General features: G+C 35.2%; 8 protein-coding genes and 1 long non-coding RNA gene across 18 annotated transcripts; 4 read left to right on the top strand and 5 right to left on the bottom strand.

Moving 5' to 3' along the window:
* Positions 1-33,918: 33,918 nt before the first annotated feature.
* On the top strand, positions 33,919-41,481 carry LOC104900915 (cyclin-dependent kinase F-4-like). Its single transcript, XM_010688445.3, has 2 exons — positions 33,919-34,476; positions 40,987-41,481. The coding sequence occupies exons 1-2, from the start codon at positions 33,919-33,921 to the stop codon at positions 41,407-41,409; spliced, it is 981 nt and encodes a 326-aa protein (XP_010686747.3). The 3' UTR covers positions 41,410-41,481.
* Positions 41,482-51,633: 10,152 nt separating this feature from the next.
* LOC104900897 (uncharacterized) lies at positions 51,634-53,041 on the top strand. The gene is made up of 2 exons (XR_007268839.2): positions 51,634-52,616; positions 52,775-53,041. It is a non-coding gene; the product is annotated as an uncharacterized LOC104900897 (long non-coding RNA).
* An 8,278-nt stretch (positions 53,042-61,319) lies between these two features.
* Positions 61,320-70,098, top strand: LOC109135792 (protein NRT1/ PTR FAMILY 5.5). The gene is made up of 6 exons (XM_057391359.1): positions 61,320-61,496; positions 61,641-61,691; positions 61,830-62,044; positions 63,064-63,644; positions 63,907-64,023; positions 69,219-70,098. Exons 2-6 carry the CDS (start codon positions 61,667-61,669, stop codon positions 69,982-69,984), a joined length of 1,704 nt encoding a protein of 567 aa, XP_057247342.1. The 5' UTR covers positions 61,320-61,496; positions 61,641-61,666; the 3' UTR covers positions 69,985-70,098.
* Positions 70,099-71,207: 1,109 nt separating this feature from the next.
* Positions 71,208-72,904, bottom strand: LOC125492466 (acyl-CoA--sterol O-acyltransferase 1-like). Its single transcript, XM_048634985.2, has one exon. The coding sequence runs from the start codon at positions 72,561-72,563 to the stop codon at positions 71,397-71,399; it is 1,167 nt and encodes a 388-aa protein (XP_048490942.1). The 5' UTR covers positions 72,564-72,904; the 3' UTR covers positions 71,208-71,396.
* Positions 72,905-77,419: 4,515 nt separating this feature from the next.
* Positions 77,420-84,114, bottom strand: LOC104900895 (uncharacterized). Its single transcript, XM_010688428.4, has 10 exons — positions 83,957-84,114; positions 83,119-83,582; positions 80,591-80,835; positions 80,276-80,360; positions 79,995-80,180; positions 79,733-79,900; positions 79,455-79,652; positions 78,970-79,141; positions 78,159-78,378; positions 77,420-77,840 (listed from the first exon to the last, which is right to left on the bottom strand). Exons 2-10 carry the CDS (start codon positions 83,443-83,445, stop codon positions 77,741-77,743), a joined length of 1,701 nt encoding a protein of 566 aa, XP_010686730.1. The 5' UTR covers positions 83,446-83,582; positions 83,957-84,114; the 3' UTR covers positions 77,420-77,740.
* A 4,188-nt stretch (positions 84,115-88,302) lies between these two features.
* Positions 88,303-96,491, bottom strand: LOC104900894 (hypothetical protein). Of its 9 annotated transcripts, none has more exons than XM_019251158.3 (6): positions 96,196-96,489; positions 94,521-94,624; positions 89,669-89,751; positions 89,113-89,181; positions 88,942-89,018; positions 88,303-88,802 (listed from the first exon to the last, which is right to left on the bottom strand). In XM_019251158.3, the coding sequence occupies exons 4-6, from the start codon at positions 89,179-89,181 to the stop codon at positions 88,541-88,543; spliced, it is 408 nt and encodes a 135-aa protein (XP_019106703.1). In that variant the 5' UTR covers positions 89,669-89,751; positions 94,521-94,624; positions 96,196-96,489; the 3' UTR covers positions 88,303-88,540. The 9 variants fall into 9 exon arrangements, with proteins under 9 accessions (XP_019106703.1, XP_010686728.1, XP_048491286.1 ...); XM_010688426.4 differs by having other exon boundaries at positions 94,521-94,621; XM_048635329.2 differs by lacking the exon at positions 89,669-89,751 and having other exon boundaries at positions 96,196-96,491.
* A 4,364-nt stretch (positions 96,492-100,855) lies between these two features.
* Positions 100,856-104,517, bottom strand: LOC104900893 (rho GDP-dissociation inhibitor 1). The gene is made up of 5 exons (XM_010688424.4): positions 103,772-104,517; positions 103,584-103,650; positions 102,497-102,715; positions 102,288-102,412; positions 100,856-101,269 (listed from the first exon to the last, which is right to left on the bottom strand). Exons 1-5 carry the CDS (start codon positions 104,003-104,005, stop codon positions 101,201-101,203), a joined length of 714 nt encoding a protein of 237 aa, XP_010686726.1. The 5' UTR covers positions 104,006-104,517; the 3' UTR covers positions 100,856-101,200.
* A 1,711-nt stretch (positions 104,518-106,228) lies between these two features.
* On the bottom strand, positions 106,229-110,309 carry LOC104900892 (hypothetical protein). Of its 2 annotated transcripts, XM_048634675.2 has the most exons (4): positions 110,087-110,309; positions 107,284-107,508; positions 106,744-107,005; positions 106,229-106,478 (listed from the first exon to the last, which is right to left on the bottom strand). In XM_048634675.2, the coding sequence occupies exons 1-3, from the start codon at positions 110,252-110,254 to the stop codon at positions 106,790-106,792; spliced, it is 609 nt and encodes a 202-aa protein (XP_048490632.1). In that variant the 5' UTR covers positions 110,255-110,309; the 3' UTR covers positions 106,229-106,478; positions 106,744-106,789. The 2 variants fall into 2 exon arrangements, with proteins under 2 accessions (XP_048490632.1, XP_057247312.1); XM_057391329.1 differs by having other exon boundaries at positions 106,380-107,005.
* Positions 110,310-114,994: 4,685 nt separating this feature from the next.
* LOC104900891 (uncharacterized) lies at positions 114,995-122,049 on the top strand. The gene is made up of 8 exons (XM_010688422.4): positions 114,995-115,247; positions 115,364-115,457; positions 117,587-117,706; positions 117,778-117,826; positions 118,153-118,252; positions 118,575-118,636; positions 118,787-118,845; positions 121,776-122,049. Exons 1-8 carry the CDS (start codon positions 115,096-115,098, stop codon positions 121,881-121,883), a joined length of 744 nt encoding a protein of 247 aa, XP_010686724.1. The 5' UTR covers positions 114,995-115,095; the 3' UTR covers positions 121,884-122,049.
* Positions 122,050-137,608: the final 15,559 nt, after the last annotated feature.

Raw genomic sequence — 137,608 nt, 5'->3', positions numbered from 1 at the left:
TAGTGACTCTAGCTAGAATAATATTGCAAACCTAATTGCAGTTAAGTTGTGGTTCAATCTGTGTTACCAATGAAAATTAGTATGACTAATTCATATTCCTTGAACCCCTAGATCGCTTTCAAGGGTGAGTGAGGTCTCGCGAGGGTTTTCTAATTCTTAAGAGGCTTAAACCACAACTCTAATCAAGCATAAACATAAATAATAAGCCAAAGTCATCTATTGGAACATGGTTCACAAAGCAATGGACGATCTATGCAAACTCTTAAAGCATAACCATCATTAATATGTACCAATGACTTAGGAATATATGGGATAGGCTAATGTATGGTGCAAATTTGACACTATCAAAAGTTTCAACCATCAATTAGAGTATACTAAGGCATTCAAGAGTCACAACTCGTTCTCAAATAGATGAAGAAGGTCCCAAGATCAATCCTAACTAGTGCACATGAACTCCGTCAAACTTGACTTTCATAAGAGAAAACCATCATTATAGGATTAGAACAGTTGAGAAATGGGTCTAGAATCTCAATGTTTAAGCCATAATGTCATTCATCATTAATAGGGAAACTCAACTATTAAAGTTTCAATCCCTTACTTAATCATTTCAATTAACCCACTTTCTCAAGGGCATGCGGTAATAACCAGTTATTGACTTTTTTTTGTTTTTTGTTTTAATGGACTTTAATAGGCTTTGTATGCCTTGTGGGCTCATTGGACGATCCACTTATTGGACTTAAGATATAAAATACTTTTTTTTCAATCAAATTTAACTCTTAGCATAGCTTATTTGGAGGTAAAAATTTGTGCAAAGAGGATTCAAGATTCACACAAGGGTTACTACAATTTCTAAAAGAGAAATAATTCGACTCTTAAGTTTTTGGTCAAAGATATGCTACTTAAGAAAGATAGTATTTTCACTTTCTTAAAGGTAGATAAGATGTGTAGCCCTATTAGAACAAAACCTCTCACAAGTCAACCTTATTTATGTTAGCGGACTAGACATTTTAGGAGTGGAAAGAGAAAAAATATGAGGATCTCGACACCGAAAGTGCCGCTGGTAAGGATTGAACCCATAATCTTTAGGATTGGAAGGTGCTCTCCTTTTCACTAGACGCCCCAAGCTTAACTTGGTAGGTATATACTTGTACTTGAGGCGTTGAAGATTAGTGACTCTAGATCTATTGCATGCTTATTTATTTATTTATTTTAACCATGGAAAGAAAAACTAGTCATGCTTATGAGTATATGAAAAATTCTTGTTCACTAGCTGATATCGGAGCAATGCTTGAATATAAAAATAATTGATGAAATGATAAAATCTAACTTCTAAATGAATTTTTTTTTTCAAAGGCCACCAATTGGAAAAAAATTTGAAAAATTCAATACAAGCATTTATTAACCAAATTCTAATTGTAACAAGGCTACTCCCTCAATTCCAAAATATAGTTCCCATTTTCATTTTGGGTGTCCCAAAATATAATTTCCATTTCCATATTTAGTTCCACATTTTTTCGTAATTTATTGTCTAAAAAGAACTGTGTCCCATCATTTATTTCCTTCTTGAATTTTGTTATTTCCTTTGTTTATTCAACCAAAATGTTACAATTAATGCTCTTTCACCAATTATTCTCCATTCTCTCTCTTTAAATCATCTTTTCCCATACAACATCTATTTCAATAAATAAAAAATCTTTACTATCCCTCTTATATTTTACTTGCATATATTACCGCGAAAAAAGGAAAATGGAAACTATATTTTAGGACGAAAAGAGTATTACTTTATTAAAATCATTAGTATAATTGAACCTGAGCAAGTACTAAAATCACTTGTTTAAAATTTGATGCAATTAAAAAGCTGTTTAGGAGGGTCCAATCGAAGAGAACAATTAGTGCTTAATTTATTATACATCGAAAAAAGTCTACATTTTTTTAATGCAAAAAAGATTGACTTCAATTTTTTTTTTTTTTTTTTTTGATACGGAGAAAAAAAACTTAAGTTACCCTTCCTTAATGAGGAGGCCAACCTAAAACATCCTTGCGGATGAGAAGGGAAAAGTCAATACAATATGGGGGGACCAAACCAGCACACTCTGGAAGCAATGACCCTTGTGCGCCATGAAATCTGCAGCACGGTTGGCCTCCCGAAAACAATGCCGAATCACCACAGAGTCAAAGCAAAGCAGCAGCGAAACTGCATCACAAATAATGTTAGAAATAGACCAGGGAGGCTTGTGGAGTTGCTTCAAGGAGTTGATAACCGTCAGATTATCACCTTCTATAATCAGATTGATAATACTAAGAGACTTAGCTCCTTTTATACCTTCATACATACCCATAGCTTCAGCTAAAATAATGGACTGGTGGTCCCCTAGGGCTTTAGCCGAAGCCATAAAGACTTCACCCATATTATTCCGAATGACAAACCCATAGGCAGCTTGGCCATTTGCAAGCTTGGACCCATCAACGTTAAGTTTACAAAAGTTGGGAGGCGGAGCCTCCCAAATAAGATTCGAGCCCGAACGAGGGGGAAGCTTCGTAGCAGAGGAAGGAGGGAGGCGAAGGGGAATGTCTTCAGGCCGAGAGCAAGAAGCTTTATCCCAATTCCTGACATAATAGCTAATAATGACACTAGCTTGAGAAAAGGAAGTGTTGTCATTGTTAAAAACAATTTTGTTTCTAAAATACCAGACATGCCACCAGGCAATTATAAAAAGAGTTAAGTCTACCAAGGAGAGATTAGAGTGACACACTTCCACAGCAGATCTAAAAGAAGAGAGATCCAGAGAAGAGACCCACAAAGGGAGAGTGGGCCACTGATAATTGTCCGATAAGCAAGATAAGACATCCCTTGTGAACGGACATACGAAACATAAGTGACACAAAGTCTCTGAAGGGTTGTCACAAAAACAACAATTTTGGGGGACAAAGATATGGCTTTTTTCTAATCGACTAGTAGTAGCAATCCCATCATGACAGGCTTTCCAGAGGAAATTTTTTATTTTTGGGGGGATACAAAGATCCCAAATCCAACTAAACTCGACTTTTTGAGTGGTACCACTCGGAATGCTTTGGACAAGGGAAGCTCCTGATTTGACAGAGTATTCACCATCCGCAGTGAGACCCCACACCAGCTTATCTTTTTGGGGGTACACAGGAAGGAAGAGCGAGACAATGATCTTGGCTATAGAGGGGGAAACAAGAGTGAGAAGCTTGGGATAATCCCAGACGCCAGACTCTAGAAAGCACTCACCAACCATTGGCTCCTCAGTGCCAAGAGTAGGAGTCACCTTAGAGGCGAGGGGAAACTGGAAAACCCAATTATCAGACCAGAATTTTATATCTTGACCATTCCCAATAATCCATCTGAGCCCTTGTCTAAAAACTTTTTGATGGGCCATCAGATTTTTCCATTGCCAGGAAGCAGAGGGTCGAATTTTAGAAGAGAGAAGATCATCATTAAAAACATATTTCTTCCGGACTAGATTGACCCAAATGTTGTCAGGAGAGGAGATAAGCTTCCAAAGTAATTTTAACTGGAGCACAACATTATTCACCTCTGCTTTACGGATCCCTACTCCCCTAAATATTTTGGGTTGACAGACTTTGTGCCAACCAATAAGGTTAGCTGATTTCGCATAAATATCCTTGTTCCAGAAAAAATTTCTATAAGTAGAATCCAGTTTAATAAGAACTTGCCTTGGGAGAGAGAAACTTTGCATTTGAAAACTGGCTTTCGAAGCCAGATTAGACTGGATTAGCATCATTCTACCAGCTTGAGAAAGCGCATTGGCCTTCCACTTGGGGAGATGGTTTACAGTTTTGGATATCACCCCAACAAAGGTCTCCTTAGAGACCCTGGAATCTATGATAGGGCAACCCAAATAGTCTGCCATTGAAGTCGTTTCAACCATTCCAAGAATGGCAGCAAAATTAGCTTTTGAAGAAGAAGAAACATTTCGGGAGCATTGAAAAGCAGATTTATGATAATTAACCAGCTGGCCAGACATGGAACAGTATTTGTCCAAAATTTGTCTTATTTTCAGACAGCTAAGATCTGACGCCTTAGCAAAAATCATGGTATCATCAGCGAAAGTTAAGAAAGGAATTCTCACACCAGTTCTACCTATCTGCACACCTACTAGCTTGTCCGGACTATTACTTGCATGAGAAAGCTCTCTAGCAAGCAATTCCGCACATAAAATAAATAGATATGGGGATAGGGGATCGCCTTGGCTGATTCCCCGAGTGGGAAAAAATCGATCACCCGGAATACCATTGACAAGGACTGAGAAAGACGCAGAAGAGATACAGATTTGGATCCACTGAATCCAAACAGGGCTAAAACCAAGTTTTGCCAACGTAATGAGAATATAATCCCATTCCAATCTATCGTAGGCTTTTTCCACATCTAGTTTAATAGCTACCCAGCCTTCCTTACCTGTTTTATGTCTAAATGCGTGGAACACCTCATGGGCTTTAAGAATATTGTCTTGGATCAACCTTTCTGGAACAAAGGCTCCTTGCAGGGGATGAATAATTTTTCCCAAAACAACTTTTAATCTACTAGTAAGAATTTTCGAAATGATTTTATAGATAGTTGAACATAAACTTATAGGGCGGAAGTGGTTAGCTGTAGACAGGTTGTCAATTTTTGGAATAAGGGCAAGGAAGGTGTGATTAATTTCTTTTAGCATTTTACTAGAGTGAAATAAGGCTTGGACTGGCCGACAGACTGAATTACCAATTAAGCCCCAGTACTTTTAGAAGAAGAAAGGGGGGTAACCATCAGGACCCGGTGACTTATCCGGGGCAAGGTCAAACACATCCACCTTAATTTCTTCCTTGTTGCAAATAGAAGTCAAGAAATAATTATCATTGTGAGAGATCATAGGCGAGAGGAGATGAAAATCAACATTAGTGTCAAATGAGCAATTAGGATTAGAGATAAATCTTTCCTTGAAAGCTTGAGTGATCTCATTTGCTATTAACGACGGCTGTGAGATAATTTAGAATTAGTATCTCCTAGGAGGAGAAAATTGGTTTTACTTTTCAGTTTCCAATACTGAAGATTATATTCCATTAACTTAGATCTCTTTGATAGCAAAATATTTTGCTTATTCTGGAGAGGTACATTGTCTTGGAGCAATAATAACTTAGATTGAACTTCAAGTAGTTGCTGGTCTACTAGACGGATTTGACGAAAAATATTACCAAACTGGGTCTTGTTCCATTCCTTAGAGTTGGCTTTTAGAAGTTTACACTTTTGGGTAAAATTAAACATATGAGAACCATTAAATATAGTACACCAAGTTCTCTTGACGAGAGCGTCGTAGTCCTTCCTGGAACACCACATCTTTTCAAATCTGAAGGGGGGGCCTTGGTATTTTCTTTAGGCATGTAGTCTAAAGAGATTTGGCAGTGGTCAGATGATGTAAAGACATGGTGCTTTATTTTAGCTTGCGGGAAAATACCAAGCCAAGAAGAACTTGCAACACCTCTATCTAGCCTTTCATATATATAATTATGGCCAGCCTTCTTTTTACGCCAAGTAAAACGTTGGCCTACAAACGCTATTTCAATACGAGAGACATTACTAAAAAGATTTTGCATGATTAGGGATCTGGAAGAGTTGTATTGAGCTCCACCAAGTTTATCCGAAATTTGAGAAATTTCATTAAAATCTCCTAATATTACAAAGGGAAGGGATAAAGAATTTACATACAAAATTAGCTCATTCCAAAACTCAGATTTCCATTCTTTGCGAGCTGGGGCATAAATAAAAACCGCAATATATTGAATATTTAAATTTAAAAGGCTAATTTCACATGCTAAAAAGCGAGATGATTTATAAACAACTGATAAAGAGAAGGGATTGATACTACAATTCTTCCAAGATAACCAAATACCCCCTCCAAACCCTATAGTAGGGACTGAATCATAGAGATGGAAACCAACTGCACTAGCAGTTACTTGGGAGGGGGGGGGGAATGAGCTTTAACCTCACACAACATTAAAATTTTAATGTTGTTACTAATACAAAAGTCCTTTGATTCTTCTAGAGCATGCTTTCTAACACCACCATGGATATTCCAAAAACCAATCGACATGGATTAACAATTACAGACCACAAAACCAACAAAAGCTAGGCATAAACCATGTCTAATAAGGGAAGGGGGGCTGAAAATTAGTTCCTCTTCCTCTTCAGGGCTGAAGAGGCATCATCATCACAATCATTGTCTTCAATTCTTCTTTTTGCTGAGCCAGAGTGAGATGAGAGCTCCACAGGGAAGGAAGGATCCATCCCCATGTGTTGAATTTGCCTAACAAGAGAGCTGTCTGAATGAATAGAGTGGAAAGAATTTTCCGCAAATGCATTTAACTCACCCAGATCATCAGAAGTTTCATCATCCAGCAGGTAGTTATTCTCAGAATCATTGAGGGCAGCAGGACTGAAACTCACCTGATTGGTCACAGTGACCAACTGGTTTGGCTGAAACTCATTAGCAACAAGGGCAGTAATATCAAGCTGGGCAGGAGGCAAAGACAACATGGGGGGCACTCCTACAGCCAGAGAGCTCTTCAACTCTCCTCCAACAGATGCAATAAGAGAAGAGACTTGATTTAGGAACATCAAAGCCTCATTATCAGAGGAGTCACTGGAATGGTAAGGATTAGGCACCAGCATCTTACCTTTTCCTTTCCCATGGTCTGGGGGAGGCAACTTAGTAACAGAAGGAGAAGCATCCTTAATAATAATACCATGATTAATAATCTGACCAGCAGGGATAGGAAGGAGACCAGCAGCATTAGCAGACTCAGATTTTTTCTCATTGACAGGTTTTGAAATGGACTTCTTACTTAGGTGCATGGGCTTAACACAAACCACTCTTGCTGGCTCAGCAGTGGTAGTGTTAGGGTCTTGCCCAGCAGCCTTAGCAAGTGTTTTATAAAGAGTGTGATGTTTAGGGTTCTTCATAAGCTGAATAGTAATGTCTTTCTTAGGAGAGTTAAGTAATGGACAAAAATTAATCAAGTGAGCAAACTCACCACAGAAAGAACAACCTGATGAAAAGTCTTCGTACCATATAACATAACCATGCACAAGATCACCAGACCTACTGATCTCCGCAAACTCCAACAGAGGACCTTGGATATCCACACGAACACAAGCACGTGCAAACCTGATTTTGTTTCTTAGGAGAGACCTTTGATCAAGCTTGATCAAGGCACCAATGTCATTAGAAGCCAACAAGTTAGCAATCGAATCAAAATTGAGTAACTCAGTGGGAAGCCTTGGGATTCTCACCCAAAGATCAACCCACCTAATTTCCTCTAAGTAAGGATCAAAAGAAGGCTTCCAAGGCTGGAGAACTAGCAAATCCCCCTGGATATGCTAAGGACGCTCACTCCAGACCAGAGCAAGGTCCTGGGGATTAGCAAATCTCAGGAGGATCCACCCATTCCCCATTTCCAGATAATCAACATCACCTTTCATAATGCTCCAATCAGCCTTAGTACGAGAAATTATTGTACGAATATCTAAAGGAGCAGACAACATTTTGCCAAGTAAACATGACTTAGATAACTCTGAAATATCTTTCTTAACCTGAGGGAGGTCATCTAACACACATGATTCAGGGAATGCAGGGGGGGTCTTTCGAAAGAGGGGAAGACACTTTGGGAGGGGGGGTAGTATCATTCTTATCAGCATGCTCAGAAGCCGACGGAGCAATAATAGCAGAAGGAGTAGTATCAAAGGAACCAATGGAGGGAGGAGTATTTTTAGAGTTAGGGTTAGCAAGCACAACATCTTTAAAGGAATTAGAAGAACTCATACTTAAATGCAAACAACCAGTAACAGAAATATTATGATTATGAGAATAAGGAATAAAGAGAAAGGGGATTTTTGGTGTTTTGTAATAACTCACCTTTGATCCCCTTTTATAGCAGAAAACTACCATCTCACAGGGGAGAGAGAGACTAGGAGAGGGGTTGAGCTCCATAAGGAGATGTTCTATCACATTTAATGCACTGACAAGAAAAACATTACCTCTTTGGAAAAGGGGGAGAAGATTAATCGAAAAACCATCACTTCGCACCAGATAATCCATCTGAACAGCCACTCTAAAACTCCTTGGATTGAACCACTCGACTTTTGAAGGAGAGAGAAACAGAGCATTTAATGCTCTGAACCCCAAAACCCTAGCATCCCCAGCTGGATTAAGGCAAAAACGCAAAGCTTTATGACGACTCCTGTAACACCCCGATAATTCTCTCTTTCTAGAAAATACTTTTATAACAAATCTAGAGAATTACCCAGGCATTATCGCCCGTGTGAAAACGTTTCGGCTTACTCAGAATTTTGCAGCGGAAAACTTATAAAAACAAAACAACTTTATTAAACTTATGAAATAAGAACCAAACAATGTTTGAACTGAAACACACCAACTTAAAGCTAAGTCTGGAAATATAAATTCCTAGAACAACTTAAGTACTACTAATGTCACAAAAGCCTCTCCATTCCAGATTCCCCCATGGTATGCATCTTCGAACCTGTAATGTCAATGCTTTCTTGACTCTGCTCCCCCGAAGGATCACCACAGGATCAATAGGCAAAGTCATGATCACAAACACAGACAAGCACGTAATCAGCAAAGCTGAGTACTACATATCAGGCATAAATAATCCTAAACATGATACTACAACGTAAATAATAATAAACATATAACAAACTGCAGATGACTCTTACTGAACTGGACTCTAAACTTTTATTTCTTCTTTTAAATGGAATTGCTATGGGACGAGTTGTCTATACTGAAATAGGAAATACGGTCATGACTCCGTAGTCCAAAATGACCTGCGATATCGAGGAACCTTTAACTAATAAGGAAAGGTGATCAATCCAATCCTAGGAAAACTCACGGCACGCTCACCATGAATCCCAACCCTTAGTGTCCAACTCTAGACGTGCACCAGTCTAAAGTCTATAACCTATCTCGTTTCACTTTACGTTGCATTCGTTTTATACTTGTGTTGACACCAACCAAGCACACAACATATATAGCTAATAATCACATAAATCACAAAACTCCTTTTTATCTTAGAATTAACAAGTTTCACAACTTATCATCAAGACTCTTTTAACTTCTTTTATTCTTTCTAACTTGCCTGTTGAACCTAGCCAACAGTAAACTGTACCTTTATATAGGTATAACTCAATTACCAAATAAGATCCACGGTTCTTATAAGATAAATAAATAATCTCAAGAATCTATGTAACACATGATTCCAATTACTTACATTAATTCACTCACGAATTAATACCAAACTAACTTATCTGCTTGCATCAAACTTCCATACAAACAACTTATTAAACATATTCTTAGTTTACATGTAGCAACAAGCAATAACATGTAAAGCAATTCAGTAAATCATATATATGAACAACAAGGTCCTATACATGATACTAATAATAAAAAATCCCTAAGCATGTTTCTAAACCATATAGCACGTAGACTATGTACGTACCTTGTATAAACGCAACGGTAGGCCACTTTTATGCTCTAAAAGTCCCCTACATGAATCTCCGCCTAGAAACAATAATAATCAAGTAAATACTTGAACTAAAAAAATATAGCAACTTTAAAAACGTCCCAAACCCTTTTAAACGTCTTTAAAAACGTTTTTATAATTTAAACTTCGTTATTTTTAATCCCTAGTATAGACAACTATTCTAGTGATTAAAAACATTAAAAACCTTAAAATACTAACTTTCTGAATTTCCAGCATTTTAAAATTTTCTAAACTTCTGAAAATATTTTAAATGCATATAAAAATCGTATTCCAATCAAAATTCATATTTATACTTTAAATATAGATTTCTAGTGATTTAAAACCCTAAAAATCACATCTTTCATGATTAAAATAAAAATAATAAATCTGAAATTTTTTTTCTTTATACATATGAAACCGAAAATATATTCTTCATAATAAATAATAACTAAATCATAAACATGTAAATAGTAATAATAACAATAAAAATTAGACTTTAATGGAATCTTAAAGGAGAAGTAAAGAAAAAAACAAACAAGAGGAAGGAGAGCAGCGCCGGACTGAAGACAGCAGCAAGGAGGCGGCGGCAGCAAGGTTTCGGCTTCAAGAAAATTATTGTGACGTTTCTTGTTCAACAAGAAACGTTACTTAGCGAAGAAGAAACATTTTTGAGAGAAGAAATATGAACTCACGCACAAAGAGAGAGGAGAGAGAAAATGTCGAGTGAGGAGAGAGAATCGAATCACGTGCAAGGGAGGAGAGAGAAAATAAAGTGTAGGGCAAAATATTGGGTTTTTAGGATATTTAAATAGGCTAATCCTATTGGGCTTAGGAAAAGAATTTCAATAATTAAAACTTTGATGACTAACAAGATGGGCTTATTAGGACTTTAGTCATCAAATATCCTTTCCCTTTTTATTACTTTTGGCTTTCGATTCCATTAAGTTTTCTTTTCAAATATGTTTTAATAATTAAACTCTTATTTAAAACACGCTTAATTAAATATTACAATTTTATTAAGCTAAGAAAAATATTTTTAGTTGACTTTTAAAATAGTCAACCCTTTTTAAAAGTCAAATCATTTTCCAAACTCATTTGGATTTAAATATAACTACATAAATACTTAATATATTTATGAAAATCCTTTAAAAATGTGGGGGATTACAGTCTACCCCCCTTAAAAGAAGTTTCGTCCCGAAACTTAACACAAAACCCTCGTCTTTCAAAAGTTTGAACTCTCATTTCGAAAACTTTGAAGAAGGTAGTGCTCTCGTGCACTTTCCCATTTTTAAAACACTTGTGTTACTTATGAACACTTTTCTTATGCGGAGACTCTACTTCTTTTGCACTAACATGTGCAAATTGCCCAACATAGGCATACATATACATGAAAATCTCATAAAAATAGGCAAAAAGCGCGAAATTTATCGCATTCTACCCCCCTTAAAGAAAACGAGTTACGCCCTCGTAACTCACCTCAAGGAATAGGTCTGGATACTTTTTCTTCATATCCTCTTCGGCTTCCCACGTTGCCTCTTCTGACTCGTGGTTAGACCAAAGAACTTTGACAATATGAACATCCTTGTTACGCGTACTACGCACTTTCCTGTCGAGAATCTTGACAGGTCTTTCCTCATAAGTGAGGCTACTATCTATCTGAACTCGTTCAGGCTCTAACACATGGCGCTCATCAGGGATATAGCGCTTCAATTGGGATATATGAACACATCATGCATCTTTTCAAATCCATTGGCAAGCCAATCTATAAGCTACTTTCCCAATGCGCTCCAAAATCTCATATGGGCCTACATATTTAGCACTCAGCTTGCCCTTTTTCCCAAATCTCATAACGCCTTTGGTGGGTGATACTTTCAGGAATACTTTATCACCTACAGCGAACTCATCTTCGCGCCGTTTTAAGTCTGCATAACTCTTCTGCCTATCTTGCGCAGCTTGAATTCGAGCCTGAATCAATCTAACGTTCTTGACGGTCTCCTCAATGAATTATGTCCCCAATACTATAGTCATTCCAGCAAATGGGACTTCTACACTTCCGTCCATATAACGCCTCAAAAGGTGTCATCTTGATACTCGCATGGTAACTATTATGTAAAGAACTCAATCAAATCTAATTGGTCCTCCCAACTTCCTTGAAAATCTATAGCACAAGCTCGCAACATATCCTCCATAGTTTGGTTAGTCCTCTCAGTCTGACCATCGGTCGCAGGGTGAAAGGCGGTACTCATCTTTAATGTTGTCCCAAGGTTTGATTGGACCTTTTTCCAAAACTTCGATAGAAATCTAGAGTCACGATCCGAAATAATGTCCTTTGGACTCGTGCAACTCACTACATGCTTGATATAGGTTGTAGCGAGTTGCTTCTTCTTCCATGTCTCCTTAATAGGTATGAAAAAGCGGACTTGGTCAGTCTATCCACTATAACCCAAATGGTATCATTTCCACTCCTCGACTTGGGTAAGGCAGTCACAAAGTCCATAGAAATCGAATCCCACTTCCATCCAGGAACCTCTAGTGGTTGGACTTTCCCCATGGGCCTCTTATGGTCTATCTTCACTTTCTGACAGGTTAGACACTTAGACACATACTCAGCTACCTCTCGCTTCATGTTCGGCCACCAATATATCACCTTAAGATCCTTATACAATTTGTCACCCCCAGGGTGCACAGAATACGGAGTATTATGCCCCTCATCCATAAGACGTCTCTTTAGGTCTTGCACTTCTGTGGTACACACCATCCCTTTAAACCTTAGACTCCCATCATCATGAATCTTGAAGTCTACTTCCTTACCTTGCTTCATTTTCTCTTAATCTTATCTAGATGCTCATCCCCACTTGACCCTCAATGATCTCATCGAAAACTGACACTCCCAAAGAAAGATTACTAAGTCTAGCCTCCTTTCCCCAGGATTTAAAATTTCTAGGTTCAACCTTTGCATATCTCTACACAACTCCTCAGGGACTATCAAAGCACTCAAGCTATGACTCGATTTCCTCTCAAGGCGTCAGCAACCACATTTGCTTTCCCCTCATGATACTGGATGTCTAGATCTAATCCTTAATCAACTCTAGCCATCTTCCTTTCATATTCAAGTCTTTTTGGGTAAATATGTACTTCAAGCTCTTATGGTCTGTAAATATCTTGCAAGTTGCTCCATAAAGATAATGTCTCCAAATCTTCAATGCAAACTACTATGGCAGCTAACTCTAGATCATGGGTAGGGTAATTAGCCTCATAAGGTTTCAATTGACGCGAGCATAAGCTATTACCTTACCATTCTGTTGCAAACACAACCCAAACCATTCTTTGAAGCATCACTATAGACCTCAAATCCCTCATTCCCATCAGGTAGGGTTAAGAAAGGTGCAGTGGTTAAACGATCCTTCAAGATCTGAAAAGCTTCCTCACACTTCTCATTCCACTCAAACTTGGACTCCTTTTTCATCAAATTAGTCATAGGTCTTGCTATCTTCGAGAAATCTCTCACAAATCTCCTATAATAGCCAGCTAAACCCAAGAAACTCCTAATGTCAGTCACACTCTTTGGAGTTGGCCACTCACTCACAGCTTGAATCTTAGCAGGATCTACAGAGACTCCTTCCTTAGACACAAAATGACCCAAGAATGCTACTTTCTCCAAACGAAACTCACACTTAGAGAACTTGGCATATAGTTGGTTCTTCCTCAAGGTTTCCAAGATAATCCTCAAATGTTCATCATGCTCGGTTTCATTCCTCGAATATATCAAAATGTCATCAATGAAAACCACTACGAACTTATCTAAAAACTCATGAAAGATTCTATTCATCAATCCATAAATATAGCAGGAGCATTGGTTAACCCAAATGGCATTACAGTGAACTCGTAGTGACCATAACGCGTTCTAAAGGCAGTCTTAGGTACATCCTTATCGCTACCCTCAATTGGTGATATCCTGAACGTAAGTCAATCTTCGAGAACACACTAGCTCCATTCAATTGGTCGAATAGGTCATCTATTCTAGGCAAAGGGTACTTGTTTTTGATGGTAACATTGTTCAACTCCCTATAGTCTATACATAACTCATACTCCCATCCTTTTTCTTCACGAACAAAACAGGAGCTCCCCAAGGCGATGCACTAGGTCTGATATAACCCTTATCCAAAAGTTCTTGCAATTGTGTCTTTAACTCACTCATCTCAGGAGGTGCCATTCTATAAGGTGCCTTAGATATAGGTGCAGTTCCAGGAACTAAGTCTATGGTAAACTCAACGGCTCTAGCAGGCGGCATACCTGAAATTTCACTTGGAAATACGTCCATAAACTCATTTATTATCGGAACATCCTCAAGTTTTAACTCAGCTTCCTTACTCACATCTTGCACGCTACAGAAAAATAGCTCACACCCCTTTCTCATCAACTTCTGCACTTGCATAGCAGAGATCACTCCAAACTTCTTAGGTTTCCCAAATCGTCTATACGAGGTCAATTTTCCCAAGGGTTTCTCAACACTACCTTTTGAACTTCACAATCATTTGGCCTTGTAAAGATCATAACCATTCATCCCAAGAATCACATCTAGGTCTCCCAAATTGAATTCTATTAAGTCAGACGGAAATACAAAGTTCCTATCTTTAAAGGCATTTCTAAACAACTTGGTATACCTTATGATTTCTCCAATAGGTATGCTAATAGGCAAATCAAACACTTCAAAATCTACTAAACCCAATTGAATTTCCTCAATCAAAGCTTGCTCAAATACATGAGCCTTTAACTCCTCAGTGGCTATTACCTCAAATGCAAACTAGACTATGAACTTCTATAATACTTAGAGATAGTCATACTTCTCATCCTAAGGTTTGTAAACTCTGGCTTTAGTTTCCTCATAAAAGAGGGTAAAATTTTCTCTTAAAGCAGCAATAAAGGATTCCCAAATAAACTCTTTCATAATACTAGTCTAGTCTCATTCTCTTTCTACTATAAGTCAGTCTCATCTTTCAGATACAGTATAACTTGACCTACTTTCACACTCTCAGGACAGTTCACAGCCCAAAAATCTTTTCAAACGCCCTAATCCGACTCTCTAAGAGGATAGGGTCAGCTTACCCCTTAAGGTACGACAGTTTAATCTTAGCTAGTCTCTCAAACATGTCCCAGCAGAATCGGGACCTCAAGCTTTTTCGAGTCAAATTCTTTGCCAAAGGCGAATAGCAGAAGCTAAGGCATCATTATTGTTTGACCTCTACTTCGCGACTGAAATCTAACGTAACTCTACTTTGGTTCCAGCATAACTTACATGTCCTCTAATAAGGCAAATTTGATTTGATCATTAAGGATCGCATCAACAAACAATTTCACTAAGTTTCAACATGGAATGTTCTCTAATAATCACATAATCGTTCATGTAAAATATATTCACATCAACGTGCAAGTAGAAACAAGCAAGCAAGAATATAATCACATATATGAAAATTAATAATAAAATATTCCCATCACGTGCCCAGAATAAATTCTTACTCACTCATATAAAATAAATAATACTTTATTCCTCAATCGATAATAAGAAATTTTCTCTCAATCCAAAATAACCAACTTATTCCTCAATAATATCAGAATAAGGAAATTTAAACCATTATAGCTTGACTACTTTCCAACAACTAATCTTAAACATAAATAAATACTCTGTGGAATTACACCATCATTCTCATCCTTATTTCCTTTATATGGAATAAACATTTCGTCTTCAAAGTCTCCACAGTCTTCACTATAATAATATTAATAACAAATAATAATCTGAATTCCTAGATCTAGATAGATCTTCAAATCTTTTGGTTGATGTCCATTTCATCCATCTCTAAAACACTCACATCGCTCAAGATAAGGTCTCCAAATAATATTGTAGATGTCCTTTCAGGTTTGCACTCTAGTACAATCAAACTCTTGAATTACTTCATATATCGTAACAGGGATACCTACTTTTAACCATAATGCATAATGATTCTAGGCTATGTAACTATAACTTCAGGCTCATAACATCGAACATTCTCATCATCACTCAATATAATTGGGTTATGATAGCTTCCTACTCTATTAACTTGCCTGACAATTCTATTAACTTGTCTGGCAGACATGGTTAGGGATCTACAACAAATAAACCTATAATGGTTTAGCACTCTCTCTAACGTGTTCCCACAAATAACAAGGGTAAACAAAAACAAAGGCATGTAAAATATAACACCTTAGCAGGCAAGAAGTATATAACAGTTAGCAGGGAAGAAAAACATTCATGCATCATTAGCAGGGAAGAAAAATAATGCAATTATTTGCATGGAAGAAAATAATGATGATGTTGAACTAACTTTTCAATGCAGGCATATAATATTTCTATCCTATATGCCCTTCTTATACTACCCATTCTCACAATGTCATTCTATAACCTTAAAGGCATGAAAATAATGCAGACACTTTTTAAAATAACATTACTTTGTGCCTAAAAATATTTTTGAAAAAAAAAATTTCGGACCCAGGTCACTCGAAAAAAAAAAATTCCTCGAAAATTTTTTTTTTTTCTTTTTTTTTTCGGACTTAAAAAAAATTTCGAACTCTTCCAATTTCCGGAAAAATTTCGAACTCAGATTTTCGAAAAGAAAGAAAAAAAAATTCGTTTATAAAAATTTTGTTCTAATTTTCGAAATGAAACGTAGGAGCATACTAAGGTTTCCTTCAAATAACCCTAAGCTAGGTAACTTAAAAGCTAAAGTCACTTAATAAGCTAGTTAGTTAGGCGCCTATAAGTCTTAAACTAACCTAAAGCTCCCAGATACCACTTTGTAACACCCCGATAATTCTTCTTTCTAGAAATACTTTTTATAACAAATCTAGAGAATTACCCAGGCATTATCGCCCGTGTGAAACGTTTCGGCTTACTCAGAATTTTGCAGCGGAAAACTTATTAAAACAAAACAACTTTATTAAACTTATGAAATAAGAACCAAACAATGTTTGAACTGAAACACACCAACTTAAAGCTAAGTCTGGAAATATAAATTCCTAGAACAACTTAAGTACTACTAATGTCACAAAAGCCTCTCCATTCCAGATTCCCCATGGTATGCATCTTCGAACCTGTAATGTCAATGCTTTCTTGACTCTGCTCCCCGAAGGATCACCACAGGATCAATAGGCAAAGCCATGATCACAAACACAGACAAGCACGTAATCAGCAAAGCTGAGTACTACATATCAGGCATAAATAATCCTAAACATGATACTACAACGTAAATAATAATAAGCATATAACAAACTGCAGATGACTCTTACTGAACTGGACCCTAAACTTTTATTTCTTCTTTTAAATGGAATTGCTATGGGACGAGTTGTCTATACTGAAATAGGAAATACGGTCATGACTCCGTAATCCAAAATGACCTGCGATATCGAGGAACCTTTAACTAATAAGGAAAGGTGATCAATCCAATCCTAGGAAAACTCACGGCACGCTCACCATGAATCCCAACCCTTAGTGTCCAACTCTAGACGTGCACCAGTCTAAAGTCTATAACCTATCTCGTTTCACTTTACGTTGCATTCATTTTAATACTTGTGTTGACACCAACCAAGCACACAACATATATAGCTAATAATCACATAAAATCACAAAACTCCTTTTTATCTTAGAATTAACAAGTTCACAACTTATCATTCAAGACTCTTTTAATTTCTTTTATTCTTTGCTAACTTGCCTGTTGAACCTAGCCAACAGTAAACTGTACCTTTATATAGTATAACTCAAAATTACCAAATAAGATCCACGGTTCTTATAAGATAAATAAATAATCTCAAAGAATCTATGTAGCACATGATTCTAATTTACTTACATTAATTCACTCACGAATTAATACCAAACTAAACTTAGCTGCTTGCATCAAACTTCCATACAAACAATCTTACTTAAACATATTCTTAGTTTACATGTAGCATACAAGCAAATAACATGTAAAGCCATCTTAGTAAATCATATATATGAACAACAAGGTCCTATACATGATACTACAAATTAAAAACATCCCTAGAGCATGTTTCTAACCATATAGCACGTAGACTATGTACGTACCTTGTATAAACGCAACGGTAGGCCACTTTTATGCTCTAAAAGTCCCCTACAATGAAATCTCCGCCTAGAACAATAAATACTCAAGTAAATACTTGAACTAAAAAAATACAGCAACTTTAAAAACGTCCCAAACCCTTTTAAACGTCTTTAAAAATCGTTTTTATAATTTAAACTCTCGTTATTTTTAATCCCTAGTATAGATCAACTATTCTAGTGATTAAAAACCTTAAAATACTAACTTTCTGAATTTCCAGCATTTATAAAATTTTCTAAACCTTCTGAAAATATTTTAAATGCATATAAAAATCGTATTCCAATCAAAATTCATATTTATACTTTAAATATATGATTTCTAGTGATTTAAAACCCTAAAAATCACATCTTTCATGATTAAAACTAAAAATAATAAATCTGAAATTTTTTTTCTTTTATACATATGAACCGAAAATATATTCTTCATAATAAATGATAACTAAAATCATAAACATGTAAATAGTAATAAAATAACAATAAAAATTAGGACTTTAATGGAATCTTAAAGGAGAAGTAAAGAAAAACAACCGAAATATGAGGAAGGAGAGCAGCGCCGACTGAAGGACAACAGCAAGGAGGCGGCGGCAGCAAGGTTTCGGCCTCAAGAAATTATTTGTGACGTTTCTTGTTCAACAAGAAACGTTACTTAGCGAAGAAGAAACGATTTTTGAGAGAAGAAATATGAACTCACGCACAAAGAGAGAGGAGAGAGAAAATGTCGAGTGAGGGAGAGAGAACTCGGAATTCACGTGCAAGGGAGGAGAGAGAAAATAAAGTGTAGGGCAAAATAATTGGGTTTTTAGGATATTTAAATAGGCTAATCCTATTGGGCTTAGGAAAAGAAATTTCAATAATTAAAACTTTGATGACTAACAAGATGGCCTTATAGGACTTTAGTCATCAAATTATCCTTTCCCTTTTTATTACTTTTGGGCTTTCGATTCCATTAAGTTTTCTTTTCAAATATGCTTTTAATAATTAAACTCTTATTTAAAACACGCTTAATTAAAGTATTACAAGTTTTATTAAGCTAAGAAAAATATTTTTAGTTGACTTTTGAAAATAGTCAACCCTTTTTAAAAGTCAAACCATTTCCAAACTCATTTGGATTTAAATATAACTACATAAATAACTTAATATATTTATGAAAATCCTTTAAAAATGTGGGGGATTACAACTCCGCCAAGCAACCGAAATCGGAAGAAATGAGATCTACTAATCACGCTCAAAGCTTTAGGGAAATGAGTATGTAGACTTAATAATTTTTTAGGGCTAAAAATAGTAGAGTAGCCTTTAAATTGAATTGGGGCTTTTTTGGAAGCGTAAAGATGAGATTTATAGATAAAGCAACTTGAAATGAGCAGAAAAATTAATGCCCATACGCAAGAAACGAGGAGGCGGCTTTGCTTTGGCAGGGGAAGCTGGCAGTAATGGAGGAGGGAAGATAATTTGGGGTTTTGGATCAAAAAAGTGGATTGGTTTTCTAGGGTTTCATTGTTTCGAAGTATCGCTTCAACTTTCTCTTTCTTTTTTTCTCTTACTTTCTCTCTCATCTTTAGATGTCGGGTCTTTCTACTTTAAATATTGACTTCATATGATTAGCAACTTGCAAGTTGCAAGCCAAAAGTCAAATTATTGACACTCTATGCAATGCAGATGGGGGTGGAGTGAGTTATAGTAATATAAACTAAAATAATAACTTAATAATACTCATTTACTAAGAGTATAAATTAACTCTATATTCCCTCCGTTCCCTAAAGATCTTCCCTCTTTCCGTTTAAGGGTGTTTCCAAAAGATCTTCCCTCTTTTGCTTTATTCCTTATTTGGCAAAACAAATTTCCCTATTTACCCTCTCATGTCACTATCATATGGTCCACCATTACATTATTAATTCAATTTTACTCCCTTTCTCTCTCCTACTTTAACCCCTTTTTATTTGTTTATTTATCTTAACCCCTTTCTCTCTCCTACTTTACTTACACCATGCCCCATACAACTTGATTTTCCTTGGTATCTGTAGGAACAGTAAGTGGGAAGATCTTTAGGAAACAGAGGGAGTATATCACCCTCCTCAACTAATATGCCTTCATCATCTTGCATTGTTCATTAGGAGACCTTATTTGTCCATAATTTAGTGGGTATGATTTTATTTTTCTGCATTTTTTTATATATGTAGCTCACTAACTCCTGAAATTTTGTGTACTCCGTATATTCTTCTAAATTGAGTATGTATGATCCTATCTTTTCTTTGTTATCTACAAAATATTGTAGTCTATAGACAAAGGTCTGTCACTTGTATAAGTTGTGTACAAGGCTATTCAAAATTTATCATTTAAAACTATTGAAGATGTTGCATGCATATTTTTCAGCAGAAACCAAGAGTTATTACATCAAAATCATGCGGACATTTTTCTCGAATAACAGGTAATCCCACCCTCTAACTTTGTATACGTATTAAGGTATATATTATATAGATATAGTCGTCATTTGGTTGGACTGAGTTACATTTTCCAGATATTAAATTGTGATATTGACTCTTTTCTTTTTTGTTGAAGATAGTTAAATAACACTAAATAAAGAGTTATTACAATCCGAAATGTATGTAGTTACGCAAAAATTAGGGGGTTGGGGTAAGACCCTAATATTGTTCATACAATCATCTAATGTTCTCGCTTTTTTTGCAAGACAATCCGCGACTTTGTTAAGCTCCCTTCCAACATAGATCAGCTTTACATTGTGGAGTTCCTCACATAGCACCCTGCACTCAATGAGCAAAGGAGTAATACCACACCACAAATTAGGAGGATCATAAATGACTTGAGCTGCCACTTTACAATCCGTAAGAATGATACAAGAGTTTATATTCCTATTCTTGCAAAAGAGGAGCCCTTCTCTAATACCCAGGATTTCTATCATTAGTGAACTGCGTGCATAAGTGCTTTTGACGAATCCATGTACCCACTCTCCATTCTGTTTTCGCACTGCTCCACCGATTCCCATGGGTGTTTCTTCATCCATAAACGAAGCATCCACATTCAAATAAAGATTAGCAGGGGTAGGCTTGGGTTAGGAGGAGCTAGATAGCCTTGCTACATGGAATTGTGGTCGGGTATAGGCTTTTTTTCAAGTCCCAAGCATGTCTTTTTGCAGCGTAAATAATTTCTTCCACCTTCCTGGTTTTAAGGTCAAATACTACTCTGTTTCTACTTTTCCACACCTCATAACAAAGACAATGGAAGAGAATATCCCATTCGAGGCCCTGGATTGGATTAGTCTCCTTAAGATTGCTATGTAACTATTCTTCCAAGGACCCCCTTGAAACCTATTAGGCACTAAGGTATTCCAAATCTGGGTCGGAATTACGCAATTGCGAAGGAGGTGGAGGCTATCTTCGCTTTCTAAACTGCATCAAGCTAAGGGCAAGGAGTTAGACGACACAATTTGCCTTATAAACAGGAGGGAGTTGTGTGGAAGGCGGTCATGCCATGCCAACCAAAGGAAGAAAGAGATTTTAGGGGGTGTTCGAGTTTTCCAAATCCATTGTATGTCCATTTGGGGTGAGGGAAAAGGTTCGAGAGGCTAGCTTTAAGGCTAAAGCTAACGAAAACCCTTTATGTGAGACAAAATTGGACGAGAGGAGGTCTTGTCCATTTTCGACCTTATGTGATATTGACTTTGACTAATGCAATTTTATGATTACTGTAGGAATAGGATGATTGTTCAAAGGCTGCAACAATATTGTAGCCTATCATAATTATTGAAATCTTAACCATTTATATTTATAGGCTAATCTTACCCATTGATTTAATTAAACCTCAACGACATAGATAAATGGAGACAATGCTAGTTTCAAAAAAAAAATGAAAATAAATTTAAGTCACTTGCTTAGTCATTTTCTTCTTAGAGTATAATTTTGCTGTTGGGTATATGGTACATATGAGGCTCAATGGGGTGTATGGGGTATGGAGAAAGATTGCATTGAAGGAAAACATCGAATTAAGAAATACGTCGAATGGAGTTATCGGGGGTTCGCCCGATCGGGTTGGGCAAGGCTGCCCGATCGGGCCTGCAACGACGCAAAGAAGTTGGGCAATTCAGTCTCGCCCAATGGCGTTGGGCTGGTTCGCCCGATCGGACGGAGGACCGAACTACGAGTCGAGCGTCCCTCGCCCGATCGGGCCCGAGAGCGTTTTTCCTTTGAGCATTACTCGCCCGATCGGGCGGGTCTGTTGTTGACGCGGGACGGCTCCGAAAACGCGGTTTTCCTAGTGGGGGTATAAATAGGTACCCTAATTACGTCATTAATGTATTCTTCATCATTAAACACATATTAGAGAGAGAAATGACTATAGAGAGAGATCTTGAGCACTTTTGTAATCTTTCTTGAACATTCATCGATTCCTAGTGCATATTCGTGGTTTTTCTCCCAGTTCTTGGGTTTCCACGTAAAAGTTTTGGTGTGTTCTTTCCTGCTTTATTATTTGATATTCTATTATTGTTTGCTATTATTCTACGATTGATAGTCAATAGAACTTACATCTGCATTCTTTCTCTTAATTATTTTTTTATCATCATTAACAACCATGTGTGGAATATAAAGCCATTTTTTTTTTTGATAATTTAGTTATATTTCATTCATTAGAAATTGTGGCCAAAATTACATCATTCCTCTTGTACAGTGGCTGCTCATTAAGTCATGCCAGCACACACAGATGGGATGGAACAACCAGTAACTAATACATCCAAGCTCAACAACTAAATTTTACAACCAAGCAACAAACTCATCAACTAACTCTCCTCAAACCTTGCTTAGCTAGAGTTGTACAAGTGTGGGAAAATAATGTGTTAACCTGTTGTAGGTTAACCTGGCATTCAATATATATAGTGTTTATAATACAGACCTATGACTATAAAAGTACCCTTCTACCCTTTACAATATAATATTATCCCTTTACATATAATATTATCTAATACACCCCCTCAATCTTTACGGGGTGAAACAACGGATAGATTGGTACGATGTTTAGTAAACAAGTCAGTAGATAGGCCTTTAGTAAAGATGTCTGCAACCTGAGACTGCGGGAACATGTCGAACAATAAGACCTCCCTTGGCAACCATTTCTCGAACAAAGTGATAGTCAACATCGATATGTTTGCTACGATCATGATGAACTGGATTAGCAGTGAGATAAGTAGCAGAGACATTAATCACAGGACGACGGAGAAAATGGCTAATGTCAGCAAGAAGTTGCTTGAGCCAAATAGTTTCTGCAGCTGTGTAGGCAACTGCCCTGTATTCAGCTTCGCCAGTGGAGGATTTGGAGACAGTAGGTTGCTTTTTAGAACGCCAGGAAATTAAATTCTTCCCAAGAAAAACAGCATAGCTAGTAGTAGAACGCCGTGTGTCAGGACATCCTGCCCAATCTGCATCATAATAGGCAATAATAATAGTAGGAGAGCTGCTGCTGTATAAATACAGCCCATAGTCCAAAGTGCCCTGCAGATATCTGAAAATTCTTTTCACAGCATGAAGGTGAGTAGTACGAGGAGCATGCATAAACTGGGACACCATATGAACAGCATAAGCAATATCAGGACGAGTCATAGTTAAGTACTGCAATGCACCAACCATACTACGATAATTTGTGGGATCAGCAAGAAGTTCTCCATCAAGCAGAGACAATGTTACTCTAGAGACAACAGGAGTGGTAACTGGTTTAACAGTATGCAGATCGAATTTACGAAGTAAATCAGAAACATACTTATGTTGTGATAAAAATAAACCAGAGGGAGTACGCACAACCTGTACACCTAAGAAATAATGAAGATCCCCTAAATCCTTCATAGCAAATTGAGAAGAAAGAACAGAGATGAATTTGGCAACAAGAAGAGGACTACTACCAGTAAGGACAATCTCATCAACATATAAGAGAAGAATAATGAAATGACCATGATATTTGAGAGTGAACATAGAAGTGTCACAACTGATGCACTTGAAACCAATAGATAAAAGGAAGTTGCTAAACCGGGAGAACCAGGCCCTAGGAGCCTGTTTCAAACCATAAATGGACTTTCTGAGACGACAAATATGAGTAGGTTTAGATGGATGAATAAAACCCGGAGGTTGGCGCATATAAACCTCTTCATTAAGAAAACCATGAAGAAATGCATTTTTGACATCTAACTGACGAATAGACCATTTAAGAGAAACTACAATAGTAAGAACCAAGCGAACAGTAGTAGGTTTAACAACAGGATTAAAGGTTTCAAAGTAATCAATACCTGCCTGCTGATGATTACCAAAAACAACAAGTCTGGCTTTGAACCGCTCCACAGAACCGTCAGAATGATATTTAATCTTGTAGACCCACTTACAACCAAGTAAATTCTTATCATAGTTGCGAGGTACCAACTCCGATGTGTCATTTTTAATCAAAGCATTATATTCATCTAACATAGCTTGACGCCAACGTGAGTCTTTAGACGCTTGTTTAAAGTTAGTAGGTTCAGACTCAGTTATATCAGTTTTTAAGTTCATGAATATTTTAGGCTCAGACACACCACTTTTAAGGCGCGTATCCATCGGATGGTGGTTAGCTACGGAGAGGGAGGAGGGGGGACGTGGGGGGACACACTACCAGACGACGAGGGAGGGGAGAACAAGGTCGGGCCATCCTTGTGGATGGAGGAGGCTGACGATGGTCCAGCAGCAGCTGAGGCGTCAGCGTACGGGTCAGGAGGCGTGCGAGGCGACGCTCGCAAGGGAGAGGAAATGTGCTCGACAGGAGGCGACACGGGGAGGATGAGCTGGCCTGCCAGGCTATTAAGGACAATAGCGACAGCAGGCGAGGCAGCGGAGTTGGGCACCAACTGTTGTGGGCCGTGGGGAGATGAGGCAGCGAGGCTGCGGGGCAAGGACCGAGACAACGGGTCCGACACTGGGAGTAGCGGGGGAGCTGGGGGAGCTCACGTGATACATTGGTAGGACTCCAATCAGACGACAAAGCCATGGGCGACGTATAAGGCATATCAGATAAGGCACCCACTAAAGCACGATATGGAAATTTATGTTCATGAAAGAGGACATGGCGACTAGTGTAGACTTTCTTAGTAGTAGGATCAAAACATCGATACCCTTTATATTCCAATGCATATCCAATAAAAACACAAGTTTTAGATTTAGGTTGCAGTTTGTGATTTTGAGAGTTCAGGAACAAAGGAAAGCATTCACATCCAAATGTTTTAAAAATTGATAGGAAGGAGGACGATGAAATAATTTTTCAAAAGGTGAAACACCCCCTAAAACCGGGATGGGTAATCTATTGATAGTGTAAGTGGCAGTATATGATGCATCAACCCAAAATTATGCAGGAAAGTCAGAATGAATAATCATAGTACGAGCCATTTCAATGATATGACGATGTTTGCGTTCTGCAACACCGTTTTGAGATGGAGTATGGGGGCAAGATTTTTGAAAAATAATACCATTGTCAGAAAAATGTTGTAGAAGAGGAGAATTGTCAAAGTCCCTTAAGATTTTCAACCATCTTTTGAAACATAAGAAATTTTGAATAAGCTTCCGATTTTCGACGTAAAGGATAAATCCAGGAATAGCGCGAAAAATCATCAACAAACAACATAATATCGAAATAATTGACTTGACAAAACAGGAGATTGCCAAAGATCACTATGAATTTTATATAATGGATATGTAGAAAAGGTTCAACATGATCAAAAGGTAAACGATGTATTTTCCCTAACTTACATCCTACACAATCATCATGAAATTTAGAGCTACATGTGATGTATTTATTTGAACATAAGTTTCCTATAATGCTAGAAGATGTATGACCCAGACGAGCATGCCACACGTCACCCGACTCCTTAGTGGCTAGCTAGGAAAGCAGGAACTGAAGGCTCAGGAGGGACAATGCTAGGCTGAAGAGGGTAGACACCTTGCTTACTGGTTCCCTGAAGCAGAACTTCCGTTGTTATCTGGTCCTTAACAAAAACAGAATTTTTATCAAAACTCACAACACAATCATTTTCATGACACAACTTGTTAACTGATAATAAATTATGTTTTAAATTAGGGACATGACAGACAGATGTTAAACGGAGGGGACGACTTGCGGTTTTTAAAGTTAAATTTCCAGTACTTTTAATCGGGAGTAAGGTACCATTACCAACTACAACAGAACTAGACCCAGTATAAGGAGTTTTAATAGAGAACGTACCATCCTGAGGAGTCATGTGGGATGTAGCTCCCGAATCCGGGTACCAGACTGATTCATTAGATTCACCACCAACAGACAGTGCAACTAAGGCTCGAGTGACACTTTCTGAGGAGGAGGGAACAAAGTTATGATTGAAACGCTGGGGACAATAAGCAGCTTGGTGGCCTGGAAACCAACACAAACCACATGTATCGGAAGTAGGGGTAGAGATAACATTGTTATTGTTTGATGAATTAATCCCTGCAGACGACAAATTATTAGCAATATAATCTAGGCAAGGCATACTATAGGATGACAAGTTAGAAAATTTACTTATACCATTTGAGCGTCCCCGATTCCCATTGTTGTTATTGTTTCCTCCAGAGCCACGATTATTATTGTTTCCACAATTCCAACCATTATTATTCCGAGCATTGTTTCCCCCACGATTATTATTACCACCTCTGTTTCTATTATTCCTGCCCCGATTTCTCCCTCCAGAATTATTCTGGGAGGAGGAAGGTGAACCAATACTAGTAGATTTAACGGCAAGTAAGGCATGATAGGAGGAGGGATCAAATGAATCCTTAGAAGATTTCAATCTTTGTTCATGCAGTAGTAACTTGGGACGCAAATCATCAAAAGTTATTGGGAAAGGATAATGCACGAGGGTAGTAACTATATGATCGTACTCAGGATCACGATCTAAACCAAAAAGGGTATAATGCACTAAATCCTGGTTCGACACAGGACATTGAATATCAGCTAAGGAATCTGCAATCACCTTAATTTCTCATAAATATCCATCCATTGTATGGGAATCAGTCTTTTTAATACGAGTTAACCTTCCCTTTAATTCCATAGATCGGGCCATACTAGCATGCATAAATCGAGTTTGCAATCTAGTCCAAATTTCGACAGAGGTAGATAAGTCATGAACATCCACAAAAACATCCCTAGATAAGGTGGCAAAAATCCAAGACTTTACTTGCTGATCAACACGCAAATATTCATAAAAGTGAACATTGGGAACAGTATTACCAGAGTCATCAATAACAGTAGCAGAAGGAATAAGAGCAGTACCATCAACGATGCCAAGTAATTGATGCGAAAGTAACAGACAAGTAATTTGCATTTTCCATAATAAATAATCTTCAGGAGAAGATAAAGTAATGGTTACTAGATTCGTCAAATTAGGGGCAGATAAATTTGGAAGACTGAAGGAAGACGCCAAATTGAACGACATATTTATGGCGGCATAGGAGAAGCCGTGATTAGGCGTCGGCGAAGAAGAGGCGGCTGGTGGGGCCACATTGTAGGCGGCTGGTGGGGCCACATGGTTGGCGCCGAACCCATGTGAAAACCGGGGTGGCGTGCGGGTCGACGAAGACGGTAAGGAGGCGTAGAAAGGCGCCTGAGATAAGCTGTGATAGGTGGTCGAGGCAGCAGAGAGGGGCTGCGTGAAAAACGACCCAGCGAAGGGCCGGTAGCCTGCGGCGGAGGCAACGACCGGTGCGACAGAAAGTGATGCCGGCGAGGCAAGCGGAGCAGCAGAGGACATCGCCGGCAGGGGCTGCGACATGGCAGCAGTGGCAGCGGAAGTTTGCGTGGGGTAATCCATGCCCAAGAAGAAAGAAGACGTGAAAGAGAAGGGTAAAAAAAATAATGAGAATTCTCTCACGTGGAAAAAGGTGAGGAAAAAAATAAAATTGAAGTCTCTCACGTGTAAAAAAAATTGAGGAAAAAAAAATTCTTTAGGAAATCCTGGGCTGTGATACCATGTACAAATGTGGGAAAATAATGTGTTAACCTGTTGTAGGTTGACCTGGCATTCAATATAAATAGTACTGTTTATAATACAGACCTATGACTATAAAAGTACCCTTCTACCTTTTACAATATAATACTATCCCTTTACATATAATATTATCTAATAAGAGTGTCTGCTACTACATTAGACTCTCTTTTCTTATGAATGATACTGAAGCTTGGAGAGGATCTCATTGCATTTTTTATGAAGTTCAAAACGAAGTCAATATTCCATGCCACGTTGAATGGTGTGGACTTCCGCCAGGTTGATGCCAATTAATATATACAAATTTACTAATGTACAAATATTAATCATAGTTTAAACTGTTTAATTATTAAGTTAACTTAATAAATGGCGTGGATCTTAGATTTTAAAAGAACTAGTTTAAATAATTATACAGGTTAGGGTGGCTACAATAGAATTGTAGCTATTATAATGAATTTGTCCACAAGAATAATGTGGGTGGATTTTTTTTGAATTTTATGATTTATGGATGGTGATTCTTTACCTGATCCCATATTTGGTAGCTTTTTTTTTTTTTTTTTTTTTGGTGAAATACGGATGCATTAAATTAAAAAGAGTTTATGGCCTAAGCCTTGTTACAAAGTCTGTCCAAAGGTGCAAAATATAACTAGGGGGGTGGGGATAAGCCTAGTTACATTAATATCTAAAACATCTTTCCTTCCTTCCTTAGCTAGTTTATCCGCGACGGCATTGTACGTTCTTAGGCAGTATTGGATCTTCATCTGATGGAAACATTGGCTGTGATCCCTGCATAGCATAAGAATGTGATCAAGCATGTGAGGTAATGGGTTAGTTTGTGTCATTAAGTTAACTGCTTTGGAACAGTCCGAGAAGATGTTTAAGTGAGTTATTTCTTGCTCCTTGGCTAACGATAGAGCACACAATATTCCCAAAAGCTCCGCTTGAAGACTGTCATTTGCATAAATTTTTCGTTGAAAGCCCGATATCCACTGACCGGAATTATCAAATATAAACCCAGCAACACACGCTGGTTCCGAGAGACTAGAAAAGGACGCATCAACCATGATGTGAGACCAAGGGGGGGGGTTATCTTTGCAAAGGCAGGAAAAGTTAATTGCTGGGTAGAAGGTGGGTGTGATTTGATGAACTCTAATGCATTTCGTGTGGCTTTTTGCATAGTGATGCTTGATGAAGGGATGGTGGTGTTTTCAAAAACTTTTTTATTTCGATGCACCCAGATCTCCCAACAAATGAACGCGGAGAGGGTACCTGCCGGGATATAGTTAATATGATGGTGATTTTCCAGGTTTTTGGAAAACAAATCCGTGTGATTATTAGCTTGAAGGTTGGAGTGATGCCACACATGTGTAGCCACGCTATAGTGTCTAAGCGCATGGAGGGAGTTTTCTTCGTGTTGTAAACACAATGGGTACAAAGGGGACACACTTATCTTTCTTTGGTTAAGGAGTGCATTTGTGGGTAGGCGATCCCACCACGCTAACCACAGGAAAAATTTTAATTTTGGAGCAGCGTGACTTTGCCATAACCAATCCAAGCTCAGAGAAGGCTTCCTAGGCTTTGTGAGGGTTGCATAGGCATCTTTATGGGAGAACTTGTTTTCACTTGCGAAGATGGAGAGGGGGAGGTCGGGTTTTCGAAGACTTCCAGGGGTGATTGGAATGTCGAGTATACGATAGGCAATGAAATCAGGAAGGGGAGAGGAAAGGAGATTGAGGTTCCATGTGTTATTATTCCACAACTCACACACTCTTTGTGTTTGATCTAGTTCTTGGAGAGGACCCTCGATTAGCGATCGCAGGCTCCCTATTCCCAACTAATTGTCTTCCCAAACTGAAATTTTTTCACCATCCCCTATTTTCCAGATTTTATTATCATAAAGGAGGTCCCAACCTAGTGCAAGGCTTTTCCATATTTTCGATCCATTTTTGGAAGGGACAGCATTGACCGAGGAGATATACTTTGAGTTTATGCATGGTTGGGCAAGGTTATTAGGGCCTTGGCTCAACTTCCAACCAAGTCTTGCCATGTAAATGGTGCTTAGGTCCAAATGAGATCTAATTCCTACGCCCCCCTGAGTCTTGGGCAAGAATGTGGAATCCTTCCCAACTAAGTGAATCCTTTTTTTAGAGTCTCTTTCCCCCCATAAGAAGTCGTTACATGTCCGGTCAAGGTCTTCTAACGTTGTGGCAGGGAGTGTTTGGGACTGAAGGTAGTATGGTGGAATTGTGTTCAAAGTGGAGGTGATCAGCATCAATTTGCCGGCTCTGGACAGATACTTAGACTTCCATAGGGCAAGTTTTTTCTTCACTTTGTCCACTAGAAATTGGACTTCTTTTCGTTTCGGTCTCTTATGGGAGAGTGGGATGCCTAAATACGTACCTAGATCCTTTGACTCGGCCACACTTAGGGTATCTTGGAAAAGTTGTTTTTGATCGTTAGGTTTGTTGGGGGAGAAAAAAAGACGACTTTTTTGTTCATTAATCTTTTGGCCCGAGTCTTTACAAAAGTTTGCTAGCGTTTCCCGGACCGAGAAAGCTGTTGACTCATCAACTCTTCCAAACAATAATAGGTCATCTGCAAATAGAAGGTGAGAGATGGGGATTTTTCTTTTCCCCACCCAAAAGGGAGTCCAGAGATTTTGAAGGGTAGCTACATTGATTCTATTGGTTAAGCTTTCAAGACAAATATTGAAGAGGTAAGGTGATAGGGGGTCACCTTGCCTCAAACCCCTAGAATGAGAGAAGGGGGTAGTTTTGTTACCATTGACCAAGACAATTGATGAAGCTTGGGAGACACAGTTCATGATCATATTCACAGAGTGGGAATCCATTTGTAGTTGGGCTAGACATTGACGAAGAAAGTGCCATTCTATCCTATCATAGGCTTTTTCTAAGTCAATTTTTAAGGCGAACCAACCTTGTTTTCCTTTCTTTTTGTTCATTGAGTGGAGAAATTCTGTGGCTACCACAATGTTAACCTCAGGACCCCTCCCTTGGATAAACCCATTTTGATTGTTTGAGATCCATTCAGGAATGACTGGTTTAAGGCGCTGCACAATGATTTTTGTAACAATTTTGTAAATGGTATCACATAAGCTAACGGGTCTCAATTGTTTGATAGTGGTTGGATTATCGACTTTCGGAATAAGGCATATTAGGGCGTTACACACATTTTCCGGTACTTTCGCGTCTCTAAACCATTGGCTAATGTTTTGGTGTAAGTCATGGCCAGTGGTTTCCCAGGTGTTTTGGAAGAATAAAGGGTGGAAACCATCTGGGCCAGGGGCCTTTAGGGGTTTCATAGAAAACAATGCATGTTTGACTTCCAACACAGTAGGGGGATGACAGTATGATCCTAAGATGTCAGGTATTGATTGGTCGGAAATCGGGTTTTTACAACAAATCTCCTCAGACGTGAACAAGGAAAGATAAAAATTTCGAATGTGTTCACTTAAATCAGCAAGATTTGTGATCTCTTCACCTACGCTATTTTGGAGGGAAACAATTTTACTCCTATGTCTCCTTATTTGGACAGTTCTATGAAAAAAGGCAGTGTTTCTATCACCTTTGGTACACCACTCTAGCCTAGTCTTTGTCTTCCAAAAAAGGTCTTCTTGTTCGAGAATTGACAACAGCTCCTGTTGGAGCTCTTCTTGGAGCTCTAGGTGGTATAAAGAATTTGGGTTAGACTGTATATAATTCTCAATCCCGGTGAGTCTGTTAAGGGCTCTCTTCTTTCTTTTGTAAAGGTTGCCGAAATTATTTTTATTCCATAAGGTGAGGTCAAGTCTAGTTTGGTGAAGTTTAGAATCAAGGTAGGGGCTTGCGGTCCAAGCTTGTTGAACAATATCGGGGAAAGAGGGATCTAAAGTCCACATTGGTTCGAACCTAAATGGTTTGGGTCCGTCGCGGGAAGGCCGGGAATCCAGGTGCAGCATTAAAGGACAATGGTCTGAGGTTATTTTTGGTAGATGATGGATTGAAGAATTTGGGAATTTTGAGAACCAAAGGTCATTTGCGCATCCTCTATCTAGCCTCTCGTGAATGGGCGTATGTTTTCTTTTATTCGACCATGTGAATCTCGGGCCGGATAAGCCTAGATCAATCAAATGACAATCATTGAGCGTTTTATTAAAAAGGTTTGTGCGAGATTTCGAAATAGGGTTTCCACCCCATTTTTCAGCTTGACATGTTACTTCATTGAAATCGCCAAAAACAATCCAAGGTAAATCAATCGATACAGCCATATCATTTAAACTTGACCATAATAAAGTGCGAGTATGGAAACGTGGGCTAGCATAAACAGCAGTTAATATAAAAGGGGGGGTATTGTCACTTACCTCCACCAGTGCAGTTATGCTTCGCAAGTTCTCACGTAAAATCGTGAGATGGACTCGAGTTGAATTCCAAAGAATCAGAATTCCACCCGCGAAGCCTATTGGATCAACCAGGTGCCAATTATCAAAGGATAAGGCTTGGAAGATTTTTGTGGTTGTCCTACGACTAGCATGGGTCTCCGCAAGAACTACAATATCGGGATTATGGTCATTGACAATATGGCGGAAATTCAGATTGAAGGAATTTCGCGCGATTCCTCTCGCATTCCAGTAAATTGTCGACATATTATAAGGAATGCTTGGTTTGGCCATCAAGGCCTTGACTTGCTGCGACTTTCTCTCGACCCTGGGATTTACTTCTTCGCGAGTGACCGGATCTATCCATACCCCTCGCTGAGGATATGCTCTCATCGTGGTCATGTTTGGGTTTCTTCTTTCGTTTCCCCCTTCCCAACTGATCTGAAGAGTCATTTGTTGTAGCATGGGTAGGATACAAAGCTCTATCATGGCATTCGCATGGCTCTTGAATGTCCACTCCATTGATGCGAACTTCAAGCGGTAAGTCTCCCTTATGTAAGGGAGTATTATGGATGGGTCCAACCATGGTCCCAACTTGTGAAGGAGGTAACGTTCCTCGTCTTCGTTGGTAACCTCCTTCATTAGAAGCCACATGATGAAGGTTTTTAGTGGTGGGGGGAGGTGAAGAATGTCTTGAATTTGAGGGAGGTGGGCTGGAACTATGGTACCCTCTTCTGTATACATTAGGAGATTTAGGAGGAAGGGAGGGATCATTCTCGGATTGAGTATGAAATTTTTTGTTTCCTGGAGAGAGATTTCCACTAAATTTTCTCCCTTTTTCCAAAGATAATAGTTGTGGACTTGATTTACTTCTGGTTTTAATGGGAGTGGGGCCTTATTGTAGACACAAGGGAACCTCCATTCTTTGAGGATTAATCTGGGAGGGGAGTTTGGTAGTGAATCTGGGGAGGATGGAGGTGGTGGTGTCGCAAATCTGAGGGGGCTGCTGGTCATTTTGTTTAATTTTCAGACATGCTGCTGCAATTATCAATATATACAAAGGGTTAGCTTTGGTATTACCTCTTGTATTTGTCTATCTTGCATACACTTTTTTGGACAACTTTTGCTTCCTATACAGTTGTGAGTTACTCCATCCTCGAAAATTATAATTTTACGCTTAGAGAACAATAAATTTTAAAATTAGTCATTGTTGGAACATTCGGTCATAAATTTAAGTGAATTTGTGTTGTAAATAGATATCATATGTTTTCCCTCAAAAAACTAAAAATAAAATATCGTATCTCGTTGGTTTCCTAACATAACAAGGAGTATCTTTACTTTGTAACTGTAAATATTGATGAATGGTCCTCACTCTAATCCAATGAATTCAACCAAATCTAACAGTTAACATGAGATGGTACATAAAATATTACCTTCCAATACGATAATTAACATATCTCATAAAAAAAAAGATAATTATTATAAGTCATAATTAGCTGAAATCAGTAAGTTTGTAAAAGATATAGTTGACTTAACATAGTCAAGCTTGAACATGCGTAAAATTTGGGACAATATTGTAATTAGATATTATCATAGTATAATAAGAGACCTAATCTAGTTAGAATAAGGAAAAGCATATCCGAAACCAATTAGATAATGTATCTTCAGGCAACTTCTTCCTCTTCAGGTATATATATATGATCATTTACACACTCCCTCAAACAAAATATACATATCATTCACATACAGACATTTATTTCTTGTGTGTGATTCGTCAAATTTGTTAAAGAACCACTCGATCAGTTTTGTTTTGTTTTTCCTGAATCAACAATGGAGAAGTACATGCTAATTAAGAAAGTTGGTGAGGGAACCTTTGGAAGTGTTTGCAGTGCCATAAATAAACAGACGGGAGAAGTTGTTGCTGTAAAGCAGATGAAGAACAAAAAATATCATTCTTGGGAAGAGTGCATTAATTTGAGTGAAGTGAAGTCACTGATAAAGATGAGTGGGCATCCTAATATTGTGAAGCTAAGAGAGGTTATTAGAGAACGTGATATCCTGTATTTGGTGTTCGAATATATGGAGTGTAATTTGCATCAACTTATCCAAAAAAGAGGAAGAAGGGTGTTTTCAGAGGATGAAGTCAGAAATTGCTGCTTTCAAGTATTTCAAGCTCTTGCCTACATGCACCAGAGTGGGTATTTTCATCGCGATCTTAAACCAGCAAATCTTCTAGTCTCAAACAATGTTATCAAACTAGCCGATTTCGGATCTGCAAGAAAAATTAATTCAGGGCAACCTTTTACACAAAATATCACTACACCCTGGTATAGGGCTCCTGAAGTTATGCTAAAGTCTCCTACTTATACTTCTGCTATCGATATGTGGGTGTTGTAACCTAAGGGAACACTCAAGAAGGGGGGGGTTGAATTGAGTGGTGAAATCTAATCGATTTTCGCAAAAATCCTTTCACAGCTCAGTGCCAGGCTCTGAGCTGAACACTCGAAAATTGCTAATTTGTGTTTTTGCGAATAATAAACTTAAAAGATATTAGATTTGACACGAGATATAACGTGGTTCAATCTCACCTCTGAGATCTACGTCCACAAGAAACAAAAACTCTTTTATTTCTTTGAATCATATAATATCAAACTCTTGATACAATACGATTCCCCTCACTACTAACCCTAGTAATGACTCCCCAACACTTAACTCTAAGTGTTGGCACTCTTAATAATGTAAAAGTTACAAGAAAGAACAATCCTCAAAGATGTGCTTCTTAGTCAAGCAAATAGAGGACAATTACAATTGTGAAATAGTAACTTAAACCTAATCAGCTCAGTGCTACGCTCAGTGCCAAGGAATAGTTTTCAGCCTTTTTACTTAGACTCGATTTTGCTCTCTGAAAACTTGAGATTTAAAAGTGAATTCTGATTCCCTTTTATAGGCTTGATTAGGACGAAAATCACTTAAAAATATCTTTATCTTTTAATCCTTGATTTAAGGGATAAAACTTTATCTTTTTCTATCTTTATCTTTTAAACTTAAAAAGATAAGTTTTCCACATTAGATTTTCTTTTCAACTCAAATTCTGTTTTCTTTTATCAAAAAGATATTTTCCAAAATAAAATCTGATTTTATATTTTCTCAAAACACGTTTTATTCAAATTCAGTTTTAAAACCTTTTTTCAAAACACGTTTTACTAAAACACGTTTTTTCCGAAAATTTCTTTTTCTAAAATTCTTTAAAACTCGTTTTTATCAAAATCTGATTTTTGTTAAAATATTTTCAAAAACTCGTTTTTATCAAAATCTTATTTTATTAAAATCTTTTCAAAAACTCTTTTTATTAAAATCTTTTAGAAACTCGGTTTTACAAAATCTTTTTCTAAAAACTCATTTTCCTTAATCCCTTTTTATTTCTGATTTCGAAAATCTATTTCCCTTATTTTGAAAACTAATTTCCTTTTATATAGACATATAACATTAACTAATTATTTATTTCCTTAACTCTAAGAAAATAATAATTATACTAATATCATATAATCTATATTTCGACACATAGCATATCACCAAGTTTGAGCATATTACATTTTAATCTAAAGTTACTATTCTAAGAAATTATAAACTAAAACTTCATTCTTGATTCTTCTTTTCTTCAAAGTCTTCGTTTATCAATTTCTTTCTTCATGCATCTGTTGCAACTGTTACATACTTTCATGCTACAACATATTATATTAATTTTCATCATCAAAACATAACATGTGCATTAAACATAACATGTACATGCACAACAAATTCCCCCTTTTTGATGATGACAAACCATAAATATAATATTGTTAAATAAACATTTGTTCCCCCTCAAAGTATGCATATTGACTTTTGTTCCCCCTCAAACAATGCATGGATTATTCACCCTTTATAGAATCTATCCGTACATCAGATTAATAGCATTCAATTATTCACTTTTGTCCCACATGCTCATTTATATTCAATTCACATTAGCTCAACCTAGGATATCATCAAGACACAAAGTCAATATTATATACCTTCTTTTCCCCCTTTTGTCATTCTCAAAAAGTACATAAAGACAAAAAAATCATTCAACAATCAGAAGAGTTTAAAATAATCCAATAGCTCAACTAATTAAGCTAGTGATGCTGGTGCTACAACCAACACCAATTCACAATCTCCAAAATAATCCAAAAAAAATCATCCAAAAAGCATCAAAACAGTTTAACAAAAGCGACATGTTTTTCCAAAAACTACAAGGCATAGACAAAAGTACATAGTAGGACTAGGATAAAAGGAAAAGTGTTTATGGTTTAGACATAGGTTGGCGATGTCGTTGTGCATCTGTTTCTTCATGTCACACACTTCTTCCACCATCTTTAAGCATCCCACACACACCTCCCTTGGCGTGAACCCCTAACAGTCCTTTTTTTAGTAACTCATCACCCATAACACATAAATCCATACGACTCAGTATATTATCACTCATTACATAATCATCAACAACATGAAATATCTTGGTGAGCCACAGTCCATACAGATAATAAAGAGGGGTGATGGACAAGTTTTTCATATGGTGAAATATAAGATGTGGAAGGCTAATCGGTATCTCGTTAGTTAACAACCATATAAGTACCTGATCCATTATTAGGCACTCTCCTCTATTTTCAATCCTGGGAAGAATAGATTTAGTAATCAAGTTTCGAAGGATTTTGTGTTTGGCTGAGATTCTAAAAGAAACTTAACGACAGAATTACCTAACCACTGTGTGGGAAAGATCCGACCATATAGAACCTTGGAGAACTTTCATATTCCGAAACTCCTGGTTGTTTAGAGGAGATAAGCTGACCGGAACTCACCCCTTTCCGTTTGCGAGAGTGAGAGGCGTCAGGAGGTGTAGCAGCGGAAGTGGTCGGAGTTAATGGGGGATGGGTTTACTTGTTTGGTTTAAGTTGGTGGTGAGATTGTGTTTGGGCTTTGAGTTCACTATGCACCTCTAACAACCTTGCATACATTTTTAAAAAAACAATTTTGAAAACCAATTTTTGAAATTAATTTAGTTTTATCAAAGCAACATCAATGTATATTTTTATAAACATGACACTTTTGTTGGAGTTTTTCATGGAATTTTCTTAAAGCAACTTAGGTGTCAATTATCAGGACAACATCAATAGCCTTTTCAGGAGTCTTGGATTAAATCAAAAATCTGACTTAGTGTAGATATAATCTTTCGAACTCTTGAGCATGTAAAGGGGTCAAATAAGCACATAAATCAGCTAAGTACCAGAAATCAATCCCAAAGCTAATCTAAGTTTTTCAAATCTTTCACGAGCAAGTGGTTTAGTGAAAATATCAGCTATTTGGTCTTTAGTACAAATAAATTCAAGGGCTACCTTTTTCTACAAGATTACTTGTTTATATTAGGAACCCATATTTGCTTGGGTCCTTTTTTCTTACGTTGAGCATCTAGTATGTCTTTCCTAACCCAGATTTGAGTAACATGTTTGACATTCTTTGCAATTCGATTTTTCTTTTTGTTGCAGTCGTCAATTAGATGACCATTATTTCCACAAAATTGCAAATTAGATATTCAGGAAGTCCCACGTATTTTCTCTTTCGAAAGTCTCTTTCGAAGGTTCTGGCACTGAGCCTGGCACTGAGTCGCTGGTCAGAATATCCTAATCCTGTTTTGTTCATGTTGTTTGTTGTGCAAGTTAAGTAATTTAGAGCATTCATCCCATTAGTCCATTTTTCGTGCATCTTACGAGCAATAGAAAGTTGTGATTCCAAAAATTCAACTGAGGTATTTAAATCACTACTTCTTTTTTGGGAAGTCTCTAAGTCTCTTTTAACTTTATCCAACTCTTCTCTCATCTTTGCATCACTAGGCAGCATTAGTGGAACAATCTAGATTGTTGTCTTGAGTTTCTTAAGATCATTCAACTCGTGATTTAATTTTTCAATTTGTTCCTCAAGACTAGATTTTTCAGCTTCGAACTCAGTGCCGGCACTGAGCTATTTACGAGATTATCAACTAGAGTCTTTTCGTGTTTAGTGTGTTTATCTCTAGTCTTTCTCGTCAATCCTTTTCATCAGAGTTTTGTTTTCTTTCAATAAATCCTTATATTCTGTTTCTAATCCAATTTTTAGCCTGGTCAAATTTTTTATTTCCTTTTTCATGTATCAAAATTATCATTCATTTTTGACAATCATCAATTACGTTTTCAAGCAATGTTACAAGCTACTTTTTGGAAAGAAGATGAATTGAAGGTTTTAAAGAAGTTAGACTTACCTCACTGTCTTCTTCCTCTTCAAGAGGGTTCGAACTTTTAGCCATCAAGCATAGATGCGAGTCGTCATGGCTCAGTGCCGTCTTCAGAGTTGTCTGTACAGCATTCAGACATAATTTTGCTTCGTGGCTCTGAGCATGGCACTGATCCTCGTCAGAATCCGAGTCTCCCCAGACTGCCGCATCATAGCTTTCTTGTACTCTTTCTTCGACTGCTCTCGTTTTTCCTTAGGCTTTTCTTCAATCCACAAAGGACATTCTTTAATCCTGTGATCAACTCACCACACTTGAAACAACCAGAGTTAGTAGCACTTTTCTTAGGGTTAGAAGTAGTGCCTTTACCTTTGAAGTTTCCACTTCTCCTGAAGTTGTTGCTCCTGTTCTCTTTTAAGAAATTTTGAAACTTTCTAGTTAGAGACGCTACTTCTTCATCACTTTCACTATCATCCGTTTCTACTTCAGTTTTTAAGGCCAACCCTTTATTCTTTGGTTCATTTGATTTAGGATCTAAAACAAGTTCATGGGTCATTAAAGAACCAATTAGTTGTTCTAGTGAGAGTTTTGTTAGATCTTTAGCCTCTTGAATAGCAGTGATTTTGGGAAGCCATTTATTAGTCAAACTTCTTAACACTTTTCTAACTAAATCTTCAGAAGAATAGATTTTTCCTAAGGATCTTAGTTCATTAGTTATTAGTGTGAATCTGGTAAACATATCTTTAATAGATTCGTCCTTATTCATTGTGAACAATTCATATTCATGGACTAGTAAATCTATCCTAGACTGTTTTACCTCGTTTGTACCTTCATGTGCCAATTCCAGTGTGTCCCAGATTTCCTTAGCGTAGTACATGCGAGATTCTTGAATATTCATCAGGTCCAATTCCAGATTGGAGAATACTCATAGCTTTGTAATTCTTTTCGGCTTTCCATAGTCAACAGAATTGTATATCTTCCTCCTTGTCGATCAGTTTCCTTCAGCATCTTTGCTTGAATAGGAAGAGGCCAGTTTTATGATTCTCCAGCATTAAAGTCAGAACCTTGAATGTAATCCTCATCCTAGTCTTCCACCATCCATAATCTTTCCCGTTGAAAATGGACACTTGGAATACTTGTCACGAATAGTCGTCTTGTGTGTTCATGGTTTCTATTCTCTAGATGTGAGTCTTACGAGAATAGCCTGCTCTGATACCACTTGTTGTAACCTAAGGGAACACTCAAGAAGGGGGGGTTGAATTGAGTGGTGAAATCTAATCGATTTTCGCAAAAATCCTTTCACAGCTCAGTGCCAGGCTCTGAGCTGAACACTCGAAAATTGCTAATTTGTTTTGCGAATAATAAACTTAAAAGATATTAGATTTGACACAGATATAACGTGGTTCAATCTCACCTCTGAGATCTACGTCCACAAGAAACAAAAACTCTTTTATTTCTTTGAATCCTATAATATCAAACTCTTGATACAATACGATTCCCCTCACTACTAACCCTAGTAATGACTCCCCCAACACTTAACTCTAAGTGTTGCACTCTTAATAATGTAAAAGTTACAAGAAAGAACAGATCCTCAAAGATGTGCTTCTTAGTCAAGCAAATAGAGGACAATTACAATTGTGAAATAGTAACTTAAACCTAATCAGCTCAGTGCTAGCTCAGTGCCAAGGAAATAGTTTTCAGCCTTTTTACTTAGACTCGATTTTGCTCTCTGAAAACTTGAGATTTAAAAGTGAATTCTGATTCCCTTTTATAGGCTTGATTAGGACGAAAATCACTTAAAAATATCTTTATCTTTTAATCCTTGATTTAAGGGATAAAACTTTATCTTTTTCTATCTTTATCTTTTAAACTTAAAAAGATAAGTTTTCCACATTAGATTTTCTTTTCAACTCAAATTCTGTTTTCTTTTATCAAAAAGATATTTTCCAAAATAAAATCTGATTTTATATTTCTCAAAACACGTTTTATTCAAATTCAATTTTAAAACCTTTTTTCAAAACACGTTTTACTAAAACACGTTTTTTCCGAAAATTTCTTTTTCTAAAATTCTTTAAAACTCTTTTTATCAAAATCTGATTTTGTTAAAATCTTTCAAAAACTCGTTTTTATCAAAATCTTATTTTTATTAAAATCTTTTCAAAAACTCATTTTTATTAAAATCTTTTAGAAACTCGGTTTTACAAAATCTTTTTCTAAAAACTCATTTTCCTTAATCCCTTTTTATTTCTGATTTCGAAAATCTATTTCCCTTATTTTGAAAACTAATTTCCTTTTTATATAGACATATAACATTAACATAATTATTTATTTCCTTAACTCTAAGAAAATAATAATTATACTAATATCATATAATCTATATTTCGACACATAGCATATCACCAAGTTTGAGCATATTACATTTTAATCTAAAGTTACTATTCTAAGAAATTATAAACTAAAACTTCATTCTTGATTCTTCTTTTCTTCAAAGTCTTCGTTTATCAATTTCTTTCTTCATGCATCTGTTGCAACTGTTACATACTTTCATGCTACAACATATTATATTAATTTTCATCATCAAAACATAACATGTGCATTAAACATAACATGTACATGCACAACAGTGGGCAATGGGTGCAATAATGGCTGAACTGTTTACTCTTCGTCCTCTGTTTCCTGGACTAAATGGAGCAGACCAGATGTATAAGATATGCAGCGTGATTGGAACGCCGACAGATAACTCATGGCCCCATGGTTTAAGGCTTGCTAGGGGTATGAACTACCAGTTTCCATACCTTCCTGGCGTGCATATGTCAATTGTCATGCCCTCAGTAAGTGATGATGCAACTAGCCTTATTAGGTCACTTTGTTCTTGGGACCCTTTCAAGAGGCCAACAGCAGCACAAGTCCTTCAGCATCCATTCTTTCATAAATGTTACTATGTCATCCCACCATCTCCACGGACTACACCTGCTGCCTACTGTCAACAGAACACCAACACCAAGAAGAACACCGCTGTCATTGGGATCCAGGCCGGGATATGCTGATCACAAACTGAAGAAAAAAGAAACTATTTTAGGGCTGGGGAAAGAGAAAAGGAGCTTCGATTAGGAGCAAGACCAAGTTAATTAGGATGTTTGTAAACACTTTTTTTTTTCTTTTTCTTTAAAAGTTGCTTAAAAGCTGCTCATATTTGCTCATATTAATTAGAGATTGCATTATTGTAACACTTAAATTCATCAATAGATCACACATTTTTTATGACAAGGCCTGCAACTTTATCCTGCTTTCCTACTTTCAGCCCTTTCTTCTGAAATTAACTCTGTGATCTGCCTTAAGCTTGACAAACAATAACTGAAAGTGGGCAAGAATGCTCTATAAAGATAGTGGTTCAATCTATGATGCTCAGATAATAGTTAGCGGGATATTCTCTGAATTCTTATCAATCCAACATATTTTACTTGTTTTCCCTGATTTGATTGTCTCGTTGTTGCTCAAATGTTTCTTTTCAGTATAATTGCTGAAGTCTGACATTATATGTCAGGCAGTATTCCTTCTATATCATATATGAGTTTCTATTTGACACTATGCTTTGTGACCTTTAACAACAACTTGTGACCTTTAACAACAACTTTCTTTGCTTTTTTATTTACACCAGCAATAACATATGTTACCCAATTGCTTACCCATTTACTTCATCGTCAAATCTCATGGCCTAGAAGATAAACATTATCATGTTTGTAGTACTGTGTGGTTGCTTGAGCTCACCATTTGTACACTACTAGTACAGTAGTACTGCAGCGATTCTGTATCATGTCTGCTGTGATCATTTTTACAAATTCCATAAAGGTAAAATCATGCCTCACTTGTAATTTTGTAATGTGACAGTGTCTAGTTGTCTCTAATTGGATTAGATAAGAGGATAAATAGCTTCTTCTTTGTAGGTGGGCCTTGTATAATTGAAGTCAAATATTACAGTAAATACATTTATTAGGGATTCACTAGTTATTATATTGTAAGATAAGAGTGCTTAAATTGCAATAGGTTATACTTAAACTTAACCGTTGGGTGTTTTCCACTTTGATTCCTTGTATCTTAGCACCTTGAACTCAATGATCCTTGCTTATGTGGGTGTATATTGCTGCTATTAGTTTACTTATCTAATACTACTACTATTAATTTTAACTACTCGAGCAGTTTTCCAGCATCTAATTGATGATCAATGAGCATGATGTATGAGCTCCCTTACATCTCATGCAGTTTTCGAACATGTAATTGATGATGATCATGTTCAACACTATCACACAAAACATACACAAAACCATAATCATGATGGGATTGTTAAATGTTTTGGTTTTGTGTTGAGCATTTAAATTAGTATCATAATATTTCATTTTTAACTAATTTGAATTTGCAAGTGTCAGAAATGAAGAAATGGAATGCCAGGTTCAAGAAACTAGTTGTTCATTGGAAAGGCAAGGAAGAACTTTAGATGTTGAGTGATTTATTGGAGCATTTTATATGTAGAAACTGAGAAACATGAATTTTGTTTAGTATATTAGTAATTAGTTAACATATTTATAATTAGGAATAGGATCACGTGAAAACCACTCCTTATGTTGAAAACTAAAAACTAAAACATAAAATGAGCAAAAAGTTTCTTAAAATGCATGAGCAAAAAAGAAAAAATGATAAAAAAAAAGTAATTAAAATGAGCAAAAATATAAAATGAGCAAAATTTGTAAAATAAGAAAAAGTTTCTTAAAATGAGCAAAAAAGAAAAAATGATAAAAAAAAAGTAATTAAAATGAGCAAAAATATAAAATGAGCAAAAAACATAAAATGAACAAAAGTTTGTAAAATAAGCAAAAGTTTCTTAAAATGAGCGAAAACATAAAATGAGCAAAAAACATAAAATGAACAAAAGTTCATAAAATGAGTAAAAACTTCATAAAGTAAGCGAAAGTTTGCTTAAATGAGCAAAAGTTTCTTAAATGAGCAAAAATCTACAAAATGAGCAAAAAGGTCGGTTTTCAGTTTTTCAACTTAAAATTAGTTTTCAGACACCGTTTGGTAGGGGGTAAAATATTTTCGGTGTAAATTGATTTTCATGGAAAACAATTAATGAAAAAGACAATTTCAAAATTAGTCTTCCGTTGTTTGGTTCCATGTAAGAACAATGATGAAATGGAAGGGAAAGTAAAGTGGGTACTGAGAGGAGTGTACAAGAGTGATAAGGAAAACAGTTTTCCGTTCATTTTGAAGGAAAAATGATTTTCCATCGTTGGGAGTGTAATTTTACCCCAAGGAAAAATGATTTTACATTCTTTTGCCAACCAAACAATGCAAAACTAATAATAGAAGAAAGCAGTTTTCCGGGAAAACGTTTTACCCGCCTCAGTGAATCCTAGCTCTTTGTAATTATGTACTTTGTAAATTTGCAAATGGGCGTGAATATTATATGCATAATATATTTCTTTTGGGTATAAAGTTCCAAAACTTTTTTTTAAATGTGTAGTTATATATATTTATTTTGATCTACTACTACTACAAGACTACGAAGGTATTAGATTATCTACGGAGGCGTAAGCCGTTGTAATAGATGCTAAAATGAAATGACATTAGTAAAATAGGCATTGCAATAGCTATATGATTGTGTTCCAATGTATATGGAGCCGTTGCATTAGATGTAAAAATGGGATACAAAACTAGCAGTAGAGGCATTGAAATAGCTATCGAGAGGCGTTGCACTAGATTTAGAGGCGTAGCAATAGCTTGTATAGCTAATGTAACAAATATTGACACCTATTGCAACAGTATAGGCATTGCAATAGCTATTGAAAGGCGTTGCACTAGATGAAGAGGTGTTGCAATAGCTTGTATAGCGAATGCAACAACTATTGACACATATTGCAACGGCTTTCTCGTACCCATTGCAATAGGCCTAAGAACCGTTGCAGTAGGTCTAATGCAACGGCAACAACAACAACAACGGTTGTTGGACTGTTGCAATAGCTCTATTGCAACTATTTTTGGCTCTATGGCTATGGTTTTTAAGTGTTGCAATAGCTCACTTATGTAGTAGTGAATTTAAAGACTTTAAAAAGTTACTATATGCTAAAACACTTTCAAAGGCTATTATACGTATCCTTTTACACAATTATTTACATTTAACAATTCATGTTTTTTACTTTTTGTATATTTTTAGATCGAGTTTGTTGGTTTTTTATGTATATTAGTTCGTAATTCATTTCGTTAGCATAAAAATAAAATAAAACATGTTTATTCGTAGTATTTAATTTTTTGAATATAGTCTATAATTCTACAAGATCTGTCAACAATTTTTTTGGAATGTCAAATACAAATTTTCAATTTTATTTAATGATGTTTGGTTTATTCTTAATTTATCTCGAATCGAGATCGAGCTCAAGACAAGTCGAGCTCGAGCATTGAGAGAAACGCATTAGTTCGAGTGGAGCTTCACTTATCGAGCTCGTCGAGCTCACCAGTCGAGCCGAGCCCTGTACAGTCCGGCTCGGCCCAACTCGTGCGATGAGCACCCCTAATCGTGACATGTGCTTAAACATATACAAAAATGTAGTGTCTACATGATATAGTGAGTGTCTGAATGGTATAATGAATTATTAATAAATGATGTAGTTTCTGCATGATATAGTATATTTTTTAATGATACAGTAAGTTTATTCATAATATAGTGGGTTTTTTAATGATATAGTGGATTGTTCAGAAAAATAAAGTTTTTGAATAATATAGTGAGCATCTGCATAGCATAGTAGTAGGTTTCTGAATGATATAGTGGATTGTTCAGAAATGATACGTGCACACTAATATTAACGTGAATAGGATCCACGTAAGTCATATTGAACCCTTGATACATCATACCCCTTCCCCTTATTTCGTCTTTTTAGCTAGCTGTGGGAATTCATGGCCTAATTCACAATTTTACCGCACCACATGAGCACCATCATCATCGTCATGAACGTCCATCATCATCATCCATCTTAGCCATCTGATTTTTTGCGTTATTGTTTCTTTGTGAATCCAATTTTTTTGTTGTTCAATTTTAGCCATGGATTTTGTTACAACAAATTACAGCACTGAGCACTTGATGTATTTAATGACTTTGTAGCACGGCTTTTTTTCTGGTGCCCCCTAGTGGTGTCAAAACAGGTTAGTAAACAGGTTCTGGGTATACCCACGGCGAACCAGGTCAGACCCGGACAGGTCAGGATTCTGATTGTCAGTGCCCCGGGTCATGACTGGTCAGGTTTTGTTCAACTGGGTCGAACACATTTGAATCATTGGATTCCCGGGTGCCGGACAGGTCTGAACGTTTCATTTACAAGTCGATCCATTCCCGGGTATAATCGCCCTTTGACATTTTTTTAGCCGGGTTTGCGAAGGTCGTATTTAGGTTCCATGTGCGGTTGAGTTAAGTGAAATGTACTCGGGTTGAATTAGTAATGAACTTAGTTCGATCATTGTGAAACATCGGGTCCATTCGCTATTGAACGCCAATTCAACTTCGGGTAAGTCCTGGTCGGGTCATCTTGATTTTGTTATGTATTTTGTAAACGAATCATATTAATAAAAGTATTAATAAGATCGATATATATATATATATATATATATATATATATATATATATATATATATATATATAGAAGTGAGTTCATATGAGAATGCATACTTATATGAGAAATGAGAATGAATATTACACGCTATAACTTTTATGAATAAGTGATGTAACTCTAATGAAAAAGTGATGTAACTCCAAAAATAAAATATTATTTGAAAAAAAAAACAAATTTTTTGTTTTAATTTGAAATTTTTTAGAGGTATATAACTCTAATGAATAAGTGTTGTAACTCTAAACCAATCGTGTGGTTGAGAATCATTCTCATTTCTCATGTAAAGAGCATTCTCATGTGATCTCTTCTCTCTCTCTCTCTCTCTCTCTCTCTCTCTCTCTATATATATATATATATATATATTATAATTATATATATATATATATATATATATATATATACATACATATGTGTGTGCGCGATAAATATAAGGATGACAACGAAAAATCAATAAAAACACTATATTGATTACTGTGATGTTTAATGTATTCTTTTAGTCAACTCTTATTTCTAATAACACTACAAGAATAAACGATAATAACGACTGCTTTAAGCCGTCGCTAATGTGAAAAAAGCCGTCGCTAAAAGTATCAACGACGGCCAACCGTCGGTATTAGCCGGACGTTGCAGATATAGTCGGTGTTTAAGAAAATAACGACGGTTGGGCCGTCGGTGATACATCAACGACTGTTCTGGACCGTTTTACCGACTGCCTCAAGTAGCCGACATTCCCTTTCAAACACCGACGGTTTCACGCCGACGTGGAGACAACGACGATTTTGAGCCGTCGTTGAATGCAATTCAGCGACGGCTACAAGCAGTCGCTCATTGTTGAAGCCGACGTTGCTTGATGTGTAGCCATCAACAATAGTTTCTTTGTACAACGATCGTTTAGCCGTCGTTGTGTGAAGTTTAGTCGTCGTTCTTGTTTTTTATTACGTTAAATAATATTATAATATTATATATTAGAATTAAACCTGTACCTACTGCACGGCAGCACCGAAATATACTACATTAAACCTGAGCCCGCATCGCATCACATTGTCAATTTTTCAATTACAAAAATATGCAATTTTGATATATATTATAATTTGCGTAGATACCTATATAATTACATGAAATAAATTAAACTTGTGTACACAAAAGAGATTCCGATGTCGGGAAATAAAGTAGAAGTCGGGTTCTACAAAAAAAATATCGGCAAATCTAGAAACTAATAAGCTAGATGCCGATAAAATATAGACACTAAATGTCTATAGTTAAACAAACTACCTAGATTAAATATATTTACGCAAAATAGATCCCGGTGTCAGGAAATAAAGCAGTAGTCGAGTTCCTTGCCTCCACCTCTTCCATGTGTGCAGTCACCTTTTCCACATGCGCCTGAAGCTGAGAAAAAATGGACGGCTCATAATTAAAGTACAAATGAAATCTTTCACATTCTTTTTACAGAATTAAACATAAATGTAACCCACAAACTACAAGCAATAAATGAAGAAAACAAGTAACATTGAAATAAATTCCCGGAACAAAAATGGGAGTTTTAATCTTAGTCCAGAACAAAAACAAAAGCTAAATTTATAACCCACAAACTACTTGTATTTGTAGTGCTGCAAATATATTTGGTGGGTGAAAGTGAAATGCACAAGTCCAATTACTAGCCATGAAGTCCACCCCCACTACTCCCACCCCTGCACTCCCCCCCTTCACTGACCCCCTACACCCCTGCCCCTCCCTGCCCACCCCCAGCACCCCCACCACTGCACTCCCACCTGCACTGACCCCCTGCACCCCCACCACTGCACAAACAAGTAACATTTAAGCGTGACGATAGACCATCTGTGATCATAAGTCATAAGCATAGACGTTCATCCATGTTGAGAATATAGCCTCAAAACAGTACAAATCAAGGACTCTCGCAACTCATAAAAAGAAGTGTTAACATATTTAGCCTAAAAAAACACCCAAATAAATGATACAGCAAAGAATGCCAGAGATTGAGAGCTTCATAAGCACCAAAAGAGAGCACCCAAAGGTTTTCAGATGGAGAGAATAATAATTCACTGCCTTTTTTTAACATCATGTAAATCAGATTCTTGTGACAGACATAGAATGCAATCACAACATACCAGAACCAAATGCTCAAGTACCACATACCAAACACTTGAACCTCAGAATCCGTATAATATATAAAGCAAGAAATGGTTCAAAAACATTACAGATTACACAAAGATGAAAAATCGGACTTGAATAGTAAGTACCAACTACAAAGTAATAATAATTTCACCTTCACAAATGGAAATATTCTAACTGCAACTGGCCACAACCTAATACGGCGACAAATTTAGAGGAAACAAGAGGACCCATTATATCCCGTGCTTCGTTGTCATTACCTACCTAGCAGAACATGTGAAAATGCACACATAAACAAGTCTTCTTTAAAATGGTAGAGTAGTATTGTCCCACCATAGTAACATTAAGGCAAACTCAACACCATGACCATTCGAATCAATTCATTGCAAAGTAAACAACAAAAAATATAAGATTAAAAGTTAGGACAATAACCTTTGCATCTCCCTCTTCTCTCTGAGTTTCTTCTTCAGTTTATCAACCTAAATTTCAATTCCAAAAACATAACTTAAGCAAAAAAAAGATTTAAGATGATCAAATTAAAAATTATGTACTTCATATTTAAAAAAAAAACAGAAAAAAGTTGATGGGATTTAATGAATACATCTTGCAACAAAGCTAATTCTTCTCTCTGCTTTTAGGACTTCCATTGGTTTTAGCTTTCCCTGAACTTGGTGGTCTAATTACCTGCATCTCCACCTTGTTTTCCTGTGATAATTGCCAACAGTTATTACATAAACTCCAAAACCAACAGAAATCTGAAAGAAGATAAGAGAGACATAAAATTAGAAAAAAAAGGGGAAATCTTAACATAGATATGATATAAAGATTAAAATCAGCTTACTTTCTCTAACTCAATTGAAAAGGAATTTATACCCTTTTCCATTTTCTTACTTTCTGTAACTATACCCAGAAGAAGATACACTACACAAGCATTTGGTTCTAATAAATCCACACAAAAAAAAAGATACTTTCTGAAATTTGTGAAATTTGTAACTATACCCAGAAGAAGATACTTTCCATTTTCTTACTTTCTGTAACTATACCCAGAAGAAGATACTTTCTGAAATTTGTAGAATATACACATTGCAATTCCAATCAAAACACTAACCTTATATCTCATCATACTAGGCGAACCTTATATCTCATCATACTAGCCTGCAATGTCGCTTTAAATCGACAGGGAAAACCCACTTTTTAGGGTTTGGTTTCATGAGTAACAAACAAAAAAAAGAACAGAAAATGAAGCAACTTAGCAATTCAATTAACAACATATTAAACCTAGTTCATCACAGTCTAAAACAACAGTGAAAATTCAAACTTTAACCATAAATCATAAGTAAATCCAATTAACAACAATAAAAGAACACAAATCTAATAAATTAATTCATCCATCATATGCAAAGAAATAAATACTTCAGAAAAACAAGCAAAAACGTGTACATAATAAAAAAAACGACGATTAAAATCGATGAATAATTACAACTTGAGATTCTAAGGAAAAAAAAATTACCTTGAAGAAATGGAAGATTTAAGAGGATAGAGAAAGAGAGAAATGGACGGCGGTGCCGCGAAGTGAAGGACTAGAGTCGCCCGGCAGCAAAGAGGCGGAGAGAAAATGGCAACTTCTCTCTTTTAAGTTGCGTTGAAATAAACCCTACTGAAAAGGGCCACTTTATGTTACCCCCATTTTCCTTCCATCACCGACTGTTTAAGACCGTCGCCTTAGGTAAACAAAATTTCAGAGGCACATTAATCAACTTAACGACGGCTTGAAACTGTCGTTGTTTTTCAACGACTGTTAAGCCGTCGTTGTAGCCTTTACAAGCAGTCGGTGTTCACCGACGGCTTAAAGCGGACGCTGTTTTAGTAAGAACGACGGTTTTTCTGACCGTCGCTGTTAAGCAGTCGTTGTTTTAGCATTTTCTTGTAGTGTAATCAACTGCGTAAAACGACTCTAATGAGTAAATGAGTAGAACGACTCTTCATATGTTTTAATATTATATATTATAACCAACGACAATAATAACGAGTATACGATCAGTTCCAAACTTTATATAAATGATTTATTATTATAAGCATTATGATTGATATATAAGTTTGTAAATAGCTATGATGGTAATAAGAGCAATACTACAAATAAACATCAAATGAAAATGATAATAGTTAATCATAAGAACATGTAACAAGTAACAACCATAAGTTAAGTAAAATAGTTAATCATAACTTATTAGAATAAGTTAACTGTTAACAATAACAACCATAAGTTAAGTAAAATAGTTAACAAGTAGTAACTTGTTAACATTTAGCAACCATATAGTTTAATACTAGTATAAGATTAACAACAATAACACTCCCTTGTCTTTATAAGCTATAATATTATTTAAGTTAATTGTTTTTATGTTATACTATAGTTTAATACTAGTATAGTATTTGTGGTATTCTCTTAACTTTGTATATATATGTAAATGAATCGTATTAATAAAAGTATTAAGATCAACATATATATATATATGTGTGTGTGCGATTAATATGTGGATAATAACGAAAAACCAATAAAAACACTATATTGATTATCGTGATGTTAGTGTATTCTCTTAGTCAACTCTTATTTCGACTAATCAACTGCGTAAAACTACCCTATTGAGTAAAGGAGTAGAGCGACTCTTCATATGTTTTAATATTATATCATAATTCATAACCAACGACAATAATAACGAGTAGAAGATCAATTCCAAACTTCATATAAAAGATTTATTATTATAGTAATACAAATACGAAGAGGAATACTAACAATAACAATAACAATAAATAGTATAACAAATGATAATCATACATTCATAGATTTACAACGACGGTTCATATGACTATATGAGGTCTACCGCCTACATGATTATAACGCGGGTTCATATGTTGCACAATACTAATAATAGTAAATTATATCCCTAAATCATTACCCCATATAAAAGCTAACTATAACTTATTAAAAGTAACATCAATAAGTTAATTGCTAAAAAGTACTTACTAGTTACTAAATATAGTATTTATGGTATTCTCTTAACTTTGTATATATATGTGACTATAAAGAAACTATTTTATTAGTAGGCTTAAATGTATTAGGACGATTATAATATTGGAACCATTATAGCGAATACGTGATTGATTATTTGATTATTAACGAGTATGAGGAGCATCGACTCTTAATATGCTCTAATAACATAACTACCGATAACATAATGAGAATTATATATTAACAACAAATATACGATCAATTACTAGATTTATATAAAATATAAATGACTCGATTATGGTACGCATTACGATTTGAAATAATAATAATAAAATCACACGATAACTATAATAATATATAATAATAATAATAATATATATAATAATAATAATAATAATAATAATAATAATAATAATAATAATAATAAAATAATAATAATAATAATAATAATAATAATAATAATAATAATAATAATAATAATAATAATAATAATAATAATAATAATAATAATAATATAGATTATGAATATTTTAATTATTACTTTAGATAATTATGATTATTATTTTAAAATGTTGTTATATAGTATGAGATTTGGGGTTTAGTTGTTGGTAGGATTATTGATTTTCTTAAGGCAAAATCCAAAATCATTTAATAGGCAAAATCTAAACCGTTAGATGATTAGAATCAAGGGCACATAAGAAAGCAATACAAAGCACATGGATCATCAATATTACCCGTTGGATACAAATCACAAAAGAAGCTAAACCGTTAGATCGTCTTTTAACCTATCACCTTTTCCCTCATCTCTCTCCAAACCCATATTTCCTGCCCAGCCTCCCTTCTAGTTCCTACTTCTCTCAACTCATGTTATCATCTCAAATGTAGTATTTTTTTCGTCTGTAAAGTCGAGTTCAAGATGGAGGGTTTTGGAAGCGCAGAGGTGGTGCAATACGGCTAGATTGTATGAAGCTTGAAGCACCGAAGAAAAGAACATCCCATATGTAGATTCATATGTTACTGAGGATTATAATAATGATCCAATGATGGAAAATATAGTTTTCAATCTGATTTTTGATTTTCTCTCTCTTCGTTGCTCGCTTCATCATTTTCTTATTCTCCAAACATACATAAAGTCGAGTTCAAGATGGTGTAAATTATGGTTATATGATGAACTATGTGTTTGTTTGCTTCTTCTGGATCTCTTTATTTATTAGCAATTTGATTTTAAAGCTTAGATTTGTATTTGCACTTGACTGATATATATCACCGGCGGAGGCATAAGCACCGATCGACGTCTAGCGGTAGCAACAACGACAGATCAGCAACATCGAACAAGAACAGGGAAGAGAGAAAATTCACAACGTGCAGCCGACAACAAGCAAGGCCTGCCACAGCTCTAACGACCAAACGAGTCGCGACTTAGCGACTGGTGGTAGGTCCGACTTCCGAGGAACCACCGCAGGTAAGGAGAAATAGGGAGATGTATCAATTTTGAGTTTTCTTCCCTTCCTGCTTCATTGTTGTTAGATGGTAAGTTACTCTTTAGCTCTCGTTAATTATGGAGTATCAACTTTGGTTTTGAAAATTTTGTCTTTCTTTATTTTTTTTCTAATTTTCCAGATCTAAAGACCAGGTTATGTAGAAGATTTGAGCTAGAAGTTGAAGAAACATCTTTCTTGCAAATTTTTAAGTGAAGAATGAAGATGCAACATCAAGCACTAAATTTTTTTTTTTTTTTTGCCCAAATTTCTGTAAATTACTTAATTGTAGATTCATTTCTTTATTTTTCTGGATGTAAAGTTAAACAATCAATTCAAATTTGCTGTAACTTTTTCTTCATTGTATATGCTTTAACTTCTACTTCAATAAGAATGAATTTCATATTCATATGTTGTTCTTTAGTATAGGGTTATGAGAGTTTGAGATATTATTTGGTAGCAAATTTGGTAGAATATTAAATGGGATAATTTGGTAGAAAAAATGGAGAAATTTTGGTAGAATACTAAAATGGATTATAAATTTGGAGTATAACTAGATATTTTTTAATATTATTTGAAAATGAGGACATTGGATAATTAAATGAAAATATAAACAAGTACATGATATTCATAATTCTTAAATTAAATGTAATTTAATCAATTATTTATTTAATCATTAAATATAATAAGTTTTATAAATTAAGATATTTAAATGATTTTGTAGATATAAAAAAATTATTGGATTTTAATAATATCTTGTTCATTACGGCCGGGTTCGGGTTTAAGAGCAGGTCTGTCTGAACAGGTCAAGATATAATCTTGTCAGGTGCCGGTCAGGTCTGGGTAATCCCAGGTCAGGTTTGAGGACTGACCCTCACAGGTCGAACCAGGTTCAAGTCAGGTCAGAATCAGGTTGACCCAGTGGTCAGGTCTGTTTCTGACACCACTAGTGCCCCCTCCGAGGTCACCTCATGACCCGCTCAAAACATTATGGAACTCTCCTGTATTGAGCGAATTAGAACGAAGCGCCCAATTTGTTTGTGGTTGGATAGATATATATACATGCACGTCGAGTAAAGACTATCTTTTTTTCCTTTTTCTTTAGTAGTTACTCAAGCGCTGCTCACACTTACTCATACTAGAAGTTTTTGCTTGAATTTTTTTTCAAAACAAAAACTCGATTTTCTTCGACATAAGAGTCAAAATTTGAACATTAGACATACGAAGTATAATTGTTTGAGAACGTGTTGTGTCGGACTCGTCCGACCATAATCTTTGGTCGGACGTCTTTCAGGTGGTTTCAATTTTTTTCTGTTGGTTTCAAAAAAAATCAATTGGTTTCAATTTTTTTTCAGTTAGTCTTCATTTTTTTTCAGTAAGTCTTCATTTTTTTCAGTTAGTCTTAATTTGTTTTCAGTTAATCTTCATTTTTTTCAGTTAGTCTAAATGAAAGTAAGTTACCTCTAAATGAAAGTAACTTAGATCTAACTGAAAGTAACTTAGGTCTAGATGAAAGTAAGTTACGTCTAAATGAAAGTAAGTTACCTCTAAATGAAAGTAACTTAGGTCTAACTGAAAGCAACTTAGGTCTAACTGAAAGTAACTTAGGTCTAACTGAAAGTAACTTAGGTCTAAATGAAAGTAAGTTAGGTCTAAATGAAAGTAACTTGGGATTCTTAGTTTTATTATTCTTTCATTTAACAACTAACTAATATTTAAAAAAAAAAACACTAACCCCTGCTTTCCTCTGACTTTCTCCTTCTTCTTCATTCCTCTTAGCTGATTTCTTTCTTCTTTGTTAGATCAATAAAAAAGTATAACAAAATTATATACATTCAATGGCTCGATCTCTTTCTAACGCTAAGGTTTTCTTCTCCCTTGTTGTTGACAACATCTCCATGGCCTCTCAAAGGTAGTTATACTCGTGTTCATTAATCTTTTTGCTTGAAAGCCATCGTTTTTACCTCTAGAATGTTTTCAAGTGCTGTACAGCAGCGCGGCGGTGGCGGAGGAAGAAGATGAAGAAGCGGTTTCGTCCGACGAAACATATTGGGTCAGACGGTCTGACCCAATACTTTCACTAATTGTTTTTAGTTGCAAAAATTGATTGGTTTAGTTTCTGTCACTTAAGTCTCGCACCATCCTTCTTTTTTTTTTTTACTTTTCAAAGTTAAATTCTATGAACAAAATAAAAATTTCATTGAATTTATTTATGATTTCTGATATTATAATTTTTTAGTTGATTTTTGAATTAAGTACAGTACTTCATAAATTGTAAAGAAAGTGGACACTTTGATTTCAAGTCAATTTTTTTATAGGTTGTAGTTTGTAAGTGAATTTTTAAGTTTTTGTAAAGTTTCCTCATTTTAGTGATTTGCATAACGGCTATGTTTGGCAAAACTGACTGAAATGGAGCTGAAACTGATAAGGTGGCTGAAACTGATTAGGTAGCAGCTGAAACTGTTAAGGTAACTGATTACATAACCTGTTTTGTAATATTATTTATGACTGTAGCTGAAATATCTTTTTAAACTTAAAAACATAAAAAGAAAATATTTTTTTAGGCTTAAAAAGATAAAAAGAAAATAATAATAAAAAAATTTCAGCACCTTATCTCAGAAGCTATATTTTACTCCAACTCAATTTCAGTCAAATTTTGGACTTAAATTTTATTTAAGTTCCTCCACCAAACATCACTAATCATATAAGGTGACTTAAAATTGTAGCACCTTATCATTTAAGTCACCTGAAATGCTTCCCCAAACAGAGCCAACGTAAATTATGCAATTTCATGAGTTTAGTTGACTTGTGAGTTATTGTTATAATTATATTTTTGGTATTTTTGTTTTAAGCCCCCTTCGATTTGTAAGTGAATTTGTAATTTAGAATGGGAAGGGGGCAAAATAGACATTTCAAAAGAGGATACCATTGCTCCCCCTTCCCTTATATAATAGAGATTAGAGATTGTATTAGTCAAACACTTAAAATCATCAACTGATCAAGAATTACTTGAAATTCTTTGATAATGTTTGTTATGTTGATAAGGAATCAAGGATTATAAATAAAACTTGAAAGGAAAGAGGAGAAATTAATAACGTGATAGAGAGGGGAGAAAACAATTATGTATGTATTACATATTAGTAAAAATCATTACAATTAAATTTTATTAATTTTCTTATATCAATTTTTACTAATATGCAATATATAGATATCATTAATACAAAAAAAAAGTTGTCATGTAATAATTCACAACCGACATCAGTGAGTCCAATATCTCTTTTTGGACTCCATTTTTTCTTAAGCGTCGGATGAGGACAGCATTAAGCTAAGGTTGACGAAGCCGCTTTTTTTTGTCTTTGGAACGCATGATGGTATAGCCGTATAGGACATAATTCTCCTTCTGACTTACAATCAATAGTTCTTTTGATCATCTTTATCAAAAAATTTCTTCTTTACATCTTCGTCTACATTATTATTAGATCATCAAAGATAAATTTAATTAGCCAGACTACAGGTTAAGTCAGACTACAAAATCCATTTAACACTCGAGAGATGGGACCTCTTGCAAAGGAGGCCGATGATTATTAGATCATCAAAGATAAATTTAATTAGCAACTTTGTTAATTTATGAAAAGTATATATTAAAAGAATATATATTAAGGGGAAAATGGTATGAAGATTAAAAACGAAAAGTTAAAGAGTCAAATCGGCCAAAAAAAAATGATGATGATGATAATGGTTAGCATAATCAAGCAACAAAATACGAAAAATCATCATGGCCAAACGAAGAAGGATACGCAAAGATGCATGCAAAATGCATACGTCCCGATATGTATATTATAAAAAGTCAAAGAATAATATTTTTAAGAGTTTGTATTGTGTCGGACTCGTCCGACACAATATTCTCGTCGGACCACTTCAGTTAGAAGCACTTGTTCTTTAGTTAAACGCACTTGGGTTTCAGTTGGTCTTTTTTTTTCAGGTAGTCTTCATTTTTTTCAGGTAGTCGTCTTTTTTTTTTCAGGTAGTCTTCATTTTTTTTCAGTTAGTCTTCTTTTTTTTCCAATTGGTTTCAATTTTTTTCAGTTAGTCTTCATTTTTTTCAGGTAGTCTTTCAATTTTTTTCAGTTGGTTTCAATTTTTTTCAGTTGGTCCATTATTTCTTTCAGTTGGCCCATTATTTGCTTCAATTGGTTCATTATTTATTTCAGTTGGTCCATTATTTGTTTCAGTTGGTCTATTATTTCTTTTAGTTGGTCTATTATTTCTTTTCGTTGGTACACATATTACGAAACAATGTCCAACTGAAACAAAATAATAACTAACTGAAACAAAACAATAACCAACTGAAACAAAACAATAACTACTGAAACATATTAAACACCAACTGAAATAACAACAAGAACTAACTGAAACACTAACAAAGCACCAACTGAAACAAAATAATACTACCTAACTGAAAAATGTCAATACCCAACTAAAAAAATTCAAAGCCTAACTGAAAATGAAATTCAAAAATAAACAAAAGAAATGAAAGAAACAACATCACCACAACTTATTTACATGATAATATATTACATGGTTCGTATTCACTGAGCATCTCTCTCATTCTCCTTATTTTTTCATCTTCAATTATTTCCAAATCCATGATTTTCGTATTTCTCGAAGGCACCTATGGTAAGTGTGCTAATTTCAATGCACTCTTCATCCAAGTTTACCTTCGAATATCAAATTTCTTGAAAACCGATTGCTGGATTCACCGAAAATGCAGATAGTTTATCCACCGAAAAAATTTGAGTTTGATGTTTAGCGCATCATTGAGAGAGAGGAGTGGTTGTCCGACCAAATGTATTGTGCCAGACGGTCTGACACAATACTTTCACTATTTTTTAAATCCAAAAAGAAGGTGAGTAGATCAAGAAAGCTTCATTGACATCAAACTTTCTAAAAATTTAGAAGAAAAAAGGAAAGTATTGTAGTTGATCTAAAGGTTGGGTTAAGAGTTCATCCATCACTCTGTTAGAAGAGCAACACGTGTCCAAAGAGTGAGAAATGACTCGATAATGTTGTCACATTTGTCAAAAATTGTACTTGCATGGGTAAAAAACACGGACAATAATGAAAAAAATGTCAAAAAAATACAAAAAAAATAATAGTAACTAAAAATTAGTAGCGGTCGTATATATACGACTGAGAAAAAAAAATGATCACATGACAAACCAAGGTATCTAACGGCCATATAACAGGCCAATGATATGAAATGGTCACTAGGGGAAAAAACCGGAAGGGTTGCGGTGCAAGGGCTGCGCTTTTTTAAAAAACGCAGCCCTTAATAGTGAAGGGCTGCGCTTTTTAAAAAAACACAACCCTTTAAGTAATAAAGGGCTGCGTTTTTTTAAAAAACGCAGCCCTATACAATTAATTCTCGCGGGCTAATGGGCTTAGGTTAAAACAATGCAACCCGCGCTTTATAATCAATGAAACTCTCTTGAAATACCAAATCACACTTCGTCTCTTTGAACGGCCCTCATCTTTTCTCTCATCTTTCTCTCTCCTCACTCTAACTGGGTCTCTCTCACCGACCACAAACTCCTCTTCGCCGACTATAGCCGCCGAATTCTGACAACGCAACCTCCTTCGTCTCTCGCCGGCATTTGCGCACACCACCAGACCTAGTTCTTATGATGCTATACCAAATCACACTTCGTCTCTTTCGGATCTCATGTTTTAAGGTGATTTGGTATATCATCATCAGAATTAGGTTTGATGATTAAGGATGAAATACTGACTGGGAAATGAAATTTTCTGAGCATTCCTAGAAAAATACTCCTCAAATTTGTCAATTTTTGTTGCAGAAATATGGTAGGCACTAATTTAGTCCCATGTGGTTTAAATGTTACTCATTGTTCGTTTTTTTTCATTTTCGTTTGTTTTTCATTTTCGTTCATTTTTCTGGTTGATATGTACTATTATTGTTGTTTTTTTTTAATAGTTAATGCCTTAAATTGTTCTCTCTTTTTTACTTAAATTGTACTTTGATGTTCTTGTTGATTGTTAATAAATAATTTCGTAAGCAGAGGACAAAACATGATAAGTAAGCCCAATGTTGTTGCAAAGGGTTTGAACCATGAGCCAAATGATGTTTCTAATGTTAGAATTGTTGAAGTTCCAGATGCACCTGTATACTTGGAACCTCGTGCGTTGTTTTGGCCAAGTCCCTTGTTGTTGCGCTCGGTTTCGCTCGCTCTTAGTGGTCAAAACTTGGAACTATCTTGGTTGTGGATCTTGAGAGTGGAGAGGCATGGATTGGGTATCGTTGGACAGTGGACACCATGAGCCAAAAAAAAAAAAAAATTTGTTTTGGGTCAAAACGGCTGCGGTTATGGTCAAAATCGCAACCCTTTGTACAAAAAAAGGCTGCGTTTTAAGCCCAAAACCGCAGCCCTTCGAATATGGAAGGGCTGCGGTTTTGGGCCTAAAATGCAGCCCTTCACTTTTAGTGAAGGGCTGCTACGAAAAGGGTTGCTGGCCAAAAACGCAGCCCTTAGGCCTGTTTTAACCGCAAACCTTTCGTTTTTTTCCACTAGTGAGTCATATGAGAGACCAAATTTATCAGCCACATAATAGGCAAAAGTCATGAAATAGTCATATGACAGACCAAGGGCTCTTATTGGCCACGCAAAGGCCAAAGTCATGAAATTGTCATATAAAATACCAAAAGTTCTTATCGTCCATATAACATATTATTAATTGAAGAACAGTCAGATGATCTGACATGCCAAATGCGTATTGACGAATACATCATCATCGCATCCGAAAAAACTTAGCTTCCATGGCATTAATGAATGCCAAATATGCTTGGGGGTAGTTGTATGGGTAGTACCAAGTATGCTAGCGGACGCATTCGTATGTCCATGAGCAGCATGCTTGCAAGCACCATGCCACCATATCAGGTTGCGATCAAGAAGTAGGCATAACAACGCTTGAGGCCAGTTCCATGAAGTTGTCCAATAACACTGTTGGCGGCCATCTAATAAGATAAATAGAGAAATATTTTTTTATGTCAGGCACATCACAGTCATACATGTGTCAACGGATTATACACCTTGTCAGAGGAATAGTACTCCTATAAATCGGTCAATAGTACTATTCTACAGTACTATTCTACAGGTACATTCTAAACACCAATATTCTCTCTCTACTTTCTCTCTCGAAATCATTCACGACATAATACTGACTTGAGCATCGTAGGAGATTTTCTCGGCACCCCCAGGTAGTTTACGTGTGCTATCTTGTAGGGTTTCTATAACAGCCACGTGAGGTTTTCCATCGCGACCGCAACTTCCAACACAAAGCGATCACCCGTTTCACAACCGAAACAATAGTATTTGCACTTTTTTAAAGAGTAGACAAGATAATGAAGAGTTCTAAGAGGCCGGAACCTTTTACGAATCAACTCAAATCTCACAATAGCGGGTTAGACATTTGGGAAAGTGTATGGGGATTCCCCTCACCCAATTGCTGTTAGTGAGGCCATTGAACCCAGAAGCTGGAACATTAAGTTTGAAAGGTGATCTTCTTTTTACTAGACCAAACTTAGAAATGGTAGGTAGTACTTGCACTTGAGACATCATATATTATTGTCGGTGCATGAGCAATTCCTATTTACTAGATAGCGGTGTTTGGATTTAAAACTAATTGATGGAAAGAAACACGATATAACATTTAACTGTTTTTTTTCCTAAGGCCACTAGACAAAATTGAAAAGTCCAATGCAAGTATTTGTTAACCAATTTCTAATTGTAAGAAGACCCTTACTAAAAATCAATTGTAAGAGTTTGATTCATCTCTAATCTCCATCTATTTATTTACAAGTTTTGTCATACATCCGAGTGTTATTAGTGTAAAACTATGATACACGCAAGACTCTTTTTTTCTACAATTAGCCTTGATCGATCTATGGATGAAAATTTCTTTTCTCAAATGCCACATTTTAAATTTCTTCTTAGCTAAATCTTGCCTTTCTCTCCTTCTATTCATCATCTTCCATCCACAGTCATTTTTTTTTCTAGCTTTCCTGGTAAGAATTAAGTAAGAAAAACTTATACTTCCTCCGTTTCAAATAATTGCACCATTAATTGGTATTTGGTTACTATTCATCAACCAACATTGATAAGCTTTTTTTCACCATTATATAAGAAAAAACATAGTCAAGTGGGATCTTGTTAAATTCGTCTCAATACGAATATTCAAATATCAACTTTTTATAATTTTTACTTATACGCAATTAGAGATATCAAGTTTTAGAAAACGTCTTGGCAAACATGAAAAAGCAAATGGTGCAACTATTTTGAAACAGAAAAAGTATATATTATGGTGTATTTCATTCAAAACATGTATTTTCATGGTGAATGATCATTTTCCTTCCAAAATATTTTGAGTTGAATCAAACAGAACCCAATTAGTGCTTATTGCTTCTTAATGCCTTATTAATAATTGGAAAGTCTACAATTTATTCAAGTAAGAAAGGTTGACTTCAGAATTCAGATGATGACTCGCAACTTGCAAGTCAAAGTCAACTGCTGACTATCTATGCATTTCACATGGAAATGGAGTATGTAAATTATAGTAATAATAATATAAACTAAAATAATACTCCTGAAATTCTATTGTGCATCATCATTTAGTACTCATTTAGTAAGAGTAGAAATTTTATATATAACCTCTCCTCAACTCATCTGCCTTCATCATCTTGTATTTTTCCCTGGGACGGAGACCTTATTTGTTCATCATCAACCATGCATATCTAATATATATAGCTGATAGTTCTTGAAATTTCATATATATTGTACATAATTTAGTGGGTATGATTCTATCTTTCTGTATTATTTTCATATATGTAGCTAACTATAGCTTTTGAAATTTCATGTATATTCTTCTTAATTAAGTAGATATGATTATATCTTGCTTTATTATCACTAATCAAAATGTTGCATATTTTTCTGCAGAAAACAAGAGTAAAAACATCAAAATCATGAAGACATTTTTCCGTATAACAGGTATCTCACCCTCTTAACTTTGTATAAATATATATTATTATAGATATAATGGTCCTTTGGTTGGACGTGGAAGTTACATTTTCTACATTTTAATTTGCAAATTCGACTCCAACTAACGCAATTTTATGATGAGTGCAGGAATAATGTGGGCGGATTTCTTCGCATATTATGTTTTATGGATGATGATTATTTACCTGACCGATATTTGGAAGCTTGATTTTACACATGCTGCTGCAATTATCAATATATGGAAAGGTTCGGCTTTGGTATTGCCTCTTGTATTTGTCTATCTTGCAGACGCTTTTTTCGGCAACTTTTGCATCCTGCTCCTCACCAGTCTTTCCTATACAGTTGTGAGTTACTATCTCCTCAAAAATCTAATTTAAGGCATAGAGAATAAAAAGTTTTAAATCTAGTCATAGTTGGAAAATTAAGTAAACTATAAAAAAAAAGTGTTTCTTGTTCCTAAAAGAGTTCACTTATAAAGTTTATGTTAGTAAAATTTTATGATTATGGTATATAATACTTCTTCCGCTTTTAAATAATTAAGGAAAATATAGAAAAAGTGGGGGAACCAATGTTTAATTTCTAGAGAGAGAAAATTGGAATCACATCTAAATATAGAAATTAAAGCACTTAACTCATTGGCGGTGGTCCCCAGTACCATTACATATATATTGGTGATCAGAATGACAAAATCTGTAGTCAGAGTTTATGACTTGTGAGTTTGTGACCAAAACAACAAATAAAAATTCATAGGGGGACAGTCATAGATCTGACAATTTTTTTACTCGACCCAATGGTCGACCTGAATTTATCAAGGGAATCCCAACCTCGACCTGAAATTATTGAGGGAAAATCCTAAGCCGAACACTTCTTCTTACCAATTTTTTCAAAAAAAATTGTAGTTCAGAAGATTTCTTTTTACCAATTTTTTAAAAAAAAGTTATGGTGCAACAATTATATACTGACCTTCTATGCACGCATCTGATTGTTTGAGTATATTCTTAATAAATTTCATTTAAATATAATTTTAGAAATGTGATTTATAACTATTGTTGTATAACAATTAGATGTAAGGTCTTATAGTCAAATTAAATTTGTAATTTTTTTTAAAATTAAATAACCATTTTCTTATTGTGTCAAGTTACTTTGATAATGTTTATTTAGTTTAATTTATCATTATAATTTTGACCCATTTTTAAATTAAGAAAGAATATATTGTAGAAAATTTGAATATCCAATTATATATTTAGCTAAGGACAAAAAAAAAACGTTTTAAAGGAGGACACCATAGCTCCCCTGGCTTATATAATAGAGATATATGAAATTTTCCTCTGGTGCAAAGTTTTGATTTATACATTACATGCAGGGACTTGGGTTGTTATGGATGTCAACCCCACCAGTTCTAGGAAAGTCACAAGGAAATTGCACGGCGTACAAGCCTGAATGCATAGGAGAGCAGCAAAAGCAATTGTTCTATGCTGCATTGGTTCTAATAGCTGTAGGAATCGCAGGTCATTTAACCTCTCTTGGACCCTTCGTAGGTGATCAATCCGAAAAATTTAATAATGAATTCATGGCGACTGTAAATAGAGCTGATCAAGGTGGCTCTGTATGCTCTACAATGTGTCGTTTCATGCTCGGTCCATGTATGGGCGTCTTAATCCCAATCATCGGATTCATGGTTGTCACCTTCGTCAAATCATGGGGAGTTCAGTTTGGTGTTAGCGCCATATTTGCATTGGCTTCACTTGTGGTTCTTCTGAGTGGCATTCGCTCGTACAAGTATGTTGGACCAAGAGGGAGCGCCCTCACTATTGTGTTTCGGGTGTTTTTTGCTGCCTTCTCTAAGGTGCTCTCTAGGCATCCTCAAGATACGAATGAGCTTTACGAGAAACATGATGTCCATGGAAATGACACTGCATTGCTGCCTCATACTGATGGTCTTAGGTATGGTATTTACCTTTAGCCTTTTCATTTCTTTGGCTACATTGTCTAGATGTAATCTAACCATAATTGAAGCTCATATATATACTATGGTCCATTGCTCCTTTTAAGTAATTACTCCATGTATACCATTTTATTTCGTCTTTCATGCATGCTCTGTGATCCAGACATGTCTTGTAGGATCGGAAGAATAAGATGGGACTATGGAGTAGTGCAGGTTAGCCTCATGGTTTAATTTACCTTCTTTTTTATCTAAATTGGTTAGGTGTCTGGACAAGGCTGCAATAGTACTCCCACAACCAACTTTAGAGCAACAAGAACAACATAAATGGAAACTTTGCAGGGTGACAGAAGTTGAAGCAACCAAGATCACCATACGGATGATTCCTAAAGACATTCATGCTGAAATATTCACTCAAGTTTTATCTCTCTTGCAATCAGGAGTTTCTCATTTCTTTTTGTTGTGAATCCCAGAGAACAACAACCTCCTTTTTTATATGAAGGTAGGCTACAAGAGCTGGGAATATACCTCAGCAATACAGACAGCTGTCCTATACCTTTTAGGCTATAAGACAAAAGTACAAATCATTACCTGTACTAGGTACATGATCCCATACTGATATTCACTACCAAACAAAAAACATAATAACAACCTGAGTCACTATTGGTAGTGCTCTTGTACTACTGCAGCCATGTAGTGCTGCTGGACAACACACAGCTCCCCTCTCAACACTCCCCTTCAAGCTTGGAGTGAGGAGGAGGAGTGAACTCCTAGCTTGGACAGCAGCTTGTTGTGTTGTTCAGTACTCAAAATCTTGGTAAGTATATCAGCAAGTTGTTCAGTTGTTGGGACGTAGAGAGGAGTGACTTGCCCTTGAGTGACTTGATCTCGAATGAAGTGACAATCTATGCCAACGTGCTTGGTTTTTTCATGATGAACAGGATTAGCTGCAATAGCTAATGCTGCTTGATTGTCACAGAACAAGGGGGTAGAACCAAGGTGCTTCAGACCAAGCTCTTTGAGAAGCTGTTTCACCCACATTACTTCACACATAGTCATAGCCATACTCCTATATTCTGCCTCAGCTGTTGATCTGGCCACAACACTTTGTTTTTTAGATTTCCAGGAGATGGGGGATTGCCCTAGGAGTAGGCAAAAGCCTGATGTAGACCTTCTAGTGTTGGGGCAGCTAGCCCAATCACTATCACAATAAGCCTTCAGAGTGGCTGCAGATGAAGCTGCCAGAAGAATGCCTTGACTCTGAGTGCCAGCAAGGTATCTAAGAACTCTCTTGGCAGCTTGAAGATGAACACATGTTGGTTTGTGCATAAATTGACTGAGCACATGAACAGTGTAGGAGATATCTGGCCTTGTTAGAGTCAAATAGATCAGCTTCCCAATAAGTTTTTGATAAACTTCAGGGTGTGGGAGAAGATCACCCTGAGTTGCTAATAACTTCACATGAGTGTCCATAGGGAGCTTCAAAGGTCTGCAGTTCATCAAATTATATTGAAGCAGGAGATCACCCACATACTTCCTTTGAGACAAAAAAATTCCTTGTGAGCTCCTATCCACTTCTATGCCTAGAAAATACCTAAGTTCACCAAGATCTTTCATCTTGAATTCAGTATTTAGGCATTGTTTAGCTTGAATGATGGCTTCCAAGTTGTTCCCAGTTACTATCAAATCATCCACATAGGCAAGTATCACCACAATCACACCTGAATTTTCTTTAATAAATAGTGAATAGTCAGTTTTAGATTGAACAAACTCATTGTTTTTCAGCACAGTACTAGCAATTAGCAAACCATTGTCTTGGAGCTTGTTTAAGCCCATACAATGATTTCAAAAGCTTGCATACTTTTGTTTGAGCAAAGTTACCTTCAGTATATGGTTTAGGAGAGTTAAGATCAAATCTGAATCCATACCCTTCATAGCCAGGTGGGAATTTCATGTAGACTGTTTCATCTAACTCACCATGAAGGAAGGCATTTTTCACATCCATTTGATGTGTGTGCCAGCCTTTGATTGCAGCAACAGCAAGGAGAGCTCTCACAGTGGTTAGTTTAGCCACTGGAGCAAACGTTTCTCCATAGTCTACACCATACTGTTGTCTGTTGCCAAGTATCACAAGTCTTGACTTGTATCTCTTACTGTTCCTCTGAGGGTCATACTTGGTTGTATACAACCATTTGCACCCTATAGCATGTTTTCCAGCTGGTAACTCAGTTATCTCCCAAGTTCCATTGCTTTCCAGTGCCTCTAACTCATCATTCATAGCTTGCAGCCAGTTCACTTGCTCAGCAGCCCTTTTGAATGACCTAGGCTCAGGTTCTTGATTCACTGTATTCATGAAGCACCAGAATTTGTCTGAGACATGAGCTTCACCAATTCTTTGAACACAATTAGCACTGACATGATAGTCATCATGCCAGCCAGGTGGCTTGTGTGTTCTTCTTGTCCTTCTCACCTCAGTATCTTCCATTCTACCTTCTTCATTTTCTTCTTCTGACACTTCCCTTTCTCTTATTACTGGATTCTCTTCCACATCATCCCATTCATTGCACCTGCTTCTCTCAGGAGCTGCTTCTATTTCTGTGCAATCTACACTTTCAGTGGTGTGAAAGACATGGAAGGGGTAGATGTTCTCATAGAACTTTACATCCCTGGATACAAATGTGGCACCAGTGAGCAAGTTGTGAAGCTTGTATCCCTTTTGTGTGAGGGGATACCCAATGAAGGCACATGGTACCCCCCTTGCTTGAAACTTATCCTTTTTTCTCTCTGGATTATAAGCAAACACCAAGCAACCAAAAACCTTCAAGTGTGTGTAATTGGGAGCCTTTCCATAAAGAACTTCATATGGACTCTTCTTCTTCAATATCATACTGGGAAGTCTATTAGTGATGTGTGTTGCTGTCATCACACAATCTCCCCAGAATTGAAGAGGAAGACCAGCTTGAAACCTTAGTGCCCTGCTCATTTCTAGTATATTTCTATGTTTCCTCTCAGCTCTTCCATTCTGCTGAGGTCTATCAGTGCATGATGTTTGATGTATCACTCCTAACTTTTCAAACAGTGGCTTACATTTACTGTCATCAAACTCCAGAGCATTATCAGATCTTATGATCTTAATTTTCTTCCCAAACTGAGTCTTTACCATGTTGATGAAATTCTGAATTGCTTCATAAGCATCAGATTTCAATTTAAGAAGATGTACCCAAGTTACTCTTGATGAGTGATCATCAACCAATGTGAGGAAGTACTTGAACTTTCCTCTGTAACTCACCTTGTAAGGCCCCCATGTGTCCATGTGAATCAGTTCAAAGATATCACTTGCCCTTGACTCACTCTGAGCAAATGGTAATTTTGTGAACTTTGCTAGTGGGCAAGTGAGGCATACATCCTTATTATCACTTCCCATATCAAGGTTTTCAATCATTGAGATTTTTTTCAGAGGAGCATGTCCTAGTCTGTGATGCCAAAGAGTAGCTTTGCTCACTTTTGGAACATTCCTCACAGTACTAGGAACATTTGAGAGAGCACTAGCATTCAAAACTACTCTTCTTCCCTGTACTCCAACTTTCTCAACTGCTTCCTTCTTTATCTTCCCAAGGGTTTCATTCACAGGTTCATTCAACAGATAATATAGACCATTTTCACCCTTTCCAACACCTCTCACTACCTGACTTTCAGAGTCTTGTATGATACAGTAATTATCACAAAACACTGCCTTGCAGTTCATATCTTGACACAACTTCTTTACAGACAACAGATTATGTTTGAAAGCAGGAATGTAAAGCACATGCTGAAGTTTTACATTATTTTTAAGCAGAACATTGCCTATGTGAGTGATCTTGGAAGTTTCACCAGTTGGAAGATTAATTAAGGACTCCTTAGTGCACACTTTATAGTCAGTTAACACATCAAACATACCAGTCATATGGTCTGATGCACCAGAATCTATTATCCACCCTTCATTCTTCACACTACCAGCAAAGTGACAAGAAACCATACCTGAGTAGTTTACTTCCATCTCATCATCAGTGTCATTCCCTTTTGATGGTGTAGGTAGGAGTCTTAGTAGCTGTTCAAGCTGTTGTGCAGTAATTGTGGTTGCACTGCTTCCCATTGAGGCTGCATCATTATGAAACTGGCCTTGAACATGAGCAGCTACCTTGTTGTTCCCACCATTCTTGTTTTTACTCCACTTTTGTGTTCCTCCAATTTTTGCTTTCCCTTTGTACTGATTTGTGCCCTGACTTCTCCCCTTAGGGTGGTTGCTAGGAAAGCCTATGACATACCAGCATTTCTCCTGAGTATGACCACTTTTCCCACAATGAGAACATTGCAAAGATGTTGAGTTACTATTTAAGGCTCCCCCTGCACCTTTACTGAACATGGCCAAGGTTTCACTTTCTTCTTTTACTTGACCTAGAACCTCCCTTTGTGCTTCTTCTTGTTCCAGGTGACTGTATGCCACTTCTACAGAGGGTAAGGGACTCATCATCAGAAGCTGACTTCTCTGCATCCCAAACACCTCATCCAGTCCATTTAAGAACTGAAATAATTTTTGCTCTTCTTGTTGTTTGTTCAATGCTTCTATGAAACTTGTAATTTCTGCTGTAACAGATGTTATTGGAGGTAGAGCATTTAGAGACTCAAGTTCCTCCCAATAGCATCTCATCAAGGTATAGTATTCACTTATCTGCTTACCTTGTTGTTTTGTTTCATACAAATCTTTACAGATTTTGTATTTTCTGGTTCCATTGGTTAGAGAGAACCTCTTCTCCAGTTGGTTCCAGATTTCTCTTGCATTACTCATGAACATTATGGATCTCTTAATGGATTCAGACACAGATCCAAGAATCCATGAAATGATCATACTATTGCAAGTTTCCCAAGCTTCCCTTTTTACTTCATCCTTCTCATCCTTCTTTAAAACACCTGTTACAAATCCCAGTTTCCTTTTTGAAGCAAGTCCTATCTCCATAGACCTCCTCCATGATCTGTAATTAGTTGAGCCTTGAAGTTTTTCTGTGCTCATAAAGTTGTTCCCATCTGAGGGATGCAAATACAAAGGACTAGTGACATCTATAATGGTGGGTTGGGAAGTCATCTTTTTACTTTTTCTACCTATTTTGAGAGAGTAGAGAAAGTTTTTCTATAAACAAGGGTTGAAGGTTTTCTGGAAATATTTGTAGTAAAGTTTAGAGCCGTGGCTCTGATACCATAAAGACATTCATGCTGAAATATTCACTCAAGGTTTATCTCTCTTGCAATCAGGAGTTTCTCATTTCTTTTTGTTGTGAATCCCAGAGAACAACAGCCTCCTTTTTTATATGAAGGTAGGCTACAAGAGCTGGGAATATACCTCAGCAATACAGACAGCTGTCCTATACCTTTTAGGCTACAAGACAAAAGTACAAATCATTACCTGTACTAGGTACATGATCCCATACTGATATTCACTACCAAACAAAAAACATAATAACAACCTGAGTCACTATTGGTAGTGCTCTTGTACTACTGCAGCCATGTAGTGCTGCTGGACAACACACAGCTCCCCTCTCAACAATTCCTCTATGGATGACCTTCATAATTTGTGGGGTTGTATCTGCCATAGGTGACACATACTTTCTTGAGCAAGCAACAACGTTGAACCCGAAATTAGGACGCATCAAAGTCCCTCTGATATTTTTCTTAGGGTTCTATGACCAATCAAAGAGCCTCTTCTCTAAGTTGTTTGTTATGGTGGGTACCAAAATTATTAGACATTCGACATCATGTAGACGCTATGTTCCTCCTATAGGAGTTGCGGTAGCAATGGTATTCTCGATTCTATGCTGCGTTGCAGCGTCAAAAATCGAGACAAGAAGGCTAAGAATTGTGAAGAGTCATGGCTTAATTGATAAGCCAGATGACAGAGTGCCTATGACCATATTTTGGCTTTTACCACAATTCGCATTGCTTGGTGCTTTAGATGGAATTCGCGAATGGAGTGTTCCATATCTAGTAAGTGATCAAGCTCCTCCGTCTATGATTACGTACTTCAATTATCTCCAATTAGGTGTGTTTGGAGTTGGATTTATGGGAAGCGCGCTTTCGGTTTATGTAGTAGGAAAGATTAGCCAAAAGATTGGTGGAATAAATTGGTTTCAAAGTACATTAAACAAGAGTCGATTAGACAACTATTACTGGGTATTAGCTGCATTAAGTGCTGTAAATCTTGTTATCTATATTATTGTGGCATACTTCTATCGCTATAACGATTCAGTGTTAGAAGAGTTGGAAGAGCCAGAGTATGATGAAACTGAAGACAACATGTTCAACCACCTTTAATTTGATCAAGATTCAAGATGAAAGATAATCTCATTATGTACTCATCTTATTGATAACACAGTTTTGTAATGCTTCTTTCAGAAGGAAAAAGTGTTGATCTTGGTATTTCAATATGTTAAGATGATGTTGATGTTAAAAAGATTTATCTAATGCATTGTTTTCATTCAATTCACCTCTTGAAAGGATTTTATTGCTGTTTTTGAAATTCAATTGATGTTGTATCGGTTTGAAGGAAAATGTTCTGACTGCAAATTTATCAACTATTGAACTTGAACTCATATTTGTGGTTGGTAAATAGAGGATTTATTATTAAAGCTAGTGAAGCTAATGGAAGAAGTTTTGGGTAAAACAGGATTAGGATTTAGGAATATCGAATTGAAATGACAATTTGGCTAAAAAACAATAGTGGAAGAAGATAAATAATGTCTTATTATGAGAGGTCAAAATGATCTATTACAAAGGCACTATTAACATTTCGCGCAAAAAAATAAAATAACTAACTTATAAAATTGATACAATTCATTAAAATTGGTACCAATACTAAAGTAACTCTTACTCTGGTATCAACTTTGAGCTTTGGTACCAATTATACTTATTGGGTACCAAACTGTAAGTTAACTTTGGTATCAAATTTGAGCTTTGATACTAGTTATATTTACTTAATACCAAAGTGCAAATAAACTTTGGTATCAACTTTGAGTTTTGGAACTCAAGAATCCTCCACGAGGAGAACGTGTACTGTGATACTAACTTGGGCAACTCCACTCAAGCTTTAATTGTTTAATTTGATCTTTTATTATCAAAAAAAACTTTGAGTTTGATACCAAGTAAACCTTACTTTGGTATCAATGAGATGTCATTTTAGTCTCTCACGATGAGATGCATATAAGGCTTCTTTATTTGACAATAAAGGATTAGAAATATTGAATTGAAATGACAATTCGACTAAAAAACAATTAACTATAACCTATTTATAGCAAATGGGTGTTCTTTTAACCACAAAAAAAAAAAATCTAATTCCTCTCCCAGGAAATAACATATAACCTTCCTCCCATGAAATTTTATGAATAAATGAAGTAAGTTTCTTTCAACTATTAAGTTAAAAATATCAAAATTAAATGTTAATATTTAATTATAGCAATATTTTATGATAAATGTTAAATGTTGCATATGAAATTACTAATGTTGTACTAACAAATAATATAAAAAATTCGACATTATATAAAAAAAATAACTTTTATATTCCTCGGAGGAAACGAATTAGTCAAAAATCTCTTGGGAAAATCATCCCAAGGTTATTATTTACATTAGTTCATTAATAAAAACAAAATTAAAAATTACCACTACAACTAAAATAATTTAAACAAATTCCACCAATTACAAAACCTCTAAACCCAAACAATGTGCCGCCATTAAAGATCTAAAACACGTTTAACAAACGCGCCAGCAACCGCGTACTCCCCAAGTCCTCTAGAATCCAACCCAGCTTTCAACAATGGCGGCAAGAACAACCAAAACCCAGTAACTATCACAAACGACGCCGTTGCAAAACCCGATAACCACCTTGGTGGGACCCACCATTTTCTCTCTCTTCCATACTTCTTAATTGAGATCTCAACACATAGGCAAAATCCATGGAGGAGAAAGAACCACGTCACCTCAAAAGTAGGAAATTCTCGCCCAATATAGTAGAATATTAGCTCGTGCATAATTGCTGAAACTATAAATGTTGCAATTATTGCAAGCAACGACGCCGTTTTACGGCCGACGATTTTGTTGAAAAGATCTAGTGTGGGTAGGTATACAGTTGGCCTGAGTATGCTTGTTACCATGAGATTCCATCTTTTACCCCAGAAATCTTGGAGAGAAGTTGATAAAAGTGGTTCATTAAATTGAGGTTCTAATTCTAATCCTAAAAAAAAGTTTGCTGATTTTGCAAGAATTGCTAAGACTATTTCTAATGCAAAGTAAATATGGAAGAAATAGATTAGCCATAAGATTTTAGGGTGTATTTGATCACTGTAATCATAGATTTTGATGATTAGTGATAAAAGTATGAATTTGATGAGGTAATTCCAAAGTGATTTTTGAGGAGATGGGTGTGATTTATTTTGTGGTTTTTGATCTGGGTTTTGGTTATTTTGTTGAAGTTGTGAGTTTTTATTATGTGGGTATGAATTTTTCTGTGATTTTTGATCTGGGTTTTGGTTATTTTCTTGATTTGGTGAGTTTTTGGGAGGTGGGTGATGTTGGATTTTGATGGGTAAACAAGCAACAAGTAGGAAAAGAGGGAATGAAATAGGAGGATTAAAACAAAGTGGAGGTTTACCAAATGCAAAAAGTAAGAGCTTGAAATTTGCTAACCAAGATATGAAAAAAGCAGTTAAACCACAAAAATGAATAGAAGTAAGATTTAGTGGCAAAATCAGAAATAATGAGATCACTGGAAGTATTGCTACTAATCTTGTAAATCCCTTTTGAGTAATCTTACCAATAACATAAGAATAACTGAATGACACAAAAATAGATAACCATACTTTACCTAAATTTTTCAGCTCATCTTGTGCTAGCTCTACCATTATCTCCCTCCTTTCTGATTGATTATGTAAGATGTATCAATCAAGATTTATTCTGGGTTGCTGTTGTCTTTTCCAGAAAAAATGGCTCTCTATGATTGATTTTGTACCTCTTTATGGTTAGATTTCAATGTAGTTGACAAAGCATCTATAATGTAGACCAAAGACTTGCCGAAGTGGTTTGAACTTGAAGGTGCTAGGAAGTGAACACTAACCACATTTTTTGTCTGCGTTTGACAGTGGTTTTCAGTATTTTTTTGTGTTAAAAATTTGTACAAGGACAGATGAATTAGAAAATGATTAAATGAAGATAAATATAGTGGTCTGTGGTTGGTTGTTTTGTTTTGTTTTGCTAAAGAATGGAAATTTGTCTGGCCGACACGAGATATACGTTATAAATTCCTTCCACCCAAAAAAACAAATAGAATATTCAAGTTGAGAATTTGTAAAGTAGTCTGACTTTTTATTGGTTATATTTTCCATTATGACGGGGAGTTGCCGAGTTGGGACCAAATGATATTAGTACCGAGTTTGTCTAGGCAACCAACCGTTTGAGTCTCTTAGGAGACTTAAATAGGGGCAATTTGGTCATTTTAAGCCTTGGAAATTTCACGCGCGTGTTGTTTAGTACCAATGCTAGGTTAGATTGGTACCATTGTCCGAAAATTTTGATACCAAAGTAAGGTTGCTTTGTACCAATCCTGATAACAATGTGATACCAATACCAGGTTATAATGGTACCAATGTGTAACTTTTTGAGTGTTTGAGTCTTTTTTGGACTCAAACAGTTGGTTACCAAGACTTTCTCTATTAGTACCAGTGTACTACAAATTTATGTAATCACGTTATTAGTACTACAAAATGATGGCAGTTGGTCAGGCTAGCATTTCACGAGCCCACTTAAGGCACAGTATGAGACGAGCCCCCGTGATCATTCGTGTACAAGATAGTAGAGGTGATCATTTTGACCCGGTCCGGCTCGTTTTTGGGCTCGGTTTTGGGCAGAATTTTTTGGCCCGCGGGGCCGGGCCGGCCCGGCCCTGTCGTTTTTTTTTTTTTTTTTGGGCGGGCTTTGGGCAAGCTAAAAACGACTTTTTAGTCTATTTTTTGGCCCGGCCCGTTTTGGCCCGCAAAAGCCCGCTAAGCCCGGCCTGAAATAGCGGGTTTTGGATACAAAAATTCGGCCTGAATTTAGGCCCGGCCAATGGGCAAATTTTTTTGACCGCGGCCCGGCCCATGATCACCTCTACAAGATAGCAGCTCTTGTGTTAGAAAAGGTCATAATATTCTTACTACCTCGGTTGGGGCTGCGAGGGTTAGACACGCGGGGTGGGGGAGGGGTGTTGGGTTGCCGTGGATTAAGCCTACGTGGGAGAGGGGGGTCTGTTGTTGTGATGGGGAGGGTAGGGGCAGGGGCAGTTTTTGGCCCATGCAGTATAGGCGACGGAATAGGGCCCCAAAAATAGAGGACCCCGAAATATATTATATGTTTTAAATGTTTGAAGGAAAAACAAAAAGAAAGCATTTGGATTAGTGGTAAATTGGTAAGGTACAGAGTAAAGGGGTGTGGGTTCGATTCTAGTTAGGAGTAGATTTTTTTTTTTTACTTTTTGCTGTTTTAATTATGACGGCTGACTCATCACCTATTCACATTAATAACAACCATCCCGCGTGGTTTTTTTTCTTTGGCTGCTTCAAATCCCCATTTCCCCATCAATGGCTACTCTTTTCTCTCTCCTCTTAACTTTCTCTCATTAATTTCTACTCATATTCCTTTTTTTTTGGGATTTTCCAATAAATGTGTTTAGATTATTTTAATATGATGTAATTATATATTATTTTCAATGTAAAAGTATTTTTTTAATTGAGAATCTAATATCTTTAATGAACTAAATATGAAGGGCCCAATTTTAAGAGAGCGTATAGGGTCCCCGTTATGTTTTCCCCTCCCCTGGGTGGGGGTTGTTGGGGTGGTGGGGTGGTGGGGAGGGTGGTTAGGTTTAGGGTTAGGATTCTGGGTAGGATTAGGATTAGGATTATGGGGTAAGATTAGGATTAGTGGTTAATTAGAGTTTAAAACAACAAAAGAAGGGTGAATGACTAATGGTGGTTAACAAAGTTAACCGTTGTATTCATTAATGCTATATTTGGATAGCAAGATTTCATTTCAAATCTTGGATTTGGATGAAATCTATTGTTTGGATGGCATGGAATTTGAAATTATGGAATTTGTCCAAATTCTTATCAAAAGCCTATATTAGTAGAATTTGAAATTCAAGTTATTACCTTGTCATTTGAAATTCTCTCCTCATACATATCACAACTCTATGAGTATCTCTATCCCAACTTTATTCATTCTCTTTCTAATATTTATTTCTCTCTCCCTTAGTAACCCACACTTTTTCTCTCTCCTCCATTAAACTTCTATTTCTCTCTCCTCTATCAAACCCCCTTTACAAAACAATGATTAGTAATTGAAATACAAACTTTAAATTCCAGATTTCAATTCCATTATTTGAAATGAAATACAAGTTTCCAAACACTACCTAAGGGTATTTGGGTGTATTTTGTTGAAACTGAAGGGTACTAGGTGTATTTTCAAAAGCGTGAGAGTACCCGGTGAATTTCGTGAAAACTCTGGGGTATTTGGTGAAAAAATCGAATTATTATTAATATAATATTTTCCTCCAAGATTGTTATTCGCAAGTCAATATATATAAAACCAATAGCATGCATATTTCACGCCTAATACTGTAGAATAGTAACAGTAGCATGCATGACTCCTAATTCTAAGCAACGTAATATTGACTTGCCTAATTTACAAAATACAAAACTATATTTACATATAGTTGACTACTCCTATATTTTAAAACTATATTTGACATATATTTTTTAAAAATACCGTCTTTTAGAAAAAAAAAAAAAAAGTATTGCTACAATAAGAAACCTTCAATAATATCTTTAAAAAAAAAATGCCTCTTTTTATTGATAAATTTGGGATTTTACTAGGATATGCTATATATACAAATATATTAAAGGCGTACGAAAGAAAGTTTATGTGTCACATGGCACTCTCCTCACATTTCTAATGCAAATGTTTTATATGTGACCTTTGAAATGATAAGTAAGAGCTTAACCATCAATACACTATGACTTTGTTGTCTAATGTTTCAAATAAAATATGATGAAGTCTTGTAATAATTATAATTAACTAAAAATACTTAAACAAGTATATACATCTCTAACGCTCTTATTACGTAACTTATAAGAGAATATCGATATCATATTACGTGAATTTTTCAATTTCTTAATAGATAAAAAATACGAAAAGTAGCAAAATAAATTACGAAATTTAAAAATAATAACATATTTGATTATTGTAACTGACCTAAGGTATCGCCCGGACAAATAAAAAGTAGTTATATTGCTTGAAACTCGCACTTCCCTCCGGTGTTATTGCTTCTTCTTCAAAAAAGTATTAGATGTCTATTATTGTGTCACTTGTACACTTCATAATTTCATAAAAATCCACAAGTTTGAAATACCAATTGTGCAATATGAAGCAAGTTTTTGTCGAAGTGTTAATATAGGGATGTTTCATGACCATCGAAAAGCTTCCATGTTTGAAAGACGAAAAGCTTTAGCAAGGCTAATTTGGAGAGATGTTAAATTAAATGATGCACATGAAGTTGATGGTATAATGAAGATGAGGTGGAAGAAAATGACGAAGTTGGAGATTGTATGGAAGAAGATTATTAGAAAATTTAGAATACTCCTTTTGTTCTTTTAATTGCTATATTTTCCTTAAATATTCTTTTTTTTAATTGCTACATTGTTTAAACTTATTTATTTAGAATTCTTCACCCACCAAAAAGTAATACTCCCTTCGTTTCTGAAAGTTCTTCACACTTTAACCAATTTCCTCTCACAAAATTATTCAAAATAGAAAAAAACAAAATAAATCGGATTGAGTATTACTTTTCTATATTTCGCTTCATTCACCAAAAATTACGCTTTTTATTATTTGTCTCCTTTATTTTATATTTAATGGGTCAAAAATACCCTCCAAAAAGTTTAAAAGTGACATTGTCAACAATAATAATTATTATAATGAAAATAATAATAGTAATAATAATAATAGTATTGTTATTATAATATAATAATAAGATCATATTAAGAACAATAATAATAATATTAAGAATATAATAATAATAATAATAATAATAATAATAATAATAATAGTAATAATAATAAAAATAATAATAATAAAAATAATAATAATAATAATAATAATAATAATAATAATAATCAATAATTTGTAGTCTAAACGAACTGAAATGTATAAGTCTGAACTAATCTAAACTGATTTGAAATAAATTTTCATTTACTCAATCAAAAAAGGATAAGAGTTAGCTCAAGTGGGTAGAGCACTTCCCCTTGGCCCCTGAGGTCAGGAGTCCGATCCTTACCCCCCAGCATTATGCTGGGGTATTTCCTTAACATGCTATGCATGCCTTACCAACCAACGTGTTGGTGTTTCCTATAGGCTAGTAGCCTTGTAAGGATTAGCCCTTAGGCTGACTTAATTTCCTAATCAAAAAAATAAAAAAAATTATTCAATACAAAAAAGCAGAACCTAAATAGCATTTAATCACTTGGCAAAACTTCACCTTAAACTCTAGAGATATTTGAGTCTCTCGTTCGAATGCCAAGTATGGTATTTGCCTATTTGGGGGTAAAGGTCTCCGTATTCTCCACCTAACCCACAAATGCCAAACTACAAAACAATGAGAATAAACTAGGAGTAAAGATTTACACAAGATCCTTCTTTTATCTGGATCAAGCTTTTGAGAGCCCCATTCAAGACTTACATTCTCGAACTATTATTGCTCAATAGAAAATAAGAGCTTGAGTTTCGGCTCATCAGGATAGAGTAAAGATTTACACAAGGTCCTTGCCATTAAGAAAACAAAAGAAGTACTATTATACATAAGACGAAAGGAAGAAGAGGTTCGTTTCCATTAAAGCCAAAAAAGTTGCCCACCAAACATCAATTCTTGGTTAGCTTCCACCCCGGACCTGAAACCACTTCATAATATCTGAAACTTGAGATGCATAGGCTAAAATGTATACGCTACCCTTACAACATTAATAAGTAACAAATACATTCTGGGTGGCTTTCAATGTGGCTGCTGCAGCTCATAAACCTGCATGTATGCCTCCGAAAGTGCAACCATTTGTGGAAGTGTTTCTGAAACATGCAAATCCTGTACTTCATACCTGGAGTTTTCACATATACCAGAAAAAAGGGCACAAAAAGAAGTCAGAAAGCGGACTACCCAAGAAAGTTGAGACGAAAATCAAGCAAACAAAACACACTCGTGAAGCTGATCTAAAGAAAGAGCAAAAGCTGTTGTCTATCAAACAAAATGCAAGTCCGGTTATTTGGCAGAACTGTTCTCCAGCAAACATGTGAGGAGTGGACACTTGGAAAATCCACACACCAATCCTCATGTTTATTTGGTAGAGAATAATTCTTTGTCCACCCTTGGTCAAAAGAGAAACACGTAAAGTTAAGTGACACCAAGTTAGAATTACCATTGTTCCTCAGACTTCCTTTGAACGAAGACTCTGTACGACCCTTCACTGGGCTTGCCATCGTGGACAATATTAGCAATTAGATCATATTTCGACCGCAATTTTTCATGGTCCTTTGACTGCATTTTCTTGTTGCCTTTTGACTCTGATTTCTCCTTGTCATTTGGTGTAGGCAGAGGAATATAATCCTTCAACTCAAGGTTTTTCACGGGAAAATTAACTGGCAATAAACATTTGTAAGACAGAATCAGAGAAATGAATAACGATTAATATAACTAAAATGACAACCGAAAGTGCAGAACGTGTTGCAACTTGTAAGTGCACACATGATTACACACATTGAACTGGTCACGAGCATGTTACAGAGCAATGATCAATAACAACTGTTCAGAGTATGCTAATGTTGGCAATGTATATACAATGGTTAATGGTCCAATAAGACCATAATAGACTAATAGTAGCTGAAAGAAGGCTCTGTAACTATAATCCTATTCTCTTCAACTCATAGTATTTTGCTGAGCTGAAGTCATTGTTAATCATCAAAAGTCATTTTGCGATTTTACTGCATAGTTGATTTTAAGGATTGTAACCGACTGCTATTCAACATTATTTTTTATCTGAAGAGAACAAGGCCTTAGTGCACTCAGCAAGCAGAGCCATGGATACATAACCAAGGCTTAGTTTCAACAACCAAACCATCTCAAACATAAGGCTGTAAAATTGCAAGCACAAAACAGAACATAAGGGAAGAAAATTTGCAAACCACTTTTGTGATGCTAATATCACACAAATTTCAGTAACACAAGCTTACCAAGGGTGGGATTCTTTTCAACAAAGAAGTTGTTTTTCGTAAATCGCCGCATGTGCAGAATAATGTAAGGTGGCAGTTTAGTAACACGATATTTCATCCTAGCTATTTGTGGACGCACAACTTCTGTTATGGTCTCCCCATCAAACTTCTTCAATATGTTGAAAAGTGGAACCTAAGAAAGAATTAAGATGAGGCTATGAGCCAAGTTCACCAAAAGTTCCAAGCAAACGAAAAGGAAAAGATGCGTATACTGGATGGAAACAACAACAAAAGATTCGACAAATCGCAAATAGTACTCCTTGCGCTCCTTTTTATGTTCCTCATTCGAATCTTTTGTAGACAAAAAAATCAAACTTGGAACATCATAAGGGAACGGAGGGAGTAATGAAAAAAAAAAGGAGAAGGTGAAGAAGACATATATTATGGATAATCAGAATTTTAAGCTTTCAGCAACCTTAGATCATGAGCAATCAAGCATATAATACCTGAGGGATAATATTTTTCTCCATCACATCTTGGAAAAGTGGTGGAGGTGGCAAATCAAGGCCAAGCATTAGAAAAGGCATTTTCGAAGTTTCTGTGATAACATTAGGGTTTTCAGAGCCACCATTCTGATCATTACCCTTCAGTCTTCTCTCCACAGTACCTTTACTCTGGATCTCTTTCTTAACCTCCAGTTCTCCCTGTTGAGCAAATTAAGTTGAATGTGACAAATAAACAAGCATGCAATGGTACCGAATTTTTGAACAGATGGAGATGTTACCTGGAAGCACTGATAAATGATACTTGTATTTTTCTTAGAACTTCTGAGATCTGCATGAAGAGTATTTAGCAGCCAAGACACAAACTCAACTGGGTCGGATTGACTACCTATTCGAAACCGTTTTTTACTGGCTTTCATAACAGCCTGCAAAAATTCGTGGGGGCTCACCTGCAATCACAACATCAATCTTATACACACTGCATTGATAAGTGAACAATTTCGTTATGTAACTGAAGAACATCAAACATAATCATGTTATTACCTGTCCCTTAAAATTTCTTGTATGCCAGATTTTACGAGTGAGCTCACCAAAACGATGAACCAGGGGAGATTTACAATGTTGGTAGTTCTCTGGGATCAGGAAGAAATTCCTTAAGGGTGTAACACGCATAAGTGATTGAATTGTAACATTCACAAAATCAGTCTCCTTAATGTTATTGAGTCCTACCTGGAAACAGAAAAAAAGAATTCAATTAAAATTATTCTAACAAATAGATCTAAAAACAAGGAGAATAACTTATCAGTCAGAGACAGAGGATATACCAATCCAGGGAGGTAATCAGAGCCATCAAGAGCCCTTGACCACAGCTTGCTTTTATCTAGCTGTTCAACTTGTTCCTTGGAAAACCTGCATAGAGATAACAGAAAGATTGACAAAAAAGTACTTTCTTCTGTCCATCACGTCTTCTAGGAATTCATAGAAGTTGATATAATAACCACAAAAATAACAAGAAAACAGAGTATAGGTTCAGTACACACCATATATGGAATGCGGATACATGGCAACATTATTTCAATATAAATAGAGCCTAGTGAATTAATAAATCAGCAAAGGAAAAGGCAAAATATGAAACAGACCTCGGATTTAGAACATGACGAATGTCATCTAAAGATGGGTCATTGATCTCATATCCATCCGGAAGGCAATAAACCTTCTCAGTCTTTAAATTGATGTAGACATGATGTCCCGCTTCCAGGCTATGAGTATATGCATGAGACTTGGAACCCCTTCCTTGGTAATACTTACCACACACTAGACATGCATATACATTCAAATTTGTTAAGGAGATTGAACAGAACTTTTCGAAATCAAAATCTAAAGCCTGCAAGAAAAGCAAGAAACTTTTCAGAAATGCACAAAATACAAATGACAAACCAGAAAGTTTCAGGCAACCCAAAAGAAAAGAAGTCTTATCATTTCTCCCATTTCCTATGATGGAGAAAGAAAACAAGGTATATAGATTATAGATATACCAATGATCATACATCCTGAAAGTAACAATTTGAAAAAATGAACAAACATATCAAGAATTCCAAGAGAAAACCCCATTATACTCTATCTTAATTGGCTGCCACATTGTGAATACAAATTTTCACACTGTTCACAACAATAGACAACCTCCCTGTCCCAGCAACAATATCTCAGCACAAATTACATAATCTCGAGGAAGACAGCACAAGAAGCATTGTCATGCAAACCATTATACTCTATCTTAAATTGGCTGCCACATTGTTCTAGCTCTTTGGAAGTAAGAATCTGACATAATTGCACTCAAGAAAACCCCATTTAGTAATTGATCATTCTCACACTCTTCACATCTCTCAATATCGGTGAGACTTGGGAGCATGTTAAGAAGTCTAACTGTAAGACATCCAAAATAGTACATGTGCAATCATTTATAAAAGATGGGGATCCACATTTAAACATCCTAGCATCCAATACCAAACACATAAAGAACCATATTCTGTTGCGCACTCCTCATCAAAGTAAACAGCATTTTAGGATATCAAAAGCAAAACCTTAGCCCATCTAAAATCAGCCCAATATCAACAAATATACACAGGGCAGACGTCCTTATCAAACCCTCTGAACCCAAATGCCAAATCAAACACACGTTAATTAATGTCCAACAGAAGTACCTCTAATTTAGAAGGCTGCATTCCAACTACCAATATCTCACACAAGAATCTTGGTAGCACATATTCTTAATCCTTGATAAAGATTTGATAGTCATACTTCCAGACACTAGAATATTTCACATTATTCTAGCTCCTCTTTTATTTTAGTTCATTTGGAGCAAAAGCAGTTTTTGACCACCCTAGACGTATATTCTTCCTGGTATAATAATCATCCAAATGTTAAATTGTAAATTTCATTATTTCACATATCGGAGAAATCAAATGAATGCACATTTGATGAGTAGGAGCATGTTAGGAAGTCCAATTTGTAAACAAGTATTACCTAATCAATCAACCCCCTGCGAACCTGCTAAATTATGGACTGAATGATGTAATTTAGGAGTCGAAACACAAATAAGAGGTACAGCTAAGGTGAGGATATGATTGCACTAGATTGGATCAAGCTGATCATGTAACCTAGCACAACCTTGTCACTTTAAAGAGGTGATTGCTGGCCTGATTTCTCCTTCTCTCTCTAAGTTGAATGCATACACAGTGTGATTCCCCTAATCTACATATTACTCTCTCAGCTTACTTGCTCTCAACTACTCCATATAATGAACTATCACAAAGAGAGTATTTACCTCTTAAAAAATTAGTCACATCTGATTGAAGAAAAATCTGCTGACGATGCTGCCTATATTTCTTCTACATGCGTAAGTAAAGAGAATGGGATCCCTTCCAAAAAAAGAAAAAAGAAAAAATAAAAATGGGAGGTCTAAGATAATTCTCTGCAGAACACGAGCTGAATGCATAAATGGGTATATGGTTCATGGCGCAACGGTACAATTTTGGACAACTTTTAACAAATGTAGGTAGTGAATTGCGCAACATTACAATTTCAAACAACTTTAACAAATGCAGGTAGTGAATTACATTTCCACACACGTTCCACAAACCAAATAGTATGGCTAATTGGGTAACACCATCCTAAACCATTAGCCATCATTTCCCAACATCCCAAAAAAGTGCCTGTGACTATTATAATAGACGGGATGAGTACATGTTTATATATCACTAAGCTGTCCTAGCATCCATTTACAAACACAAGATTAGCCATATTCTACTAGTACTTAGTGAAGTACAAGCAGCATTTTAGGGTTCAAAAACAAAAACCCCAACCCCTTCCAAGACCAGTCCAACTTCAATCAAAATACAAAAGGCAGGTCTCCTTACAAACCCTCCGCACCGAAATCTTACACCCATTAGTCGATGTCCTACAGAAGAACCTCTAATCTAAAAGGCTACTCCAACTACCAATATATCACACAAGAATCTTGGTAGCAAATATTCTAACCCCTCGATACGGATTTCAATCAACTTATTTCCAGACACTAAAAGCTTCAGAAAACATATCAACAAATACACCAAATGTAAGATACATCGATAAGTAAACCATAAATAGAAGAGGAGAAAAAATCAAGTACCTGTCTGTTAACAGTATCAAGATACGGGCAATCCCTCCTGACAACCACCAATCGATTGTGCTTCCCTTGACCAAACTTGAAATCTTCCTCATCGTCATCATCCTCATCATCATCAACTATCTCATTTTTACGGCCATTAACTTCTGCTTTCTTTACATTTCCCTCCTCTTCTTCTTCGTCGTCATCATTGTATGAAGCAAGCGGAAGCAGTGGATTCTCAAAAGCATGCGTCTTGGGCGAACTTACCTCTTCTTCTTCATCTTTTTCCACCCTCTGCCTCTTTACCTCTCCATCAGTTAGCTCCTCTCTCTCTCTCTTACTTCTCATTGTCAATTCTCACAATTCAGTTCGATAGAATAAGTAATCTCCAAATTCAATGTATACTTGATGAATAAGTCCAAACTCAAAGCTTCTTAGTTTCCCCAAACAACACCCACTCACAAAGAAGTCCCACACAAATTTTCCTGTATAGTAATAAAAACAATTAAAAAGTTTCCAGAAACCCCCAAAAATGAAAAATCTAAAACAACTCCACTTATACAACACATGAAATCTCCATTCAAGATAACAAATTCGCTCAACAGTAGTAAAATAAGAAATAATCATTTCCAATTCGGATTAATCAATAAGATGATACAATAATCAAACTTTTCCACTTGAACACAGATAAATCGCAAAACAACAAAAAAGACGAAAAAGCGCAATGACTTAAGTACTGAAACTGATAACTATTAGCTGAAATTTACAGAAATTCCAATCTAGGGCAAAATAAGATTACAATTTTATACTAGAACAAGAATTGAAGATGAAATTAAGAAGTTGAAATTCTGAATAATACCAGTTATAATGTTGAGCAAAAGTTTGTCACCAATGGCGGAATTTCGCTGTCTTGATTTGAGAGGTGCAAGAAAACTCTCTACCTCACTCGAGAAGAATATAGTTTCTCACAAGGCGACTTTCCTTTTTTTTCTTTTTTGTTTTGAATTGGACGAATTTACTTTATGATAGCCCAACCCAGACGACTGGATTTCGGATATTTGGGCTTGTGTTCTTAGGTGCGTTCTATTCAACTTATTGGCCCTGAATTTATTGGACCTTATTTGAACTGAATTTATTGAACCTGAACTGAGCTTATTGGACCTTATTTGAACTGAATTTATTGAACCTGAACTGAACTTATTGGAATTTATTAAACCTGATTGGACCTGATTCAACTTATTGGACCTGATTGAACCTGATTGGAACTTATTGGACATTATTGGAACTTATTGACCTTATTGAAACTTATTAGACCTTATTGGCCCTGATTGAAACTTATTAGACCTTATTGGACCTGATTGAAACTTATTAGACCTTATTGGACCTGATTGAAACTTATTTGACCTTATTAGACAAAAAAAATTGACTATTGGTAATATAAATATTACCCCTAGCGTAAATACTACCCCTCAAAATTTATTATGAAGTAATAATTAATAAAATTCATCCTTTAAAAAAATAATTATTATTAATTATCTCTTATGATAATTAATTTAACAAAAAAAATTTACTATTTATATATTTAACATGTTATCTCTAGTTATTTAAAGACGAATTGCAAAATATTGTAATTATAATTATTATTTTATTGTTGACCTTAATTATTTGACCATGATTATAATATTATTTAATAGCAATATGAATAATCAAATAATAGACAATAATACAAGTATAATACTATATATGTGGTACTTTAATAAAAAAAATTCTAATAACAACATGATCAGCTAATAGTAATATGAATAATAAAATAATAGACATAATATAAATAAATAATAAAATAATAGACGCTAATACAAGTATAATACTATATAATCATTGTGGTACTTTAATTAAAATTCTAATAATAACATAATCAGCTAATAGTGATATGAAATTATGAATAACAAAAAAATGGACAATAATACAAATGTTTATTAAACATTGACTATTTGGACCTTATTGGACCTTATTAGACCTGATTGGAACTTATTGGACCTTATTAGACCTGATTGGAACTTATTGCACCTGATTGGAACTTATTGCACCTGATTGGAACTTATTGGACCTTATTATACCTTATTGGAACTTATTGCAACTTATCTGAACTTATCTGAACTTATTGGACCTGAAACTTAATTTTTTAAGTTGAACAGAACGCACCATTAATCTACGTGCTCCGTAATCTAATAACTGCAATAAATAAATATTTTATATTTATAAATAATATTCAATATTTTGTTGTAGTTATTATGTTTTTTTTTAAAAAAAAAAGTTTCATTAATTGAAGGTCAAACGGCATTTATAATAAGAAATAAAGAAAAACAGAGACAATTAAAAAAGATCAGATCAATTCCGTCTTCGATGAAACTACAATGAACCAGATCGAATATTGTGGCACAAGTCCCTTGTATTTGTTGTCCCAAGCAACTATTAATGGAACCATCTATCATTTTGACATAGTTTGGAGAAGAACATTCTTGATCTATCCATATTGACCGCATCCGAGCTTCCAATACCTTCATGTTGATAGTTTTGAACTTCAACCAATGAGAACAATTTCTCATACCTACAAATGAAAAAACTAGACTCACAAATCCCATAAGGGAGAAGGAGACCTCCACAACAGAGAAGACTAGTCTTCCCATAAAGAGAGACTAACTTATTCAACAAAACAAAAGGACAAACTAGAAAGTGAAAACAAGAAAGGAAAAGGGGCTTACCATGGATGAGATCATCCATGGTATCCCCTAACTGATGAAGGGAAAGGGGAAAAAGGGAGACAGCTAGAAAGAAAAACTTTGTTGCAGTTATTATGTTATAGAGGAAGTATAACGGTTTTTGTTCTTCTTTTTACACCATAATCTAGACCCAATTACACTTTACACCCAATGACTTTGATATACATCTAGCGAGCTAGTTGATTGATGGCTAAGTTGTAAGTGGTCCTATATCCACGCAATACATTTGTTGTGTAAGGAAATATAATTGGTAACAAAATAGCTTTAAACATTTTATAATGAAATAGAATAATGAAATTATTTTTAACAATTTTAATATCAATTACATAAAAGTATTTTAGGCACTTTAGTGAGATACGGTTTTCCATGTAATGTATAGAGAGACGTTTGGAATTTTAAAGGACGTATCAGTTGTAAATGGGTAAATTGATAAGTTTGATTTTTGATTCGATTTGGATAAAGTGTTGAGGCATTCATTTGGATCTAGATCGTATTGTGTCATTCAAGTCCTTTCTGCTTGATTTATCAAGAAAATATGATGTACTGGAGTAATATTTATGTTCATTTTGCTTCAAATTGGTTAATATCAATGTTGATTCGTCTAGATTCGCGTTCAAGTCCATTATGGTCTTGTTGGTTTTACCTAGTCTAGTAAAGGGGTCGTTTAATAGATAATCTTTGAAGAAATTTAGACAAAATTAGACTAACCTCTGTGTCATCAAACGAAAAAAAGACTTACCTAAGATAATGTACAAAAAAACATGATTGTATCGTAAAGTGACTCAAAAACAAAAATTGGTTTTTGAAAGAAAAATTAGAATTTTAGACATCTAAATAGTTAATGGTGTGCTACGTTCACCTTGAAAAGTAAGTTTTGAGGTTGATCAAGTTTAATCCTATGAAACATATGGTAGACTTCAGACTATTTAGATCTACCCAAGTGTAATGAGTGCACACAAGTTCAGGTTAACAAGATTCAGATAAACTAGATGCTCTCTAATCTGAGTGAAAACTTATCATCAACCACCAAAATAAGGTAGCATGGGACTCTAGTCGGCGTCAAAAGAAAGCCAAGGCGTTGCGGGAAAAGAATGCCATTAGAGAGCCAAAAAGAAGAGAATGTGTTATATTTCTCATGATTGCTTTAATGATGATTTAACAGGCTACTTATAATAAGAAGATACATTTTTCTTTTAGGGAGCTTATTTCCCAAGAACTTCCAAAGTTATGATAAAATATGTCAAAAGAACTTGAATTGATCTGTTAGGACATTTGTTGAGCCTAATGCACATTTGTGATGATCAACTCGAGTCCATCAAGGGTCGGGTTGTTACAAGATGCAAATTTGTAATACAAAGCACAATAAGCTAAAATTCTTGAAGTAACTTATAACCACTAAGGGAAACATTTGGAGAAGGTAAGAGATCTAAAAGGGTATTGTAAGTAGTGCTAGGAAAGAGTATACTTCCTCTATTCTAAAATAAGTGGAACACTTTAATTTTCTAAAAAAATTTCTCACATGAAACAAATAAATGTTTCACTTTTTTAGGATGGAGGGAGTATTAAAGCGAATGTATCAAACTATTTAACTGGGTTATAATGTAACAACTCTAACTTAGTAGACCAATGATTAGACTTTTGACACAATTTAGTTCATTAAGATGAAATTTTAAGAAATTCGGTATTTTTGAATCACCCTTGGCCTAATCCAATCCACCAATTTTTTCAGAAAAACTCAATTCGAATCCAATCGAAATACGGTAGAGTCAATTCCAAATTACTAATTCAAATTAGGTTATTATTGAATTTCAATTTTTATAGAATATCTTTCACCCATACTTTCAGGAGTATGAGAAAACAATGATCCACAAACACAAGAAAAAGGATTCTTTCACCGAGCCAGATGAGTATTGTTCAAAATTAAACGAACCAATGATGCTCGAAATTTTACTAAGATAGACTAAGTGATGTCGATGTAAAATAAAATTTAGCAATACAAATAATAGTTAACAGTATATGTGACTGAACGGGGGTTGATGCTACACACGAAAACTAAGTCAGAACCAAAGTTAAGAAGGATTACATTAGCAGAATCCTAACAGGAAGCATTAACAACAACAAAAAAAAAAAAAAAAAAAAAAAAAAAGACACCAAAACTTGCAAAAAAGAAAAACTCAACGTGAGTCACTAACTCCGACAATATTAGAAGATGTCATTCTTAGATATTGGTGTTTCATAGCCATTTCAGACAAGAAGTTTAGCCGTCGACAATGCTTTTTGTGCACGAACTAAGTTAAGGAGGTGGGCAAGAAAGCACCTCAAAGAGCATAATATCTATCAGTGCTCGTTTCGTTCCGTAGCATGTACATTAGATGGTGGTGAGGATGATAAATTCGTAAGAGGTGATATTGAGCGGCAATGAGAATAGACAACCATAAGTAAATAATTAGTTTATAAATCTACCTAAAGTTCACGACTATTAGCACCACTCATTAGCACATACAAAAGGGCCATCAGGAAACTTTCCTCATGTTCACCTCCAACATAGAGGCCACAGGGTCATGCAAGTTGACCAAAGAGTGCATCAAGAATTATCATTGGAGAAATACATTAAAAAAGAAAGTTATTAATGATAAAAACATGATGCTAACATTTATCACAAGTTACTTAAATTTCTTCTTTGCTTGGGGTGTTGGGTTGAGAGGAGCAGCTCTCTTTTTGGCAAAAGCATTACTTCTACTGTCTAAATTTTCATCGTCATCCTCCTCATCATTATCTATTTCATTCTTTGTAGACGGAACAGAATCGTCATCATCAGCCGATCTCTTTCTCCCTGCACCGAACTTCTTATGCAATCTTCTTTCGACAGGATCATTAAAAGGTCCAACGTGAGATTTACGTGGAACTTTTGCTCCAAGACCAAGCCTACACACACATTAAAATCCTGTAATAAGATTTTCCAAACTGCTGACAAGTTGCTGCTTCGGCTATACTCCTGTAATTTTCTCTTCAACAGGCAATAATCCAAGGAATGGCAAATTAATACAGAGAAAGATACACTAACCTAGAAGGCCTGCCTTCCAATTCGACATCTTCAACCTCATCCACATCTCCAGTCATATTCTTAACCCACTGTTCAGCCTACATATAAGCAGCAAAGTAACATAAGCAAAACAAAGCTTCTCTTTGTTAATTTCACACAAAAGATTAGAAGAAACCATTAAAAAAAACCTACCAATTTAAGACCCTTATTAAGTGTCATTAGTTTAGGCAGCGACGGTGGTGGCTCCTCCTTCATACTCATCTGCTTTAACAGAACCCAATATCTTTAAATCATAGTGACGACAACAAAGTGAACATGTCAAATGCATGATTCAACCAAACATATTTGATTCCAAATAACCAGATGCAAGAAATCATGCACAGTCACCAATATCTCACTCAAGAATCTTGGTAGCAAATATTCTAACCCTTTGATACAGATTTCAATAAACCCACTTTCAGACACTAAAAGCTTCAAATAACATATCAACAAATACACCAAATATAAAGTACATAAATCAGTAAAACATAAATACTTCCTCCGTAACATAGTAAGGCCTCATTTTGTTGGAATGAGAGAAATTGGACTGTTGTGAACTGAATTAAACTGATATTAACCGAACTGAAAACAAATACAAAAGAACAAGGCCTAACCGCAATAAATGAGTATTATTTGTGAGGTATAAAATATTTATTTGTTGAAGTTATTATGTTGCGAAGGAATTAGAAGAGGAAACAAAATAAAGTACCTTTTAGTTAACAGTTAACAGTATCAAAGCTTCTGAGTTTCCCTAAACAATACCCGCTCACAAAGAAGTCAACACAAATTTTCCTGTATAATACAAAAAACAATTAAGAAGTTTCTAGGAATGCCAAAAAAATTCAAGAGAGCTCAAAATACAATCTAAAACAAATCCACTTAATGATATCTTCAGTCAAGATAACAAATTTTGCTCAACAGTAGTAGAATAGGAAATACTCACTTCTTCAATTCGGATTAATCAATAAGATGACACAATAATCAAATTTTACTGTGAATTGAGTATTACACAAAGTACCCCCCACAATCATCTTTTCCACCTTTTGCAACAACTTCTTCCGGAAAGGGAGGAACATAATTACTTGTAAACTTGGCCTTGAGTTTGCACTTCTCATTAGGGTCAGCAGGGATCTCCTTCGCTGAACAAGTGGAATTATTCACCTTTCTTTTCTAGACTTACTCTGACCACGAGTTTTAGAGACTTCTAGATAACTCAAAGAGCGTAGGAAAAAAGTTAAAGAATAAATTGATTTCCATCAAGACACAAAGGCACGAGTAGTCGGAGCTTGGATGTTAATAAAACGACCATGTATCAAGAAAGAAAACTTGGTTCCCAGCGAATGCTCGAGTTGAACAAGTTAAACAAGCGCTCTTGCTTGACATGTTTCTGGGGCTCCAACTCACCAAACACATCTTGGTAAAAACCAAATTGCCAACCAAACCTATAAGGACTGTACAGCTCAATCACATAGCAGTCATCATGCCTCCAAGGTACAAAATTGGATCTCATACTAATGAACGAACCACTAGTTCGACGAGAGTGTATATCATCATCACTAAAATTTCATCTGGTGCTCACAAAAGTAGCAAGCCAATCAATTACCTTGCTAGAACGGATGAGAGATCTCACTTCTAAGCTGTAGAAAGACATGACAGCCTCACAGGCGTGAAAAACAATCATTTTGGCACCACCGAGAACATGTGCAGTCGAGCGGTGGTTCTGAAAGTAGCTAGCTATCCAAGCATATACATAATGTGTGGGAAAAGACCAATGGTGTTTACATGGGGAAGTAAAGTAGAAAGCTCGTCTAGGCCCGTGTAAATGCCTAAACGAGCTTTCTACTTTACTTCGCCAGGTAAACATCATTAGTCATTTCCCACACATTATGTATATGCTTGAATAGCCAGCTACTTTCAGAGCCATCGCTCTATTGCACATGTTCCCGATGATGCGAAAATGACTGTTTTTCACGCCCCTGAGGCTACCATATCTTTCCACAGCTCAGAAGCGAGATCTCTTATCCGATCTAGCAAAGTAATTGATCGGCTTGCTACTTTTGTAAGCACCAGATGGGATGAAGATTTTACTAATGACATTTTTTACGGGACATTTTTATTAATTTTATTTATTGTAGTCTTCAAACTCGATTGTCTTTATCTAGGACATTTTTTACGGGATTTTAAAACTTCTTTTAATTAATTTTTACAATTCTAATTTTTATGTATTTTTTTCAAAAAATTATTCAATGAGTATCAGCAAGTTCTACGGTTTTTTTCCAAAATTTGTTGTTTATAGTATTTTTTTAAAAAATTAATTTTAACAAAAAAAAATTATATTGCTAGGATTACCGACCTCTATCGGTTGTTTGCATTATGATTGTATATTTTGTTGCATAACTGGGAAGTTTTTTCATGGCTTTCACTTAACGTTTCTAAGTGCTATTTATAGTTGTAACATTTATGAGGACCATTATTTTTTCATCTAACCATTCTTTTTCTTGTAAATATAGAGTGAGAAGCATGTGCTATTGAACAAGAAGATAAGTAAACAAAATATGTACCTTTATTTAAAGTGTAGTATTCAAAATTTGAGAGTGTTGAGATGTTGCAAGCAATTCGAGAACACTGATGTATTTTTTGAGTTTGTTTTTAAAATTAATATTTGTTTTTAAAGAAGCACCTTTGATTTTTGTATTCTTCAATTCAACATTATTTTTGTGTATTTTTTGTTTCAATATCCTATTTTGTTATAATAAGTTTTTGATTTTATTATTTCGGTCAAAGATAGTTGTGCAATTTGCATTGATTGTGCTGCTAATTAAAGCCAATTGAATTTATTGAAACTGGCAAGTTTTTGCAATGTAGAAGGGTCTAAATATCAAGTTTTTAGAATGTAATATTTATGATATGGAGGGAAAATTAAGTAAATCTCAAAGGGAACATCATTGCTCTCCCTTGCCTTATATAATAAAAATAGATATGGTTGGAATTGTAAAGAGGTATAAGTTGCAAATGGTTAATTGATAAGTTCGATTTCATTCGATTTGGAATAAGTGATGAGCCATTCATTGATATTTGGATCGTGTTATGTCATTCAGGTCCTTTGAATGATTTATCAAGAAAATATGATATAATCGAGTAATATTGATAATGTTTGGTTTGGTCCAAATTGGTTAATCTAAATGTTGAGTTATCCAATTTCGAATATATGTCCATTGTGGTCGTGTTATTTTTATTATCTAGATAGTAAAGGGGTCGTTTGATATGTAATCTTTGAAGAAAATACAAAATAGATTGACCTCTGTGTCGTCAAATAGAACAAGACTTACCTTAAGTAATGTACAAAGATAACCAGGATCGTATAATAAGTGATTCAAAAACAAAAATGGGTTTTTCAAGTCAAAGACAGAATTTTATACATCTGAATCATTAACGGTGTGCTACCTTTACCTCAAATGTAAGTTTGGTTGATAAAAAGATTAATCGTGTGAAACATAGGGTAGACTCTAGACGGTTTAGATCCACTTAAGTGTATTGAGTTCACATAAGTTCAGGTTAGAAAAATTCAGGTTAATTAAATCTCTAATTTGAGTGTAAACTTACCATCTAACAACCAAAAGAATGTAACATGCATGGGATTTCAGTAGGTGTTAAGAGGAAGTCAAATTGTTGAGTGAAAAGAATGCCATAAAAGAACATGAAAAAAAAATGTTGTATCCCTCATGATTGATTTAAAAACGATTTGGCAGACTATCATTTCCTAAGTTCTTCCAAAGTTAGAACGAAGTGCGCCGGAATAACTTGTATTAAGATGATAGTTGTTGGTCCTAGATACGCATTTGTGATGATTGGCTCGACCCCGTTGAGGGTTAGATTGTTACAAGATGCAAATCCGTAATAGCCAATTAGCTAATATCTTGAAGCAGCTTATAACGGCTAAGGGAAGCTTTTGGAGAGGGTAAGAGATCTAAAAGGGTATTACTTGTAGTCCTAAGAAAGAGTATTAAAGCGAATATATCTAACTATTTATAGGAGTTAGAAGCAGGGTTAGATTGTTACAAGATGCAAATTCGGAATAGCCAATTTGCTAATATCTTGAAGCAACTTATAACGTCTAAGGGAAGCTTTTGGGGAGGGTAAGAGATCTAAAAGGGTATTATGTATAGTCCTAAGAAAGAGTATATAAAAGCGAATGTATCTAACTATTTATAGGAGTTACAAACAGGGTTAGATTGTCACAAGATGTAAATCCGTAATAGCCAATTTGCTAATATCTTGAAGCAGCTTATAAAAGCTAAGGGAAGCTTTTGGGGAGGGTAAGTGATGTAAAAGGGTATTATGTATAGTCCTAAGAAAGAGTATATTAAAGCGAATGTATCTAACTATTTATAGGAGTTAAAAACTTTGCGTTTCTATGTAACAACTCTTAACATAGTAGACCAATGATTAGACTTTTGAGACAATTAAAGTGAAAATTTATGAAGTTCTAATATATACTTCTATGTAACAAATTTTAGTATTTTAGGATCTTTTTCAGTTAAAAAGGTGGTAATTTTGAAATAAACTCACATAAGATTAGACTACTAAATCCAATCCCTGGAATCAACATAAAAGTAATTAAACATTGAAAAAGAAGTAGCAAGCCAATCAATTATCTTGCTAGAACGGATGAGAGATCTTGCTTCTGAGTGGTAGAAAGACATGACAGCCTCGGAGGCGTGAAAAACAATCAATTTGGCACCACCGAGAACATGTGCAGTAGAGCGGTGGCTCTAAAAGTAGCTAGCTATCAAAGCATATACATAATGTGTGGGAAATGACCAATGGTGTTTATCTGGTGAAGTAAAGTAGAAAGCTCGTCTAGGCCCGTGTAAATGCCTAGACGAGCTTTCTACTCTACTTCGCCAGGTAAACACCATTAGTCATTTCCCACACATTATGTATATGCTTGGATAACCAGCTAATTTCAGAGTCATCGCTCTACTCCACATGTTCCCGGTAATGCCAAAATGACTGTTTTTCACGCCCTTGAGGCTACCATGTCTTTTCACTGCTCAGAAGCGAGATCTCTTATCCGTTCTAGCAAAGTAATTGATCGGCTTGCTACTTTGTGAGCACCAGATGTGATGAAGATTTTACTGATGATGAAATGCACTCTCGTCGAACTAGTGGTTCGTTCATTAGTATGAGATCCAACTTTGTACCTTGGAGGCATGATGACTGCTATGTGATTGAGCTGTACAGTCCTCATAGGTTTAGTCGACAATTTGGTTTTTACCAAGATGTGTATGGTGAGTTGGAGCCCCAAAAACATGCCACACACGAGCGTTTAAACATTTTTTAACTCGAGCATTCGCCAGGAACCAAGTTTTCTTTCTTGATACATGGTCATTTTAAAAACATGATCATAAAATATTATGCAAGAGGCTAAAGCTAATACCACTTAGGAAAGATATAGATACATATAGAGCGGAATTGTAAGAAATTATTTTCTAACATCTATCATAGGATCATATACATAATATAAACATGAATCATTTAATAAAGAATAGATGTACAACCTTTGCAGCGTGAATTCCACATTGTATGATAGATTAGAGAGCCAAGACCACCAAGTGTTACTCCTCTATTCAATCCACGAGCACCCAATTGAACCCTGCGTCTGCTAGAGCGGAAGACGATGAACAGCTCACTCTCTTACTTTTTAGGGGGATGAGGCGATCTTATCAGGGCTGAGTTTTTTTTTTTTCTTTCATTTGTATTTTAAAATTACTTATTAACTTGTGTCTCATTAACCTATTATAATAACCCTTCATAATAGTAGGAGAATAAGTTTAATGAGAAACCAATTTTAAACCTAAAACACTCCATGTGGTTGGCCACCTTAGAGCCCGTAATGGGCTTGTTTTGCTTTGTTTAATTGGTTGCTACAAAGTGTAACCTAATAGGATTATATTTTAGCTTAGTTGCAAGCTCAATCAATATTGTTCCACTAGTTACTGTTCATTCTCTAGCAAGTAGTCATTACTAAACTAATATAATTAATTATCTCTATAATGCATTCGTATTAATATTTTGTAAATTGTCGAGAATGTGTAAGGACACAATTCTTCGAGCACATAATCAAGGCAGCATAGATTACATAACTTCGACGAAGACAACCCGACGCAAACCGTTGTACTCCATCTTTAATGGGCTGCCACATTATTCTAGCTCCCGGAAAGTAAGAATCTGGCATATTTTAGCTCAAGTCACTCTCACTCTCTCCACATTTCTCAATATAGGTGGGAGCTTGTTAGGAAGTTCAACTCTAAAACATCCCCAAAAAGTTCATGTGACTGTCACTTATATAAATGATACGGTAGCATCCAATACCAAACACATAATAGCCATATTCTCTTGCACATTCCGACACTCGTCAACGTACTACCTTCATATTTTTAATTGTTATATATTGACATTTTTCACCATTCACGAATTTTACTTTAAGTCTAACTATTGTACATGTATCTAAATGTAAATAAAAACATAATCTTGTTAGATACGTTTCAACATGATATTTTATTAATACTTATACTTTTTATAAGTTTCACATATACAAAACTAAAAACATTACTCCCTCCGTTTCAAAATATAAGTCGTTTAAGGTTTTTGCACATAGATTAAGAATTTAGTTAATTTTAGTTAGATTTGCATGGGTAATAAGAATTGACATTAAATATTGTATTGATAATACCAAATAATCTATAAGCTTATCTTGATAATAAAAAATTACATTTAATCTTACATTGGTATTGTAGAATGTCTTATATTTTGAAACAAATTCTTCTAGCTAAAATGCCTTATGATTTGAAACAGAGGGAGTAACAGGTGTAAAAAGTATAAGTATAACCATTATTTATGACTGAAATATACCAAAAGCACAAACTTTTGCCTCTCCCGATATCAGCCCAGAAGCATATGACTAAACGATGATACAATAATCAATTTTTACTGTGAATTGAGTAATTACTTCCACTTGACACACAGATAAATGAAAAGACGAAAAACGCAATGACTGAACTACTGAAACTGATAACAACTAGAAAAGATTTCAAGAAATTCAAAAACAAGGGCAAAATAAGATTACAATTTATAAGAGCATTAAACTTACGATAAACTATACAACAACAAGAATTAACTATAGCTAATTTGCACAAGAAATTGAAATAAAGAAGTTAGAGTTCTTAATAATACCAGTCAAGATGTTGAGCAGAGCAAAAGTATTTCATCAATGGCGGAATTTCGTTGTGATTTGAGAGGTGCAAGAAAACTCTCAAAACCTGGCCTCAGTTGAGAGGAATATATAGTTTCTCATACGCTGACTTTCTTTTTCTTAATTTTTTTGTTTTGAATTGAGCAAATTTATTGTATGACAATCTAACCCAAACCGACTAGATTTTGGATAGAAATTGTGTTTTTATCTGTAAGGGTTTGTGTTTATCTTTTTACACCATAATCCAAACCCAATTAAACTTCTACACCCAATTTGCTCGCTAAGATGCAGTTATGTAGGCTGTGAATGTGTTGATATATAGTAGAAAATATAATGAGTAGAAAAAATAGTTTTAAAACTTATTTCATCACTAAACAATGATACTCCCTAGTCCCTCCGTCCCATATTATAAGTCATGTTTCCTTATAAAGTGTCTCAAAATATAAGTCCTATTTCTATTTTCAATCAATAATTATGTCCAAAATACCCTCATGAAAATAATTTTATTCTCAAAATGCCCTCATAATTTCAGCTTCCAATGCACTATAATTAATGACAAATTGGAATCTTCTACCCTATTAAACTCCTCTACACATTAAACCATGCAACATTAATGTTTAGTTTTTATTTTTTGTTACAAAGATATAATAATGTAAGTGTTTCCCAATAAAAATGAATATTTTTATCCAAAATAAAACAAAATTCCACTTTACCTTAATCCCCGCGTAAAAATAGAATCAGGACTTATATTATGGGACGAAGGGAGTATAAAATTTAACAATTCAAATATCAATTATATAGAATATTTTAGGCGTTTTAAAAGGACAACAAACTCCTCATGTTCTTCTATAATATTAGTTTTTTTTATGCACGCTACACGTATATTTTAGGCATAACTATTATTCAATAGTAAAACAAATCAAAAACGAAAATTCGTATTTAAGTTATCCTCCATTTTATGAGTAAGAAAGATTAAAATACTTAAATGTTCTAACTTCTACCCATCAGTCCATACATATAACTTTTAAGCCAATTTAGGGCCCTTTTTTTTGGATTGAGAGAATCTGAAATAAACTAAACTGAATTGAGAGAAACTGAAATAAACTAAACTGAATTGAGAGAAACTGAAATGTAGAAAATAACTGAACTGAACTGAAAATAAGTCCAAAACAGCATAATATTTTTACATAAAAATCTTAATCAACCTTCCTAAGCTTATTCATACCTATACCTCTAATCTAGCAATTAGTAGATCATGGACCAAGGTGTAGGATGAGCATCCTACACCAACTCCAAAATGCAAGGCAAGAAGAATGAAACGCAACATTCAACATGCAAAAAAGTAATTGATTTGACAGCTAATGTACATTCCCATTACACCCAGTGTACATGTCGAAAATACAAAAAGTAACTGATTTGACAGTTACCGTTCACCATTTAATAACTGATTTGATTTCCCCCCATATACTGTTCACCACTTCTCTCTTTTCCATACTCAACCTCCTTGTACATTCTTGGCTTCGTGGTTGTTCATTAACAAAATCAAAATGTACAATAACAGCCCACCAGCTGAAAGTAACCCAATTCCTGAAGCTGATGTCAAGTGAGTAATTTGCAATCTTTGTACACTGGGTGTGTTGATGTTTGTTCACTAATGAAATTCAATGCGTACAATTACAATCTCATACCGAAATTCACCACTTCTCTCTTTTTCACACTCAACCTCCTTGTACATCCTTGGCTTCGTGGTTGTTCATTAATAAAATCAAAATGTACAATGACAACCCCCCAACTGAAAGTAACACAATTCATGAAGCTGATGTCAAGTGAGTAATTTGCAATCTTTGTACACTGGGTGTGTTGATGTTTATTCACTAATGAAATTCAATATGTACAATTACAGTCTCATACCAAAATATGTCAAGTGAGTAATTTTCAATCTTTGTACACTGGTGTGTTTGATGTTTGTATACTAATGAAATTCAATATGTACAATTACAATCTCATACCGAAATTCAATAAAATCACAATGTACACTGATGGTCATTGCTTTGATCACTGAAAATCCCCAAATGTACACTCGTATATTATTGTACACCAAACCATATGCATTGGTACATTAAAAAAATTGTTTCACGTGATGAGAGAAAAAGAGCTGACCCACTTTCAAAAATACTGCCAAAAATCAGCCACATGGACAAGGTGTAGGATGCTCATCCTACACCTCGATGTAGGATCTAATTTGCGCTAATCTAGTCCTAAAATCCTCATTTTCACTTAGATAGCATCACTTTTCTCTCTATCTCTTGTGTTCATTATTTTACTCTAATCGTAGTTTTGTACTATTTCTACCTTCCAAACATTGTAATTTTCTTCAATTTTTTGCCAAATTTCTTTACAAAAACAATTCAATAATACTCTACACTGTCTCGTAAATTTGTAGGTATCAACTTTTTTTTTAACATTTTTGTTGGTTTCACTCCAAGGTTTTCTTCATTTATGGGATCTTTGATTTTATAGCTAGTTTTTGTGGATTACTTTTGATATTTTGATTTTCGGATTTCTTGTGGGTTTTTTTCATTTTGAGTTTTGAAATTAACGGAATTTTAAAAAAAAAAATTAATTTAATTTTTACAATTCTAATTTTTATGTATTTTTTTAAAAAAATCATTCAATAGGTATCAGCGAGTTCTATGTTTTATCCAAAATTTGTTGTTTATACTCTTTTTAAAGAAAATTATTTTAACAAAAAAAAAATATTGCTAGGATTACCGACCTCTGTCGGCTGTTTGCATTATGATTGTATATTTTATTGCACAACTGGAAAGTTTTTTCATGGCTATCAAATAAAGGTTTTATTCATGGCTTTCACTTAACGTTTCTAAGTGCTATTTATAGTTGTAACATTTATGAGGACCATTATTTTCTCATCTAACTCATTCTTTTTCTTATAAATATAGAGTGAGAAGCATGTGCTATTGAGCAAGAAGATAAGTAAACAAAATATGTACCTTTAATTTATTTAAAGTGTAGTACTCAAAATTTGAGAGTGTTGAGATGTTGCAAGCAATTCGGAACACTGATGTGTTTTTTGAGTTTGTTTTTAAAATTGATATTTTTTTAAAAGAATCACCTTTGATTTTTGTATCGTTCAATTCAACATTATTTTTGTGTATTTTTTTGTTTCAATATCCTATTTTGTTACGGTAAGTTTTTTATTTTATTATTTTGGTCAAAGATAGTTGTACAATTTGTATTTATTATGCTGCTAATTAAAGCCAATTGAATTTTATTGAAACTGGCAAGTTTTTGCAATGTAGAAGGGTCTAAATGTCAAGTTTTTAGAATGTAATATTTATGATATGGAGGGAAAATTAAGTAAATCTCAAGGGGAACATCATTGATCTCCCTTACCTTATATAATAAAAATAGATATGGTTGGAATTGTAAAGAGGTATAAGTTGCAAATGGTTAATTGATAAGTTCGGTTTGATTCGATTTGGAATAAGCGATGAGATACTCATTGATATTTGGATTGTGTTATGTCATTCAGGTCCTTTTTTATCTTGTATAGTAAAGGGGTCGTTTGATATGTAATCTTTGAAGAAAATACAAAACAGATTGACCTTCGTGTCGTCAAATAGAACAAGACTTACCTTAAATAATGTACAAAGATAAACAGGATTGTATCATAAGTGGCTCAAAAACAAAAATGGGTTTTTGAAGTCAAAGATAGAATTTTAGACATCTAAATCATTAAGGATGTGCTAACTTTACCTCAAATGTAAGTTTGGTTGATAAAAAATTTAATAATGTGAAACATAGGGTAGACTCTAGACGGTTCATATCCACTCAAGTATATTGAGTTCACATAAGTTCGGGTCAGAAAATTCAGGTGAACTAAATTTCTAATTTGAGTGTAAACTTACCATCTAACAACTAAAAGAAGGCAGCATGAGATTTCAGTAGGTGTTAAGAGGAAGTCAAATTGTTGAGTGAAAAGAATGCCATAAAAGAGCATGGAAAAAAAATGTTATATCCCTCATGATTGATTTAAAGACGATTTGGCAGACTACTCTTACTAACAAGATGCATCTTTCTTTTAAGGAACTCATTTTCTAAGTTTTTCCAAAGTTAGAACGAATTGCGCCGGAATGACTTGTATTGATTTACAATGATAGTTGTTGGTCCTAGATACGCATTTGTGATGATTGGCTCGACCCCGTTGAGGATTAGATTGTTACAAGATGCAAATCCGTAATAGCCAATTAGCTAATATCTTGAAGCAGCTTATAACGGCTAAGGGAAGCTTTTGGGGAGGGTAAGAGATCTAAAAGGGTATTATGTATAGTCCTAAGAAAGAGTATATTAAAGGGAATGTATCTAACTATTTATAGGAGTTAAAAACTTTGCGTTTCTACGCACGTTACTTTGATGTGAAAAAAAAAACTCTTAACATAGTAGACCAATGATTAGACTTTTGAGACAATTAAGGTGAAAATTTATGAAGTTCTAATATATACTTCTATGTAACAGAATTTACTATTTTAGGATCTTTTTCGGTTAAAAAGATGGTAATTTTGAAATAAACTCACATAAGATTAGACTACTAAATCCAATCCCTGGAATCAACTAGAGTCATTCAACATGAAAGTAATTAAACATTGCAACAAAAAAGAACTACATGAATTTATTGTTGACATTTCCATGTAACAGTTCAAACAACTTCATCACAATGGTCCCTTCACATTTTAAGGTGCACACACGGTGACAATACTAGAGTAAAAAAAAAAAGGGTCAAGGATGAAACAAGATAAACCATATCTCTAGTTCAAGTGATCCAGAAAAGGTTGTGATCCTAAGCTGCTAGGCAGTTGCTCTCTTCTTTCCAACTGCTCGAGTAATGTACTCAAAGGAGTTGAAGATTGGCAACAACAGAGAACAAGGCAAAACTGCCGCGAAAATATCAACTTTCAGCTCTTGGAATTACCATTCCTTCCGGATATCGAATGTATAGTTGATCTCCAAATAGCACTTGTTGTCATCATCAACAAACTGCAAATAAGAAAGGAAACAATAAACATCAATATTGTCGTAGTGAAGATTTCAAACAAGTGGAAGACCTGGTGTTAGAGCATTACAATTTGAGTATGGCTATTTGGCTAAATTAGTCCCATGAATTTAGAGAGCGCGTTATCATAACGTTGCTCAGCATAATGTCCACAAACATTTATAGAGTTTCTCTTACAGTATTTCCTAGGCCTTGCAATATCGAGATTTGAAATGAAAACAAAGGTGTAACAAACAACAGTGACTGACAATTATGAATTTATGGCATTTTTACATGAATTTAAGAACAATGTCAGTCCAAACAAAATGCCATGGCCCTCCAGTTTAATATAGATGGTCCGGGTTGCAGATGTAACCTGACTGAGGAATAGTGACTGCGTATTTAAATAAGCACATGTATTCAATGGATTTACAGCATTTGTTTGGCCTGCAATGGAATATACATGCTGTGCCCATACCTTGAAAATGACAAGAAATACGTGCCAAAAACAACACGACCATTCACCATTTCACCCTCGAAAGATAGATTAAACAAAAAAATTCATATGCATTTAGGCCAAAGAACGAGTGAATGAATGAGATGCTTCCATGAAAAAAACAGCCTCGAAATAGAATCATGTAATTATCGACTAGTTAGCTATTAAAGTATCTTTTTATTTACTCGCTAGGTGAGATACCGTCATATTTATTGACCTTTGTGCCTTTTTTTTGCACCTTAACAATTTTCATGAAATATAAGTTCGAAATAATGTCATTAACTTTTGGATAAGGCTATCTAAGTTTTATTAAGAGCTAAGATAAGTCTTAGCAACATAATGTTCATATGAAGGTTGTTCAGGTGAGAAAAATGAAGCCCAAGTTTGACCAAGAAGCCTGTCACTTCCAGCATCCACTAACCGACCCGCCTTACACATGATTTCTACCTAATGAAGTAATGAGATAAGGAGATACGAAATAGTGCAGTTACAAGTTCAAAACTAGCCAAGGGGAATATCTGACTCACCCTTGTCCTAGCAGTATATGATCCTCTAGCAAAAATGCCTGACGGGGTGGTCTCCTCTGGCATTTCATGTTTATATGGCTCTGCTTGAGGGCTAAACGTTCCAAGCATTTCTTTTGCGCTATCAACTGTAAGGAAAACTACACGTTTAGGACAAATCACAACGAATATTGATCATCAAATTAAAACACCATGTTACTATGTATGTTTACCTTTCACTCCAGTTTTCCAGACAGTGTTGGTGTATTTGAGGCCTGAAACTATGTTATTGTTGACCAGAAAAGCAAACTGGAGGCTGTAACGGCAACCTTCTTTTAATGTAAACCAATTTCCCTTCACCTTTCCGTTCTCTGGAATCTGTAGCAATATATCATCTCTACCATGGGATTTTATTGCAAGGCTCAAAATTTTTACCTCCGGGTCAAGAGTTTCTGCAATAACGAGTGATTGCCAAAATTTCAGGTGTAGTAGTACAAATGAACAGCCAGTTCCAACTTGATAATAGTTAAAGGGGAGAAAACAACAGGTTTCGACTTAGTTTACATCATTTAAAGGCTACAAAATCAGCTACGTTGAGTGCCAAATATTCAGGCAGAGCATACAACAAAAACAACTGAATCCAACAGTGTCTTTGTTAAGAGGAATATAACAACTGGATTCAGGTTATTTCCAATGAGCAAAGGCAATGAAATCAACAGCAGATTAATCAAATCAAATAAACAACAGTATTCTTGCACCAATTTGTTTTTCTTTTTCATTAAATTCTATCTGTGTTAATTTGCTAATGTAGAAGGATGATAGATTCTTTCGAGGGCAATTTGATCATTTTAGCGGGTGCTTTTAAGTGCGTTTTTGGAAACATCCTGCAATAAGAGTAGAAATTTCTTTCTCTTAATTGTATCTTCCTAGACATTCGACCCACAATTCGTATCTAGTGAGACTCAACTTTCGATTTTTACATAAGCATGTACATGGATGTCACAGCGAAATGTAGAGTTCGAGTAACATAGTCCATTGAAATAATTACTAACGGATGGAAAAATGTTAACAGTTAAATTGACGACATGCTCTAGTCGTACTCCAATTATTTGCAAAACCAATAATCTCTAACCACTAATCACGCCATAATGTAGAAAGCATCTCAAAGCAGTCAAACAAAGAAAAATGATCATTGAGCAAAGACTAATATTCCAATATCCAAGCAAAAGTCCTTAATAACTAAGTTTATCACAACATATTAGAGACTAAAATATGAAATTAAAAACATAATAAAGTGTAAGAAGAACTTCATAACATTACCTCCAATTGCATTAAGGTCCACACTACCAAGAAGTTGTTCCTTCCATTTCCTTAAACTCTCATCATCCTATACCCATTAAAGTTAAAACCCACCATAAGAAAGACATAATTAAGATACAAACAACAAAATTTGCATAATAAAAAAGCTTAAAATTTTAGTTCTTAGTGCTGAAAATTAAATAAAATACCTTGTCTTTCTCTAATTGATCCTTCAATGAGCATTGTGGACCCAAGTTAATTTTGTTCTCATCATCATCATCTTCTTCGTCTTCATCATCCTCAATAGTAAGAACAGAATCTTCACTCAATTTTCTAGTGATTTTCTCATTTGTAGGTTCATTAACACTCTCTTCATCATCTTTTGTGTTCAAAATTTCAGTAGAATCACCAGAAATTTCATGCTTATTTTCATCAAAACCCATATTTTTTGAGCTTAAATTTACCAAAGGAGAAAAACCCAAAAGAAATGGAGAGGAAACAAGGTAAAAAAAGAACAGGGAACACAAATACAAATACAAAAACAAAAACCACAACTTTTTTGAATTTAGAGGTCCCCTCAAACCCCTACAAGGCTACAATAAATTGGAGGTTATGAGCAAGGGAAAAAACACCAATGCAAACAAAAGATGAAAAAGAAACAATTTTTTTTTATTGGGTTTTGAAGGGATTTAAAAAAAAACAAGAGGAAGAGTGAAAAAGAGTGTGACTTGGGTCAAAGAATCCAAGAAAAAGAAAAAACAGAAGAAAAATTACAAGATTGGAGAAAAACCCAACAAGGATAACCCTTGGGAAAGGCAACAACAACAAGAAAGGAATGAGAAAAGGTGAGAGACAATGTTACAAAGCGCAATGAATCATGTGGTGATCCGAAATTTAGGATTAAATATGAGAGAGAGATTAGAGAGTAGAGAGGGATCAATCATGCAAGGCACTCTTGCACCCGCGAATTATAGGACATGTTCAGTTGGGACTTGGGAGTTGAGAGTGAGGGATAGTTCAGGTGGTTAGAGCTCCTCTTTCGGTTTCAGGTGATCTTGGGATCGATTCTTATTTCCGCCTTTGGTGATATCTTGTGCAATTGTTATATATTTATATAATTGTTTATGTTTTGAATTGAACTTTGTAAAATGTTGCCTCTAATATAGAAATTTTTTCTAAAATAATTTGCTTTCTTAGATAAAAAAAAATAAAAATTTCAAGTGGCCTTATAATATGTCAAGGATTTTGAGATGTTTGATACTAAGAATTGATAAATGATACTAGTAGTACTTCACATGTGTCAAAAACAACTTCACATATGTCAAAAGGCAAAAATATATATAGTGTGATAAAAGATATTTTGTAACACTATTCTTTTAAACTCCGTTCGATGGGAAGGAGAATATTTTTGATGAAGATGACTGCAAAAAAATGTTATAAAATAAACGTAATTGTAAATTACATTTTTTTTGTTTGGTTCAACCCAAGAAAAGGTAGAAATAACATGAAGCATGAAAATGGAAACGGATCGATGAATAGCAGAAAAGAAAGGAATGTAAAAATGAATAAGAACGAAAATGTAGCAGTCTATTATTTAGAAAGGAAATTATGTTTGGAATGAAAATAACTAATTTTCTAATTTTTATCATTGAAAAAACTAATATACTTATAGTTTACAAACTAAACAAAGGAAAATAAAGAAATCCTTATTCTTCCAACCAAACTAAACTGTCTAACACTTCCTTCAACCAGCTTCAAAGATTAGTTTGTTATAGTAGTTATATACTCCCTCCGTTTTATTTTAATCTACACACTTTGATATTTTACACTATGTACAATTTCACTTTGACAATCATTTGTGATTTATATGCGGATGAAAATATAATCATGTGAGATCTTGTTAGATTCATCATAACATATATTCTATTAATATGTACTTTTTATAATCTTTAGAAATACAAAATTAAAGATATATGTCTTCAAAATTTTGCATTGACATGCGTGAAAAATATAAATGTGTAGATTAAAATAAAATTAATTGACAAGAAATAAGGATAATCACCTCCACATTTCGGTAGACTATGCTTAATAGTTGACTTCGTAATGCATTAATTAGTTAACAAGATAATCGGATGATTGGTGGCATATCCCCTCAAATAAGAGGTATGTACTGCAAAGTAGTCTTTAATTCCCATAAAACAATATATAGAGACCCCCACATACCTAATATAGTACATACTAAATTACTAATCATTCTGAAGAGTTGAGAAAGATCACTTATTTTTCACAGTTTTGTCTGGAATAATGTCTATTTCTGTTGTACCTAGAAGGGAATAATATCTTGTGTCATCCAATATTTTCTCTCTACACTCAAATCATAGAGGGAACAAAAAATTAGTAATGGGGAGTGCTTTATACACTCTTTTTGGCACTTCCCCTTGTGAAGAGCAACTGAAACTGAGATCTAAGAGAGGAAGTGCCAAAATATACTCCTGGAGTAGGAAAACCATCCCCCAAACATGCTTTTTTTCAATCCATTTTAGCCCTGAAGGCAGTACAAAATACAAAGAAGATGAGGGAAAACTCGAACCTGTTACCTATCGTTCACAGCAATTCAATCTTAACCACTAAGCCAAGACATCCTTGGTAACCATCCACTAAACATGTAACGAGAGGGTGTAAAAATAAATTCACTTGATGTGCATCGCAAAACAATTCGATTACTATGTTGGGTGGAGAAGAAGTCTCCATCTAGCCTTTTTCATACACATTATCCCAAACCATTTGGCATTAGTGCATTACCCTTGTCATAGAGAATTATTTTGAAAGAAGGGTCCATAATAACCTGTATAACCAAAAATGCCATGCATATATGCATTACAAACTCTTCATTTCCAATCAAGATTTCACACTAAACTAGTTATTAGGCCCGGGCTATGCCCCGGGTAAGAAACATTTTCATTTATTAATATTGTAGTTTGATATGATAACACTAAATACAACTTGGTATAGTGGTTAAAACTTTAGTACATGAACCATGAGGTCATGGGATCAAAACCTATACTATGCAATTTCTAATTTTTTTTATTGTACATGGATTACATGAACTAAAACTCCCTAGGGAGAGCGCCACGTGGCACCGTTCCTCGTTCACGCACGCCTTTTAATATATTAGTATAGATATGTTTCTACACCTCAACTAGCTCAGTCCTTGAAAAACAGAATTGTCAATCAGATCCCCATTTCTTCATAACACTCTCTTTAGCACTACTTTGGGCCGACTCCAGTCTCATTTCTTCAAACTTTGCATTGCTGTCCATATATGATTTTCCGGTTACCAATGACATAATGGAAGTGATGCCATTTCTGGTACTTCGTAAGGCAAACAAAAGCGGATTGATGGTTACTGCCAGCAGCAGGTCTCCTTTGGCAGCTACGAGGTACTGTACCATGCAGTCCAGAAAGGTGGAAACACAATAAGAAAGATTAAAAAAAAAAAAAAGAGATGATTGAATCGTACAGATGGATTTTTTAAACAAAAAAAAATCTCATACTTGGGAACTCATATTGGATACGGATATGTGAGAAATTTCCATGGTTTTGACTCAAAATAAATAAAGTGTTGAAGTATTCATCTCGTATTTTGAGAATCCGACACAGATACTTGAGGTAAACTGAAGTGTCGGAGTAACATACAAAAAAGAAAGAACAGATTTCTTACCAAGACAAGCAAGCCCAATACAGCAAGACTAGTTTGTTGTGCTTCTTGCCAAAAGTTATCATCATTGGACCAGCCAAATCGTCCACCCCAACCAAACCAACCTCCACCACCAGCATTACCTCCTCCTCCACCAACTTCTTCCCTCTTCTTAATTTCTTCGTTCCATTTCTCAAACTTTTCCTTGTTTCCACCCAGTGCACTTTCTAATGCTTTCCTAGCTTGATCCTACCATACAAAGCCAAATTAACTAACAGTAGTAAGCTCAACTTCATGACTTAGAGCGCAGCAAAAAAAATATGCTCAAGGTGCACAGAATAGCATTGCAAAATGGTGCAGCATAAAGATGTGAATCTTACTGATGTCATATACTACAAGGAGAGATTTGCTATTATTTTATGAACAATAACTTGATACTCTAGTCTCTAGGACCACAGACAATATTTCATACTACAGAATAGCCAACAATACTAACACAGAAAATGAATTGAAGCAACAGCAACAAGGTCAAACTGAGAAAACTAGCAAATTGGCAAACGACCTTCTCCAAGTAGGAACACAAACATGTAATGGAAGCTGCATTACGCATCATATGATCCCAAAGATGTTGAAACAACTCCCTTCTAGGAAGTGGGAAGCTTAGTACATTAGCAACCACTATATACTTCTCATCAACTGAACCAAGTCTACCTCTAGTAGAGTAGATAACCCTTGTTGTAAAAATAAGAGTGCATACACCACAAAGAATTTTGCGTCATTTGTTACTCATTAATGGTAGTACTTCAGAATGTGGTTTTCAGGACTCATAAGCCTTGATGTATCCGAGTACGCAGACCCACTTTCATAACCATAGTAAGCAAAGAGAGGGGTTGATTATAAAATATAAACCATGCTGAAAGATAAAACTATACCCAGTATATGTGGCCTTAGAAAATAATTCTATGTATACTTTTATGTTACATTGGAACTCCAAAACCTATAGTTTTATAGCAAAGACAAAAAAAATAGCTACTAATAGGGGCAATTACCCCATCAATATTAGCTTTCTTTTACCTACCCAGAGAAAAACTTTGCACTGCTCAAACCAACATGGCAACATCTCCACCCCCTTGATCCTTTGACCATCTTATCTTCTCGTATTCTCCCCTTTCACTTCTCGATCCAGCATCCCCTACCCCCCTCACTCCTCCTATTTCACTCTTCTCTGGCTCTCTCTATCATTCTCCCTCCACGTTGTAACATAGAAGCGAGAAAATCAATGGACCCTGACAACAAATCCATGCAAGGAAACAATCTACTCTCAGAATTTATTATTGATTGTACACTTGTATTCAAAGATGTTGGTCTCTCAACCGTGATTGTTTATGGGGTTTCATCAATTTATGTGAACCAACTGTGGCCAAAAGTACAAAACTAATATCAAGTACTTACATACCAAATTACCACTGTCAATGACAGAAACACCAAATTGGATATTCACTCTCGCTTATAATGATGGGTTGTATTAAAAAATGTTGGAATCTCCTAAAGTTCAGCACTTCAGCTGATTTGGGCTGCTTCTGCTGTCAGAGCGTCAGTAAACTTTCACAAAATCTGCTGGCTTTGGTTGAGAGGAAGATGGAAAGGGAGTGAGGATCCAATAGACTTTTTACTTGTCTAGACTGGGACTCTAAGCTGAGTTGGGGGCAAATACACGATTCGAATCCAATCCTACGTTAGTGGTCTTGCAGATTATCTTAAAAGCCAACGCAAAATGTGATTTTTTTCTGGAGCAGTATCCAAGGCAATCATTCAGAGAATAAAGGCCTCTTCAACAGCACATTAGCAGAGAGTGATGGAGCCACCAAGTCCAGCACTATCATATACAAGCTCATATTCATAAGCTACAAAGATTGAAGCTAGGACTTCATTGACGTCATTAATTCCCTATTTCAGTAATTTGTATCATAAATTTAAGAAAACTTAAAAACATATTCACCTGCAATTATACGTACAATCACCCACATTACTATCAACTACAGAAATTTTTGGATTATTTTTTTTTTTATGTTATCAACTGATCATTACAGGGAAGACCAAGCAGAGAGAGGAGCAGTTGTTCCTCTCATCTCCCCCCCTGTAGCAGGGGTCCGTCTCGTGGGGTAAAAGGGAGGGGTGAGAATGGGGGTGGGCTGCTAGGGGGTGGGTAATGGATTGTACCCTGAGATAGAGCGGCGCAGCCCAGCCAAGCCTGTACTTGTTTAACCAAAAATTACAAGCATTATAGGGTCCAATAATTTAGATAAGAATAATTAACCAATGAACAATATAATAGAAGCATTTTGGCCTTCATTGTTTCACTTTCCTACATCACTAATGATAGGGTCGCTTGCTGAGCTTGTTGGATACAAATATTGTAAATTCATTGATATATTCTGCAAGTTCTTCTCATTACTCTCACCAAACTGTTGAGCACAAAGTTACAATTTCTAAATTGGGTTCAGCAATGATAAAAGCTAGGTTTAGTGAAGCAAACAAATACTTAACAGTTCCTTAATTTTGAAAATTTAGCACTTCGACAAGAAATAACTCAAAATATTAGTACTAATTTATTAAGAAATTGCAAAAAATCCGATTTCCATCTCCCATCACTATTTCTAGAACAGTAAGCTATCTAACAAAAGTAAGAAACTTTAAAAGCCAAAACAGAACTATAAAATTCAGCCCAAAATCAACTAAAATTCCCAAATAATAAGATCTCATATCAGACTAATTTCTCAAAACTAAGAACAAAAAGAAAACATATAGGTAAGAAATGAGTGAATACCTGTTTACGATTATCGGAGAAAAGGCAAGAAAATCTGCCATTGCTACGCAAATGGTAGCTCAAAGCAGCAAAATTTTGATGGCGGGATGAAGAATTAGGTGAAGAGGAAGATTGCAAAGGTAACGCTGGTGTTCTGCTGGGAAGGGTAAGGTTTAGAAGTTGGGTCATGGCTAATTGGCTATTCCTTACATTTTTTTTCGACCTTGGTCAATAGTGCTACCTTTGTAGGCAATCTTAGCTTGTTCATGTATTTTCAAATGGGTGGGTCATGACTCATGAGTGGGTCTATGGAGGGGAGCTCTTGGCTTTTATGAATTTATTATTAATTAAATAATATTTTTATTATTGTAATTATTATTAAATATTAACATATTACATTATTAAAAACTAGATATTATATTATATTATATTATATTATATTATATTATATTATATTATATTATATTATTAATTTATATTTATTAATTAATGATAGCTAAATTATTATCATTACTATTAGTTATAATTCAAACCAGTTCAGTTACATTCAATTTAGTTCAATTTAATTGTGATCACTTTAGTTCAATTTTGTTCAGTTAAATTGTTTTATGTCGAGAGAACAGGCGCTAAGGGTCTGTTCGGAAAAATAGTTGTTAGTTATAGCAGTAGATGGTAGATGTTGCACTAGCTATAAGATATTATAAATATTGGAGTTTGATTGTAAAAATTGATTTTATGATAATTAGTGATGCGTTGTCGAAGCACACACAAATCAATAGCCTAAAACTACTAACTTGTAATTAGTGGATGTAGGGGTTGATCCCACGAGGAATGTGATTGTTCCCAATTAAGACTAAGTTCTAAGTCACTTAACAATATTACAGTAACGTAAAGATTGGGGGAAGAAACAAGATAAGCGAACTACTATAATTAAACTAATGACTCTAAGTGCTAAGATAAAAAACGACTAACTGATGTCGGAACAATCCACTACAAGAAAAACCTCATCTAGCGACCGATTTTTGCGATTACCAAAAATTTAGTCGCTAATATTCATGTTTGCAACCGAAGGAGACCATCGGACGCAAATTTTGCGAGTATTTATGTGTTAGTTGCTGAGTAGTTGCTAAAATTGATTTTTGCAATCGCATGAAACCAACTTAAAACAGTCGCAACCCCTTTTTGAATTAAGAAAATAGTAATTTTTCCTTTTGATATACCCTAGCCCATATAAAAGCTACCTAAACCCTAATTGAATCATTTAACCACACGCCCCTCCCTTTCCTCTCCAGCCGCTCTTTACTACCCCCCACTCCTTCTCTAATTGCTCTCCTCGATCCCCCTCTCCTCTTCCTCTTCTGATTCTATGTAGACCTTATTTCTCTCTCTCCAATTTTGTTTTCCAGTTCGCCTCTCTCTCCAATATCTCTAATTGTAGGTCAGTTGAGGAATGAAAAATCGGGTATGCAATCGCCAGCGAAAAGTTCCTTGTATAGTCGAAGACTGCCTGGAATTTAAGTCATGTGAGATTTGAGTAAAATCAACCATAAACCCTAATTTTTCTCTTTTTAAATTAAAGTTATGCCTCCTTCTAGTTCTGTTATGAAAGCTTGTGATTTGAGGGCTTTGAACCCTTTAAATTAAAATCAACCATCTCATAAACTCCATTACATGGCTTCAATCTAATAGCTGCTGAGCACGCATAACAAACTAAGGAATCACAATACAAAGTAAAACAAAGAATAAGAAAATAAGAACTCAATGGGAGCAATAGATTCAAATATGTTGTTCCCTTTGCGCTCTAGCAACTCTTATTCCTTTGCAGCTTTGTATCACGACCAACGAAAAATGGCTCCCAACCTTGAGGGGTTTGGAAGGGATGGAAAAATACTATCTTGATAGTAATTTTGTGGCCGATATATATCTGAAAAAAATGCTCTAGCTGACTCCTTGATGAGCTTGAACGTGGAAAGAATTAGGAAAGTTTATTTCAAGATAAGATTGTGGAATATTTATCCTCTCTATACCTTCTTCAACCACCAAGAATAATATCCCAAATTAATAGGATATTATTTCCAGCTGAAATTGTTCCCTAAAAAGTCCCGAATATTACATATCATTGCAATTTGATAGACTGGAAAATATCTGACATATTTCATCAACTGTTCCTATATGCAACACTCCAATTCCTTTGGAAGGAACAAAGTTATGCTTCGATCTTCACTGTGTAGTGATATTGCGTTGTGTCTTCAAGTTGCAGTTCTTTTCCAAGGAACAAAACTTGTTTCTTAAGCAACATTCCGATTCGTGAAGTTTGCTGACTAATTTTCTTCAGATGGAAACTCATTCCAAAGAACACATACTTAGGAACACACATACGTTAGTGTAGGAATTTAAGTACTATAAGCGGAATTTCATGAATCAAATTCATAAGCACTTAAAACAGGATCACATGCATATACAATCAAGGATCACATAATAGTTTAGAATTAATCTTTGAAGTGTGATTTCCACAAAGCTTGTTATTATTTGGAGATAGAACCGCAACTGTGATTCCTCTACTTGGTCCAACAATCCGGATCAACACTCCACCAATGCTAGTTGGAAGGAATAAATTCTTTTTCTTCTTTAATGGAGTAACCGTGACTTTTGGGAAGAATAAGAGAGAGAAGAATATTGAGAGAGATCTTATATCTTTTCTTGTGATTACCTAACTAAATATATAAGTATATTTAGGTTAGGAATCCCCTTCCCTCTCCCCTCTTGGCCGGCCACCCTAGTTTTTCTTTTTGTTGATCCAATTAATTCTACGTGACCTAATAGGATCCATTTAATTGGGCTTCGGATTTATAATTTACTAACATGAAGTTCTATAGTATTCTCTAGCAAGACGTATAGACGACCCAATTTAATGAATTATTATCTCCGTAATACGATCCATATTATATTTAGTAATTGCATCAAAGTCGAGGACACAATTCCTTCAGTTAGAAGTACAAATAAAGACACGTGAACTCCTTTTTTCTTAAGATCATTAATTATTCACTCAAAATGACTCAAATACCTACAAAAATACACAAAAGAGAAAGAAATTACAAAGTACCAAAAATATAAAAAAGACTCTAAAATCACTTAAGGTATTACTCCATCCGTTTCATTTCAATTTACTTACTTCACTTTGGGGGAGAACCAAGGAGAAAGTACAAAAGTATGAGAGAGAAACTAAAAAGGTGGAGAGAAAAACTAAAAAGTGAGAAAGAGAAACAAAAGAGTTGGTTAAAATATTAAATACTAAATGACATGGGTGGAAAAGGAGGAGAAAGTAGATGTGATATGTTACCAAAAATAGAAAAAACAACCGTGTATAGTTTAAAAAGAAATAGACTAAAAAGGAAAGTGTTGAATTAAAAAGAAACAGAGGGAGTATCAAATAACATAATAAAAGCATAATGAACTATGTCACTGAAACTAGCTGTTCGTGTAGAAAAATAACTAAATTTAACTATACTCTTAGCATTTCTCTCCTCCCGAAGCTAATATTTATAGCTTTTTCAAAACACTGATTCAAACACCAAAAGCTACTTCAAACACCATTTTCACGCACTAAATACTATTTTTCACCATTATTAGAGTTTTAACAGTCTAAATACCAAATTAAAGCTACTCCAAACACTTATTGCTGAATTACGTCCTAAGTACATTAATCATTGAAATATCGTAGCATAGACCCGACATATGGTCTACCATTTGCCAGGGGTCTCATACCCATCCCATTAAAATAGAGTTATTCGAATACAAATCTAACATGACAAAATAGATACTACCTCTGTTTCAAATTAATTGTTACACTTACACCGTATGCCAATGCAGAACTTTGAGGACATATATCTTTAGTTTTATATTTGTAAAAATTATAAAAAGTACATATTAATAAAATACATACTAATACGAATCTAACAAGATCCCACATGACTATGTTTTTATTCACGTATAAATCACAAATGAGGGTCAAAGTGCAATTTGTGAATAGTGTAAAATGTCAAAGTGTAACAATTAATTTGAAACGGGGGTAGTATAACGTAGCGTACAACATGGTCCAAACTAAGTAGCATTGAAAAAGAATTTGTGTCCAATGGTATAACTTTCTATCTCCCACATGGGAGACTAAGGTTCAAATTTTTGTGAAAGCAAATTTCAATATGATGGGGAGGGGATTGGGGATTGTTGGGCCTCTGGGTGAGTGACGATGTTCGAGGGAAGCCCAAAGTTAGGGATGGAAATGGATGATCATCCGCTTAGCCCAGTTTTTTTAAGCGGGTGATGGGCGAAGCGGGTGATGGATGCGGATCGGATGAGGGTGAGATCATTTTCATCCGTCACCCAACCCATCACCCGCTTAATGACCACCCATCATCCATATTGTCAATTACACATGTTTATTTACTTACTTCATTGAATTTTTTAGATGAGAATTTTAAAAGATATGTATCTTATGTCATAATATTGTGTAAAAATTATTATATATCTCATTACCCGCTAACCACCCGACCCATCCATTCACCCGGTGGACGACGGATGGATGGATGTGGATGATGGCTTATGCGTGTGATGGATAGATGCAGGTGAAGCTCCACTCGCCCGAATCCGATCCATTTCCATTCCTACCCAGAGTAAATTCTTCTTATCACGAGTTCCAAAAAAAAAATCCTCAAAAATAATAAAAATAATCCCCCATATTTTCCCCCCTAGGGATAGTTTAAAATTTAAATTGGATTAAACTTATCTAAACCCAAACCCGAACCCAAACCTGAACCCAAACCCAGCTATATATCTTCGATAGTAATAGTTGAATTTAATCACGAATTCAGGACTAGAAACTGAATACGACATCGTTTCAATTTCAACCCAGTACAATACTACGTTTTATTGAAATCAATCAGAAAAAAGAAAAACCCAGAACCAAATCTCAGTCATCGACTCATCGTTCTAGCCATCTCACGAAATTCAGAGAGGAGAGAGAAAGCAAAAAGATGGCGGAAGATCTGGTATTAGACACAGCTATAAGAGACTGGGTTTTGATACCCTTATCAGTAGTGATGGTTCTCATTGGTGTTCTTCGTTACTTCGTATCTAAACTCATGCGCACCTTCCAAAACCCTGATGGCAAGATCGTCAAAGAAGGGTAATTTTCTTCTTCTTTGATTTCAGGGATGATTTTTATTTGCTATAATTTGGATTAATTGTGTTATTCTTATATGTGGGATTGTGGGTTAATTTTGAAATCGGATTATAATGCAGGCAAGTGGTAATTAGGGCGAGGAATTTGAGGTCTGCTGCTAATTTCATCCCTTCTAAGTCGTTTCGAGCTCGCCGAATGTATTATAACAACGAGGTCTTTTTGTTTCTCTCTTTGTTTCTTTTGATCTTTGTTAAAGACTGAATTTTGGTTTAGAATGAGTTATTAGTGGGATTTTTAGCATTTTACATTGTAGTTTAAAGGGATTTCATTGCCTTGGAGCTGTAATCGATGTATTCCGATTCACTATGTCGGCTTAATATGTTTATGATGAATATTGGTATTGTGGGTGTGGCTCACTTTGTGTGATGGACTGATGGGTGGGTAGTGTGCATTGGTTTCAGCTTGGGGTTGATTAGTTGAACAAAAGGCGAGCTGTTATCGTGCTTGAAATTAGAGGTGATAAATATTGGTGCATTTGCAATAGTCATGTAGAAAAATAATAGCTATTATGATTCTGGCATTTAGAATTGCTTGGTAATACGAGGTATGTTTTTGTAGTTTGTGAGTGGTTGAGCACTTAACAGTTAACACTGCCTACATGTGTGGAGTGCCTTTTCGATCCAGTCGGTAATCTAGTCCTTGAACTTCTTCATTGCAGCCTAATGGGATATTTAGGTTGTTTGTCTTTCTGTAAGGCTCACAAGTGAAAAGGGTTATCTATATGCTATGCCAAAAAGGAAAATCAGAATAAGGCAATCTAGAGATGGCCAAGTGTATGGCAAATCGAATTAAATTCTGAACATCTCATTAGACATTAACTGATAGTGCAGAATATGTGAAACAAACAGGGGGTGGGGGGTTAGAAGTCAGACTAATCAATCTTCAAATTTTCATTTTTAATTCGCAGTGTCCTTGTGTGTTGTTTTATCTAGTATCGATGTTTGAGTGGGAAATGAAGATTCCTGTGGCTGTAACAGTGTAACTGGAGATGACATTTATGTCCTTGATTTGAGGGGATTTTAGGGTACACTCTTTAGCGGGCTATAACTTTTGAGGTAAGTGGATGATGGAGTCTGAAATTTTGTAAGCTGGTCCTTTGTGAATTATATATGAGAAAATGGTTCTGAACACTTTGATCTGCTAACATGTGATAAAATAATCAAGAGGTCACACACACGCACTTTGAGAAATTTCACACATGATAGTTAGTTTAAATTCTGGCTAAAGATGAGTTTTGAAGTTCAGGAATGCATTAAAGTCATCATTGTCATATGTCTCATGCGAGTCGTTTTCTTTTTCTTCTACTCCCTCTTCCCCATTTCTAACTCCTCACTTCTATTTAACACAAAATTTTAGATAAGTTGTTAAAAGTGATTGTAGTGGATAGAGAGAAATTTTTAGATAATTTATTGGAATTGAGTAGAGTAAAAAGTGTTGAATTGTTGATGTGATGGAGAGACATATTAACTTCTAAAAAGGAACCGGGAAGATGATTTTGTGACATTCCCAAGAGGTAGATAGAGATTAAATATGGGATGAGCTTTATTATTATTTTAGTTTTTTTTTTTCGTGACTTTTGATTGTTTTTATCCTAAATTTGGAGGGCATGTGAATCTTTGCTAGCGCCCTCTATCGTCATCTTTCAAACTGTAGCGATCCCCCTTAGGTAACTTTTTAAGTTTCTCGTCGATGAAATTTAAAGAATATTGAAAAGGTGTCCTTAAGGAGGAGAGACTGTTTATCTTGTTGAGACACGATGAAAGCTTTCATGGAACCATCAGTTCTTTGTTTCCAGTTCTTTGGTTGCTTTTCATCATTCAAGGCTGCAGTGTCTGGCTCTGGCAACAATCTTAGTCATTTAGAGATTCATAACATATCTGTTTCTTTTCTTATATTTTTTATTTCACTACCTTTTTGTCTGTAACATCTTTTAAAGTTATAGATTGCTTTCTTATAGATACGTTACCATCTTCATTGAAAAATTGGTCTATGCTCCCCTGTCCATGTCCTGTTTATGGTCTTCAGAAATTCTTGTTGCTTCAAGTTTCTATTGATATTTGTCCTTGTAAGCATTTTTTGTAGTTAAATGTAGCTCAACTTTCTATGTGCTGTTTTTCCCTCTCCTTTCTTTTTCATTCTTTCTTCTCATCAATTTTCTCCTTGTTTTGGGAGGGAGGGTACGTAGGATTTGATGACATTGAGGTATCTAGATGTATATCTATATGTTTCTCAGGCATACCATTTATGGGTGGAGAAACTGACCGTTTCTAACCCAAATGCAGGAAAATGGGCTTCTACATGTTCCCAAAGGCCAAGCTCCAAATGCTCAAGCTCAAATGTTTTCTGATCCAAACATGGCTATGGATATGATGAAGAAAAATCTGTCGATGATTATACCTCAGGTAAGCAACTTATCTGGTATGCTTCTTGAACTGATGTTTGTCTCTATCTAAAACTTTCTGTTTATGTCCAGACTCTCACTTTTGCTTGGGTGAACTTCTTCTTCTCTGGATTTGTTGCAGGTTTGTTATTTTCCTTAATTCCTTCTATATACACAAAAGAATTGTTGTTTTTTGTGTTTGATATCTTAAGTTACCTGGTAGCTTTCTCACTTTTCTATGCATTAGTTGTATATCTGATGCTGATTGCTGAGATAATTTCCCCTTATTCTTTATCCGTGTTTGAATGAGTGCATATGATATATATATTGTCCTTGATATGATGTGTCACCTGTATATACTCCAAAAAAAAAAAAAAAAACACTAAGTGTCACTTGTACTTTATTATTGGTGATGTGCCGATGTCTTTATTGATCACTTATGTTAATGTCTCTCTGTTGATTTGTCAGCAAAAATCCCATTCCCTTTGACTCAGAGGTTTAGGTCAATGCTCCAGAATGGTATAGACTTGAGCACTGTTGATGTGAGCTATGTCAGCAGCAGATCATGGTAAATTGTTTATGTTTTTATTTTTGATTGTCAAGCACGATTATCAAAAATTTCATCTGACAACTACTATCTCTTGTTAAGTTAGATGCAAATTGTAGTTTTGGATTTAACTTCTGGAATATAATTTTAATAAGTTGATAACATATTGTAGTTTTAGATTTAATTTAGGAAATTATAATCTTACAATCTTACCATGTATGAAGAGTAATATTTTGTCGAAGTTCAACCTTGGATATTATGCATGCCTTATAAAAGAAACAAATTTAGTAACTTCTATGGTTTATTTGTCTTATTAGTTGATTGTGAAATCGTCTGATTTCAGGTATTTCCTCAACTTGTTTGGACTCCGGGGTTTGTTCAGCCTAATTCTAGGGGAGGAAAATGGTATATATATCTAGGCCTCTGACTCATTACATTTGATTGGATCATTGCAGTTTGAGCAACCTATTGTGTATATTTGAGACCCTTATTTTTTTAATCTTTCGGATTTAGTAATTTTTTTTGGATAAAACTAATATAACTTTTTTGATCCAGCTATGGATGACACTCAACGCATGATGCAAATGGGTGGATTTGGCTTTGACTCATCAAAGGTATGTTTTTGCTGACTGCTATTGCAGCAAGGGTCCATGCCTGGGTAATTCTTACAAGGGGGATTTATTTGGTTTTTCTGGTGGTTGGGTTGCCCCTTCTGCTCTTAGGTTGGCCCGAGCGGTGTCTAATGTAGATTCTTTTGTCTCGGCTTAAACCCAAAGGCCTCAACAGGCATTAATAGATCCGGCAAAGCTGGTCTGACTTGATGAATCAACCAGACTTACCTGAAATCAGATATCCCTATCTTGACTAGATCGACATTCACCCAACTTTACCGGACCATATGCGAAAACTAATGAGTATAAATGATCTATTTTTCACGATAAACTGATTGACTGGTGACCTCAACATGACCTGAGCGTAGTTCGAATATGCGGTTTCAGTCACAACCGCGGTAACGGTCACGGTGATGTGGGAATGGGATGATGCGGTTGTTGTACCGCCAAATATCGCCTCAGATCATGAGATATTCCTTGAACCCGCCTAAAACACGGTATTTTAACACCTTTAAGATGCGGATAGTATCGGTTCGGTAGCTTTTGAAAACGTTTATTGCAAGGACGATAAGATATGATGCGGCCTTGTTTTGAAACCATGGATATGACTTGGTTTGATACTGAACCGAGTGGAATCATCACCCTAAAATGAGGCTAACTGAGCCCAACCTAAACAAAACATTAGCTACTTCAAAGGTTTAGAGACCCTTAATAATATTTTCAGGCTAGGGGATTTGGAGAGAATGACTGAAGAGAGGATGTGTATGGAGGATCCCTTTTTCTTTGATTGAATGTGTTAAGGAGAGGAAGGTGAGGAAATTTGGATGATCCATTTTCCTTCCTTTCTTATCTACCAAATCTTGGAAGTTTCGGTAGGAAAAAACATATCTTCCTTATCTAAGTAAGAAAAATCAATTTTCTTCTCCTTTTGTCCAAATATGCTGTCTACTGAGCCCAGTGTTAGAACTGTCCAATACGTTATGTCTTTTGCTTTTGTTGTGACGATTCTTGGTTCTGCTTGAGACCATACTCTATGGGCTTATAGAAGGACACTTGCTCTCAAAAAGCGCTTGGATCTCTTGAAGCTATTAGCTAACTACATATTTTATGCTCTAACTATATTCTTCCCCTTTTTTTTTTGTTTTTGTTGCATCTTTTCTATTGTCTTCAAGGTAAACATGAATATCTCGATGTAGTATTATTTTAGGAAAGGTGACAACTTTCTTCTTACATTTTAATAAAGTACTACTCCCTCCGTCCCTAAATAGAGTGCTCCTTTTTCCATTTATGTTTGTCCCAAATAGATTTCCCATTTCCTTATTTGGTATGGATCCACCAATTAAAATATTATTTTACGTTCAACTTTTATAACATCACCCACTTTTTCATATGGCCTACATTCTCTCACCTTAAAAAACAATTCATAAAAAGTGTTCAAACTTCTATATTTAATTATGATTTAATACAACTAAGGTCCTACATGATTTCTTCTTAATACTTGTATCCAAAAGAAATGGACGCTCTATTTAGGGACGGAGGGAGTAAATGTGACTATTACTTCGTGATGGAGGGAGTACTTGTTTTGTCTTATGGGGCTTGTTCTTGGTAGTAACTTACCTGTCGTATAGTACAGATCAAATGTGAAAATCTTGGAATATACCCCCGTTTTAAAGTTGTCTCATACTCTCATTTGCTTATTGCACACATATTAAAGAGAGGAGAGAGAAATACAAATCTAGTGGATAAAGTATAGGAAAACTAAAGGACTCACCTCTCAAAAATGTCCTTTTCCTTTCGAAAAGTGGCTAAAAAAGGAAATGACTAATAATAAATTTCCCAAAAAGAAAACGAGTTGACTAAAAAAAAAGGATGTGGTATATAGTTGATCTCTTTCAACGCAAATTAGATCCTGCACCGAGGTGTAGGATACACCTTGCCCAAAACGATGTCGTTTAATGGTTTTAGGGGAGCCAAAATTTGGCTGGCTTTTGACAGTATTCTTGAAAGTGGGCCAGCTCTTTCTCTCTCATCACTCACTCATTCACTCTCTTTCTCTCTCATTTATTTGCTGAAACAATTTTTTTAATGTACAAATACATATGGTCTGGTGTATAATAATATACGAGTGTATATTTGGGGATTTTCAGTGATCAAAGTAATGACCATTAGTGTACATTGTGATTTATCCTTATTTACGTTGGTTGCGGTACTTTTTTTTTATTATTAGCTCCACCTACAATTGCATGTACATGCACGGTATGGGACTGTAATTGTACATATTGAATTTCATTAGTAAACAAAAATCTAACACACCAGTGTACAAAGATTGCAAATTACTCGACATCAGCTTTAGGAATTGGGTTACTTTCAGCTAGGGGGGCTGTCATTGTACATTTTGATTTTTGTTAATGAACAACCACGAAGCCAAGAATGTACAAGGAGGTTGAGTGTGGAAAAGAGAAGTGGTGAATAGTATATTGGGGGAAATGATGGCGGTTGACATCAAATCAGTTATTAAATGGGGAACAGTATATTCAGTTACTTTTTAAATTTTCGACATGTACACTGGATGTAATGAAAATGTACATTGACCGTCAAATCAATTACTTTTTACATGTTGAATGGTGTGTTTCATTCTTTTTGCCTTGCGTTTTGGAGTTGGTGTAGGATGCTCATCCTACACCTCATACCAACATCTACTAATTGCTTTTTCAAAACCTTTTTCTCTGCCTGTTCTAAAACTTGGATGCTATGTGATAGGAGTAAGTAATTGACAACTGTTTAGAGTCAGATTTAACTTGGAACATTCTTATTATTAATTCACAAGTTCCTCCTCCGCTCTAGTCCCCTCACCCTCATAATTATAGATTGTTGTAAATAGTACAAGGTTTGTTTTCAGTGTATAACTATGGATTTATTTTGTGGAAAAATAGAGCTTGGGCGCTGAGAAAGATGGCCTTGACATCGTTCAGCATGATTGGGTCCTTCCCAAATTCGAGCAGCGAGCTGCGTCAGTCTTGAGGAAGCTTGCCAAGTCATGAATTTCGGGGTTGCACGTAATCTGATCCCAGGACTTGTATTGATATTATCAATTTTAAAAATATTGTCACTTCTAATTTAGCAGAATTGTAGTTATATTTACCAGTGCACAACGTTTTTGGCTCTCAAATATGAGATCCTTTTGTATAAGAAGTCCCTTTCCAGGCATTTTACGTGATTATTCTCAAAATTTTGAATGAAACTGAAACAAGGACCATCAATCATTATCTTGGTGCTGCTAGGAGTATCTGGACATTGTACAAATTGGCGTTTTATGTCCTGAGTTCTGTTCATATGAGTTAAACTAAGCAAAATTGGTGTATAGCCGACTATTCAAATCTCAGCTACCCGACTCAATTCTAAACCTCCACCAAATTGCATGATTGAACACGTAGAGCTGCCAATCTCTATCTCGACTCGAACCGACCCTCGAAGATATTGAGAGAAATCCGAGAGAAATCCAAATCCAACCGAAATCTGACCCTAGTTGACAAATCTATTGTAGACTAAATTGAATAGTTATCATTTGATTGATCAACAATTTTCATTTAGCCAAAGATCATAGACAGCATAGACTTTGCTTATGATGTTCGTGTTGTTGCTATCACCACCAATGACAAATCCTTGATGAGAGGTGTGCATACAAATTACAATAACATAATCCAAATTGCCGTATTTAAGTATCTCGTTAGGTCGCCTCACATCTTATCAAAGATACCCTTCTTCTTTAACGTCATGAACTCGTGATATAACTATATAATCGTCTTATACAAGGCTAACTCAGGTATTTTTATAGTTTAACAATCCGTTAGGTATATAGTTATAGCAATGAATTCACAGGAAATACTACAAGGATCAATCACACATGCCAATATCCGGTAGACAATCTATTTATAAACATGTTTTTTTTTTGTCTGTATTGATTTACACTAGTATCCAAATATTGCTTTAGAAAAGTTATTGACTGAAATTTTATGAGGACAAACATATTAGAGATAGAGAGAGTGCGAATAAACATAAGCCTGACTAGCAGGTCCAACCTGACTCGTTAAAATAAAATTTGCGTATCAATAAAAATTAGAAAGTACTCAATTTCTTTTGAAAGAAATAAAGAAAATACTCAATTTTAGCCTTAGGCTAACTAGAATACTAAAACAATCCGAATTCGTTTTATTCCCAAGTTTGAGCAGAAAATTCCGGCCCCATATTTAGGCCCACCATAAATCTTATGGGCCATTATTGTGAGCAAAAAGTGGGCCTAACCCAACTCCTGATGACCTCTGTTATAGACAATGACGTAAGACTATCCTAGCAAATAAAATTTCATAGGATTATAAATGTTGTATCATTAGGTCCGGCTAGTAAACCGAAAGGTAGATATTAAGATTAAGATTAAGATTAAGATTAAGATTAAGATTAAGATTAGCCTAGTGATTGTGAGACTCTCCTTTCACCCTATGATAGAGTTTGATTTTAACCTCACTTTGCAAGAATGATCCCCAATATTCCCTTTTACAAGGGAATTCTCCTCGTTTAAGAAAACATAAGAGTAAAAAAATAAATCGGATGGTAAAAAAAATTTCTCATAAAAAGTTGCGCACAAATGGAAGTAGATCAGGGAATTTGGCACCAACTTTTTCTAAGTGACATTCTTGCTTTTTCGTCGCTTCTTTTGGAGAGGGATTGAAGTCTGAAGGAACTAAAGAAATACAGTCAATACTTAACAGAAGTGGGGTTTAGTAAGGCCATCAATAATAGAGAAGGGATACTTATATTTCGAAGTATAGTAAATGGGGGACACCACCATATTAATGATATTTCAAAATTCAAATTATGAGGCTGTTTTTAGCTGTATTAAGGTAAGAACTCCCAACCAAGAATTTATGACAAAAAGCATAGAGCAATTTAACACGGAACAAGCATTTTGATGTTGTAATGGTCACTTGTTAAATTTTTAAGAGGGACAACAAAGCCTTGACAATAACATCAATCCAACCAGTGGCGGAGCCAATACGGGTCACGTGGGGTCACGTGACCCCTCAAATAAAAAAAAAATTAAGAATTTTCGTGAAAGAAAAAATTCAGCCCACAAGCCCACAACGTCTAGCCTAGAAAGTTTTTCTCTGTACCTTGTCTGCCACTTGCCCACTTTTGCAGACTTATTAATGACAATTTTAGAGTGGGTCCCAACTCTCATTAAAACCAGATTTTTAATTGAACTTAAAAATCTTTTAATTTTTAAAACCTATCAGTTATCACTTTCTCCCTCCTTAGTCCTTTACTTTCCCAATACATCTACCACAGCAAAAACTCAAAAGTGCAGCCCAATTCATGCAACGCGAACGGCCGTAATCCGCCGACCACGCGCCCACGCTTACACCGCTCCTCCGACCTCGCGGCAGCTGGCAACCATTGCCCATCAGATATTGATGCTTTTCTTTTTGATAATTAATATCAGATATTGATGCTTGAATGAGTTTAAATTCTAATTCTTTTATACAATTAATTTCTTAATTCCTATATGAAGTATATAAAATCTTATTTGGTTTATATTAATTTTAATTTTTAATATTTGTGTACATGTGAACTATCGAATTTGTGAATTGTGATTGATGCACTTTGTGAGTTTGTTGTTAAGTTTTTTTTCCGTGAATGTGTGAATTTGTAAGATGTGACTTTGTATAAATTAGGTAGTGTTAATTAATTTATAATTTTCTATGATGATTTAGTTTTTTTATGATGGTAATCTATTGATTGATTTTCATATAGTTTAATAGTTAATTCATATGTGTTCATTTATGTGTATTAAATAATGAATATAGGAAATGATGAATGACACACGTGGATAAAAAAAATCAAAGGCAATGGAAAACAACCCGATGTTCGACAATTTATGTTCAAGAAAATAAATCTCAAGATAATTCATGTTCTTCAACGTCAACCGTAAATAGTGGTACTTCAATTTTTTTTTTGTGACCCCGCGATTTTGAAATCCTAGCTCCGCCACTGAATCCAACAATGGAGAGTTGTGTTTTTTGAAGCAACAAAGACTTGTTTTAATTGCCTAACTTCAAAAGGAATATCAATAGTCCCATTAAAAACAAAGAAAAAGTGGACAAATATGATGTTCCAATTTTGAAGGGGTAACCCAATGTTTGTAATCTATATAATTGTAATATTAATGTTAATACGATTACATGCAGACGAAGATAATATGATATTTCATATGACATAAAAAAGATATAAGTATTATTTATAGATCAGTGAACCAGATTTATCAGCTTCTTATATTTTTTTTTTGTTCAAACACATAGATAACTAGAAAATGTTCAAATCATATTTAAATGTTTAGCAACATAAGTACATTGTGCATGCATGGAAATATGTTGGATAGTATTCATTGGAAATGTGAAACAATTAAGTCAATATTTTATGTTGTTTTATCATTTTTTACTTCGTGGTTATCTTAAACATACATTAATAAGTTAGGAAGTATGTTTCCTACAAACAATTGTATTATGTACTACCTCCGTATTTTTTTTAGTTGCAACATTTAGTTTGTGGCACTATTCATCAACCAACTTTGATGAACTATTTCGCATTATTATATAAGAAAAAACATAGTCAAGTGGGGTCTTGTTAGATTCGTCTCAATGCGACAACTCCAAATATCAAATTTTTATAATTTTTACTTACACCCAATAAGAGATATTAATGTTCAAAGAATCGTCTCGGCAAATGTGAAAAAGCAAATGTTGCAACTAAAAAAAAACAGAGGTAGTATATCATATGAGGACATATGTTATGTATTCGAAAGATTCGATATAAGTTTTTAGAAGGAAATTCGCGCTTATAGTTGAGATCGGCAAACAAGACTAGTTTCAAAATACAACCACGTGCATCCAACATTCCTCGTCTCTTAGACAATAGTCTTGTATATTGCAAAGCTATGACTTCAACTTGTAACAAAGTAAAAAGATCTATTGATGATTTATGCCTCCACTCAGGACAAATAGTGAATTTCCATTAATCATCAATCATTTTCTCGAAACACATAAAGAATTCCAAGAAAATCGCTCTAGCTGCTCAGTTCAACATGTTACCGAATTCTAACTGGGAAGATACTCGGGAGTCTATTTCAGTTCTTTTCATCCCACAAAAACTGACTTCATATACATTACTTAAAAAACATATCAATAAATTCATTAGGAGGCAGGTTTCCTCTCTAAAACAGGATGACTCTCCCTCATCCAAAATAACCTTGAGGCTTTGCCATTATGTGTTTGCTCCTCCTCCTTCCTTCTATCAAATATAGCAAAATCTCTACATACTTTGGGTAGACATTTTTTTAGACAACAAAAAGAAAATAAACGCTATTCCCTTGATAGCTTGGGATAAAATTTTCCAATTCAACCAAAAAATAGAGGAGGTCTCTAGGTCTTCAGAAAATCCTACCACCTAATAAAGCTTCTATATATTGCAAAATTAGGCTGGAAATCCTCATGGATACGGATAAACTTTGGGCCTCTTAGATCCGAAAAAGATACCTCCAAAACAAGAGTTTCTTCAACTACAAAGCCAAACCTAACGACTTTCTTATTTGGAAACAAATCCTCTCTCAACAAATATAGGAAATGGAATAGACATCCTCTTTTCCCTTGATAATTGGTTGTCACACGACAATTTGCTTAACATTATTAGTTTTTCAGTTAATCAAGTTGAACTTAATCTTCATCTCAAAGAGTTTATCCACCAAAAAAAACATGAGATGTCACCAAACTTTAAAGTCTCTTCCCCCCAACATGTACTTCCTCCGTGTTTTTATTCTTGCTACATAGAGAAAGTGGGAGGTTTTTAAAAAAGGTAGAGAGAGAAAGTAGGGGACCACCACTTTTTGATTAAAAAACCATTTGTTAAGGAAAAAGTATGAGTATTTTAAAAGAGAAGGTGAGGGACCACCAACTTTTTAATAGTATTTAAAGATTTTATGGTGAGAAGGAATCCATTTATGGTATGTAGCATCTATTATGACATTTCCATTTAAGGGAAATGTAGCATCTATAAAAAAACGGAGGAAGTAATTGATAAAATAAAAGGCATCCTTCTCCCATCATTGACCTTCAAGATACCCCAATATGGGTCCCCACCGGCCACCCCCTCTGGCAACTTCACAACAAAGTCAACCACTTGGTTGGCTCACGATATTGATCCCTAACGCTGGATCTCGTCACTTGGCTTACCTCCAAAGCTGAAAATCTTTCATTGGAAAATTTGTTATAATAGCCTAGGAGTCGAAGACATACATAAAATCCCCTATGACTTATGGCATTCCGACAGCGAATCGATTGACCATCTTTTTTGCCTTTGCACCTCTATAAGGCAACCTTAAAACCTCCCCGACACGAAAAAAGGCTCATACATCTCTTTCCCCCTTGTACACTTCTACACTACCTCCACACCATGAGAACAAACCCAACTCTCGTTTGCAAGCTTATCTTCATACTGTGGAGCGTATGAAATGATATTATTTTTACGATTTTTTCATCATATATCCTCGACAAATTACGAAATTCACCATATACCCTCAAATGAGTTTTCGAAAACTTTCACAAAATGCCCTTTTTTAACGGACATTAAGTTGACATCTGTTTTATTTACAATTTTACCATTATTAACCCCTAACCCTAACACCTAAACCCCTAATCTCTAACCCTTAACCCTAATCCTAACCTCCACCCCCAGCTAGCCCCCAGCCAATGACTCTTATTCAGAGCACATAGCTATTATTTCAGAAAAATTAACGCCTATCTCTTATTAAGAACCCGTAAGAGCTAGCTCTTGAAATTAAGAGTCACCTAAGAGCCCTCCATTTTTGATGCTCTTATTATGTTATTTTTTAAATAAGGGTATGGGGATGGATGTAAAGTGAGACATAATATATAATTAATAGACCCATATCTATCTAAAATGACAGTGTTCCAATTAATATGAAAAAGTCAAGTATGGCAATTATATAGGATAGAGGAAAAAACATAGGAAAAAATTTACCCTCGTCCTAGAAAGATCTGAATATTCGTTGGGATATATATTTTAAGGTGATAAGTTGTAGTGTGATTGTCAAATGTTATTTTATTAAAAGTAGACGTGATAGAAGTTGGTGGAAGTTTTTTTTATTCGATGAGAGAAAAAGTTGGATAACTTTTTATTGTTAAAAAGTAAAGTGTGGGTCAAAAAAGCATAAAATAAATAATATATTAATAGTGGAATCATGTCAAAAATGAAAGTGTTCAAACTAATTTGATACAAATATAAAATAAAAATGTTCAAATTATTTTGAGAGTGATGGAGTAAGGTCTCGTTTGGTTGCACTTGGGAAGTTGATCTTCCCTTGATTTTTCACTTTTCATGAAATTTCACTTCCCAGGAAGTAAGCAAAATTGTTTGGTAGGCTATGGGAAGATAGAATGGGAAGTGACACTTATATAGGGAGAACTAAGTAAGCAACTTCCCTTATTGTGTGGGAAGTAGAACTTCCTAGGAACTTCCACTTCCTATACTATAGTTAAACAAACATCGACTTGTACTTGTACTTGCTAGAAACTTGCAATTCCTAGGCAATTGGATGTCAACCAAATAAAGCCTAATAATATGATGAGAATATATGAAAAGAGTATTAATCGGGACTCCATTGCACTTTATACTCTTGGTTGTAAAATATAAATTTGTGTTTCTTTATATTATGACTAACTAGACTCAGGTAACACCACGTATTCACTTTCTTTTTATGACCAATCAATCTATTATTCCCACTTTTCTCTATTTGGTAATTATGAAATTCCCACTTTCGTGGACATGTATCACTATTCCTCGGACCTGCTGGCCGTTTGAGTTATGATATATGAAAACGTATGATTGCTGGGAAAGTGTCACTGAATATGCCACAAAACAAAGGCAATAATGAATAGTTTTACTACTTGGTCATCGTAACTTAAATGTTAAACTAAAGCGATCTTAGGAGAACTGCTGATAAAGTTACCTAGAAGAACAAAAAATATGTTGTAACATTTGTTACCCAATTCTAGTTCCATATATACTTCCTGAAACGGATTTCAAGATTTCAACTAGCTTGGGTGCAGCATGCGGATGTAGAGATTTAATAATTCGTGGATTGTGTTTTCAGGAGCACAGTGAGAATTGTGCTTTCATTACGTAAAATAGAACATTTATGAGAATAAAAACGAATATTTTATTGTTGAAAACTTGAAATGGAACATTATAGGAATTTATTTACAAAAACGAATATTTTATTTCCTGAAGTGGAACATGACAAGAGTTCACTTACCAAAATGAACATTTTACTATTGGAGTGAAACATTACCAGAATTCAATTATGAAAATGAACATTTTACTGTTGAAGTGGAACATTACCATAATTCAATTACTTAATTATAACATTTGCTCATCAAACATAGACCATGTTTTTACAAAAAACAGAAAATACTTTTGTTGAAAAATAAGTTGTAAACGAACATTTGCTTATCGAAAATAGAACAATTTTCACGAAAAATAGAACATATTTTTCTAGCTGAAAAATAAGCTTAAAACGAACATTTATTGAAATAGAACAGTGCTTATTGAAAATAGAACAATTTTCACGGAAAATAGAACATATATTTTTGCTAAAAATATGCTCAAAGTGAACATTTCTTGAAATAGAACATGTACTTATTGAAATTAGAACAATTTTTATGGAATATAGAACATACTTTTTCACTGAAAAATATGCTTAAAACGAACATTTGTTGAAATATAACATTTACTCATCGAAAACGGAACTAAATCACTGGGTCCACCATGTACACCATGCTCTTGGGAGAACAATAGAATTTTCAGGGATTTAACTAGGCTTTACGTTCGAAGTTTTAATCTAAAAGATATAATAATAAATCTATACAAATTATTATATCCTAAATTGTGAGAAAATATATATTATCCTAAATATATTTTCTATCAAATAGAAAATAATAATTATGATCTTATCATATTACTGATCCATATAATTATAAATTGAAATTATGAAATTGATTATTGAATATATTATCTTTCGATTTTTGAGAAGAGAACTATAAGACTACACTGATTAGTGGATAGGTGATAGATCTTCATATTTGAACCCGCGGGCCAAAACTTTTAATAAACATACATCTAGTATAACAATGAATATACTCTGACTTGTGGGGATATGTTTCATTTTTTCCTTTCCTAGTAGATATCGTGAATACTCAATCTAAATTACTCTTGGATTACTAGAATTGTATATCGACCACGCCCTTGGTGGCTTTTGGTCGCCTCAGATTCCGACACTTGTGGCAGGGTGAAAATATTGGCGACCATCATCTTCATGTCTCTTATAGAAAATATGGGACCACAATGAATGTGAGCCACCAACCTTAGCTTTCTTTTACCTTTTTTTTTTTTACTTTGAAATGATTGTAGAAAATACCAAAATCATTTTTTATAATTTTTAAAAATATTTTAAATAATTTCGAAAAATACAAAATAAACAAAAAATCTGAAAAATCAGAAAATTAATTTCGGCCAAATAAATAATTTTGGAGGAAAATATTTTTTACCCAGATTTTCTCTCTCCTCTCCTTTCCTCTACCCCTTCCTCCCTCAAATCTTTCACGGATCTTTGACAAATTCAACATTTGCTCGAATATAGTGAACATCAATGTGGACGTTTAGTTCTCTCATGAAAACAAGGATTGTCAACAATATGTTGAGCAGCTTTGTTGTCACAAAACAAAGGCATAGGAATAGGAACTGTGATGTTTAACTGTGAGAGAAGAATAGTAATCCATGTAAGCACACTAGTAGTGTGACTCATGCTCCTATATTCAGCTTCAATAGAGATTTTGGACACCACGTTCTGTTTCTTGGTCTTTTAAGAAATAAGAGAAGTACCAAGGAACACACAATAGCCAGATAGAGATCTAGCTGAATTAGTACAAGTACCCCCAATCTACATCACAGTAAGCATGGACTTGCAATGTGGAGTCAGCAGAATAGAATAAACCATGATGTAAAGTGCCTTTAAGGTATCTGAGAACATGTTCTGCAGCTAGAAAGTGAGGAACTCTAGGAGCACAAAGGAACTTACTGAGTTGTTGAACATCAAAGGAAATATCAAGCATGGTCATGTTCAAATACAAAAGTTTGCCAATAATCCTCCTATAAAGTTCAGGGTTTGTCATTAAATCACTATCATGTTTACTGAGTTTCAGACCTTGAGGCAAAGAACAATCTGCTATCTTAAAATCAGTCATAGAAGTGTTATGAAGTAAATCCAAGATATACTTTAATCGAGTAGAATGCCAATAATATCTCTAGTAACCTCAATACCAAGAAAGTATTTGAGAGGACCTCGATCTTTAATAGTGAAGTCATCACATAATTGTGCTTTGAGCTGTTGAATACTTGAAAGATGAGTGCCAACAAGCAATAAATCATCCACATATGCCACCACAATAGTAAAAGTATCACTAGATTTAAGAGTGATCATTGAATAATCATACTTGGATTGCTGAAAACCAAGTTGAAGAAGGAATTTGGTTAACTCCAAATTCCATTGTCTGGATGCCTGTTTCAGGCCATAGATTAATTTCTTGAGTTTACAAACCTGACCTAGTTTAGCTTTGGTGTAACCCAAAGCTGGATGCATATATAAATCTTCAACAATAAACCCATGTAAGAAGGTATTATTAATGTCCAATTGATGAAGCTCCATATTACAAGCAGCAGCAATAGCTAAGATAGTCTTAATAGTTATAAATTTTGCAACTGGACTAAAAGTGTGTTTATAGTCCTTGCCTTTGACTTGTCTATCTCTCATGGCAACTAATCTGCCTATATTTACACCTTTCTACAGTCCCACCAGGATTAAATTTGGTTTTAAAAACCCATTTACATCCAATGGGTTTAATATTGGAAGGTAAGTCAACAACATCCCATATACCATTGTGATCAAGAGCTTCCAACTCTTTTTCCATAGCTGCCACCCACCTAGGGTCATTCTTAGCTTGAGCATAAAAAGAAGGCTCAACATTAGACAAAAAATTTGCTAAGCTAGCAAGATTGTCATCAGGTAAATGAGATAATTCAAGACAAGAAAAAGCATTGAAAGAAGAAGAAATAGAATTAGTAGGCATAATAGAAGAAGGAATAATAAAATCTTTCAATTTTGCAGTGGATGGAAGTTTTTGTCTAACAGATCTTCTGAGTGTAGGAGCACATGAAGAAGGAATAGAAGTAGGAGATGATAAAAGTAAAATAGGAGAAGAAGAATGAGAAACTTCTTGAGTGGAATTAAGAGAAGAAATAGCATGGTCTGGAGAAGAAGAAGAAATCATAGGAGAAGTAGAAGAATAAATGGTAGTAGAATGATTGTCTGTTTTTGAAGGAGAAGAAGAAAAGAAATATGGAATATCATCATCATGAATAGCAGGACTGACCATGAGAGTAGAAAAACAAGGATTCTCTTCGTAGAAACAGAATAAGATTTTTGGAAAGGAAAATCAATTTCCGGAAATTTAACATCTCTACTTAGAAGAATCTTGTGAGATTCAAGATCATAGAGTTTATAGCCTTTCTGGCCATAAGGATATCCTAGGAAAATGCATTTCCTGCTCTTGGAGAAAACTTATCAAAAGTTTTGCAAGAAGCATAACATAAACAACCAATGATCCTTAAATGATCATAAGAAGGAACTTGTTTCATAAGAGATTCATAGGGTGTGTTCCATTGTAAGACAAAAGAGGGCATTAGATTGATGAGGTATGTAGCTGCTAATAAATACTCCCCCGAAATTTGCTAGGAAGAGAAGCATGAAAAGTAATGGCCTTGAATTGGCAGTTTCAAGAAGGTGTTTATGCTTTCTTTCAACTCTGCCATTCGGCCGAGGTTTACCAGGAAGACTTCTTTGATGAAGTATGCCTTTACTAGCAAAGAGAGTGGTGCAAACTGCCTGAAATATCTCAGTACCATTGTCACTTCTAGTTATTTTAATAGAAGTGTTAAAGTGATTTTCAACATATGCAATAAATTCTTTCAGTAAAGTAGGAACTTGGGTTTTGGAATGAACCAAATGTGTCCAAGTAGTTCTTGAATACTCATCAAGAATAGTTAAAAAAAATAACAAGCTCCAGTCAATGAAGGCGGTCTATATGGACCCCAAAGATCCACATGAACTAATTGAAAAATATCACCAGCATGTGAAGTTGAAATAGGAAAAGGTGTATTATGAAATTTAGCAAAGACACAAGGCTCACAACAAAAATCTGCTGTATTATTAGGCTTATAAGGAACTGATGGTTTAGACATTATCTGAGTAGACAAGTGGCCTAATCTAGCATGTAGAGTACTAAATGTAGGTACAAAAGTGGCAACATGAAAACTTTTATTGAAGCAAGAAGAAGACACAACAGATGAAGAAGTGGAAACAGAACTAAACTTGTATAAGCCAGCCTATTGATATCCAATAGCCTGGATTTTCTTATTAGTTGTAGGGTCCTGAAATTGATATGAAGATGGAGTAAACACATCAAGCAAATGATTTTGAGATAACAATTTTATAACAGAAAGTAAAGTGTATGTAAAATCAAGAATCAACAAGACATCTTGTAGGACTATATTATCAGTAGTAAGATGAACAATGCTAGTAATATAAACAAGCTTGGTTGTACCATAAGGTAAACCAACCTTGATAGGTGTATGTAATGTAATATAGGAAGTACATAAACTTCTATCCTAGATCATATGATTTGTAGCCCCAGTATCAACAATCAAAGCCAATTTGTCATGTCACTGTGGTACTGAAAAGACATTATAAATAGTAATGATGCCTGCAAAATTCACGGAGGAAGTGAATTCAGAAGAGGCTTGATGGTTGGGCTGTCCTTTCACCATTTTCATCATTTCCTTGTAAACAACTTGCACTAGAGCGAAATCAACTTGAGAATGATGTTGATTTGAATTATCAGCAACAGCAAGATCTAATTGAGTGGCACCAATGTATTCTCTAGTAGTATCTCCAACATGAGCAACCAATTTGGGAAGAGAACCAGTAATAGAAGACTTGTTCTTCATATTAAGGAACCATTCTGGATACACTCTAGTTAACTTGAAACATTGGTCCATAGTATGACCATTCTTCTTGCAATAATCACATTTTCTAGCTAGCCTTGTAATATTTGATCCTTTTGCCATTTCTCCTCTCAGCTTGAGAAGGATGATTATGTGGAATATTACTTTGAAAACCAGATTGTTTCATAGAAACAAAAGCACTAGTCTGAAGTGAAGTTTCTTGCTGAACATTCAAGCTATTTTATCTTTCAACTTGCAACAACATGTAATAAGCTCTATTGACATTAGACAAAGGATTCATACTTAAGATTTTGTGGTCACAGTGTCATATCCTCTATCTAAACCAACTAAGAGTTGAATTAATTTCTATTTTTGATCAGCAGCAAGGACTTTTTTTTTAGAATACCACAAGAGCATTTAGCTAAAGCACCACAATCACAATATAGAAGTCCATCTAACAATTGAATTTCATCCCAAACACGTTTTAATTTTGAGTAATATTGAACTATAGAGTCAGATCCTTGGTGAATAGATGAAAGTTGTTTATGTAATGAAACAATTGAGGTGCGTTAGGTTGGCCATACCTCTCCAGATTTTCTTCACATAGCTGATTTGCACATTGTTGAAGAATAAATCCATCAGCAATTATTTTATCCATTGAATACAGCAACCAAGACTGAATCATAAGTCATTTCTCAGCTATTTATGCAATTCTTCAGAATCAGCTGGAGGTCTTAGTCTTTCCATCAACGAAAGTCATTTTTTTTTAGCTCTTAAAGCTAATATAATTCCTCGATCCAGGTTAAGAAATTGTCTCTATTGAGTTTATGCGCACCTAAATGTTGATTAGGTTGATCACCAGATCCTAGGAAATACTTATCAGTATATCCTACAATGTTATTCTGAGTTTGAGTAGTAGAATTGACTAATTGTTTTGTCATTTTTCCAGAGAATCAAGAAAAATTGAAAGAATAAGTAAAATTTCACAAGAAAATGTTAAGATAAGATGAAGAATCAACTTAGAAATGTTGATTAGTAAAAAGATCGAATTTAAGAATTTTTGGAAAAGAAAATGACTTTCGTTCAAAATCGAATGAAATTAATCAAGAAAATCGAAGAATAGATCAGTTTTAAGTATCTAGCTTTCATGTCTTCTCAGAGAGTAAAGAGAGAAATCTCTATGTATTGTATTATTCAATCTATCTCTCAATTACAGCCTAAGAAACTATTTATATTAGAGGGATTACAAAGAGTGTGCGAAAGCTAAGCAACTAACTCTGACAACTTTATAACTAACTTGTAACAAATTCAAAACAAGTATTTTACAATAGCTTCTAAGTTACACAATGTATTGCTAAGAATTTAGATTATTGTTTTATGTTGAAGGTGAATCGACATCAAGTGTAGAAAGCACATGATTTGGCAAATGAATATGCTTAAACTTGTTCTTGATTCACTTCAAATACATATATTTTTTCCCTATTTAAAAAAAAACCTAAAGATTACATTGTATTTAAAAACTTCCTAACAATGAAGTATAAGAAGACTCAATCCAAAGGCTACAATCTAATTTCATCAATAATATCCTTGCAACTTGCAAGGTCCATAAAAGAATTCAGTAAGAGTAGGCATAAGTTCCTTCAAGAAACTTGTGTGTTCTCTTAAACTCAAAAAATTTGTGTCAATTTCAATAAGTTCAGTTTAGGTGTGATCAGGTCTAACACAACACTTAAAAAATAAGTTTCAATAAGGATCAAACAAGTTAAATAAGTTTAGATTTTTCAGGTGAAGAGAACGCACGCTTAATGATGAACCTGATGTCGTACTATTATTCATACTATGAAAACTTGTACATACATGATCAAATAGTTATTTTTACATTAATTATTCTTATAACAATACTGAATTTCATTTTGAAAAAAATTATTTTAACGTTTATATATAGCTAAGGGACTATGAAATTTTCTTGACGGGGACAAGGAAAACTTCTATCTTATAAAGAAATCCAATTATTCTTAATTATTAGTTGAGAAATCTGACTAACGACTTTTAACAAAGAAAAAGCAAGCTTATGGTGCTTACTTAATAAACCTTTTCCACGTATTAAAGCTATATATTGTTATTGTTACTGTTAACGTTGGAATTGGGTTGAAATATTTGCCTTGCCCTTCTCATTGATCACAGTAGGTTAATATACAAAGTAATGTGTATCCCAACAAAATAGGAAACCAACTATACAATATCAAAACTGCCTAAAAGATATTATTTACATAGATATTGTAACACCCCCCCCTCAAGTTGGAGCATGGGGATCGAAAATGCCCAACTTGCGAAGAAAACCATCAAACTGAGTTTTCCCAAGTGCCTTGGTGAAAATATCCGCTAACTGAGCAGTGGTAGGAACATAGGAAGGAGCAATGAGACCATCATGAATGGCATCGCGCACGAAATGACAATCAACCTCAATATGCTTCGTGCGCTCATGGAAGACAGGGTTGTGGGCAATGTGCAAAGCAGACTGACTATCACAAAACAAAGGAATAGCTTTGGGATGATGGGCTCCCAAGCTAAGCAGTAGACCCTTCAACCATTTCAATTCACAAGTAAGAGCGGCCATAGAGCGATACTCATCCTCAGTAGAGGATCGGGAGACAGTTGGTTGCTTTTTGGTCTTCCAAGAAATGGGAGAAGAACCAAGAAAGACAAGCCAACCAGTGAGAGAACGACGAGTGATGGGGCAAGCAGCCCAATCCAAATCACACCAACCCTGTAAAGTCAAGTCATTGTCAGCACGAAGAAGAATGCCTTAACCAGGAGTACCCTTGAGGTAACGGACGACCCGTAAAGCAGCATCAAGATGCTCCTGACGAGGAGCTTGAAGAAACTGTGAGAGAATATGCACTGAGTAGGCTAAGTCGGGACGAATCACAGCAAGATAGATCAAACAACCAACAAGGCGACGATAAGTCTCGGGCTCCTGAAGAAGAGCACTAGTAGCAAGGCCGAGCTTATGGTTCGGCTCAATGGGAGAATCAGAAGGCTTAGAGCCCAACAAACCAGCCTCAGAAATAATATCTAAGGTATACTTACGTTGACAGAGAAATAAACCCGTAGAGATCCTAGCCACCTCAATGCCAAGAAAATAGCACAAAGTACCAAGATCCTTCATACGAAAACAGTCACTCAGATAAACCTTGAAGGCATGTAAAGCAGCGGAATCATTGTCAGCAATAATGAGATCATCAACATAGACAAGGACATTAATCTGAATGGAACCTTTCGTAAAGGTAAAGAGAGAATAATCTGAGTAAGACTGCAGAAAGCCATAATGACGGAGAGCAGTGACAAGCTTGGCAAACCAACAACGAGGCGCCTGTTTCAAACCATACAAAGACTTGCGCAAACGACAAACCAGATTAGGTTCAGAAGCACCGAAACCAGGGGGAAGTTTCATATAAACCTCCTCATCAAGATCGCCATGTAAGAAAGCATTTTGAACATCCATCTGATGGAGTTCCCAATGCTTAGAAGCAGCAATGGCAAGAAAGGCACGAACTGTAACCATTTTGGCGACAGGGGCAAA

The sequence above is a fragment of the Beta vulgaris genome, chromosome 8 (genome assembly GCF_026745355.1).
Source record: "Beta vulgaris subsp. vulgaris cultivar EL10 chromosome 8, EL10.2, whole genome shotgun sequence".
Lineage (NCBI taxonomy): Eukaryota > Viridiplantae > Streptophyta > Magnoliopsida > Caryophyllales > Amaranthaceae > Beta > Beta vulgaris.
The sequence above is the reverse complement of the archived record's forward strand: the minus strand, read 5'-3'. Positions and strand labels throughout refer to the sequence as shown.

Coding starts and splice junctions, on each gene's coding strand:
- LOC104900915 (XM_010688445.3), top strand. CDS start 33,919: ATGGAGAAGTACATGCTAATTAAGAAAGTTGGTGAGGGAACCTTTGGA. Junction 34,477..40,986: donor CTTCTGCTATCGATATGTGG/GTGTTGTAACCT, acceptor CATGCACAACAG/TGGGCAATGGGTGCAATAAT.
- LOC109135792 (XM_057391359.1), top strand. CDS start 61,667: ATGAAGACATTTTTCCGTATAACAG. Junction 61,692..61,829: donor GACATTTTTCCGTATAACAG/GTATCTCACCCT, acceptor TGATGAGTGCAG/GAATAATGTGGGCGGATTTC. Junction 63,645..63,906: donor CCTCATACTGATGGTCTTAG/GTATGGTATTTA, acceptor TAAATTGGTTAG/GTGTCTGGACAAGGCTGCAA.
- LOC125492466 (XM_048634985.2), bottom strand. CDS start 72,563: ATGGTAGAGCTAGCACAAGATGAGCTGAAAAATTTAGGTAAAGTATGG.
- LOC104900895 (XM_010688428.4), bottom strand. CDS start 83,445: ATGAGAAGTAAGAGAGAGAGAGAGGAGCTAACTGATGGAGAGGTAAAG. Junction 79,901..79,994: donor CAAGAAATTTTAAGGGACAG/GTAATAACATGA, acceptor TTGTGATTGCAG/GTGAGCCCCCACGAATTTTT. Junction 77,841..78,158: donor AGGAAGTCTGAGGAACAATG/GTAATTCTAACT, acceptor TGAAAACTCCAG/GTATGAAGTACAGGATTTGC.
- LOC104900894 (XM_048635329.2), bottom strand. CDS start 89,181: ATGAGTATGAAGGAGGAGCCACCACCGTCGCTGCCTAAACTAATGACA. Junction 89,019..89,112: donor TTAATAAGGGTCTTAAATTG/GTAGGTTTTTTT, acceptor GCTTATATGTAG/GCTGAACAGTGGGTTAAGAA. Junction 88,803..88,941: donor TTGGAAGGCAGGCCTTCTAG/GTTAGTGTATCT, acceptor ATGTGTGTGTAG/GCTTGGTCTTGGAGCAAAAG.
- LOC104900893 (XM_010688424.4), bottom strand. CDS start 104,005: ATGGGTTTTGATGAAAATAAGCATGAAATTTCTGGTGATTCTACTGAA. Junction 103,651..103,771: donor ATCAATTAGAGAAAGACAAG/GTATTTTATTTA, acceptor TAATGGGTATAG/GATGATGAGAGTTTAAGGAA. Junction 102,716..103,583: donor GGACCTTAATGCAATTGGAG/GTAATGTTATGA, acceptor TCGTTATTGCAG/AAACTCTTGACCCGGAGGTA.
- LOC104900892 (XM_048634675.2), bottom strand. CDS start 110,254: ATGACCCAACTTCTAAACCTTACCCTTCCCAGCAGAACACCAGCGTTA. Junction 107,509..110,086: donor TCTCCGATAATCGTAAACAG/GTATTCACTCAT, acceptor TTTGTATGGTAG/GATCAAGCTAGGAAAGCATT. Junction 107,006..107,283: donor TATTGGGCTTGCTTGTCTTG/GTAAGAAATCTG, acceptor TGCATGGTACAG/TACCTCGTAGCTGCCAAAGG.
- LOC104900891 (XM_010688422.4), top strand. CDS start 115,096: ATGGCGGAAGATCTGGTATTAGACACAGCTATAAGAGACTGGGTTTTG. Junction 115,248..115,363: donor GGCAAGATCGTCAAAGAAGG/GTAATTTTCTTC, acceptor ATTATAATGCAG/GCAAGTGGTAATTAGGGCGA. Junction 117,827..118,152: donor CTTCTCTGGATTTGTTGCAG/GTTTGTTATTTT, acceptor TTGATTTGTCAG/CAAAAATCCCATTCCCTTTG.